At 42.4% G+C, this 138,520-nt stretch overlaps 3 protein-coding genes and 1 long non-coding RNA gene across 8 annotated transcripts; 1 reads left to right on the forward strand and 3 right to left on the reverse strand.

The window, feature by feature from the left end:
• Nucleotides 1-15,966: 15,966 nt before the first annotated feature.
• Nucleotides 15,967-78,400, reverse strand: SETH2 (UDP-Glycosyltransferase superfamily protein). Of its 5 annotated transcripts, none has more exons than XM_086781393.1 (9): nucleotides 77,630-78,400; nucleotides 76,650-77,222; nucleotides 76,373-76,527; nucleotides 76,113-76,173; nucleotides 28,543-28,659; nucleotides 26,230-26,333; nucleotides 26,054-26,144; nucleotides 16,820-16,903; nucleotides 15,967-16,377 (listed from the first exon to the last, which is right to left on the reverse strand). In XM_086781393.1, exons 1-8 carry the CDS (start codon nucleotides 77,810-77,812, stop codon nucleotides 16,844-16,846), a joined length of 1,344 nt encoding a protein of 447 aa, XP_086637519.1. In that variant the 5' UTR covers nucleotides 77,813-78,400; the 3' UTR covers nucleotides 15,967-16,377; nucleotides 16,820-16,843. The 5 variants fall into 5 exon arrangements, with proteins under 5 accessions (XP_086637519.1, XP_086637517.1, XP_086637518.1 ...); XM_086781391.1 differs by having other exon boundaries at nucleotides 76,083-76,173; nucleotides 77,630-78,361; XM_086781392.1 differs by lacking the exon at nucleotides 16,820-16,903.
• Nucleotides 71,195-72,219, reverse strand: LOC147613453 (uncharacterized). Its single transcript, XM_086781395.1, has 2 exons — nucleotides 72,082-72,219; nucleotides 71,195-71,958 (listed from the first exon to the last, which is right to left on the reverse strand). Exons 1-2 carry the CDS (start codon nucleotides 72,124-72,126, stop codon nucleotides 71,449-71,451), a joined length of 555 nt encoding a protein of 184 aa, XP_086637521.1. The 5' UTR covers nucleotides 72,127-72,219; the 3' UTR covers nucleotides 71,195-71,448.
• A 33,728-nt stretch (nucleotides 78,401-112,128) lies between the features above and the next one.
• Nucleotides 112,129-117,313, forward strand: LOC147613454 (pentatricopeptide repeat-containing protein At2g39620-like). The gene has a single exon (XM_086781396.1). The coding sequence runs from the start codon at nucleotides 112,488-112,490 to the stop codon at nucleotides 116,412-116,414; it is 3,927 nt and encodes a 1,308-aa protein (XP_086637522.1). The 5' UTR covers nucleotides 112,129-112,487; the 3' UTR covers nucleotides 116,415-117,313.
• A 3,521-nt stretch (nucleotides 117,314-120,834) lies between these two features.
• LOC147613455 (uncharacterized) lies at nucleotides 120,835-121,378 on the reverse strand. The gene is made up of 2 exons (XR_015263164.1): nucleotides 121,146-121,378; nucleotides 120,835-121,016 (listed from the first exon to the last, which is right to left on the reverse strand). It is a non-coding gene; the product is annotated as an uncharacterized LOC147613455 (long non-coding RNA).
• Between the last annotated feature and the right edge of the window lie 17,142 nt (nucleotides 121,379-138,520).

Here is a 138,520-nt window from a genome sequence, read left to right on the forward strand (position 1 = left end):
TTACTCTATCAAGAGTGGCTAGAGGTGTAAGTTGGTTAGACCCTTGCATTCTCCTCTCCTTCTCTCTATCTTGCAAGGCTCAAGTGTTCTCAATCGGTGAATAGTCATGAGGATTTGACAGAAATACCCCCAATCCGAAAAGTGGACCATGAGATAGATCACACGTGCACCACGCGTAACACCAACTTCTCGCTAGCTAGAACTAAAAGACAAAGCTCAATTAAGCATTAGAAGAATTTTGGACTCAACTTTGGGTCCTCTAAGAAGTGCCAACTCAGCTTAGAGAGAGAGAATCCAAAAAGTCTAAAAAATAAGATGAAATTAATTTTGGTGTATTTTCTCTCCACTTTCTAAGATATAAAAGATATATTACTATTCTTAAATGTAGATAAAGAATGATAGAAAACTGTCAGTTTTCAAAGTTTTCAATCACGTTTTCGTATTATGTAGTACAAACTACGTGAAAATTGAAGTACATTTATGGTATGGTCAGTTTTCAAAGTCTAATGACTCGTATCTCAAAAATTTGAACCAAGCTCATCCAAAAGTAGTTCGACTTAAGTTCCTATTTTGGTGCCTTTTTATTTTCATTCTGATTTTGGTATCCTTTATAGATGCATAGAAAAAATGTCTAATATGTAAGACTATGGCATTGCTTTATCCTAGGACATCGAGGAACAAATCAATAGGATGGCAGAGGGATCAAGAGCAAGGAGAAATATATAGAGAAGTGACATAACTTACACATCGAGCTTGAACGTGAATACGAGCCTCTGAGTAAGAGAAATAAACCCAATACTTTGTCTATTGCTTCTAAAAGAAATGTTAAGGAAGCGACATTTACAACTTGCACATCGAGCTTGAACGTGAATAGGAGCCTCTGAGTAAGAGAAATAAACCCAATATAATGTCTATTGCTTCTAAAGAAATGTTGAGGTTGGAGGGGAAGAAAAACATAGATTTATGAATTGACGGGTGGCTATATCCAAAAGACCCTTTTTACAAACTCCACACCCCCATTTAAGAATATGACATCTCTGCTTAACTATGTTGGAGATGGCTATAATGGAATCCTAGGATATACACATCATTTGGAAGTAACAAGAAGCATTCTTAAATTAGAAAGAGATCTGTTTGAGAAGGAGAACTTCCATTTAAAGCAAACCATGGAACAGTGTGTAAAAAAGCTATTAAACAACAAGGAAACCATTCTAGGGCTTGAATAACAAAGGGATGAATTAAGACTTAAGAAAACCTCATTAGGTCTACATAGACGACAAAAAAAATAGGGATATTGTGCAAATGAAGCTAGGGGTGGTGGCATCAAGAAGAGAATAAATGCAATCAAGTAAGTTCCTTTCTATTAATTGGTTGATTGTTGTTATTGAAATATTTTTATAAACTTCAATCATTATTTCATATATTCATGTATATTAATTTGTTCATTTCAATTTGACATCATATAATTGTTGTACCTTAATAAAGAATCAACAACATAACCTTTTGGCACACATTTTAGTCTTCTTTTAGATCGCCAATATACGTAGAAGCAATGACAAAGGAAAAGAAATATAAGACGGTCGCAAAAAAGCAAATCTAAAGCTTTATTAAAAAGAACCAACTCAATCCACAAGATATCCAGGCAATACTTGTTGATGAGGCGAGTATATCACCACAGAGGGTACTCAACCATTTATAAGACTTTGTAGGAAAAGATAAAGGGTTTTAGTATAAAAGGGTCATTATTGCCAAATCCTTCTTCAGTAAAAAAAAATGTGCAGACAAGTAAATGAAGAGGTACTGTAAGCATTGGGAATCCAATTCACATTGAAGACATATATGTTGCGCCAAAAGGAGATGTGGTATACAATAATATTTTTTATGACTTAGAGGCCTTGCAATCGTATGTTGTCCAATGTTTTGAAGTTACTCCTAAAGAATGTGATGGTGTCCTCGAATTTGTGCTAAATCTTAATGAGTGTCAAATTAGGAAGGAAAGAAAGTTAGAAAGGGTTACCCCATCACAATGAGATGAACATGGCACTTGATCTATTTATTAAAAATGATGATTCTAGATGGTTTAGTGTTCAGTCCGAAAACAATATATTCTCCTTGGGATACTTTGAGGTAAATTTTATTAAAGCTATAAAACAAGAAATAAGTGTTGCAGGTAGAATCAAAGATTTTTTATAGAGATGAGTTTGTGCGAAGCTATAACAAGAAATAAGTGTGTTGCAAGTAGACTCACATAATTTTGATATTCTACATTGGGTTTTTTATAAGACATATATACTCGAGATCATCGGTGGTGAGCAGATAAATGGCAAAATTTTGGATGTGCAAGGCTTGGGACAATATAAGGTGGAGCAGCATATGGCAAGTGATCTTAAAACTCTAAAATGTATGTACAATGTGTCAAAGCGGCCAATTTAAAAAGTCCTTGTATATATTGCATGTGCAGTGCAAAGGTGTTTGATAAGAGGTATTAGAAGAAGGCACCGGCACTTGAAAGACCCAGATTACAAGCCAATTCTCAATATTTCACTGTCGAGAGTCCACATTTGTACAATGCATGCTCTTTGTAGAATCATTGAAAAACTCTTATTTATACATATATGTTTTGCATGGACTCTACAGCCCAATACAACAAAGGTCAAATCCATCAAGTGCAATAGTAGGACATGTAGACGATGGTGAAGAAAGAACACGTAAAGCCAATGTGTAAAAGTATCTAGACACTATGTTTAAGTTCTGTGACAAGAGTGGAAGAAGATGAACTATGATATCTTTCAAACAGCACTAGACGAGTTCAAGAGATCAATGATTGATGCATGGATAGAGATCAACAAACACATCACCCACTATATGGTATCCAATTGATTATACATTGAACAAATTTTTAAACCATATGTTGAACAATATACTAATCAATGTATTGTTTTATTCTTTTACAACACATTATCTATAATCATACTCCTTGGTTTGCAAAGAAGTATGGCAGTTTATCAATATGGTCAACCCAAGAAATGGAGAAAACATATTATCATGCATGCTTCGGGTATTTCAACCATACAAGACGTGCCGAAGGAGTAGAAAAAGCTAAAAGCTTAGAAGAATCACATTAGTTGCTTCTTCATAGAGCCAAAAAGAAGGAACAATTCAAAGCATCAAAAATTCATCAAGTAGTGAAAATTATGAACAGAGAAAGAAAGCAAGATATATGGAGGAGATCTAATACAAGCATTAAGCATGCAAAATGGTGATGCACAAAATAAAGACATGTACCCATAGATCAATGATTAATATTTAAACTTTTGTAGAAGTGGTTATTACAAGAGATAAGATCCTACTACTACTCTTCATCCTCGGGTGCATGAAGCTTTGCCCTTTTTGAAGATGGCTCTACAATATCCAGTAATTGTAAAAGTGGAGGAATCCATCTGGGTTTTTTGAATCTTAGAAGCTTCCTTTTTCCATGATCACTTAGTATCTTGGGATCCCTGATCCCACAATCTCTTCAACATCATCTTTTGACCTTGGAGATCCCTCTGCTCCCTCAACATCTTCCTTCCCAACTTGCTCATCCTCAAGCAGCACATGAACATAGCAAATAAAATCATAGTGATAGTTTAGGAGATGACATTTTCGATTATGAACAAGGTAGTTATTGTTTGTCTTTTTCTTATCCTCGAGCACCTTTAAGATATCCCTATTGAACATCTACCTTTGGGACGTTACAACCAGAAGATCATTGACATTTTCATGCACATATTGTTCATTGTCTTACATCACTGCATTAGTTGAAGTGATTTCTCGATATTGCTGCTCTTTTTCTTGGAGATACACATGTGAAGACCAGAGCATGTCCGACTCAAAAATTGCAGTCAAACATGCGTGAAATTTTCAGCTGGTGATGATGCTAGCATGTGCAAGAAGTCGAATTGTTTATCCTCTGGGTTTTCTTCAACATCAACATCATGGCTCAATGTCAATTTCCAATGGAGCCATCTAAAAGATAGAAAGGCAGAAAAATGAATCAACATGCAGGAATCCGTGAGACGAGCAACATTGAAGGACAAGAAAAAAAAAAGATAAATCAATATAACACGATACGAGGTCTTCGAGATCCTTGAGAGTAGCATATCACATTGTAGTGATTTGAATAGAAAAGGACCCCAATACACAAAAATGCACTTCATTGCCCCGAGAACAGCAAGCTTCCCCTCTCACTTCCCAAGCCATATAGCATACTTCTAATTTTTTGAACAAAGGTGTGATCCAATGTCAAAATGTAAAATATTTGACAATGTAAAAATGTATTGATTTTGCTTGTATTGTCGCTCAGAAATACAAAATGGTTTCATGATTAACTATTTGCTATCAAGAATACAAGAGGCTCTTTTTTAATGTCTCCAAGATGTCTATCATAGTTGGTTGTAATGATTCTTATGACATAGTTGGTTGCACCAAGAAAACTTGCTTCATGATAATGTCTTTACATCAAATGCTCATTTATTTTCACCTTGTTACTTATTTCCAGAAATGATAGTTGTATTTAAATAATAATGATTATGGCATATTGTTGAAATCAAAAATTTTTCAAGGTTAGAGTGATGGGCATACCTTACGGTCATTGCATTCAAACACATAATCATCAAGCACTTGTTGTAGGTCTTCCTCGTTTTCCAAGTATGTTCTCACTTGACATAGGGAGACGTTTGACCTAATATTGAGTATTGTCTCCTAGGTCATTTTCAAACCATATCTTTAATAAGATCAATGGATTTTTAATGTCATCCTCCAAGTGCTGATCAATCGCTACAAGATTTCCATTGACATAATGCCATCTCATATAATGAAAGGCTAAAATAAAATTCTAATAGTCAATCATAAATTTACAGACAATAGAATTCTACTAGATTTTGCAAGTAACCCCATTTAATTCTTTCATATCCCAGTTTTGAGAAATCCATACATTTCTCTGATTTACAAATAAACATTGACAATGTTTTTCTGACCTCCTCCTCATAAAAGAAGTCAACAAAAACATGCAATGGCATAAATATTTTCACATGGCAATTCGCTACATTTAGTCTCGTACATCTTTGCAGGTCTTGGTATATCTTTAATCTAAAGCACTTAGTTGTTTCCGCAGTGGGTATTGGTGGCCATTCTGGACTTTCAAATGAAGGCAGTGGTAATGCTTTCAAAAATCCATAACTTATAACACTATGATGTGCCGTGTAAACTTTGCCATAAAAGAAAACTCCCCTCTTTGTCAAAGGCTTGCTTGAGCTTTGGGTCTTGCCCAAAATGCACCTCTCACATACATGTGGCAGTGGCCTCAAGCTACAGTTGCAACTCTTACACCATCTCTTTCCCTTTAAGGCACAACAAACTCCCAAAATTAAAGTGACCAAAGCAGGCATTACTAATCATAAATTCAGGCATTACTGACTATAAGTTTAGGCCTTACTGACCATCTTTTGAGAATGATGCTCATTGCATCTTACATGTTTGATAATGGACTCAAGCTATGGCGACAACTTTAACACCACCTCTTACCTTTTAAGGCACAACAAATAGCCAAAGTTCAAGGGACCAAAGCAAGCATTCCATGGCTCCATGTCACTCATAACACGTGTGGCAATAATTGAACAAGAATTATGTGCTAACCTCTCATATATGTCCAGCTTGTAAAGCCCTCGGCTTAGTATACCGGATACCAGATATCTCCATCACTCTGATCATGAATTGTACACTTGTCACTAACAAATCTGGTCACTAGGCAAATATTGATAGCAAGTTCTTTTGTGTGGCACAAATAAGACTTATGGAGAGGGATTGTCCCATCATTTTCAAAACAATGAGCACAATCTTACGAACTCCTTTCATTGGATATGAGAAGCTGTTTGCACCTGACTGTGCCTCCTTGAGGAGAAAACTTAAGAGAGAAAAATAAACCATAGTGCACAATGAATGATGAACATAACTCCTTCTTTTCAAGCATGAGCACTTGGTGCTAATGCATGAGCCATAGCCATTGCTTGACTCTTCCATCCTCTCCTTCTCTAGCATTTTTCTAAATTCATTGATATAATGGCCCAACTTCTGACAACAATTGCATTTTCCTTTCTTCTAAGGTAAATACAAAGACAAAGGAGGAATTAGTCAAGTCTTCTTACAAGGATGCTGATATTGGGAGCGATGGACTCAAATGCTTGATCTCCACATGCATACTAGTTCAATTTTGTTGGGATTGCTCTTCTTGCAAAAGCACTAGTAACTCATCAAACATAATGGAATTAGGGCTAGCCTTCATCATAGGTCAAAGTGTGGATGCAAAATCCTAGTATGAATCTGATAAAGTTGTGAGAACAATAGACACCAACAACGAATGCTTGGTAGATTCACATGAGCAAATATGACGAATACTACTTTTTCATAGAAAGTTCTACCAATGCATGTGTATGTGTATCCCTACCATCCCACCTAGCTTGTTCCATTGTGAGAGGTGCAAAGGTGGATGGCATAGTTAATATATGAGCCACTATCTCCATCCAAAGTACCTATACTATCATACACTAGTAAGACAAGGTGTGTCTCAATGTTAAATAGCTATTACGAAACCCTGCAAATAACGAATCTCTAACACAAAATGCAATTATCCCAACAACCTACAAGTCTTGTGAATGCCTGCTGAATGCAACTAAGATGATTGCTAGTAGATCACTGATGGTGGTGAAGAGACTTGCAAAGTCTATGAAAAATGATAGTGTAGAGAATAAATATTACCGAGACAAGGATGCCAAAGTCGATGACAATGATGGTGTGGCTGACAAAAATGTTGATGATAAGGTCAAAGATATCATGTCTAAGACTATAGAGAAGCAATGATGACGGCCTTGTAACACTTATGGCATATGCACACAATGCATGCACACCAAAATTATGTTGCTACACTATAGAAAAACTTAAATCAAACCAAGATAGCTCAAAGTGACAGCATGTGAACAACGTGCCCAAAAGGGCTTGAGAGCTATAAAAATATCCTTAACTTTGTTAGAGCACACTTTAGGGTACACCTTCTCCACCTACAAGGAAGATAGTTCAATATAAGATAATCAAAAGAGCATATTGAGGAGGTGATGAGATGAGAGAAAATGACTAAGGTGAGAGACAAAAGAACTTGCTTAAATACCAATTCTTGGAGTGGAGAACAAGGTAGCAACACACACACACACACACACACACACACACACACAAGGTATAAAAATATCCTTAACTTTGTTAGAGCACACTTTAGGGTACACCTTCTCCACCTACAAGGAAGATAGTTCAATATAAGATAATCAAAAGAGCATATTGAGGAGGTGATGAGATGAGAGAAAATGACTAAGGTGAGAGACAAAAGAACTTGCTTAAATACCAATTCTTGGAGTGGAGAACAAGGTAGCAACACACACACACACACACACACACACACACATGCCAGAAGTAAGCAGAGACACAAAGAAGCACAACACTAAAAAAAATATGAGAATGAGTGAAGTAAAAGTGAAGTGAAATGATAAAGTCACTTACATACTCATAAGAGTGTGTAGACATGCTTGGAGAGAAAAGACCTAAGGAGGGAAAAAGTGGCCCGACCCATTATTAGCCTACGTCCACACATCACTACCATATAAATGGCTACATTGTCATGGAGCATTCTTGTATCCTTATAGAGACTTCTTGCATGAATCTTGCAAGATGGTATTTATATTGTAAGTGGCCCCCTGGTGGGTGAGCTACTCTTGACTGTACTAAAAACAAATAACTTTGAAAACCTAGCGCCAAAAGCACATGGAAAGGTTTGGAGATGGTTATAGGATTCCTAGAATGTCTCTAAAAGTTTTCCTACATCTATGTCACCACGGAACTAAAAGATTTAGGCAAATGTTTGATTTGATGGGAAAGGAAAATCTTCTTTGTAATAGGGGCATGAGCATCTAGTATATTAGCCAAAGGTTTGGGGACATTGAGCTATCTATAGTTGTTGGTCTCTACAGTTATTTACATGTCTTGGCTATTAAAGTTACATCAAACAGTTCTCAGTGTATGCTTGAATTGAATATCCTCTTAATTCAATCCTCTTGAAATAGAAAGGAGGTTGAGTTATTGGGAAAGATCTCCCCACTCACTAAGTGCTCTACTTGTTGGCATAATGATCTAGTAGAATTAAGTCTGGCAACTGTCATCGATATGCCCTTGCCACATTTGACCTTGACTGTGACCAAATCAAAAGAATCATAGTATTCATAACACATAATTCACAAGAAAAAAAAACTTATTAAAACACAAGATCTGCTTGCTTTGCACATGTACAAAAAGGACCTATGGCTAGAAAGTTGTCCATCATGTTAAAAATTACCTCCTTTTTACATAAAATATACATCTCTAGTGAGAGCTTTGAACATATTACAATCCACCTCAATGACACTAGAAGGTGTCATGATCAAGACCTTTTCATAGGGTACAAGGCCAATTTGTTGTGGAGGGTCACTTTGATTGTTTTGTGAAAGCCAATAATCCTCACCCACTCAAGAGATTCGTCTCGCTAATATCCTTGGTGAGGAATACCATGAGGGTATTGAAAAGAGTGCACGCCCCAACTTGGAATCAAGGACTGCAAGGGGGATATCATGGCAAGTGAAGAAGACTAACCAATACTACAGAGGGAGGATCCTGTAAAGCTGTTTGCCAATTGAAGGGGGGGGGATGATGGCTAAGTTAAAGTCGAGGAAGATCTGCTCTTGACCTTGGGCCCTAGCGAGGGGTCTGCCTAGTGCCTCTAGGGAGAGCCTCTTGAAACTAGTCCACTCTAACTTGTCAAAATCAAGCCTCTACATTGGTGTACACACCACCACCAAGTGCACCCCAACATTATATTATCCTTAGGGAAATCATTGGAAGGTGATAAGGAAATTGCTTGATGCTCAAGACTACTGTGATGGCTACATAAAACTCTAGATACCCAAAATGGCATCACAAAGAAGATTGAAAAGAAATCTAAGAGGAGCATCACTAACCAATCCTGTAGCAATGGTGGTTGGTTTCAAATCAAATACTCCAAGACCAAGGATATTATGAGGGTAAATGACCTCATCCTCAACAAATTTCTACGACAAGCTAGAAAAGGCCACAAACACCATAAGTAAATCTACCTCAAGCTCAATGGAGTAAACGAGATTGGGTGCCAAACATTTAATCAAAGCCCAAAACTCGATGAGGGAAATACCCAAATATTTCTTTCAAGGAAAACATTGTAACCTTAGCCTCAATAAGCCAACAAAAAGGTTAAGTAAATGCCACAGTAAAAGTCAAAAAAACTCATCAACAATGAACCCCCATTACTTGATAGTAGTATGGTCTTACAATTTTCACATAGAATATAATGAACCTTTGCTATAATACCCAACATGTCCCATGAATCTTTCTAACACCTTTGTAGTTTGTTAGGGGTGGTAATATTCCAAGCTAAGTTTGACTTTGATATTGTCAGTGAAAATGTCATTCTTAGACATAGTGTGTCCCGAAATGACCCATGCTCACCCAAAATTAGCATTTCAATGGATTTAAAGATATTCGATACATTCGACACCTTAGAAGCACCTTTCTTAAGCAAGGCAAACAATATTTCCATCTATAGTGTGAACACGCATGTCATCTATGAAAACTTCCAAGAACTTTTACATGTAGTCCTTAATAATATACACATCAACCGTTGAAAATTTGGTAGGAGCATTTGATCTTGTAGGCAAACTTTTCCCACGTCATTGTAAATTTATAATCTTGTGTTGGTCTTCTAAGGCAATGGATACTTTATTGTAGCCCCATCCAAGAAGTTGTAGGCTTCTTCTCTAGGCACTCGTTCTATGTAGGGTATGTGTAGGTAGAGCAAAGGATAATGGTCCTTGTGTGTTGTGGCATTGACCTTCTTCAAGTCCACACACGCCCATAGTTTTCCATTCTTCTTTGCACAATATTGATGGGAGAGTCCCAGTCAATGTGCTCAATCTCATAAATGAATTCTTCCATCAAGGAGTTTATCAATTTCCTCAACATTTTTTGAATTATTGAGATCACTTTGGGCTCATTTGATAAGGCTTTTGATTGGTGGGTTGGGATTACCATTCTATGATGATAGGGATGGTATGCTACACCACTTCTGGTAGAATCCCTTCATTTTCATGTATTTGCAAGCAATTCGTTCAGTAAATCAGCCAACCCTTTTTCTTCCTCAAGGGGTCAAGTCTTTAGCAATCAAGGGGTCAAGTCTTTAGCAATCAAGACTGGGTTGGAAGCTTCACCGGGTTATGGTATATCAACTCCCTTGACCTCACCAGGTTCTTCTACCTCTCTCAATAGTATATGACTTAAAATGCTCTGGAACTCATCTTAGGTCTTGCTCTTCATCATCATCTTCTTCTTCTTGAGCCATTAGTGGGATGAGAAAAGACCATGTTATGAAATTTCTTTCATAGTGTGTGTGTGTGTGTGTGTGTACATGTATATGTATATGTATACGTATGTGTGTACATATATACATATACATACACACACACACATATATATACACACACACACATACATACACACATATATGTGTGTACATACATACATACATATATATGTGAGTATACATACATATAAACATACATATATATGTGTGTATGTATGTATGGATGTATGCATACATTCATACATACACACATACATACATATAAACATACATATATATATGTGTATGTATGTATGGATGCATGCATACATTCATACATACACACACATACATACATACACACACACACACACGCACACACACACACACACGTGTGTGGTTTTTTTGGGAGTCGCCATCCGTCAGATGACATCCTTTCCTTTCCTGTAGCAGTAGACACAAGTACATTAGCATTGCCAGCAGGAGAGACTTTGACTTTTCCTTTGTCCATCACAACAGGGGCTGATTGAGAGGTCTTACTTTTAGTCCCATAAGTCCCAAGAACATAGTTGTTAGACAGCACGAATACAAATATTGCCTCAGGTGGCATCTTGTGCATAGCCAAGGGACATTGCGAGGTCATGTGCCCAAATTTATGACATTCAAAACATGCACGAGCAAAGAGGCCCCATTTGAGTTTATAAAATGCACTGCTTCAGATGCGTCTTGCTGACCTTTGGATAGAATCTAGGCCATTGTATTCTGGCTATACCTATCAGCATAATGCACAATCCAATTATCGGGCATGCTTGGATCGGTGGCATATCGTTTTTTTCAAATAATTGCATTGTATGAGACAATGTGAAAACATTTGTCAAATTAAAGATGATGATGGTTATTGGACTACCTCGTGGGCACACTTGGCCCCAGGCTTGCGTGATGTTCTGTCGACAAAACATGAGCTTCTTTAGCATGTGCGTTTGATTGTGGACCCAGAACAGGCTTTGCAGGTAAACACCCTTCACGAAAGAGAAACTGGGAGATGCAATAAAGTCATGTGGTAAATGGAAGTCTCCGGGTTGGGGAAACTTAGAAAATGCCGGTAACTTGCAAAAAAAAGGTTGGTCAAATTGTTCCCCAAGAAGAACTTGTGTGAATCATTTGTTGACTTTGCAGACCCATTACGCTGATGCCTGTTATTTATAAGCTGGTTGCTAAGATGGTGGTTAATCGCATCAAAGGTTTTCTCCATGATGGCCTACATCCTGCTCAGTATGGTTTCATTCCCCGTAGACATATTATGGATAATATTGCCAATGCTTATGTGGGATAGAATATGCTAAGTATACTCAGCAGGGCGTTCTCTTACTCCTAGTGGACATTGCCAAAGCATTTGACACGATACAATGGGATTTTATCTCGTAGACTATGAAATTACTGGGGTTTGGCAAAAAAATGCAACACATCATATATTGGATGTATTGTGATAAAGCAGCATGCATTCTGTCTGGAGATCTATCTAACGAATGGACTCTCCGGTCGGGAGTTAGTACATCAAGGCTATCCTCCCAGTGCATTGTTATATGCAATTGCTACACATCCGATGCTTCAATACATGGATTACCTTATTGCCTACAGGTAGCTTACATGGCTTAGAGATGCATGGAAGAAAGACTATGAAATTACTGGAGTTCGGCAAAAAAATGCAACACATCATATATTGGATGTACTGTGATAGTAAAGCAGCATGCATTCTGTCTGGAGATCTATCTAACGAATGGACTCTCCGATCGAGAGTTAGTACATCAAGGCTATCCCCCCAGTGCATTGTTATATGCAATTGCTACACATCCGATGCTTCAATACATGGATTACCTTATTGCCTACAGGTAGCTTACATGGCTTAAGCGTATACCGATGACTTTTTCTTCACACCCAAGAGGATCTTTCGCAACTCATGAATGCTTTATCGTTGTATGGTCTAGTAGTTGGCTTGTAAGTGAATTTTCAAAAATCTGGGGTTCTGTCATTGCATGCAAAAGACTAGCATAACATTCTCTGGCCTGGGGGACATTGTTCCACCTACAAAACTTGTGCGACATCTCGGTTACCCTTTGGGGTGGACAATCACTAAACGTCAGCAAATGGACTAGATGCTTACCAAGCTAAAAAAGAAATTGGAATATTAGTGGTTAGCCACTTGGCCATTGCATGTCCGATTACGTATAGTCCAATCAATCTTAGTTGCATATATACATTTCTTTTTGCCTTTGATGATGTTCGGCAAGCAAGAGATAGCCTGCTTCATGTCTACTATTACACAAAGACTTTCTGGTGGTCGTAGCATGGCCGTAAGGGCCTTAGGTTATTTTCCATGGAGCACCTCTGTTTTGTCGAAGATGCATGGGGGACTCAATATTCTCAATATCCACAATCACATTCTAGCACACAAGGGAAAAATGATGCTTGAGTTCGTGCAAGGTGATCAACCCTAGGCTGTCATGATGCGCCATTTGCTCTTACATTTGACTGCTGATGCCTTTGGCCACTGGCGGCCAACTAAGTGGGATTTCCTTCTTGGACACATTCATGGCAGAGTTAAGGGATGCCCTTTTGTGACCCGTATGCTTTCTGACTGAAAACACGTTCTATCATCTTAAATGGACTGGACGGGACAATCTTCATGGGAACTCTTTGTGTGTTGAGAGCTTGCATTGGTCGAAGGTGTTTGCACTTCCACTGACTTTGCAGGAGCCCAAACGTTCATATTTTATTCAATCAAAAGGGATCCATACGGTGGGTGATGTGCTTGATGATGCAAAAAATGTATTGTCTTTTCCTACAAGCAGTCAGGCGGTTTGGATTGGGCCTGCACTATCTCTCCCTTTAGCATGCACTTTCACAAATGCTCCAAGACTTTCAACGGATACCCCGTCTTGAGCTTATGCATCGACTCAAGGACTGGGCCCTCTACTCTGATGATCCGGGCTGCCATCCGTATGTTGGCAGATGTTACGATAACCTTTTGCTGCCACCCCCTTGGAATTCAGATCATGCAAATCGCATTTGGTCTATGACTCATGATGCACGTTTGTGGGGAAGAAGATTGTTGTCATCTCTAGGCTTGCAAACTATCACTTCGCCAACGAGTTTTCTTATGGTGGATCGTGCTTGGGGTTCTCCCAGTTGGACAAGTTTTGGCACGTAGACACATTGGTCCGTCAACTTGTCACAGATTTATGGCCCCGCGAGAGTCCATGGCTCATCTCCTCTGGCATTTCCCTGAGACTCATGATTTCCTACAGTTTCTTCAACAACTCTGCAGGCACGCTTCCTCGGTGCTTCCTTTGTCAAGCTTTACCGGCTATTTGGAGTTCTCCCTATTAGTAGGCAAGGGTATGATTTGTTTTTCACTTGGGTTCACTACTGGGCTCTTTGGACTCTATGGAGAGATAGAAAACATAGCGTATTTGATGATCTACCTCTAGCTAAATACCACTTCTTTCGGGCATCTCTGCAACAATCGTTCTTCGACATCTGCGTGCTCGTGATCTGGATTACCTTGCATACTTGTCATACATTGCTATCTTTTGATGTTGTAGCTGCATGTCCTCTTTTTGGGGGTAACATAAATATAAATAGACTTCACTAAAAAGTGTGTGTGTGTGTGTGTGTAGGTACATACACACACACACACACACACACACACACACACACACATATATATATATATATATATATGTATGTATGTATGTATGTATGTATGTATATACACACATATATATGTACATACATATGTATTTATATACATGCGTACATATGTATACATATATATATTTACACACACACACACACACACACACACACACACACACACATGTATATATGTATACATATTTATCTCTCTCTATATATATATGTGTATGTATGTGCGCGGATGTGTGCACGCGTGCGCATCATATATTTATTTTTATTTATTTATTTACTTATATTTATATTCATATATATATAACACTCATATATGTGTGTATGTATATATACACATATTTATTGGCACCACTTTCTCCCTCAAGAAATATCTACAATTAAAGGAAGCCATACTATTGTTTGACCTAGTGATCAACCAATAGAAGCCAAAGACCGTTTTTGTGCAAAACTCAAACTATTAAAGAAAGTTCGGGGTGTTGTATGATGTTATATGTGTTGAGTTAGATCTACAGTTCATTTCACCCAAATAACTTATTCAAACAGAATCAATAATTTGTAATTGGACACTTTTGGGTGAGTTGTACACTGTGTTTGCATGCACCCGAGTGTGCATACTAAGAGTTGCAAGAAAGCTAAGAAGAATAGAGGCTGATTAAAATCCTTGGAACCTCATTTGTTGAAAGCTTAACAAAAGTTTGCATAAATTATGTGTTTGTTTTAGCTTGATCGTTTGTGGATATCCCCTTTATTTGTTTTAGTTCTCAGAAACTTGATGCTGCACGACCTATCGGTCAGAACCCAATAGATAGCCAGGCTCCAATTGCACCCCACGCTTTGTGGGCGTCACCCATCACCACCACCAACTAATCAATATATCAAAGCTGGAGGCCTTTTCTTGCTACATGGGCCTTTTGTATCATCAAATCCCCAAGTTCTATATGCAACATGAAAAACCTTATGGTTCGTTGATGCTTATCTTGCATTGAGAGGACACATGCATCAATAAAACGAAGCAAAGATCCCAAAGTTAGGACGTAACTTTCCACGTGAATCCATGATCAGCCATAGTGTTATATCAGCATAATAACAAAACTTCATCACACTTCATCAGATTAATTCCTTAAGTATATATGCAATCTTCATCATCAGATTAAATCTTTAAGTAAATATGCAAAGTAAGTTATCTCATAGCATTCCATTTGAGGTGGATATGGCTACATTTATCACTAGTGTGTCAGACTTCATTTGAGCAACTAGACAAATCAGCAAGCAATCATTGGCATCAGTAAAGCAAACCAGGTCCACTGACGAGCACTGACAACCCTCTTTGCATTTTGAGCCATGAGCAATCAGTATGCTGCTTACCTTCTGTAGCTATGTGTCCAAAAGCGAGTAGAGCATCATGCACATGCACATGCACATGCACATACATCTTGAAAAGAAAAAAAATGTCTCAACTGTAATCTATACATGGCTCTTTGGCATTCATTGTAAGTCCCGCCAAGAGTAAGTTGTGATTGGCTTGTTCTGTGTCAAAACGACTAATTACAAAGTGCAAGAAAGCACAGATGCGAGAGAGAGAGAGAGAGAGAGAGAGAGAGATTAATATTTGGGTCTATGAGACCAAAAAGTAGTACAATGAAACCCCATGAGAATAGTGGAAAACTGAAAAGAAAGAAAGTAACATGTGAATACAAGATATAGATACATCATGGGCAAATGTGATGTGGGTACAATAAGAAAGAGCTGCAGTACAAAATTGAAACAACAAATGATTTACAAGCATCAATCTACCACATTGAATTGACATAATCATTATTTTAAAAGCAAGCATCAGTATAAAAGCTCACATGTGCAATAAAGCGTCCGTGTCTTGTACCAAGGTTGTGTGCAAGATGAGCGTTAGAGAGACAAGACGAATCTAAGGAAACCAAAAAAATATAGACATTGGTGAGCCATCCACAATCAAAACCAGATAAAGAACCTCTATAAAATTCCACCACTGTGGTAGACATTAAGGAGCCGTCCGCATACTTTCTCCCTTCCCATATATATATGTCTCAAAATTTAGCCACCTTTCTCCACTCAGGGCTTCCTCAAAATTCCAATTACGACATAAATTACTACTGCTGCTTCAGTGCCTTGTGATGAACTACATCTGGAGCAATGTCAACCTCCTTAGTTGGCTGAAAGGAACCAGAAAAAGCACGTCAAGACATGAATACTAGATATAATTGTATATAAACTCCACAAACATCTGCTTTTAAAACTACAAACACAAAACATGTGTAGATCAAGACTTTGAGGACTCTGTACGGTTCACAACGTACTGTATGCAGCATACTTGACATCTTTCAAGTAGAGATGAAATGCTGGAGATTGGGCCAATATTTGCTGTATTGATATAAGAATGAAGCACAAAGCTAAAGCTTAGCTCAAAACAGCAAATACCATATGCTTGCGTGGACCGTTATACCCATAACAATCCATCCCTGGGGTTCATGGACTTTACTCTTGCATACCCTCTCAAACGTTTTGTCAAAAGTAGAAGTACATAAAGCTTTTAGAAAACCATCATACACAAATAGGTAACCAATAACAGTGTTTATAACTAAGCTTGAAGCAAACCAAGATTTGAAGCTGTGGGTACAATCACTTGGATTTCAATGAGGCACTACAGGAAATTCTAGACTGAAGATCATCAACATCAACCTGGAAACATAAAAAGGAGCCAGCAGAGACGCCCACGTTATGACATGCAATCTGATTGATGCTAAGCAATAGAGGGATCAATGCTAACCCCACTTGGCAAAACGCACAACAGACAAGAGAGAACCCTAACCTACCCCATATTGCTTCAAAACATAAAGATATACAATGAGTTTCCAGATCTATTCTAAGATTTGTCTATCCATACTGTGCAAACTACTATGCATATGCTACATGTGTCAATTGAAGATCATAAACATAAACATGGAAACGATAATAAAGGAGCCAGCAGAGAACACACGCCCATATTGTGACATGTAAGCAGAAGCTGATCTGATTGACGCTAAAGCAATAGAGGTATTAATGCTAACCCTACTTAGCAAAATGCAGAATAGGTAAGATATAACCCTAATCTACTGCATATTGCTTCAAAACATGAAGATATACAATGCGTTTCTAAATCTATACTAAGATATGTCTATCCATACTGTGCACACTACTACGCATTGCTCAAATGAAAACTGCCTTGCTGCTGATCCAGATGCCTTGGCTCTAGAAATGCCCTAAAATAACCCTTGACTTCCCTTTTATAGTTTCCTACGCGGCTGGTCAGCTCGTTGGTGCTAGTCCACTGTTTTGCCAACTATCCATGATCATAAAAAGACGAGCCAATGCTGTCCACACCTCGCTGGTCCATGGGCACCTGGCTGCCCACTGTTCGGGTGCCCAAAATTGGGCCAAACATGCCTCCGAAGCTTACCCTTCAAGCGGCTGCAGCTGTATGCAATGTCCATGTGCATCCTGAACAAGGTATCCACATCTTGCTAAACTTGGAGCACTAGGGCACATGATGCACCTTTGCTCCACTTCTTTGTGGCTCCGTCACTCAATGGTGGCCTTTGTAAGGTCTCCACAAACGACGCCCAAGGATTATCTCACCAAGAACCGAAACCCTAATGAGGTTTCAAAGACCTGACATCACGCATCACATGACCGCAATAGATTATGGCTAGTATCTCACCACCCAACCATAGGTTCACTGCCTCTCAAACCACCCCCAAGCCTAAGGTTTGATTGCTGCAAGCCTACTTAGTGCCGATGGCTCAACCTAGCATCCCATACCACTAGGCCGAGCCACCCACCTTGTAGCTCCATGGCCACAAGATCTTGCACGCTTCCTTGGTAGCCCCTGGCCACCACGTGACTACTTGACCTCTTGTGTCTAGTAAGTGACCCCAAGGTCACTTATATAGTAATAACCCGGTTATTATTGGGCCTTGCATTATTTAGTATTTTTCTTGCTTTATTTATAGGCTTTTAGCCATTATTAGCCCTAGGCTATTAATTATAAGCTCTCAGCCAATCTAGACATCTTTTTGCTAGCGCCCTTGGCCCACGTATGAACACTCTAGGTCCCCACACCCCAGCTAAGCCTTAACCCTAATCTTGGGTTAGCGTTGGGACGTAACCTACTTCCCACCTGTTCAATTCACGTCCTCATGAATGCATAAGGAGACGAGTAAATGTAAGCGAATCCTGCGTTCCGGACATCCATCTGTAGCATATACTTCAATCTACTGCCCTTGCTGTAAGACTATCATGCTACAAAGATCCAATTGCTTACTATCGATCAAACTCTCATCCAAGAGCTGAATCTCAGTAGAACAGCTAGTCACAAAACGCAACGAGTGCTCATCTCACTACATTCGGTCATCTATTCAGCATAGATTTGGACAATTGTCTAAATTTATAGCTCACTCCTATTGGGGACTTCCATAATTCTTCTCTCACGCCTAACCATAGAGCCAGCTCACCCCCGAGCACAAGGGATAGTAGCATCAGATGCATGGCTCCACGTGCAAAGTCCCTCATGCCACCAGTACATACCCATTGGATGTTACCACGGAGCAATCTCAAGGCCTTGAGTCCAAATCTGAGGAGCTCTCCTCCAAATTGACCCATAACGTCACTTATATAGGCCTCCTATAAACTAGGAGCCAAATATAGCACATGCCTCTTAAAAGTTACTAACCCCCACTTAAGATGACTTACCCCTAGACTATGGTTAACCTAACTTGAAGGTCTTAACCTTGATTAACCTTGGGATGTAACACCATCCATGATAACTCCATGTTCACAAGTGGCTGGTAAGCCTCAAGCCCAGGGGGCAATCCGAGGCCGGGAAGAGAGAGAGAGAGAGATTAATCGTCTACCAAGGACCCAATGGACCTATGAGATCAAAGTGATACAATAATGTCCATGGCATATCTCACCATGGAATGGAAAATAACATAGAACAATCTCACTAGAGTGATACAAAACTATCCATGGAAATCTCATCATGGAATACTAGGAGTGTGAAACATGAAATATAAGAGAAGCATCAGTCCCTAATAGATGATATACCACACTCCAAAATATCAAGCATGGGATTAATGAGTATGGCCAAGAGGTCTCCCTCAACTACGTCTGTGGAAAGGTAGCTCGATGGTGATGAAGCATGTCTTGGATCTGGATGAGAGAGAGACCCAATGGGTCTATGAGAATAAAATTAGTACAATGAATCCATGACAATACAGAGTCATGGAAAAAAAAAAACTAAAAAGAGAAATACTAGCTACCTATACAATGTGAATACCAAGTCCCAACCCAGCTCTCACCGTGAGATGTCATTGCCAACCCCATTAAGACGTTTGCACCCCAACTTACTAGCTAACCTTTTCAACCCAGCAACATTGGAAGTGTTGGTTGGCTAGTTAGAAATGGCTACATTATCACACTTGCACTTATGAAACTAATGACCTACATAATTGTCAATGGAAATATTGTAAGCACCATCCGAAGTGCAATTGTGTCATTGTCATTGTCATTGTGGTGCATCTTCAAATAACTTTTTCTCGTGTTGTAATCTTGCACAAAATCCTACTTGTGCATGTGCTTAAGCCTCTTTATGGAATACAACTACCCCTATGACATGGCATTGGGATCCATTTTTGTTTTCATTATGTCATTTTCAAAATGCTTTGGGAATCGTTTCCATTATGTTACGACATTTTGACAACTATGATGAAGATACAATATGGCCTCACATCAATGAAAGAGAATAGGGGGAGACATCTCGTCATCAATCCAAAATAGGTGAATCTATGACCTCAAAGAGACTCTCCATATCCACTCCTCGTTGCGAGGGAACATCCCTACGCCTCTATAGAATTTCCTAGATTTGGAGCTTCCACATGGAAGTGTGCTTGGCGCTAGAGGGCCATGGGTCTCTAGTGTGCTGCAACTCTTGAGCTCTGCCCGAATTGACTCTTGGGAGTCATGATGGGACACGTACAAAAGTGTCTATGTTTGTGGAGCTCCATGAAGTGGAGCCCCAAGCAACACTGATCAGGGAAGTAAATGATCTTTCCTCTCTAGAAACGTAGTTGTTACGTGCACCCATGCACTATGGTACACGGTGACACACTGACTCATCAACAGTGCAAGAAACTAGTACCTTGATAGGATATTGTCGTATGCCGTGACCCCTTTGTGAGCCTAGTCCGGGACATGTCAAGCACAAGCTACGGAGGTCAGTCTCCCAGCCATTGAGGTTTGTCACGTCAGTCCTCTTAACCCACTTTGGAGAATTCGGCAAGTAATCCTCATGTAGGTGCATGTAGACGTCAGCCTTAGGAGTAGAAGTCATAAGAGCATGTTAGCTGCATTCATGTAACAAGGACAGCCCTAAGGCCAGCCCAAGGAGGGGACAGCCTTGCTATGGGTGTAAACACCCTTAGCCACCATCAAGGCCCAGTCAGCACCCCTGGTTAGGATCTGGGCAGCAGTCGCCCAGGCCAGACTGCAGTCGGCCAGCAACCAAAAAGCCCACGACCCAAAGACCAGCATTTAATGCTGATTAAAACCAGTTGTGGCATCAATAAAATAGGCCAACCAGCACCCGTATCGACATATAAAAAGGCGAGCAACCTCAGTCCACAAAATCATCAGATAAAATCCCAAGTTATCAAGCAATCATCAAGCATGTGTCCTTAGGCATCCAGCCTTTGAATACTTTCAACATTCTTTGTGCTTTCAAGCCAAAGGCATCTGAAACTCAGTGTCTTCCTAGAGTTCTCACCACACCAACCCTCAGTCTTGAGCCAGTGTATTCTCTTCGAAGATAGCTTTACAGTTTGCCTACAGCTTATGAACAGTTCTGCCCAGCGTCTGGTCACTTTGTCCTTGCGTTTGGCCGTCAGTCAATCGGTCTGCTCACTCTTGTGGACACAGTTCAGCTTGTATTCAGATCTCCAAAAGAAATAAAGCAAATACTCCTGCTTGCAGAAGAAGAGGGAGGGAGGGAGGGGGCGGCGGGGGGTTCAGTGGGTAATTTGGGACCCCATCTAGTGTTGTCTCGACTACATCTTTCAATTCAAGTATGTTGTTTAAAGGATTGCTAAAGACTCACTAAACTCAAGTTAAAAGAAGGCCTCGTTGTTTCCTACCCGTGCCATGACTAATCCCTAGCACGAACATCAGTAATCCCTGACTAATCAGTAGTTCAGTCATTAGTCAGAAGCATCAGTAATATCACATCAGCATGGTCATCCTCAGCATGATCATCATCAATAGTATTAGCATCACATCATCAACAACATGGGACACCATGGAAGCCTGTCAGCTGGCAGCAAAGGTTCCATACAGGCAGTCAGCCATGTGTTACAGTAGGGGCAGCAGGTTTGGATAGCATACCAGATAAAGCGCAGGAGATCACAGCATTTAATGCTTAGTTTTGTGTCCAAGCAGCAGTCGACAAGGAGTTGACTGGCCGACTGGGCTCCCAACCATATATATAAGTATGTAGTCATTTTCAGGATGAAATCAAGTCATAATTCAAGTCTTAAATTAGTAGTTCAGCATGACAAGAAGTAGAGCATAGGCAGAAGGGCCTAGGGTCAGCCCAAGGCTGCCCACAAGCCCTAAATCATGTACAAGCCTCAGTAACCTTTTTGTACCATAGTAATACAAGAAAAGCTGAACACTAATCTCTCTTCTTCTCTCTCCTCTCTGTCTTATCTCATGTTAAGTAGCATCAATGTTCTTAAGTATGCTTAGGGCTGTGGATCAGTACAACAAGGCTTCCGCGCATGCAACAGGCTCCCTTGGATCTCATGATATACCGGGCATCTACAGATGTAATGCTCCTCCGTCAGTAATGCTCCTCTGTCTCAACCTCCAAAGAGCAAAGTCAATAGATCATGTCCTCATTGACAATGGAAATGAAGACAACTGCTGTAGAGAGCAAAACGCAAATGAGACACAGAGAGAGAGAGAGAGAGAGAGAGAGAGAGAGAGAGAGAAGCTGTGTAACTCTGCTATATACACACAAGAAAATCCCGGAATCTACAATGGAAAGTGGGGGGGGGGCAAGGGGCCATTTTATATGGCCCCAAGCTGCTGGTCGGTCAGTCCAAAACAGGCCGACAGCAGCCAAATGCTCACGACCAACAAAAATCAGGTCGGCCAGTCAACCTGCAGTCGACCAGTGCTGCAGATCAGGTCGGGTAGCAAACCAACGCTCAGCCAACAACTGAATCAGCCGACAGCCCTCCCACACCCAAGAAAATGGACAAAAATAATGGAGAGTGAGGAAAAATAGAGAAACACCAAAACTGGGTGGGACAGAGGCCCTAGTGTACGTACAGACAGGAGATGAGTGCTAACACCCCCTCTTAGCTCCTGGATGTGGAACCAACCCCAGTGAGCTAGAGTGCCGCCGGAGCATAGCCTAAGGTAGAGACTTCATGAAGAGATCCGCTGCCTTGTCCTCCGTCAAACAATAAAGAAGCAAGATGTCACCAGCCAAAATCTTCTCACGAACAAAGTGATATTGTATCTCTATGTGCTTGGTCCAAGCATGGAAGACCGGGTTCCGAGTAATAGCAATACAGCTCTGGTTATCGCACTGGATGACCCTGGGCTCCTTCTATGGAAACCCAATCTCGCCGAGTAACCTCCGCAACCACACAACCTCGCAAGCAGCACCACAAGCAGTCCGATACTCTGCCTCTATAGACGATAAGGCAATAGTTGGTTGCCTCTTGGTGCTCCATGAAATAGCTCCTGAGCCGAGGGTAAAACTGTAGCCTGATGAAGATCTCTCCTCCCCAATCTGAGTCACTCTAGCCTTGGAGTCAGACTCGGTCCTTCGTTTCTCATCTAGTGTTGTAGAAGAGTCCAAGATCCTTCGTACCCTGTAGATACCGCAAGATCCGCAATCTTGCTTCCTAAAGAGACTTCAAAGGCGTCTACATGAACGAACTCAACAGCCCCACAGGAAAGCTCAAGTCCAATCTGGTGTTCAACAACCAGATCAATGAACCAACCCTCTTCTGGTACAAAGAGGCATCAACCGGCTCACAAGGATCATTCACTACAAGCTTCGTGTTCAGGTCCATCGGTAATGTGCCTTGTTGTTGTTACGGCCTTTCGAACACTGTTCCGTCAAGGCCTCAGAACCTCCGCCCTGTGGAGGGTTCATAAAACGCTCTTCTTGGTCCAAGACCATTGGCACAAGCTCCTCCCAAGTGACGGTACTGAGCCTACCATTGGTGATCAAAGAGAAGTAAAATGCTAAGTACTGAGAGGGCAAATGCGACAACAACATGATGGCCATGTCCTATGAAGATATCTCTTTCCCTGCCTGAAGAACCTCCTGCTGAAGAGCCTGCAACTTGTTGATATGCTCCCACATCGTCAACGACTTTGCTGGATTCATCACCCACATCTGTACTTCCAAGGAGATCCGCTTCATCCCTGTTATACAAAGAAGCCAAATGCTGCCAAATCCCTCTGGCCAACGTCATATGCTTTATATAGTTAATCACCTGTGGTGTGCAATTCAGGAAGATGAAAGAACGGACACGGACATTGACACGATCCCACAACTGTGCCTAAGCCTCCAGTTCCTTCCGTATAGAGGGTAACTCCCCGTCTTCCAACTCCGGCCATGGAACATCAACTACAATGAAATCAACCACTTCATAAGACTCCAAAATGGACTCCATCATTACCTTCCATATGCCGTAGCTGTTCCTGTCCAATTGTCGGTCCACCGAGAACATGGGGAGTGTAGGGATCTTCACGTGCTTCTCAGCCATCTCAAGCAAGTCTACCATCTCAAGGGTTCACAAGGTCTTGTGAAAGGAGGCTGGGTGGGAAAAAAGAAAAAGCAGAGGGAAGACAACTGCTGTAGAGAGCAAAATGCAGATGTGAGAGAGAGAGAGAGAGAGAGAGAGACTGTGTAACTCTGCTATATACACACAAGAAAATCCCAGAATCTACAATGGAAAGTGTGGGGGGCAAGGGGCCATTTTATATGGCCCCAGCCTCCTGGTCGGCCAGTCCAGAACAGGCCGACAGCAGCCAGATGCTCACAACCAGCACTAAAAGTGCTCACAACCAGCAAAAATCAGGTCAGCCAGTCAACCTGCAGTTGACCAGTACTGCAAATCAGGTCGGGTAGCAAACCAGAAGTCGGCCAGCAACTGAATCAGCGGACAGCCCTCCCACACCCAAGAAAATGGGAAAAAATACATGGAGAGTGAGGAAAAATGGGGAAACACCAAAACTGGGCGGGCACACCCACAACAGAGACCCTGGTGTACTGTACAGACAGGAGATGACTACTAACAAGATGATACTCAAATATGCCCAATCATCATCCACATGGCATGTGACATGTGTCTCTGCAAGTATCCAAGCCTCTGGATAAATTCATTTGTTGTGGCTTGCAAGAAATGATCTTAGTAAAACTGCATCTTTGGAGGTATCTTGGGGACGCGAACCATTTAGTGTGAGCGTGTAGGCAAGGTCAGTGCAGATAAGCCGGTTGACATCCTGATGAGTGAGATGAGGGTGCATCTAGGCTATCCTAGAAGGGTGGCAAGGGGTCCATGTGAACCCCCTGTGTGAGAAACCAGCGAGTGTCTCTACCATACCACGCCTGATCATTGCCCTTGCTCTACCAGTGATGGATAATTCCAATGCAATTCTCAGTAGTCTATGTCTGTCCAGAGTGTGGAGACGGTGTATGTATGTCACTGTCTAGAAACGTGCATCCACTATCAATGGTGCTGCTCTGAACTCTGCAAGCATGATGTGGTATAACACTTACGGTTTCCTCCAGGTCATGCAGGAAAAACAAGACCTAAAGTCACTTGATCCTCCTCCAGTCCTCAATACCAGGTGCCTGGAAGTGACTGAAAGCATTGTCTCTTAAGAAGGGCCAGGGCTACATACACCTTGTCAAACTGGCCTAGGCTCCCCAGTGTATGGTAAGGTACTAGGTGCCTGGAAGTGTGACTGAAAGCATTGTCTCTCAAGAAGGGCCAGGGCTACATATCCCCTAGGCTCCCAGGCACATGGTAAAATTGGACCAGTGAAGATAACTCCCATGTAAACGTAGGACATGGCTATATCCACTGAAACTCCTGTGTAGATAAAGTGATGTCTAGATACCACTGAGCTCTCTCCAGCCAGAGCACTATTACAATGCGGAGATCAAGGTGTGTGCTAGCGGACAACCTGTATCACCCAATCTGTCAATGAGATCAGGGATCTCATCTATGTAGAGGTCAAATACTGTCGGGGAGAGAGAGGAACCTTGTTTCATCCCAATCGTGCTAGAGATCTCCTGTGCATAGTGCTATGACTCCCCATATCATAAGGTGGATGCATTACATTATCAAAAATCCACAAAGCAGCATACATCGCTTTTTTTTCCCCCTGATTGGCCTTAGGCCCAAGATCCACTCATAGTTACCATTTTTCACCACCTGTAGGCACATGTCACTGCCCTACGCGATGTCGATGAGGGAGCACGTAGTGGGGGTTTGAACCCAAGATCTCTCGGTCCCAACACACACTTAACCACTTGAGCTACCACCTCATTGGCTAAACGCATCGCTTTTGCGATCTAGCCTCCTCAATGATGGCTCTTAGTGTGAGGATATGGTCCAAATTCCAATGTGGAGTATGTCCTCTGGAGCCCTACCTGTCCTGTGCCCCTGAATCCATGTCTCTCTGCTAGAGAATTAATCTCTGAGTCTAGCAGATAAAATAACTACGTATGCAGTATTGTTCAAAGGTAATTTTCATACAACTGACCTGCCACCACTCTAAGATCTGCCATACTATGAAGTCAAGGATCACCACCAAGCAGAAAAGCTTTCCAGCCCAAGGACCACATTCAAAGTATCTGCTCAATATAAGAGAAAAATATTAGTGCCTCTCATGCTATGGAATGAAGAGATACAAATATTACCCTCATGTTGTCTACTTGCCTTGAAAGACGTTGTAGAAGATCTTCATCACGGGCATTCATGGCATGATCATACACTACTTCCGTTCTCTTTGCGACGTCTGTCCAACTGTATAAAGTTCTCATCTGAACAAAAATAGAAGCCAAGAAAAATAACGATACCAGGGGTTAAAAAATTTGAGACTACTGAATGCAATGGAGAAAACATAAGTATAAAACTATTATATTGAGAAACCACAAAAGACCAGCACAATTCACGGGTAATATTGTGTAGAATGCCAATTGACAAATGCTCTCAACTTTTTCCTGCCTGAATTTTGCCCAGCCATATGCTAATGTACACTGATCTTTTATGCCCTTTTCTGCCAAGAATGCTTTGAAAGCATCATACATGTATTCCCCCCCTCCAAGAGTTTGCAGTCTACAACCTGTCATTTTCACCTCTTGCCACGCCCAGCCATATGCTAATGTACACTGATGTTTTATGCCCTTTTCTACCAAGAATGCTTTGAAAGCATCATACATGTATTCCCCCCCTTCAATCTGAGCCAAGGGTTTGCACTCTACAACCAGTCATTTTCACCTCTTGCCACGCCCAGCCATATGCTAATGTACACGGATGTTTTATGCCCTTTTCTGCCAAGAATACTTTGAAAGCATCATACATGTATTCCCCCCCTCAATCTGAGCCGAGGGTTTGCACTCTACAACCTGTCATTTTCACTCTTGCCACAGTGCTGAAAACACATAAATATATCAGATTTGGCCTTGAGTGGATACACCCAAGCAAATCTAGAATAATCATCAATGAAGGTCACAAAATATAGATGTTGCCCGACAGATGGTGTCCTCATAGGACCACACACATTACTCTGTATGAGCTGTAATTTTTTCACAGCCTTGCATTTTGCCCAAAACACATCCTTCCCATACATGTCCTGGTGGCAACTCCACATGAAGCAGATTCTGTACCATTTGATGCTTTTGTAACAACATCAAACTGCCATAATTGACATGCTCAAACCTTGCATACCAGAACTCCGCCTCGTGCATGGTAGGAGTATGAGGTAACCAAACAAGCATCTTGTGCCCTCTTCTAACAAGAATCCAAGTGATACAAGCCCTGGTACAAAGTCCTAGACATCAAAATGACATGGTCTTTCTCTCTTTCCCTGACTATGCATCTGTCATCCTCAAAATGAACTACACATCCTCTTTTGGCAAACGAGGAAACTAACAACAGATTTCTCTTAATTCCTAACACAAAAACCACATCATACAAGCATAGGTGTGAACCATCTGCTACAAGACACCATGACAAGTAACATTTAGGGTGCTTAGGACCCCCAATTAGGATCTCATCTCTCATATTGTTCATCTCAACCTGGACAAGCTCTTGCAACAACATCTCTATTCCACAATTGGATGGCACTACCTTCATCAACTGTGTAGAGTTTTCACGACTTTCATGTCACCACTAGGCTTGCATTATATTCAAACGCATGACATGGTGTCGCTATAGGCTGGTGTGCTAGGCTATGCTGACCTTGGATTAGAAAATATTTTAAGGCCCCATTATTAGCTCCTTAATCAGCATCAATCATCTTTCCTCCCTGCATAGGGCTCAAATTAATGCCGATTCTACTCAACCTAGCCACATGCATCTATATGGGAGGTGCACTACTTAGAACATTGCTTCTCAATCTCCAAGAAAGACCTGACCTCCTTTCTCAAAACTCACATCATCCCTATGCTTGATGGCCTCCCAGAACATCTTTTCCTCAACTTTGCAGATATCTTCCTTACTAGATCTACTTCAGCCTATACCAGCAAAATGCTTCAATTTTTTCATGTACAAACCATGTTTGATAAAAGGCTGGTGAAAGCATGACATGCAGACATAGCCATGACCTTGTTTGTGCATCCCCAACTCAATAATGCCATACCTGGTGTTTAGTTACAAATAATCTTACCATGAGAGTCCAGCCAAAAAGCAAACCTCTAGCCCAAAACAAGTCATGAACAAAGAAGACAAGTGCTTAGCCTAATTTTCTTAACCTTAATGAGCTCTTCAATACATTCATTCTATCCATTTCCACTGTAAGTACAAATACTTGCATGGCTATGATCTAAAACTATCTATTGCAAATATTAACACGATGAGCAACAACATCATCAAAAATGTGCACCTCCATTGTGATTCTAGCCACAAGGTGGTATTTAATTGCTTTTGAAATCTGTAAATCTAAAGACCTGGCTACACAAAACCGTTCTCAAGATTCAAAAAAAATACACCTTGTAGAATAAGCACTTCTCTTCCAGATTTTGCACTCACCCTGTTGTGCATGTCATAAGGATCAATCTTTGGAAGAAGCTTTATAGCCCTTCCAATAGCCTCTACCATATTTTCAGGGACAGGTTCTGCTAGCACAATCATATCAGGTGGTAGTACCTGATCCACAAAAACAAAGAGCAATTTCTCTCTCTCTCTCTCTCTCTCTCTCTCTCTCTCTCTCTCTCAATGCGGAAGGTGGCCGACGCTAGATTGACAAGGGGATATGCAGCCCTTGGCTCGCTAGAGAGGCAATGCTCACAGATACAGTTTCAGGAGCCGAGGACAAAGCTTTGGCTATTTGATACTCTAGTTACACCTGCACTAGAGTATGGTGCCCCCATCTGGGATCCTAGCTTATACCACAGGAGGAGACAGAGGAGAGAGCCAGCCGAGACAAATACAGAGGAGGTATATGATGGGTGGAAGCCGATGGAAAGGCCCCTAGTGACGATGATCTCACGCATGATTAGGAGTAAACCATCAATGCCACATGAGATTGTGCGCGCAGAGATGGGTGCTGCACCAATAGTCACAGAGGCTCTATTCAAACAGTGACATACTGGCATAGGCTATGGGAGCTTCCACTTGATAGATACCCCCGGCTAGCCCTAGAGTCCTCGAGACAGTTGACACTTGAGGGAGATACAGAGTGCTGGTATGCACAGGTAGGCACTTGGTTTGGCATGCACGGTATGCAGATGGAGGCACCCCCCCCCTTCCAATACAGCATAGAGGCCCCATCATTTGCTCTCAGCCGCACAGAGCGGAACAGGGTTATCACGAAGGACATTTTCAGACTGGATACTCAGAGGACATGGAGTTCACCTAGTCGTCCACTGGGGACAAAGATGGTCTTCTACAGAGATCACCTCCTATGCCTGACAGAGGATGGGTTCATCATTCGTCCACGCTACATGGACATACACCTATCCTTTGGGGTGAGATGTGCGATCGGCCAGATCTGCACCTCGTCCCACCAGCTGAGAGTGGAGACTGCCAGATATGGACCTAGAGCGGCCGCACCAGAGAACAGGATATGCCAGCTCTGTCACACAGAGCCCGAGACAAAGGACCATTACATATGCCGATGTCCCATGTACTATGAGATTCGGGGGAGGTTCCACGACCTCTTCCGAGCTGGGTTCGGACCACTTTCCAAGATCATGGACTTCCCGGATCAGAGATGCCTGGGACTTTTTCTTCTAGAGCTCCGTAGACACAGGGAGTCCTTAGTGAGATCCAGATCAGCTGTACTTGCTCAAGGACCAGCACAGAGAGCTCTCACCCATACCAGCACTCCGAGGGCTGATCCACCCATCATACCCAGACCACAGGCTAGTGTAGGAGCTCGGCCGAGAGGTGTGACACTCGACAGAGCCACTGAGTTATGCAGAGCTCGACGCCCCAGACCCCATGGCCCTCGCCCATGGCCATGCCACCACAGGAAGATCCGGGCCATCATCGCAAGACCTCCTTGCGCCAGCTCAGTTACCACCTTGAGCACCATGTCACAGCGGCCCATGAGGGATGTATTAGGGTGATATGAGAGCTCTCTGCTCATGTACCTAGATCAGATTTTAAAGTTTTAGATTTTTGTTATCTTTCTTTATTACTATTTTGTACCCAGGATTATGTACCTCATGGATATGATGTAACCTTTTGGTCTCATAGGTCATTTTGGCCTTTTGAAGACATTAATACAACTTTCTTTCTTCTTTCTTTCTCTCTCTCTCTCTCTCTCTCTCTCTCTCTCTCATTGTATCATTATACCAATGGCACTTACAGGGCTGTTGTTTCTTCTCTCAGCTCTAGTTGGGTTTTTTTTCCAAGGTTTTGTCACTTTATAGACACATTGTAATACTTTTGGTCTCATAGACCCTTTGGTCTTTTGTAGACGTTAATAGAACTTTCCTTCTCTCTTCTACGGGTTTTCTCTCTCTCATTGTATCATTGTACCAGTGGCACTTACAGGGCTGTTGTTTCTTCTCTCAGCTCTAGTTGGGTTTTTTTCATGTTTTTTTCCAACGTTTTGTTACTTTATAGACACATTGTAATACTTCTGGTCTCTTAGACCCTTTGGTCTTTTGTAGACGTTAATAGAGCATTCCTTCTCTCTTCTACGGGTTATGAAGCAAGAGTAGCAGCACTCGTAAGGTCTTATCTCGCAGAATGATCGCAATGGTTAGACAGGATAAGGAGGCCCAGTTTATGAGGAGTCAACTATACTTGCTGGGGGCTGGGCAGCAAGTTGGCAGCCCATAAGTGGCACAAAACTCCTATCGGCCAGCATCAAACCCACCCCATAAACCACACGTGTCAAGAGGCACCTTCTTATTGGTGTCTATTCAGGTCATGGGATCATTGGAAACAGGCCGACACCTCTTGCTGAAAATCGACCAGCATATGTTTGTCATATATAGGGAATAGGCAGCATAGGGCATAATTCATCTCATTCTCTACAAGTGTTGAAATTCCAGGGCTGTAGACAAGCCAAGTGAAGGACCAAAGCAAGGTGGAAAGGTGTAGATCAAGGGATAGACTTTAGGTCAACCAAGGAAGCTGTCCAAGGCACCTCCGTTCAGACCAGGCTATCTACAACCAGAATATTTGTCACATGCACGCCCGTGCCATGGCATAATCCTCAGCAGGAACATCATAATCCCTTATTAGGACAGTAGTTATGAAAGCATTTAGGTCATCAACATCATTTTCATCAATATCATCATCCATATAGTAGCATTAGCATAAGCATTGCATGCCTATGGGCCAGCCATAGGGCCAGCCCATGGTTTCATCATTATGTCCAAGGGCTGTTCACAGCCCTGGACAGCATGTGCGGCAGTCAGCCAGCATTGGGACTCAGCAACAACACGTAAAACAAAGGCTAGAACACTGGATATTCAGCACTAAGCATTAAATGCTATTTACAGCATTTTATGTCCAAAAGGAGCTGGCCAACAAGGATTAACTAGCCGACCAGCATCTTGTGTTCATATATAAGCAACTGCTTGATCCCAGCCATAAATCATTCGGAATTCACCAAAGTCTCAAGCAGTTCTCAGTCAGTAAATCAGCAAACAACATCCTACTCTCTCAGGGCTAATATTGAAGCTCCTCTTCCATTCTCAGCCAGCATATGTGTAGTCCTACAGCTATCTAGACTTGCATAAGTGGCCCGAAGAGTCTTCTGCAGTGCCTTGGATTGGAGGATACTCAGCCAACGTATGGTCTTCCTCATCCTTGCATTGGGCAGTCATATCGCTTGTTCGCAAGCATTGTGCAGCAATTCTCCAAAGAATCAATATAAGCAAATACTCCTACTTGCAAGGGGGGCCCTTCAATGGGTAATTGAGACCCAATACTGTATCGTCTAATTCTCTTCTATTCTCTTCTCTCTCTCTACTCTGTGAATTGGATGCTAAAGATCTCACCACATAAAGGTATAAAGAAGGCCCTGTTGTGCATTACCACGATCAACCGCATTGCATGCAACATTGGTATCAGAGCATTCAATGTAACATGCGGAAGCTTTGGGAGTCTTCTTTCAGCCCTAAACACCATCCTAGAACATGCTTGATGCAAAACGCATACAAAGGATAGAGAAGAGAGAGAGAGAGAGAGAGAGAGAGAGAGAGAGAGTTGAGTATTCAATACATTCTACAGTACAAAAAGATACATCTTGGCTAGCCAACTGGCTGTCCCATCAAAAGGTGGTAAAACACCTAGATCTAAGTCTAAATCTATGACTCAGCCCCTTGGAGGACTGAATGACTCTAACAATGAGCAAGTGTACCCCTTTATAAGCCATGAAATCCCCTATGGACTAGCCGACCTGCTATCGGACAAATATTCCATTATATGCTGCAGCCAACAAAAGCATATTCTTCCTATGAGCTAGCTGACAACCTCCTGTGTCCTCCACAAGGTCTTCTTGCCCATACCAACAGCACAAGCTCCAAAATCTGGTCCTAATCTTTGAAAGAGTGCACAAAGCGGAAGTACAAGGACACTAGAGTGTGCTGAATAGAGAGTGCAAGAGAGAGAGAGAGAGAGATATGGAGCAACTATGCTGAATATACTAAAGCAAAACAGTCCCAAGCAAGAGACACAAGTAGTCTCATAAGCGAGGGAGCAAAAGATGTACAAAAGATGAAAAGTGAGAGGCCAGCCCCACCTATTTATAGGTCAGTAGTGCTGGCCAACTGGAGCTGAATAAGCTGGCCGACTGGAGCTGACTAGCTGGCCAACTCGGAAAATACCAAACGGGCTCAGAAAAATCCCATAAAAATATGGAAAATAGGGGTTGCCATCCCACAATCAAGGGCCATGCAAAAGGGACCAAAAGGACACCAAAAATGGACAAAAACTGGGGATGAATGTGCTAACACCTCCTCTCAATACCACATGCTGAACAAACTCCGAGAAGCCGAAGATGAGGAGCCAATGAAGTGTGAGAAACCGGCTTGGTGAACAAATCTGCAGCATTTTGCTCTGAAGGACAATACTCCAAATGCAAATCTCCTGCAAGAACACGTTCACGAACATAGTGATATTGTATCTCAACGTGTTTCGTACGAGCATGAAACACGGGGTTCTTGGCAATGACGATGCAACTCTGATTGTCACACCAAAGAAGAGTAGATCCGGCAGGTGGACAGCGAAGCTCCTCCAATAATCTTCGCAACCAAATCGCTCACATGCAACATAACAAACCGCACGGTACTCCACCTCTATAGAGGAAAGCACCACAGTAGGCTGCTTTCTACTGCTCCATGAAATGGCTCCAGACCCAAGTGTAAAAACACAACCAGTGGTCGAAAGCCAAGTATCTGGATCTCCAGCCCAATTTGAATCAGAACATCCAACAAGAGTGCATCCTTGGCCATAGATGATGCCAAAGTCCAGAGTGCCACGCAAGTACTGAAGAACTCTGAGAGCACACCGCCAATGCTGTTGACAGGGTTTGGATGAGAAAGAACTCAATGCGAAACATATGTCCAATCGGAAGTAGGTCAACCAAACCAAACAACCGACGAGAACCCAATACTGTCCCTAATCAATCCCTGGAGAAGCATCAAGTAAAGAAAGCTTCTCACTAGTATCCATAAGAGAAGATACTCGTCTGCATCCGGTCATCTGAAATCTGTCGAGAATCTCCCGTGTACTTTTGCTGAGAGAAGATAATGCCCTTCGAGGTTTGCCAAATCTCAAAGCCGAGAAAATAATGCAGAAGGCTAAGATCCGTCATCTCAAACTCTGTCTCCAAAGCATCCATGTCAAAACGGATTCTCACAAAACCTCGAATCTGCATGAGAATGGCGCCGGCCGAGCTTCTGAAAGAACTCATCAATCCGCTAGTACCAAGCCCACGGAGCCTACTTCAGACCATATAAAGCCTTCTTCAACCGGTACACAAGATCCTGTTTGCCTAGAATAACAAATCCTAACGGCTAATCAACATAAACCTCCTGTGTAAGCTCTCCATTCAGGAAAGCCGACTTCACGTCCATCTGGAAAACGGGCCATCTATGATGACCTGCAAGAGCAAGAACAGTGCGAATGGTAGTCATCCGGGCCGTCAGAGCGAAGGTCTCATCGAAGTCGACTCCAGGGCGCTGAGCATAGCCCTTGGCAACCAACCTCGCCTTGTGCTTGTCCAAGCTGCCATCAGCTCGGAACTTCGATTTGAAGATCCAATGCACACCAATCACCTTACGCAGGCAGTGGCCTAGGCACCAAAATCCAAGTGCCATTCTGTTCAATAGCATCCAGCTCTGCCTGCATAGTACGACACCAAGGCTCATGTGAAAGAGCCTCGTCCAGAGAAGTGGGATCAAAAGGACCATTAATGATAGAGAACATAAAAGCATAGTTAACAAACATGTTGCCCTCATGAATTTGTTTCCCTGTAACTTTGGAACAATGCCTTAGACAACCAGGCGAAGGAGCGAAAGGAAGCTCACGTAACCCAAATCACGACCTGTCTGATAATACCATACAGGCACAAATTTGCTCGGACTCGCTAGAGGAGGAGCAGAGTCATCATCATCTGAGAATCCACAGCTGGAGGCGTAATAGAAGCAGAGGAAGGAGGAGGAGGAGGAGGAGAAGGCGGAGACAGAGACGGAGGTGAAGAAAGAAGAAGCTCACCACCCCCCTCTGAAGATGTAGGTGTCTCATTGAACACCACATCATAGCTCACAACAACTTTGCCAGCTTGAGGATCATAAAGACGATATGCCTTGGACACAGTGCTGTATCCGAGAAAAGTCATGTGCTGAGACCTCGAGTCCAACTTGGAGCGATGCTCCTTAGGCACATGAACATACGCCGAACAACCAAATATCTGGAAATGAACAACAGAGGGCTTCTCACCATGGAAAGCCTCATATGGAGTTTTATCTGGAAGAGCAACAGCAAGAGACCTGTTCTGAATGTAGACAGCAGTGGAAGCCGCCTTAGCCCAAAAACGTCGAGGTAATGAAGAATGCTCAAGCATAGCACGAGCCATCCCCATAATGGTCCTATTCTTCCTCTCTGCAACTCCATTCTGTGATGGGGTATATGTTGCAGTAAGCTATCTCCGAATGCCATGGGTCTTGCAATATTGCTGAAACTCCTGGGATGTAAACTCACCCCCTCCGTCAGTCCTGAGAGCCTTGACCGAGTGATCGGTCTCTTTTTCCACCTCAACTCTCCAATCACAAAAGTGCTGAAAAGCCTCATGCTTGGTCTTCAGAAAGAAAACCCAAGTATATATGGAAAAGTCATCCACCATCACGAGCATGTACAACGCCTTACTCAAGGACGCGGTACTCACAGGACCACATAAGTCTGCATGAACAAGAGCAAGTGATGTCGAAGATCTATGTGTCGCCTCCGTCGGAAAGACGGCTCGGTGTTGCTTCCCTTGTAAACAAGAGGAACAAACAGAAGATGGAGCCTTGATGGTCGGTAAACTCTCTACTAACCCATCCTTCGAAGCGCGCTGTAGAAACTGATAGCTCAAATGGCCAAACCAAGCATGCCAAAGAGCAAAAGAAGCACCAGAAGAAAGCAGAGCGGTCGATTTGTACAGACCACTATCTTGGACTCCCTAAGCCAAGATGCTACCAGTCGCCTCACAAATGGTAATCTCATAACGAGAAACGATCACCTCCGTACCCTAAGCTGTAAGAGCACTCACTGACAAAACGTTCAAAAAGCCAAATCTGGAATATATAGAACGTTAGAGAAGTACCCCTTGTCCTCGGAAGAGCGAAAGATGGGGATGGTGCCATGACCATGTACTGGCACAGAAGAAGAATCACCCAAAGTGATCTCACCTGACTTGGCAGTGAAGTCCTTGAACCAATCTCGATGGGGTGTCAAGTGAGCAGTAGCACCGCTATCCACAATCCATGACCATGACTGAGAAGTCACAAGAGCAAGTATACGACGAGTACCTGCTAATAGAAGAATGCCATCATCCTTCTTGGTCTGAGACACCGCTGTAGAGGAAGAGTTCTTTGTTGCTTTGAAACCGGCCTGACGGGCGGTGAAACAAACACTCGCACATAAAACACTTCAACACCATTCAGGACCTAGAAAAGGAAAACAAACAAGGGGAGCTAGAGTGCTCTTGCAAATAGTACACGGACACCGATTGGCCCCAAATCGCAGTGGCGCCCTTTGCGGTATTTCTTTAATTGAATATAAGAGCTTTGATTACAATATAAGGCTGGGAACTCAGCCGTCTCAGTAGAACCCCTGAAGCCTGCAAAGAACTGCATCATGGCTTCTTGTCCACTCGGCATCCACAAACAAGTCCAGCCATTGTTCACATCGAAAGACTCTCACACATTGAGTCTGCATACAGAAGCTTTCTCCCATGATCAAGGCTGCCACAACCATCCATAGCCTCTCACACTATGAACAGTATCACACCCTGACATATCCAGTGCTCCTGCATCACAACACAGACTCCCAAACTGTCTCTCAGAAGAGAACTCGTATCACAGCACAGCATACCATACAGTCGACACACCTGTACCAACCCTCTCTACCTTCCAAGGGTACTATCCATCTCTGTCATGGATTCCCTGTCCCCTGCCCAATCAGTAGCAAGGCTGTACCAAACATGTGTCCATTCCTGTACCTTCTTCCTGCATGTGACCTATCTCCTGGAGAAACCCAAAAACATGTCTCCTCGAGAAAACCTACGACCAGTTTCCACATGAAACCCTTAGGCCTGTTTCCCTTTGAAAACTTATGTCCTGTTTCCATACATCTAGTTACCTGTTCCCTCATGAAACATCTGGCAACATAGAGATGCCCATAACTGTAGGTCCCACTGTTCCTTTCTAGCAGGAAGAAAACAATCTGCTCCATGAGCACGCAGCCATGCGAGCTTACATCACTCCCATGCCAAGAAACATAACCAAAAGACCTGTACTTGCAGTCAAATACCCAAGCACATAGCTGAATTTGCAACCAAACAAAAACAGCCCATAGACTGTCCCAAAACAGTCCCGAACCCAAAGCATAGAGAAGCTGAAAGTTCCATCAGTTGAACGCCATCGACATGATGTCTATGTTCATGAAAAACCAGCCCCTCCTTTCTGCAAAAACACGGCGTCCTCCAAAAAAGCACACACCTAGCTGCCTGTGTGTCTAGAGAAACCAACCTGTACGGACTCTTGTGCAAAAGAGCATGAGTTTCAGCCCTTTGCGCCTGCAGTCCAGCCCCTTGTGCGTGGAGAAAAACATGCGCTGCTCTGTCCAGCGCTGCCTGCAGCCACCTGTTAGCCAAGAGAGAGAGAGAGAGAAAGGAGGCCTATGACTCTGTCCTGTAGCACAGCACGGCAGCCAGCCTTCACTCTCCAAAAAGCATGCATAAGGAGGTATTCAGCTGCGCCTCTGCACCCTGCAGCACAGCCCGCTTGTAATCCCTTCCAAAAAGCAAGAGATGACCAGCAGCGCAGACCCGCCAACGGCAAAACTGTCAGCGCCTGTTTCTGTCCTGACCGTACAGCTGTCCGTACAGTCGTACAGGTCTGCATGAAATCTCCTGTGCGCAACCAACATGCAGTCCACTTCTCCTCAAAAAGCACATGCTTCCTCAAGAGATAGGCGCCCCTTTCTGCCTGCCAGCCCCTCTTTTTCCCAAAAAGCACACGTGGCCCCAAAATAGCCTAAGGGCCACGATTATCCCCAAAAAGGGGTTCTTTTATTTTCAAAGGATTTTAAACCTTTGTCCCCTCCAAAATCCTTTGTCCCCATGGGTTACGAGAAAAGACTTTTATCACTTGGCCCCCTTCACACATGGGGTTGTCCACACATGGGCTTACTTTTTGACTCCAACCTGATGCCATTCACACTGTCCACCATGTCCCCGTGCACACCTGCATATTGTCCAGAGAAAAACACAGGGTCGTAACATGCTTCATCCCGCTTCTTCTTGTGACATTGGGGAGATTTATGACCCTTCTTGACACAATAATGACATTCAATGTCCTTGTTTTTAGAAGATTTGTTCTTGTCTTTATCCTTGGAGTTCTTGCCAGATGTCATGGCCCTGTGAAAATGGAACAGCACAAGTGTGGGCATGGTGGTTGCAGAGTCAGAATATTTTATGATTCACATGGGGGGTGCCCGGACAGAGTTTAAGATGTGTGGACATCCCTAGGTGTGAAGGGGGGAACTAGAACATTAAACTTTTAATGTTTATAAAAGTTGCCCCTAGGCTTTAGTGGCCCTAGGGAACTTTTAAAGTTTGGGGGCCCTAGGATTTTTATGGGGAGGAAGCCACTCCACTTTTGGAGTAAGTGCTTCTCTCTCTTCCCCCTCTCTCTAGCTTTTGGAAATCGTGGAGCATACTTGCATGTGGGGAAGCGTGGAAAAGCACAGAGAAAGGAGGCGGCTGCTGTATCTGTGTGTTGCTGCTGTTTTCTTCTCCATATTCAGTCGTACTTCCCACGTGTGCAGTCCGTACAGCACTGTAGGACTGCAAGAACGGGCGGCTGCTGAAATCTGCTGCAAGCGCTCTTTCTCTGCTGGACTGGCTGCGCACAGACTCTGTACAGGCTGTGCAGAGAAGTATACAGCAAGTACAACACTGTACGACTGCCGTACAATGTACATACAGTCAGGTACAGCAGGTACTGCTGCAAGCGGCGCAGGACAGGTGCTGGACAGGTCTGATTACGCTGATTCAGGCGAGTACAAGTGTGGACAGCAGGCTGCGTGTGCAAGTACAACTCTTGGCACGTATCCCGAGGTAGTACAGACGGGTACGGGGCTGTTTTTCAGATCTGTACTTTCAAAGACACCATAGAAGTGAACACAAGGAGGAGGGTACAGACAAGTACAAACACATATGTGAAGCAGGGTTGTGGATACAAGTGCCTGCAAGTACAGATTGGTACCGTTGCTTCCTCCAGTGCTGATTCACGAGCTGAATTTGGTAAGCTCCGCTTTTGTTCATCTATCTCTCTTTCTACTACTTGATGTCTGTTGCAGATATGAGTTATCTGGCCCCTTGTGAGAGGAGGGGTATGGCAGATTGACAAGGGTTGAGACAAAGTTTGGACAGAACATGTATGTATGAGCTGAGATGATGTATCATACACTTGAGTTATGCCCGATGTATGCTCATGGCTGCCCTGCTTAGTGGTCTTGGCTGATCAGAGGGAGGCACAGTGTGTTATTGAGAAACACAGATTTGTGTGCATAGATCCTCTGTGCTAAGAAGGTTTTGTGGGCCGTCAGATTGGACATACACGTGTAAACTCTTGGCTGATTTTTGTTGTACTCAGCCATTCATATTATTATAATTGAATAAAGAAATACCGCAAGGGGCGCCAAGCTTTGGGGCCAACAGGTGTCGCTTTGTTTTCAGATTTGGGCACTCTAGCTCCAATCTGTTTTGTTTTCACATCTAGACTACAAGTGGACGGGTGACTGCTAGTCTACCGCACTCTGGTTTCTATCAGAGGCCGGTTTCAAGGTTCCGTTGCCGGGACCAATCATCAACTTTCTGAAGGGGGTGAGCTCGTGGTTGCCTCGAAGAAAGCCATTGCTGAAAATTCAGCAAACATGTCTAATACAGAGGATGAGTACTTCTATCATGAAGAAGAAGAGCAAGAGACTTCAGAGAGATGTATCTGAGGATATTTTTGCAGGAGAACAGGCTGTAGATGTTGAGCCTTATGAGGATGTAACACAGCCAGAAGATGTGCATGGTAAAGAGGATGATGATGCTCGGTTCAAAGATCGCTTGGCTAGTGTTATGGATACTTTTATGCAGCTCACACAGAGTGAGAGATTTGCTGAATTTATGAGATCTCGCACAGAGCCCCGCACAGAGCCCGAGAAAAAGAAGAAGGTTCGTTCAAAGAATCTTCCACACGGTCATAGTGGTGCCATCCCACAGGAACCATCTTTTGGCCAGTTTCCGAATATGCAGCATGCTTATGGTGCAAACTCTCAGAGTTCCTTCTATGGACAGCCACCTATTCCTCAGCAGAATATGCATCCAGGTTATTTTGGTGGTGGCTCGGTGTTCCAATCCATGATTGGGGGTTATCCTCAGGGAGGCATGGGTATGTATGGGCCTTTTGGAGCCAATTTTCAGCCTGGCATGCAAGGGAATATGTATGGTGGTATGCAGTCCGGTATGCAAGGAAATATGTTTGGAGGCATGCAACCTGGGATGCAAGGCAATATGTTTGGTGGTATGCAGCCAGGTATGCATAATGCAATGTTTGGAAACATGGCTGGAATGTATGGTATGCCTGGTGTGGGAATGGGAAATGTTGACCCAATGATGGGTATGAATGTTGGGGGCAGCAATCTTGCGAAATGACTTCCATATGATAATCTAACGCCTTTAGGAAAGGCGAAGGATTACAAGGAAGGGGGAGCTGCAGTGAAGTTAAGGAGCTACAACAAAAGGCCCAACGGGAAAGGTTAGGGAACCCCAAGCACAGCGAAGCCAAAAACAATGGGCGCCTACCAACGTGCTCATAGCTCAAGGCTTCCATGAAGGCATTACACACCTATGGCTCCCAAAGCCACAATCAACCACTTGTCCCAAGTGTTGACAACCAACTCGTAGATCAAAGCCCTATTGACCAAACACCAAGAAGCCTCATCAACCACAGACCCTGATCACTCCTCGTCAACAATGGGCGCCCAAACATCTCTTCGCAGTGCCCAAGGCTTCAATGATGGAAACTCCATCATTTGGATCCCATGGCATAACCCTCAATAGTTGGCCCAACCCACACAAACCACGCCTGTTCCATCGACGTAGATGGTTTGGCGACCAATGAGCCAGCACTTCCCCTCTTCATTAACTAAATCCTATGGACTTGCCCACACACCCAACTCGGGCACTCAAAATCTCAATTTGCCTAGTCCTTTCAAAAGGACAAGAGCCTCTTCCACAAAACTCTACCTCGCTCCTCAATTTTGTCATCACACTAAGGGGAAATACCATAAATGTTAGAGCTTATCCAAACACTCAAAGATCACCTCAAGGGTAAGCTCACAAATCTAGCAAAATGAGCTAATCAGTACAAAACCCTCTTTTAGGGTGCTGATGACCAGTAAACATACGTACCACGAGCACACCTTTTGTCCTCACCCATGCACAACGCATACAATTCTCACTAGGCTCATTCAATGCACACACATCGCACAAAGCTTTATCATCGGACCACTGTCCAGGTATATCTGTAAGATTCCTCCCTCCAGCTTTTGAAGTGTGTAGGTGTAAGAACCTCTCCTTCTGTTTCTGGTGGGAATTACACAGAGTCCTCTAAGGTGAGGAAAGCTGCCACTTTTCTCAAGGGCAATGCTTTGCAGTGGTGGTCTACTCTTCTTTTGCAGGGCATAGCACCCACTACATGGGTCCAATTTAAACAGGTTTTCTCTTCCGTATGGCTCACATCTACATTTGAGGTGGATGTTATGACCGCATGGCACAAGTTGGATGCTTCAAAGTGTGATAGTTTGGAGGATTATAACAAGAAGTTTTGGGAAGCTTTACTCCCAATGACTTCTTACCGTGCCGTGCCATTATCTGAGCAGGTAGAGAAGTATTGTTGTGGACTGCCTAAAGAGGTACAAGATTATTGTATAAAGACAAGAGTAACGTGATTGAAAATGCTATGACAGCTAATGCGTTACTCACAGGTGGTTCATCTGGGTTTAAAGGCAGTAAGAAATTGAGCAAGAAAGCTGAAAAATTTGGGCATGCTTCTCGTGATGCTAAAGGGTCTTCAGAGACAAAGTATAAGAAGTTGCCAATGCCCAAGAGGACTTCTGAGGAAAGACAGGCTTTGAGAGATGCTCAAAAGTGTTTTTACTGTACTGAAGAGGGGCATATGTCATTCAATTGTCCCAAAAGAAAGTCCCAAAAGGACCCTGACAATAAAGGAGAGCCCAAGCCAAAGAAACAAAAACCTTCTGCAGGCTTAGTTCCTGATCTTGTGGGGGAGCAGCTAGGTGGTGAAGCTACAGAGTTGTGCAGGGCATGGGGCAAAGTGAGAGATCAGAATGCTTTGATCTTCTTTGACACACGTGCTAGAGCCAACTTCATTTCACCAGATTTGGCTGGCCGATTGGGGATTCGCGCAGAGGAGATGGGGCCGTTACATGAGGCTAATATGGCTTGTCCAGGGTATGCAGAACCCGTTACTCCTATCATTGGGAAGCTTCGGCTTCATTTGCAGGGTTATGTGGACAGCGAAGAGTTTTTCGTCATGCCTTTGGATGGCTGTGATGTTTTGTTGGGGATGCCATGGTGCCACAGGGTACATGCGGTGGTGGATACTTACAATAGGAAAATTACTCTGACTCATAGAGGGAAAGAGCATGTATTGGATGTAAAACTCAAAGGGGAATCTGTTCCTATTGTATCCGCTTCGGCGATTTCATCAGTAATGAAAAAGCATCTTTCCGCGTACTTGATTTATGTAAAGGATGCACAGGATGATGAGTCTAAGTCTAATTTGTCTATGCTAGATAAGGACAGGACTGATTTCTTAAGTGGGTTTCAAGACTGTTTTTCCGAGTCATTGCCAGGAGAATTACCTCCTGAGAGGCCAGAAGATCATGCCATAGATCTGATTCCTGGTAGTACTCCACCGAATAGACCGCCGTACCGTGTTAGTGCAGCCCAACAGGAAGAGATTATGAGTCAGGTGCAGAAGCTTTTGAATAAAGGGTTGATACAGCCTAGCTCATCACCCTTTTGCTCACCTGTGCTCTTGGTGCAAAAGAAGGATGGTTCTTGGCGCATGTGTATTGATTACAGGGCGCTGAACAAGAATACCATCAAGAATCGATTCCCCATACCGAGGATCGATGACATCTTGGACCGCTTACAGGGCTCCACAGTTTTCAGTCATATTGACTTGAAAAGCGGGTATCATCAGATACGCATTAGACCCGAGGATGTGCATAAGACAGCATTCCGAACCACATTTGGGTTGTACGAGTTCTTGGTTATGCCCTTTGGTTTGATGAATGCGCCTGCCACATTTAACAGAATGATGGACAAGATTTTCAGACCTCATAGAGAGTTTGTGGGCACATTCTTTGATGATATGATTGTGCATTCACGAACTGAGGAAGAGCATAGAAGGCATTTGGCCATTGTGTTTGCAGAACTCAGAAACCATAGGTTGGTGGTTAATGGCAAGAAGAGTGAGTTCTTTTTGCACGAGATACATTTCTTGGGGTATATTGTGTCTGGTCATGGAGTCCGTATGGATCCAGCAAAGGTGGAAGCAATACTTAATTGGCTAGCTTTGAGGACCGTGCATGATGTACGCAGTTTTCTAGGATTGTGTTCCTATTACAGGCGGTACATACGGCACTTTGCTGAAATTGCTTCGCCTCTTCATGCTTTGACGAAGAAGGCAACTCCGTTTAGATGGGCTGATCGGGAAATTACAGCATTCAAAAAGCTCAAAGAAGAGCTTACTTCGGACCCAGTATTGGTGTTACCGGACCTCCGAAAGGCTTTTGTTGTCCAGTGTGATGCATGTGGAAGTAGCATTGGTGCAGTTCTCATGCAAGAGGGACATGTGATAGCCTATGAGAGTAGAATATTGCAAGATGCTGAGAAGCATTTACAGGTGTATGAGAAAGAGATGTTGGCTGTAATTCACGCTCTTTCTACTTGGACACACTACTTGCTTGGGGCTGATTTCACTGTACAGACAGATCATCAGACCTTGCGTTATTTCCTCGCGCAAACTAAGCTTTCAGAGAAGCATATGCGTTGGGCAAACTTTTTGTCAATGTTTCACTTCCAGATTGTGCATGTGGAAGGCAAAAAGAATGTAGTGGCAGATGCTTTGTCACGCAAGCCACAGGTCTCTGCAGTTTCACTTGCTTATCATCATGAGCTTGATGAAATGAAAGAGCAGTATGTCCATGATGAGGACTTTGAAAGGTTGTATGATCAGATGTCTGAGGGTCAGTGGCAAGAGCACTATACTCTCAGAGATGGGTTTTTATTGATGCATGGCAGACTGTGTGTTACCAGGCCATTGCGACTCAAGGTTATGATTGAAAGTCATGCTCCACCGTATGCAGGTCATAGAGGTATTGACGCCACAGTCAAAGCAGTGGAGACTTTCTTTTATTGGCCAACCTTGAGAAGAGATGTTGATGCCTTTGTGAGGCAATGCATCGTATGTCAGAAGGTAAAGTTTGACCATCAGAAGACACCGGGGTTATTACAACCTTTACCTATTCCAGATAGACCTTGGGAGAGCATTGCCATGGATTTTGTATTTGATCTTTCACGGACACAAACGGAAAATGATGGCATCTGGACTAACATATGCAGCTTCAGTAAGCAGGCACATTTCATTCCTGTGCGGAAGACAATTAAAGTGGATCATATGGTGAAGTTGTTCATGGCGAACATCTTCAAGTATCATGGCTTGCCTACGTCTATCATTAGTGACCGTGATCCACGGATGACGAGTTTGTTTTGGAGAGGGTTGTTTGACAACATGGGTACAACTCTCAAGTTTTCATCGTCATTTCATCCACAGACAGATGGTCAGTCAGAAGAGGCTAACTCTACAGTGTTGAATCTTCTCAAGTGTTATGTGTCAGAGCACAAGCAACAATGGGAAAAGTATCTTCCTTTAGTGGAGTTTGCATATAACAACACTGTACATACCTCGACAGGCAAGGCGCCTTTTGAGATTGTTGAAGGAGGGAAGAAGGTTCCACCCATTTTGCATACAAAGGATAAGATCTTTGAGGCTGATCAGTATGTGGAGAGCTTGGATGAAGCTTATCGGAGAGTTAAGTTGACCCTCCAAAAAACTCAGCAGAAGCAAAAGAAAGCCGCAGACCGTCACAGACGTGATTTACAGTTTGCATTGGGTGATTGAGTTCTTTTGCGATTTGAAAAGGCTAGACTCAAGAAGATGAAGGGTAAAGAGCGCTTATTCCCTAAATTGAGCATGCGTTATTATGGGCCTTTTCAGGTTTTGGAAAAGATTGGTGAGGTAACCTATCGTTTGAAGTTACCAGATCACTGGAGGATTCACAATGCTTTTCGCGTGAGTCTCCTTAGACCTTTCCGTGGGGATGTACCTGAGGATATATCAAATGAGGCTCAGCCGGAAGTTGAGGAACTTGATGAGGTTCTGATTCCAGAGCAGATACTGGCACATAAAGAAAGGAAAGTACGAGGTAAAGTTTCCCGTCGCTATCTTGTGAAGTTCAAGAACTATTCACCGATGGATGCGAAGTGAATGGAGGAAGGTGACTTAACAGATTCACCTCAGGTTTTGCAGCTTTATCTCGATGCCTTTGAGTTAGAGCCGACTCTTATTGTGGCTCATTCAGGTTCAGCAAAGCATGGGTCTGGAGCATTACCTGATGCTCAAGAGGGGGGTAGCACCTCCACTCCCTTGATACAGACAGGCTCAGATGACATCTAGAGGTCGCTTGGTGCAGTTTTTATCTCACCCTAAGGTACTGAGGCTGACAGTACATCTGTTTATGGGACTTCTATGATATATGTGTACTAGTCACATGAGATTTTTGTGGATATGTATGGTTCACAGTGGTATACAACTTGGACTATTACTATGCCATTGGTTTGCAGCGAAAGTTGATACATGTGTATGGCTTAGAGAGATTGGGACGCTGATCTTGCCATATTGTATATTTCACTTTGGATATTTTGATGCATCACCAGAATGCAATCGAGGACGCTTGCCATTTTTCAAGAGGGGGATATGTCATGGCCCTGTGAAAATGGAACAGCACAAGTGTGGGCATGGTGGTTGCAGAGTCAGAATATTTTATGATTCACATGGGGGGTGCCCGGACAGAGTTTAAGATGTGTGGACATCCCTAGGTGTGAAGGGGGCAACTAGAACATTAAACTTTTAATGTTTATAAAAGTTGCCCCTAGGCCTTAGTGGCCCTAGGGAACTTTTAAAGTTTGGGGGCCCTAGGATTTTTATGGGGAGGAAGCCACTCCACTTTTGGAGTGAGTGCTTCTCTCTCTTCCCCCTCTCTCTAGCTTTTGGAAATCGTGGAGCATACTTGCATGTGGGGAAGCGTGGAAAAGCACAGAGAAAGGAGGCGGCTGCTATATCTGTGTGCTGCTGTTGTTTTCTTTTGCATATTCAGTCGTACTTCCCACGTGTGCAGTCCGTACAGCACTGTAGGACTGCAAGTCCAGGCGGCTGCTGAAATCTGCTGCAAGCGCTCTTTCTCTGCTGGACTGGCTGCGCACAGACTCTGTACAGGCTGTGCAGAGAAGTATACAGCAAGTACAACACTGTACGACTGTCGTACAGTGTACGGACAGTCAGGTACAGCAAGTACTGCTGCATGCGGCGCAGGACAGGTGCTGGACAAGTCTGATTACGCTGATTCAGGCGAGTACAAGTGTGGACAGCAGGCTGCGTGTGCAAGTACAACTCCTGGCATGTATCCCGAGGTAGTACAGACGGGTACGGGGCTGTTTTTCAGATCTGTACTTTCAAAGACACCATAGAAGTGAACACAAGGAGGAGGGTACAGACAAGTACAAACACATATGTGAAGCAGGGTTGTGGATACAAGTGCCTGCAAGTATAGATTGGTACCGTTGCTTCCTCCAGTGCTGATTCACGAGCTGAATTTGGTAAGCTCCGCTTCTGTTCATCTATCTCTCTTTCTACTGCTTGATGTCTGTTGCAGATATGAGTTATCTGGCCCCTTGTGAGAGGAGGGGTATGGCAGATTGACAAGGGTTGAGACAGAGTTTGGACAGAACATGTATGTATGAGCTGAGATGATGTATCATGCACTTGAGTTATGCCAGATGTATGCTCATGGCTGCCCTGCTTAGTGGTCTTGGCTGATCAGAGGGAGACACGGTGTGTTATTTTGAAACACAGATCTGTGTGCATAGATCCTCTGTGCTAAGAAGGTTTTGTGGGCCGTCAGATTGGACATACAGGTGTAAACTCTTGGCTAATTTTTGTTGTACTCAGCAATTCATATTATTATAATTGAATAAAGAAATACCGCAAGGGGCGCCAAGCTTTGGGACCAACAGGTGTCGCTTTGTTTTCAAATTTGGGCACTCTAGCTCCAATCTGTTTTGTTTTCACATCTAGACTACAAGTGGACGGGTGACTGCTAGTCTACCGCACTCTGGTTTCTATCAGAGGCCGGTTTCACCACAACCCCCTTTCCCTTTCTTTTGTTGATTCTTCCCTTTATCTCGCGCTGCCAAAGCTCCATCAGGGCCACCAGAGGTGCCAGTCCGCTCCTCAAAGCGAGACTCAATCTGCATAACAGAGGGGTTCCTCCCAAGTAACTGGAGCAGGACGAGGAGAAGAAACAAGAGACTGAAAATATGCATCAAACCTCTCTGGAAGCTTGGAGAGAAGCCGAATAGCCATGTCCTCTGTAGAGATGTCCTTGCCACAAACACCAAGCTCGTCCTGGAGATCTTTCATCTTCGAGATGAAAGCAGATAAAGATGGAAAGGCAAAAAGTGATAAGTTCATAAGTTGCTTTTCCAACGCCAAAATCCGACCCGAAGACTTAATCTCGTAGAGATCTACAAAAGCCTTCCAAACTTCATGTGTAGCATCTGCTGTATGCACATGAGAGAGAACAGAATCCTGACAGTTCAACATCAGAAAGGAGAAAACGCGACGAACATTCGCCTGCCAAATATCAATCTGTGCTTGAGTCACACCACCGGAAGAAAGGGTGGGAGGCATGGCATTGGCCAGTGTAACAAGCCAATCCCAAAGATCCAGATTTCACCTTCACCTTCCACAAGGTGTAGTTGGAACCATCCAACTTTGCAAACTCAGAGAACATATGACGGGTAGTCGGAGCAGCCATCACAAAAGCTTGGGCTCAATCTCAGAAATATGCACAATCTCAGAAGAAGAAGAGTCCTCCACAGGTACCAAGGGTGCCACCAAAGCCCGAACCACCACAATCCCCCTCTGCACAAGGGAATGTCCACTAGAGAGGAAAACGCAGCCAAAGAGGGACTGCTGTCTTGAAAAAACAGGCCGCCTAGATCCAAACTCCAAATAGGAAAGAAACGCTGATGAAAAGTTACCTTCTGGCTGCAAGCGATGAAGCCAAACTGAAGGAGATCCAACCAGCAGAAGCTGTCCACAAAACGCAGCAAGAAGAAGGTTGCAAATCTGTGAAAAACGCAGAGGATAAGGGGCTGGAAACAAGGCTAAATCTAGGGCAGCAGATGGAATCGCTGAACCGGGAGCGATGATACCATGAAAGAGTGCACACAGCATAAGCAAAAGGATACTAGAGTGTGTTGAATAGAGAGTGCAAGAGAGAGAGAGATATGGAGCAACTATGCTGAATATACTCAAGCAAAACAGTCCCAAGCAAGAGACACAAGTAGTGTCATAAGTGAGGGAGTAAAACATGTACAAGGCAAGATGAAAAGTGAGAGACCAACCCCACCTATTTATAGGTGGGTAGTGCTGGCCGACTGGAGCTGAGTAGCTGGCCGACTGGGGAAATACCAAACGGACTGGGAAATAGGGGTGGCCAGCCCACAATCAAGGGCCATGCAAAAGGGACCAAAAGGACTGGGCAAAAACTGGGGATGAATGTGCTAACAATCTTGTTCTTTATCTGTTTCCCTTCAAGGATCAGCCCTGGGATTAGCATGTTCATGATGACATTCAGGCTCAACCACTAAGCATAGTCCCAAGGAGGTGCACAATTCCAACAAAAGAATGCAACAGTATGGCAGACGGAGTGGTTTGCAACACATACGAAGCTAGAGGAAGCATTCCCTAAGGGTATGTACGCATAACCAGTACATCATTAAGCTCTCATATCAGTTCCAAAGGCCTAGCAAAACAGGCATGATCAATTCCGACAGGTGACCCACCAATGTGTTAAAGGTAAGGGATAGCAAGCATGGGGACAGCAATGGAACAGATGCTCAGTTCTTCAACAAGACTTGGAAGTGGAGATCAGAAGTGGAAGGTGTCCAGACAAAAAAATATTAAAGTTAAAGTCAGCAATTAGGAGTCCAGGGAGGAAGGATGACAAAGTGTCCACCCAGTCATCAAGTTTAGTAGGGGGGGATGTCACGTGCACGCCCCTGCCATGGCATAATCCTCAGCAGGAACATCATAATCCCTGATTAGGACAGTAGTTAGGACACCATTTAGGTCATCAACATCATCATCATCAGTATCAACATAAGCATTGCATGGCTATGGGCCAGCCCATGGTTTCATCAGCATGTCCAAGGGCTGTTCACAGCCCTAGACAGCATGAACAGCCCTTGGACAGCAGACAGGGCCGGCCAACAAGCATCTGGGGCCACTATGTTCCAATCGGCCAGCATATTATAGTAGGCCAATAGCATATCTTAACATGTGCAGCAGTCGGCCACCTTTGGGACTTAGCAACAGCAAGTAAAAGAAAGGCTAGAACACTCGATATTCAGCGTTAAGCATTAAACGCTATTTACAGCATTTATGTCCAAAAGGAGCTGGCCCACAGGGATTAACTGGCCGACCAGCATCTTGTGTTCATATACAAGCATGCGCTTGATCCCAACCATAAATCATTCAGAATTGAGCAAAGTCTCAAGCAATTCTCAGTCAGTAAATCAGCATACAACATCCTACTCTCTCAAGTCCAATATTGAAGCTCCTCTTCCATTCTCAGCCAGCATATGTGCAGCCCTACAGCTATCTAGACTTGCATAAGTGGCCCGAACAGTCTTCTGCAATGCCTTGGATTGCTGGATACTCACTAGACGCACGGTCTTCCTCGTCCTTGCGTTGGGCAGTCATATCACTTGTTCTCAAGCATTGCACAGTAGTTCTCCAAAGAATTAATATAAGCAAATACTCTTGCTTGCAGGGAGGGGCTTCAGTGGGTAATTGGCACCCAATACTATGTCATCTACTTCTCTTCTATTCTCTTCTCTCTCTCGACATTGTGAATTGGATGCTAAAGATCTCACCACATAAAGGGATAAAGAAGGCCCTGTTGTGTGTTACCATGATCAACCTCAGTGCATGTAACAATATTGTCATCTAATACACCATATGTGGTGGGGCCCCTTCAGAGGGTATTTGGGACCCAATACTATTTATTTGTCCTCTCTCTCTCTCTCTCTCTCTCTCTCTCTCTCTCTCTCTTATCTTCTCTACCATGCGCTACCATGAACCAAGGGCTGAAAGTTCTTATCAAACTATAATCCTCCTCTGCAAGCTTCTGCAAGTTACAATGGTAGCTTTGCCTTTTGGTTTCAGCCAACAAAAAAAGAACCAAAAAAAATCGCTTGTGTGGTTGCTTCTTCCCATTATGGTGTGACTTCTATCCCTCGAAGGACGGTTGGTTTATAGCCTCCGGAAGCGACCGGAAACATCTCCCACGAACACACAGCAAAAGGTTTATTTGCGCTTAAGGAAAAACTTGCAGGCATCAACCACTTCCAAGGTTCTCTCCTTCTTCTTCCCCGAAAAGACCTCCAGGGTGAAGAACGGAGCTACTAAAATATGACTTGCAGGTGTGGGAGCACTCACCACTGTAAAAATAGTGATCTGCTGATGCAATACAATAATCTCTTGTCAGTGATTAGCCATCTCCCTACCCTGGTTCCTTAGGGTAGAGATCTCTGCTCATAGAGTTTTTGCATCTCACTGTAGAAATAAGTCTTCTCTGCCACAACTACCTCCTCTTCCACCACTATGGTATGGTGGCCAAGCTCAGTATGTAACTTCCGAAGAGGGGGGGGGAAGGGTTTCGCAAAACACTTATGACTATTGATGCAATTAAACACTGAAATTGGCCACATCCTTGCCTTAACACATATGCCACTTAATCCACAAGTCTATAAAAGAGAGATGTGCACAGTTGACACCGCACAGAGGCCGGAATGGACCGACCCTCCCCCGTGGAGTATTTTATTACCCAAGGAGAAAATATCATGTACAAGCTTTGAGGGCCTTACTCTCCACTTGGGAGATGCCGGATTGTCCATATACAAATGACATAACACAGCCCAACACGAGGCAACCATGAAATTCAGCCGGTACACAAGCTGTAGAAATGTCGTCCATGTGGGTATTGATTCTTTCCCAAAAACATGCAATAGAGCTCGTACAGCAAGTACAACTCTCCATTCAGCTGGTACAAGAACAATGGTTGGTACAACAAGTACAACAATAGATACCGTGGCTGGTACAACAGGTGGAAATCATATTAAAATGATTAAATACCCTTGCCTTCAGTATTTCTTTGTAATGGAAGCCTTCAAAACAGTCACCGACGACCGGTATACTTCATGGGCAGCCTTCAAGAGAGAGAGAAAGAGAGTAGCCATCATTACGGCAGCCTGTAACCGTAGTAGAGACTAGTGTGCAGCAAGAAAGCCTCCCCAAATGAAGAGAGAGAGCTCCACTTTATAGATTTGGGGCTCCCATGAGTGAAAATGGAAAGAGAAGGCTATAATGACACGTGGAAAGCCACACAATAGCTGAAGTACAAGTGTAAGGCCACTTGTCTCACTTTGATCCACTTTCTAACAAGTGTCATGTCACTTGTCAGAGGTCTCACTTTGGTCCACTTTCTTGCCACATGTTCCAATCTAAGAGATGGATCCTTCCATAACCTTTATCTCTAAAAATATCCCAACTAGTAGCCCATTTGTCATAGGTACTTTGGCAACTCTTGGTATTTGCTCAATCCCAGACGTAATGACGTGAATAGAATTTCCATCGAAGTTGGGCCAAAAATAGTAACTATCCTAAATTTTAGGAGTGTGATCCTTTGTATTACAGGATAATTCCTTATTCCCAAAGCTTGTATTTTCCAAATATTTAGACGTCCAAGAGTCCACTAGACCCCTTTCATACGGAGAAATGTCCGAGGTGGTGACATCCTCCCCAACTTCTTAAAAGTTGTCCGCAACTTTAAGAGCCATATAAAGATATAACCATGTCCCATCAAGTGGACGAGACGAGATCCAATATAACTGAAAGAATCCATGCTCCAAATAAATGGACAAGACTAAATAAGTCTCCATAATACCAATATCAAAATCATGTCCCAAACAAATGGACGAGACAACAATCCCAGAAGTCTAGATATCATAACCAAGTAAATGGGCGAGACAAAACAGTCCCATAAGTCCAAATATCATAATCATGTTCCAATTATATGGGCGAGACAAAACAGTCCCATGTCTCTCTGTCCATACTCCAAGTCGAATCCAACTCCAAGGAGCAATTACTCTTTCCCCAATCCCTAGTGTCACGTCAAATGCATGCTACTCTCCACTGGCTTCCATGCTTACATATGCAAACACTAGGCCGAGAAATAGAAGTCCGATTGACCGTGCACAAGGATGTAGAATGTCCACTAGATCTAAGGGCAGACATCAAGTCCCCAGCATACCAAATTCCAGTTTACGGACACTTGGCGTAGACATAGTTCCCTCCCAACAAGGTGTCAATCCACATGACCCTTGGCATAGACATAAGTCCCCTGCCATCCAAACATCACGTCCACTCTACCACTTGCATAATATCCTCGTGCTCCATAAGCATTTCTGCTACACTTAGTTTATAGACATTTCGGCCACCAATAGTTTAACATGCATTTCGTCCGCCAATAGAAATCCTCGATCCATGAAGTAACCATGAATTCCATAAGTCCAATGCATCCCAAATAAAGGGAGACAAAAAGAATAATCCATACTAATAAAGGAAGCCATAAACAATGTTTAAACCATCTCAAGGCAAACATCAACCCCACTATTCTTCTTGTACAGTCATACAAGGGTTAGTGAACATCAAAAGCACTTCATAATAAGTGGCAAAAACACCAACTTTGCAAACTCAAAGTATATATATCTACATGAATCCAAGAACATGCCCAAATTCACCTTTTAAGAATGTCCAATTTATAACCTCATGGTAGTCATCCACAAGACAATAAACCATCAACTCCATCATGCATAGTATGGACTCGATACTACGACATCAGCACTAATGTCATCAGTACCCAATAGTGGGTGCAAAACTTGGGATCAATATATGCTCCCACATCCTGTAAACCGGCCTTTACAGGCGGTGAAACAAACACTCGCACATAAAACACTTCAACGCCATTGAGGACCTAGAAAAGAAAACAAACAGGGGGAGCTAGAGTGCTCCTGCAAACAGTACACGGACACCGATTGGCCCCAAAACGCAATGGCGCTCCTTGAGGTATTTCTTTAATTGAATATAAGAGCTTTGATTACAATTTAAGGCTGGAAACTCAGCCGTCACAGTAGAACTCCTGAAGCTTGCAAAGAACCTGCATCATGGCTTCTTGTCCACTCGGCATCCCCAAACAAGTCCAACCATTGTTCACATCAAAAGACTCTCTCACATTGAGTCTGCATACAGAAGCTTTCTCCCATGATCAGGGCTCTCACACTATGAACAGCATCACACCCTGACACATCCAGCGCTTCTGCATCACAACACAGACTCCCAAACTGTCTCTCAAAAGAGTATCACAGCACAGCATACCATACAGTCGACACACCTGTACAAACCCTCTCTACCTTCCAAGGGTACTATCCATCTCTGTCATGGATTCCCTGTCCCCTGTCCAATCAGTAGCAAGGCTGTACCAAACATGTGTCCATTCCTGTACCTTCTGCTTGCATGTGACCTATCTCCTGGAGAAACCCAAAAGCATGTTTCCTCCAGAAACCTACGACCTGTTTCCATATGAAACCCTTAGGCCTGTTTCCCTTTGAAACTTCTGTCATGTTTCCATACAGAACCATTCATAGCACCATTCAACAACAGTGCCAACAACAGCATACATCAAGTTACCTGTTCCCTCATGAAACATCAAGCAACATAGAGATGCCCATATATGTAGGTCCCACTGTTCCTTTCTAGGAGGAAGAAAACAATCTGCTCCATGAGCACGCAGCCATGCAAGCTTGCATCACTCCCATGCCAAGAAACATAACCAAATGACCTGTACTTGCAGCCAAAAACCCAAGCACATAGCTGAATTTGCAGCCAAACAAAAATAGCCCATAAACTGTCCCAAAACAGTCCCGGCTATGCGCCTCCTCTTGCCCGCCTCCTTCCAAAAGAAAGAGAGAGAGAGAGAGAAAAAGAGAGAGACTGTGCGTGTTGCCCTACCAACCTGCCAGCCTGTTGCAAAGAGGGAAAAGCCTTTGTGTGCTGTGTGCTGTGTGCTGCAGCCCAACTGTGTGCCCAGAGAGAGAACCAGCCAGCGTTGCTGCCCAACTATGCGCCTGGAGAGAGAGAATCAGCCAGCGTTGCTGCCCGACCAGCTCACTGCTTTTCCACGATCCCCAGGACCTGCATGCAGTCCAGCCGCCAGCTCTTTCCACCTCCAGCAGCCCTGTAGCTGCCTGCGCACAAAGGGACCTTGCAGCCTGCACCAGCACTGTCCGCCTCCCGCAGCCCTGTCCTTCACAGACACCTGGGAGAGAGAGAGAGTACAACATGCTCTCTTGTGTACCCTGCCGAACAGCCCCTCCTCAGCGAAAAAGCACGCACGGCTGAAAACTGCAGCTCGACTCTCTCTAAAAGAAATATAGGCCCCCATAAATATCATAGAAGCCACGATTATCCCCAAAAAGGGGTTCTTTTATTTTTTAAAAGGATTTTAAACCTTTGTCCCCTCCAAAATCCTTTGTCCCCATGGGTTATGAGAAAAGACTTTACTTGGCCCCCTTCACACTTGGGGTTGTCCACACATGGGCTCCCTTTTTGACTCCAACCTGATGCCATTCACACTGTCCACCATGTCCCCGTGCACACCTGCATACTGTCCAGAGAAAAACACAGGGTCGTAACATACCCCCCTCTTGAAAAATGGCAAGCGTCCTCGATTGCACTCAATGGCACAGTAAAGCATCTTATGAGCAAAAACACCCCATATGGCAAAATAATGGCCTTCCAATGCATCTGGGTGATAAAATAATCATCCTGCCAATAAGCCACACCTCCTGCTTGTTCCTTCAGAACCTACAGCAAAAGTCTAAAACCAAATGGAAACACGTTAACTGTGTTAGCCAAAAACAAAACCATGCATCATTCTACATATGGCACACATATGCATGACACACATATGCATTCGCAAACAATATGCTCCTCAAAATGCTCTACCTACTCCAAAGTAATAGTCTAAGGGCTGCTCGCAAGCCTTACGCCCATGGACATCCTGCACGACCCACGACTGAAGGTAAAACATGAGCATATGAAAGCACTCAATGCATCCAAACACTACATCCACTAAGCACTTTCCCACATATGTCTCATGGCCATCCCGCAGGAGTTACACCCAGTGATGCATCCATGAACATAATAAAGCACTTGATGTATCATACCAACATACATGCAGCACACAACACAATGCAGAGTATTTCCCAATGTATTCTCAATGGTACCAGGATCCAATGGCATCAGAATACAAAAATACTTCTACCTCAAAAAGTGTTTGCATACATGCACAAATAGGGTTCAATCCATATATGAACCAAACCAACTCTAGGACTGCTCGCAAGACCTATGCCCTCCATAGAGTTATCCATAGTTGCAGTTAGAGTTCAAGGTGCGCGCGACTGTGAACCATACTCAACCATCATCTCATGTGTCTAGAACACCAGATCATAGAAGTCCCATAAGCAGATGTACTGTCAGCCTCAGTACCTTCGGGTGAATACAAAGATGTCACCAAGCGACTCCTAGATAACAAATGAGCCTGTCTGTAACAAGGGAGCGGAGGTGCTACCCCCCTCTTGGGCATCAGGTAATGCTCCAGACCCATGCTCTGCTGAACCTGAATGAGTCGTAACAAGAGTCGACTCCAACTCATAGGCATCAAGATAAAGCTGCAACTCCTGAGGTGAATCTGCTAAGTCACCCTCCTCCATCTACTTCGCATCCATCAGTGAACCTCCTCCATCCACTTCGTATCCATCAGTGAACAGCTCTTGAACTTCACAGGATAGCGACGGGAAACCTTACCCTGTACCTTTCTTTCCTTATGTGCCAGTATATGCTCAGGAATAAGAACCCCATCAAGTTCCTCCACTTCCATCTGAGCCTCATCTGATACATCCTCAGGCACCCAAAACCTGCTTGCACTCCACCCAAGTGGTAAGCACAAGTCCTCGATGAAGCATAGTAGATCCCCACTGCTAAACATAGAAAGAAACTGTCTTCCGAACCCATGAAGCCTCTATGAAGATACCACCAGTGACAAACTGTCGAAAGCCATAGCCTTCAACGCATCTCCTGCACCATAACACTTCAACTGCTTCTTGTTCCTGGCCGACTACTTCTTGTCCTTGGTGTCTTTTCTCCTGAACTTCATCTTCAGCTCTTGCTCTTCATCTCATATGGGCAAAGACACAAAATCCTGTACTGTGTCCTGCACTTCCTTTTTTCACTTTCCTCATGTTGAAGCTTTTGATGTGACTCTCATGAGACAACCACGAGCTCGCCCCCTTAGGAAAGTTGGCGATTCTCCCAACCAAGGCAACCACGGACTCGCCTCCTTGAGAAAGTCGATGATGTGTCCCGGCAACGGAACCTTGTAAACCGGCCTTTACGGGCGGTGAAACAAACACGCGCACATAAAACACTTCAACGCCATTGAGGACCTAGAAAAGAAAACAAACAGGGGGAGCTAGAGTGCTCCTGCAAACAGTACACGGACACCGATTGGCCCCAAAACGCAGTGGCGCCCCTTGCGGTATTTCTTTAATTGAATATAAGAGCTTTGATTACAATTTAAGGCTGGGAACTCAGCCGTCACGGTAGAACTCCTGAAGCCTACAAAGAACCTGCATCATGGCTTTTTGTCCACTCGGCATCCCCAAACAAGTCCAACCATTGTTCACATCAAAAGACTCTCTCACATTGAGTCTGCATACAGAAGCTTTCTCCCATGATCAGGGCTGCCACAACCATCCATAGCCTCTCACACTATGAACAGCATCACACCCTGACACATCCAGTGCTTCTGCATCACAACGCAGACTCCCAAACTGTCTCTCAAAAGAGTATCACAGCACAGCATACCATACAGTCGACACACCTGTACAAACCCTCTCTACCTTCCAAGGGTACTATCCATCTCTGTCATGGATTCCCTGTCCCCTGTCCAATCAGTAGCAAGGCTGTACCAAACATGTGTCCATTCCTGTACCTTCTGCCTGCATGTGACCTATCTCCTGGAGAAACCCAAAAGCATGTTTCCTCGAGAAACCTACGACCTGTTTCCACATGAAACCCTTAGGCCTGTTTCCCTTTGAAACTTCTGTCCTGTTTCCATACAGAACCATTCATAGCACCATTCAACAACAGTGCCAACAACAACATACATCAAGTTACATGTTCCCTCATGAAACATCAAGCAACATAGAGATGCCCATATATGTAGGTCCCACTGTTCCTTTCTAGGAGGAAGAAAACAATCTGCTCCATGAGCACGCAGCCATGCAAGCTTGCATCACTCCCATGCCAAGAAACATAACCAAATGACCTGTACTTGCAGCCAAAAACCCAAGCACATAGCTGAATTTGCAGCCAAACAAAAATAGCCCATAAACTGTCCCAAAACAGTCCCGGCTATGCGCCTCCTCTTGCCCGCCTCCTTCCAAAAGAAAGAGAGAGAGAGAGAGAAAAAGAGAGAGACTGTGCGTGTTGCCCTACCAACCTGCCAGCCTGTTGCAAAGAGGGAAAAGCCTTTGTGTGCTGTGTGCTGTGTGCTGCAGCCCAACTGTGTGCCCAGAGAGAGAACCAGCCAGCGTTGCTGCCCAACTATGCGCCTGGAGAGAGAGAATCAGCCAGCATTGCGACCAGCTCACTGCTTTTCCACGATCCCCAGGACCTGCATGCAGTCCAGCCGCCAGCTCTTTCCACCTCCAGCAGCCCTGTAGCTGCCTGCGCACAAAGGGACCTTGCAGCCTGAACCAGCACTGTCCGCCTCCCGCAGCCCTGTCCTTCAGAGACACCTGGGAGAGAGAAAGAGTACAACATGCTCTCTTGTGTACCCTGCCGAACAGCCCCTCCTCAGCGAAAAAGCACGCACGGCTGAAAACTGCAGCTCGACTCTCTCTAAAAGAAATATAGGCCCCCATAAATATCATAGAAGCCACGATTATCCCTAAAAAGGGGTTCTTTTATTTTTTAAAAGGATTTAAAACCTTTGTCCCCTCCAAAATCCTTTGTCCCCATGGGTTATGAGAAAAGTCTTTACTTGGCCCCCTTCACACTTGGGGTTGTCCACACATGGGCTCCCTTTTTGACTCCAACCTGATGCCATTCACACTGTCCACCATGTCCCCGTGCACACCTGCATACTGTCCAGAGAAAAACACAGGGTCGTAACACATCCCCCCCCCCCCCCCCCCCCCCAAGAGCATACATTCATACAAAGGTCTATCTACTGAGTTTATGTCAAAGCTCCGGAGATACAGGGCCAACTCAGCCATAATGAAGCCTAGCACTAAAGATCATAACAAATAGAAAGAATTACTACAACAAAAAGGTAGTTGATAGGGCACATGCACCCCTAAAGATAGAAATAATTAACACAATATCAATTGACTACAACTTGGACAAAAACTTCACAATGTGAAATTTGCATGTCCGCTATTCCAGCATAAAGATATATATACCTAGACGAATCCAGGAACATGCCCAAATTCACCTTATAAGAATGTGCAGTTTATAACCTCATGGTAGTCATCCACAAGACAATAAACCATCAACTCCATCATGCGTAGTATGGACCGGATACTACGACATCCCCACTAACATCATCAGTGTCCAATAGTAGTAGTAGAACTTGGTATCAATATATGCTCCCACACACACCCCCCACGCGCACACACATACACATAAGAGCATACATTCATACAAAGTCTATGCACTGAGTTTCTGTCAGAGCTCCGGAGATACAAGGCAGACTCAACCATAATGAAGCCTAGCACTAAGGATCATAACAAATAGAAAGAATTACTACAACAAAAAGGTAGTCAATAGGACATATGCACCACTAAAGATAGGACATATGCACCACTAAAGATAGAAAGAATTAACATAATATCAACTAGCTGCAACTTGGACAAAAACTTCACAATGTGAAATTTGCATGTCCGCTAATACAACATAAAGATATATATACCTAGATGAATCAAAGAACATGCCCAAATTCACCATATAAGAATGTGCAATTTATAACCTCATGGTGGTCATTCACAAGACAATAAACCATCAACTCCATCATGCATAGTATGGACTGGATACTACAACACCCCCACTAACGTCATCAGTGCCCAATAGTGGGTGTAGAACTTGGTACTTAGCTTTTCTTTGCTAGGTTCGATCCTGTGACGTGAGGGTTATGAATCCACCATGCCATCCACAAGATATTTCCCCATATCGGTTGCCTTCAAGCTTGATAATAAGATCCATAAATCAAGCATAAATAGCCAATTCCATATAGAAGAGAATACAAGCAATAAAGCCAATTCCATATAGAAGAGAATACAAGCAATAAAGCCAATTCCACAATTCCAAAATAGATTCTGAAAACTAGCCAAGTGTGTAAAAGGCACTCCCATTAAACATCACATGTGAGAAAGTGACAATGTCAACACTGTAGAAACAATCCCGCTCCAAGGGAAAACAGCATAAAAGGCATCTCCAGTAGACATCACAGAGAGAAAGCGTCTAGCATAGACCAACGTAAGAGTCAACAAGCATAAGTGACCATGAGGCATCACCAACTGCATGTGGGCAAGTAGAATCCCCCCCTGAAATGCATCTGCCAAACAATGCATACCATGGAGTAAAGACTATAAAGCATAGTCATCAAAAGCAATGGCATCAGAAGACATCTCTGCAAGCAATGAAGATGTAAGTGTCAAGGCTAACATGTGTAGCCAAATTGGCCTGATCTGCACCTGTGAAAGAAGATGCCAACTTCTTCTTTTTTTCACTGTCAGTATGCTTCCTGCATTCCTCTATGGTGTGCCCTGTTTTCCTACAATAGTTACAACGCTTTTTCTTTTCAGGCTTGTCCTTTGTTTTGGGAGGATCCGATGGGTACCAAGTGCTGCAATGCCCAAAAATTGGGGAAAATGCCCCAATACCAACCAAATGTCCCTGTAATACCCAAAAAATTGAGAGAAATGCTCCAATGCCAACCAAATGTGCCTGTAATACCCAAAAATTTGGGAAAAATATCCCAATGCCAACCAAACACCCCTGTAATACCCAAAAATTTGGGGAAAATGCCCCAATGCCAACCAAATGTGCCTGTAATACCCAAAATTGCCTCCAAATAGTGTCAATTTTTGCAAAATCGAGTCAATTTTTGCAAAATCGAGTCAATTTTTGCAAAATCCCCAAATTTCTAGTGCAATTATGCACCAAATCTGATGAAATCAATGCCAATGTGTGCCAATGTTGCAATTGCAGGCTCAATTGTAAAAAGCCAAAAAATTAATGCAACTAATTTGCTAATTTTCTAGCAATTTCTGAATTTTTGAAAAAATTACCAAAAAAATCAATAAAAATTTTACTGAACTTGCAATGGGCAACTTCAAAGGCAGTAGGTCGACTTAGGTACAAACGGGCAGTAAACAGTTGGCGGCGTCAACTGTACAGTGTAGCTGGTACAATTGGGCGAAGCAAGGTCAATACGACGGCACAAGGAGAACACAGCGGCGCAGAACGAACTAGGCAACGCCAAATCTGGGACAAGGCGACGGCGCAAGGTACAGGGCGGCGCTGGGCAGAGACGGCACCAGATCTACGACAGGGCGGTGCAGATCTGGGACTAGGCGAAGCAAATCTGGGACGGCGCAAAGCTAGATCAGCAGATCTCGTGTGGCGCACAGGTACAGTCGGGCGGCGACGACAACGACGCAGGTACAGTCAACGACGGCAACGACGACGCAGGTACAGGGCGGCGCACAGCACAGCGTACGAACAGTGCACATCAACGTACATCCGGATGGCGCACAACAACAGTCGGGCAGTTCAAGTCGCCAACTGCAAGGGAGAGAAGAACACGACTGTTTTTTTTTTAAAATAAATAAATAAGAGAGAGTGTGGCGTGTAAAGTGTGCAATAGGTTGAAGGTCAAACCCTAAGCCTAACCATGCTCTGATACCAATGTTGGGTAGGAGGGACGCTAGCCTGCACACACACACACACACACAACCTCAAGCACAAAGAAACGTGAGAGTGTTGGAAAAGATGTACTCAATAATGAATTGAAATGAAAGTACAAGTGAGTACTAAAAGACCAAGGGCAAAGTGCCCAACACACGTAAGTGTGTTCACACGGGGAAAAAACCTGTGTCCAGTCACAGGGAAAAAGTGCCCGTGAGTAAGCTGGGTTCACACCTAAACTAGCCGGGAGTGGACATGACCAACACATTTGTCATAGGTACTTTGGCAACTGTTGGTATTTGCTCAATTCCATACGTAATGATGTGAACATAATTTCCATCGCAGTTGGGCCAAAAATAGTAACTCTCCTAAATTTTAGGAGTATGATCCTTTGTATCCCAGGATAATCCCCCATTCCCAAAGCTTGTACTTTGCAAATATTTAGACATCCTGAAGTCCACCAGACCCCTTTCATACTGAGAAATGTCCAAGGTGGTGACACAATATCATGGCCAGGCATCTGCCCCTATATCTTCCCATTCCCGCTCATGATCCAAGAAATCATCTATAAGGGAGAGGGGTTGGGGTGTCGCCATGGATATGAGAGATGGAAGAGAAAAAAGCAAGGGTGTAAGAAAAGAGGATTGATATGCGCCGATTCTGAATTTTCGGAAAAGCAAGGGAAAAAAACTACGTAAACTGTAGGAATCTGAGATGGTTGGCTAAAACCACTTACCCAAGCTTTCCTGAGCTCCGTGTACAAGAAGGGAGGTGCGAATTCTGCTCCTCAATGTTTTGTCCCATCCCAAACATAGGGAATCTCCGTATGATAATTTAATAGGTAAGATGTGCACTATTATATAGGCTGCCCCTAGTGTGAGGGCAAAAGGACGAAAGGACCAGATGTACAAGAGATCAGAGCAAAACCACACAGCATGAAATATGTTAATGAATATATATATAATGGTGAGTGCAAATATGTACAAGAGCCCTTTCATATGAGGTGACTCTGAGAAGAAAGACTAGTGCAAAAGCAGAGATGATGTCGGAGCTGAAGCATGGTCGATGACGAAAACTCGTGTCGATGTGAGGCAAAGTACTCCGAGAGGTGGTCGGTGTCGAAGGCTCGCATCAGTGGATGCAGAGGCACTCTGAGGTGGTAGTGGCAACGGAAGATGAGGTGATGCAGGCTCTGGTGACAAGGGTGCTGCTATACCTGTGGTGGTAGATGAAGAGCAAAGAGGGCTGCCGTCCTGAGTGGTGGTGGTGGTGCAAGACCTAAAGGGTGCAGGCTCTGATGACAAGGGTGCTGCAAGACCTGAAGGGTGCAAGCTCTGATGACAAGGGCGCTGCGTACTTTAGGGGTGCAAGCTCTGGTGACAAAGGTGCTGCGTACCTGAGGGTGGAGAGGAGCAGAGAGGGCTGCCGTCCCGAGTGGTGCAAGCTCTGGTGACACGGGTGCTGCGTACCTGAGGTGGTAAGGAGAAGAGGGCTGATGTAAGCACTGATGTGAGCCCTAATGTAAGCGCTGATGTAAGGCTGATGTAAGGCTGAAGATAAACGCTGATGTCAGCCCAGATGTAAGCGCTGATGACAGGCTGATGTAAACACTGATGTAAGCCCTGATGTAAGCGCTGATGTCTGCTGATGTAAAACGCAAATGAAGTGCTGATGTAGGCGCTGATGTATGCTGATGTAAAACGCAGATGACAGTGCTGATGTATGCCTGATATAAACCTGATGATAGGCAGATGTAAAACGCTGATGATACCAGAGAGGGCTGCTTTCCCACGGTGGCCTGTAGCAGAGGGGGCTGCTGTCCCAGGTAGTGGCCAGATGACAAACGCTGAGGTGCTGTCCTGTCAGGCAGAGATGGTGGTGTAGAGCCCGGCAGAAGCAGCAGCAGCAGAGAGGGGTACCGGATATGAGCAATGAAGTGGTACACCAATGATGAATGATAGGCAAGGCTATATAAACTGAGGGGGGGTTGCTAGTCGGTCAGCCTAAAAGGTGTAGCCCAGCAGCCAAGACAAAAAAACCCCAAATAAAACATAAAAATACCCAGAAAATTCCCTTTTTAGGGCTGGGAAAAATACTGTTTTCTCACACCTAGCAGCTGCTGCTTTTTTAACGCTTACTGCTTTTGCTTTTAAAGAAAACTCAGCGCCCCCCTTCTAGAACCCCTATAACTGGCCAAAGTTGTTTTCCTTAAAAACACAGCATGCTTTCTGTTTTTCTTTTTTTTAGGAAAACTCCCAAAATAACAGCTGCCCACTTTTTCCTCTCCCTGGCAGCCTGCTCTGCCAACACACAGCAAATGCTGGCTATCTGTACCGGCATGCACGCACACACCCAATACGCTGTCCTAAGCTGACTTTATCTCTGTTGGCTGCCCTGGTCTCAGGAGACAAAGACAACTGTGGTGCTGAGAGAAATACCTAGGAATCCTGACGCGAAATAAACCATGAAAGAAACACAAACCTCTGTAGACTCCACATTCAAGTCGCTCTGATACCAAGTGTAAAGGCCTCTCGGACTTGTCTAACCAAGATCTCCTAAACGCAATCCAACACAAGATTAGAGAAACCAAATCAAAGGGGTGCAGGCAAGCTAACCACCCAACCGTAGGATCAATATTTCAATCCCTCCTCAGATACATGCCAGTCAACACTAACGTCCCATACCACCAATGCCTACCGGGTACCCACAGCCACACTCAGCAAGACTCTGCGCAATCTGCCATGTCCCCAACAAGAGTAGAAACTCTAGTTTAAACACAAACCCATCAGAAGTTATGACCACCTGAAACATAAGCTAAACACACAAGGTTAGAACATATACAAGGCAGGCAAACTCACCTCCCAACCTAGATTCCATCAGGAATCTCCCCCAGCCAGGGGCTAAGGTTCCACTCCCCAACCACAGGCCAAGCCAATCAGCTCTGCCACCAAAGCCTGAGGGACCTCTAGCAAGACCTCCTGTGAACCGCAATGTCCATGGTAGGAGTCTTGGTCCAAGCACAGACCATCAGTCAACTAATATGACTCAATGAATCACAACAACCCATAAGTCACTTATAACTACCGCTATAAGTAACAATCCAACTATAAATAGCCAGTAACCCTTTGGCTTATGTGGAACAAAGGACAAATCCTCAACCTCTACTAGCTCCTGAGGTGTAACAACGTTATCCTCAACTCCCAGTTTCTCCTTGAGTCTACTCACAATGCACATGAAAAAATTGGATGACTTTTACATTAGGAGGCCATTCTAACTTATAAGCCACCTCACCAATCCTTTTCAGGATCCGATAAGGTCCAGACTCACGAGGCAAATTCAAATTGCTCTAGAATGATGTGAGTTGTGAGAGACCTCTTTTCAAATTGTGGTCACCACCCACCAGGTAAAGGGGGTTCATGTAAGCCCCTTCACCTCCATCTCAATAAAAACAATTCACAAATCTCACTAAGCTGGATCACTCTATGTGTCAGTAGACTTTGCATGCCACTTGATGCAATGTAGGGTATGAAATTGACAAGTATTCATTGCACATATTCTTCTCAAGTGGTAGAAAAGGTTGCCAATGACTAGAAGCCTTTTCAGTTCTTCCATGCACAAAACTTCCACCATTCAACTGTTGCCATGTGGTTCACAAGGATTTGCGCCCGGAACCTTGTGAATTTAAACTAATGATGAATAGTCATTGAGAGGTTTTTTTTTTTTTTTGCGAGAGAGACAGACGGTTCTATACTTATCAACTTTCCTCGTCCCCCGCAACGTCTCAGAACTCTTAGCTATCCATAGATAAACAAGTATTTCCTCCCAAAACTCCCTCGATGAATGCTTCCCATCAGCATAAAATCGTGCTCTGTCCTGAGCACTTCTGATAGATTCTCAGGCACTGACTAGCATCTCCTGCATATCCGCTCCCAATTTCTCCTTGAGTCTACTCACATGGAAAACTGGATGAAATTTTACATTAGGAAGCCATTCTAATTTATAAGCCACCTCACCAATCCTTTTCAGGATCCGATAAGGTCCACAGCACCTAGGGAACAACTTACCAACCTTCCCCACCACATCATCTTAAAACTTTTGGGTATCCATAGATAAACAAGCATTCCCTCGACAAACTCTTCCCATCAACATAAAACCGTGCTCTATCCTGAGCACTTTTAATAGATTCTCGTGCACTAGAATCTCCTACATATCCCCTAAGAAATCTCTAGCCACATCAATCTGTATACCCTTAAGTCCCGACATAGTTACCGGAGATCTAGGTTAGTAACCGTATATCAGCATAAATGGACTATAACCACTAGCCGAATGCTAACCACTATTATAGGCAAACTCGACCATTATGATGTACCTCTCCCAATCAAGTGTTCACCTAGAGACGTACGCACGAAGCATATCCTGCAAAACCTGATTCGCCCTCTCCATCTGCCCCATTACTTACTGTGGTCTCCAATTTTGGAAAACTAGCTGCCATAAGTGTCCAAAAAACTTGGAGTCTGTAACACCGGCCTTCAGAAACTTGACAGGCAGTGAAACAAACACTTGCACACAAAACACTTCAACACCCTTGAGGACCTAGAAAAGGAAAACAAATAGGGGGAGCTAGAGTGCTCTTGCAAATAGTACACGGACACCGATTGGCAAAGCCTTCAAGCTAAGTGCTCGAGGACCTCGCACACACTCAAGGCTCAAGACTCGCTAGCCAGCACCTCTCATGGCGCCCTCGCTCTCTTGCAAGTCTACCTTGGTTGTGTCCCACATGTGTACTTCTGCCTCTCCCACAAATACATCATCCAAGCACGGTGCCAGAACCAGTGTTGTTTTCCATAGCACCAAGCGGGAGAAAAATAGAGAACCTGTAAGCAAATCCCTGAACACATAATACATATAAGTTCAACACGAAGAGAAATCACACCATCTCTCCCATGAACATCGTCCCATGCATCTGTAGCTTGTTCTCCTGTTTCAGAGTCTCTCGTACTTCCATGGTACACAAAAGAGAAAACACACCAGGCCCTTATGATGAGAGAGAGGGAGAGAGAGAAAGAAAGGTTTCAGCCCTGTGCCTCTTTCCAAGGGAGAGAAGGCGTGAGAAAATCCTTCACCTTCTCTGTCCACCTCCTATAGCCCTCTGTGCGCCTGCGCATGAAAGAACTCTGCAACCTGCCACTTGCAGAGAGAGAAAGAGAGAAAACAGCCCAACTCTCGTGCCGTCCAGCCTGCCCCCTGTCCTGCAGCCCAACAGTCACCCCAGAGAGAGAGAGAGAGAGAGAGAGAGAGAGAGAGAGAGAGAAAAGACGTGTTGCTGTCAATTCAGAGTCCACCTCCTGTCCTGCAGCCGCCGGCTTGCCCCTGTAGACCTGTGCAGCCTTTCACTAAGAAAGAGAGAGCCCCGCGTGCAATCTAGTCCTTCGCTTTTCTGCAGCCCTGCGCCTCCTTCCACCATAGAGAAAAGAAGAGAGAGTGAGCGCAGTCCAGCCCGCTGGTTTTTGCCAAGAGAGAGAAAAGTGTGGAAGGCTTTGACGACAATGTGGAGGCAGCCTGTGAAGTGCTAGTGGCGGAGCTACATGCGCCGAGTTCATTACCTTTTCACCAATAGGGAGGCGCCCCCAGAACAGCCCGCTGGTTCTCCCTTTTTCTCCTAAAAAAAGCTAAAAGCAAAAACAACAACAAAAAGCATATTCTCCAAATTATTATTATTTTAAATCATCAAAGGTTACAAAACCTTATAAACTTAAAATCCTTTTGTCCCCTTCACACTTGGGGCTGTCCACACATGGGTTTCCTTCTCAATTCCAAACTGATGCGCTTTCACACTGTCCACCATGTCCCCGTGCCCACCTGCATTCTGTCCAGAGAAAAACACAGGGTCATAACAGAGTCCCTATCACTCACTATGTCACAAGGCAATCCATACAAACTAAACAACTCCTCAACAAACTGCAGAGGCAAATCAATTGCTCAATTGACTTTGTAGATAAAAACCTTACCATCTTTGTCAGTCTGTCTACCACCACCCAGATAGCATCATGCCCTATGTTGGTTTATGGCAATCCGACAATAAAATCCATGGAAATACTTTCCTACTTCCCAAAAGGAATCTCTAGATGATGTAGCAACCCTCCAGCTCTAAGATGCTCAGCCTTATTCACCTGACTTTGATGACACTTCGCCACATAGTCCTCGACTTCCGCCTTCATCTTAGGCCAATAAAACATCCATTCTACTAAATCATACGTCCGTTGCATACCAAGATGACCAGCAATAAGAGAGTCATGACATTCATAAAGAATCTTCTTCCTAATCTCAACATAGTCGGTACACAAACTCTATCATCGCGGAATAATGATCCGTTCCGGATGAAGTAGGAACGGATCAAGTACTGACTACCAGCATATTCCGACAACTGTTAGGCAATCTCATCCTCTTCCAGCTGGCTCATCCAGTAAGGTGCTATACTTACAGGCTGAAACCTTGGAACAAATCAATCTTACCTACTAGACAACAAACAATAAGGAAGACATCGGCGAAATCCGCCTTAAATCCTCTAAAGCCAGTGTCTCAAGCATCCAACTTTAGTGTTCAAACTACAATGAACATTAGATGAAAGGGAACCAAGAACACATTGATACACCTCATAATCTCAATTTCCAATTAGATTATGGAGTTCTGCTAAATTTACAAAAGTAGAGGGTGGGACCGCAAAATCACCCTTAAGACAAATCAGAAGACCCACCATAACAAGGACAAAGTATGACGCTTCCAGTTGACATGAACATCATGTCTAAAAAAACCATTCTTTTCTAACATCAACCCTATCTAAACTTATTCTTATACCCAAGAATTATGAGACGTTGCGGACAGGGAAGGTTGGGAAGTTTTCCCCTAGCTACTCTAGACCTTATCCAATCCTAAAAAGGATTAGTGAGGTGGCTTATTGAAACTGGCCTTCAGAAATCTAATGGGCGGTGGAACAAACACTCGCACATAAAACACTTCATCACCCATGAGAACCTGGAAAAGGAAAACAAACAGGGGAGCTAGAATGCTCTTGCAAATAATACAAGGACACCGATTGGCCCCAAAACGCAATGGCGCCCCTTGCGGTATTTCTTTACTTGATCAAATATGAGTACGTAGTACAACTTGTTGAATCCTTTACTAATAGGATCCCTTATAGTTTTTTACCCAAGACTTTCCAAATAAGCTCTCGCTTAGTACAGCAAAGCATTCTATAGAGAAGGCACACCTGTACAACACCTCCCTGCTTGAAAAGGTCTTCTCCATCTCAACCATGGATTCCCACAACCCTTTCCCAGATAGCAGTAGGGCTGTACCAAACCATATGTCCTTCCTAAAATCACAGCTTGCATGTAACCTCAAGGAGAAAACTAAAACCTGTTCACATGAATCCAGAGACATGCTTTCCACACGAAACCAAAGACTTGTATCTGATAAACCATAGACCTGTATCCATAAACCATAGTCCTGTATCCTCTATACCAAAGTCTTGTTTCTTCTCGAAAGACCAATGTCCTGTTTCCATGACAAATAAATCCTCATATATGCACCATCCAATCACGATGCCAGAAACCTAGAGAGAGAAAGATAGAGGATGTGTCAAACCTAGGTCCAAGATGAAGAGCAACACACATCTCTTCCAAGAACATCATCCTGTGCATCTTAACTTGATCCTCTGTATCCAAATCTCGTAAACAAAGCCTACTTGCGAAGAGAGAGAGAGAGAGACCGCTTGGCTGTTAGCCCCTCGGTGCCTCCTTCAGTTCGCCTTCTTCCCAGAGAGATTAAGAGAGAGACCCATGATGACTGCTTCCACACATGCAGGCGGTTCCTCGGTCAAGGCTCTCAGGACCGACAGAGAGGGTGAGTTTACATCCCAGGAGTTTCAGCAATATTGCAGGACCCATGGCATTCGGAGACAGCTTACTACAGCATATACTCCATCACAGAATGGAGTTGCAGAGAGGAAGAATAGGACCATTATGGAGATGGCTCGTGCTATGCTTGAGCATTCTTCATTACCTCGACGTTTCTGGGCTAAGGCGGCTTCTACTGCTGTCTACATTCAGAACAGGTCTCCTACTACTGCTCTTCCAGATAAAACTCCATATGAGGCTTTCCATGGTGAGAAGCTCTCTGTTGTTCATTTCCGGATATTTGGTTGTTCGGCGTATGTACATGTGCCTAAGGAGCATCGCTCCAAGTTGGACTCAAAGTCTCAACGCATGACTTTTCTCACATACAACACTGTGTCCAAGGCATACCGTCTTTATGATCAGCAAACTGGCAAAGTTGTTGTGAGCCGTGATGTGGTGTTCAACGAGACTCCTACATCTTCAAAGGGGGGTGGTGAGCTTCTTCTTCCTCCGCCTCCTCCTCCTCCTCCTCCTCCTCCTCCTCCTCCCCCTTCTGCTTCTAATTCACCTCCAGATGTGGATTCTCAGTTAGATGATGATGACTCTGCTCCTCCTCCAGCGAGTTCGAGCACATCTGTGCTTGGATGGTATTTTCAGACAGTTCGTGATTCTGGGAACTTCCTTCTGCTCCTCCGCATGGTTCTCTCAAGCGATCTTCCAGAGTTTCAGGGAAACAAATTCAACATGTTTGTTAACTATGCTCTTATGTCCTCTATCCTTCATGGTCCTTCTGATCCCACTTCTGTGGACGAGGCTCTTTCACATGAGCCTTGTCGTCGTGCTATGCAGGCAGAGCTGGATGCTATTGAACGGAATGGCACTTGGATTTTGGTGCCTAGGCCACTGTAGCATAAGGTGATTGGTGTGCGTTGGATCTTCAAATCGAAGTTCCGAGCTGATGGCAGCTTGGACAAGCACAAGGCGAGGTTGGTTGCCAAGGGTTATGCTCAGCACCCTGGAGTCGACTTCGATGAGACCTTCGCTCCGACGGCCCGGATGACTACCATTCGCACCATTCTTGCTCTTGCAGGACATCATAGATGGCCCATATTCCAGATGGACGTCAAGTCGGCTTTCCTGAATGGAGAGCTTACACACAAGGTTTATGTTGATCAGCCGCCGGGATTTGTTGTTCCAGGCATACAGGATCAGGTGTACCGGTTGAAGAAAGCTTTATATGGTCTGAAGTAGGCTCCGCAGGCTTGGTACCAGCAGATTGATGAGTTCTTTCAGAAGCTCGGCATGCGCCGTTCTCATGCGGATTCGAACCTTTATATCCTCCTTAAGAGGGGGTTGATTGCTATCATTGTGGTCTATGTTGATGACCTCATCTTTACAAGTTCTTATTCTGTGAGGATCCGTTCAGTCATGGATGCTTTGGAGACAGAATTTGAGATGACGGATCTTGGCATTCTGCATTATTTTCTTGGCTTTGAGATTTGGCAGACCCCGAAGGGCATTTTCTTCTCTCAGCAAAAGTACACATGGGATATTATTGACAGATTTCAAATGACTGGATGCAAACCAATATCTTCTCCTATGGATACTAGTGAGAAGCTTTCTCTTCTTGATGCTTCTCCAGGGATTAATCAAGGACAGTATCGGGTTCTCGTCGGCTGTTTGGTTTGGTTGACCTACTCCCGATTGGACGTGTGTTTTGCAATCAACTTATTGAGTTCTTTCTCATCCAAACCCCGTCAGCAGCATTGGCGATGTGCTCTCAAAGTTCTTCGGTACTTGCGTGGCACTCTGGACTTTGGCATCTTCTATGGCCAAGGATGCACTCTTCTTGGATGGTCTAATTCAGATTGGGTTGGAGATACAGATACTCGACGTTCGACCCAAGGTGGTTCCAAACGTTATGTACTGTACGGATCCGTACGTACTGTACGTTGTTTGGTACGGAAAAAAATTTTAAGGTACGTAAAAATACGTACCATTGGTAAAAATACATAAAAATACATAAATCTCAAAAATTTCAGCCACCTACATTAAATTTCAGTCCATGTCCACATTGACATATAAAACTTTCGAAATAGAGACACAACAAGGTCAAAAACCTACTAATTCAAAAGTGAGAAATTAGAATCACAAAGTCGTCAATCATACTTAATAAGTTAATCGTACTTAATACTTCATACTTATTACTTAAGACAAGTCACATTGTCACAAGTGAGTCGTGACAACTCACAATTCACATCAAGAAATGATGAAATTTGAAAATGAGTCTATGAATAATGACAAAATGTGCCATGTCCATACAACACCAAATCAAAACTAAGGTAATCCAAATCAAAACTCATCATCAGTGAGGATGATGACCCTGGAGAATCAAGCATATAACCCTCCGTGATGACATTGCCCTCGTCATCATACTCAGGCCCTGTCATCATGGACACAGGTGGGTGGGCTGCCTCAGATGTCCCTGTCCCTGTCTCTGCATCATCCTGCTGGGTAGTGTGAATGAGGCGAACGGCCTCATTCGCACGTGCTCGAGGAGTCTGAATAGGCAGCTTTCCTCTTCGGGCACCTCTCCGGCCAGAACTCTCTGCATCTGCAGGTCCCTCATGTAGCTGAATTTTATAAGCTCGGGCTCTCGATCTCGTCACCCGCCTGTCTACACTCTCCAGCTCTCTATGCAGGAGGCAAAGAATCTCGTCCTGCTCATCTCTCAACCGTTGCTCTGCCTCATCAATGGTGGTAGGATCTGGGACCAGCTTGACACGTGTTGGATCCACCTATTCAACGTAAAACCAAAGAGAACGCGGAGTGTCAACGACTCAACTTTTTGTATACTATAGTATAAAAGCTATGTAAATGGGAGGCCAATCCCTACAAGAGAATGAATAGGATAAACTCACCTGTTTTGGGGTGCCCAAAGCATGATAAGCTCGTACGAGCTTCATGTTGGCCCTACAATAGACCAGTCTCTCTAGTTAAGAGGTGCTCAAACGATTGCGTATCTTTGTATGTATGAGCGAGTAAGCGCTCTAGTTGCGCTCACAAGCACCTGCTGAACAATCCTGCACTCCAATTCAAAAAAAGTGCTTCGTTCATGTGAGCTCAGCAATTCCCAATAAGCTTCACAAGACTAGTTCATAGTCCATAGTACATACATGATATACATACCTGAGATAGCACTCGCAGAGCTATATCTGTAAGCTATGGAAGACCCTGTCTTCCATAGTTTTGCCACCAAGTAAGAGGAAGCTTGGTGGCCTCAGGTCTAAGAGCAACTACTCTAGCAAATGAGGGTCCCAAGTTGTTGACCCAGCTGCAGAGCTCCGCATCAATCTCCAATTGCTGCTCCACATCATACATACTATTAATGTACCTATCTCGTAAGGTGAGCAGCTCCCTATCATGAAAGAGAAGTGGCGTCTTGTAGAAAGGATGGAGGAATGCAGCCATCCCATGAATGGAGCGACTCATATATCCCCATCGATAATCCACAATAGCCAATATATCATCTCGGCTGCAAGAGTAAAATAAACAGAGAAGTAGAGCAATTAGTAAGTCAAGACTCAAGAATCAAGATTCTGTAATTGGCCATCAAGAATCAAGATTTTACTTACCAATTCTGTGTCAAGGACGTACAGGCTGCAATATGACTCTTCATCTGCATGAAGAGGTGGTACACTAAGCCCAAAGTGGAGCCCTCCATGTCTGTGACTCGCAGAAGTACAAATACTGGCTGCAAAGCCACTAAGAGAGTTTGCACATCCGTCCAGAGGGTCTCATCCAGTATCCGTCTCTGTATGTATTTGGTGGGCTCTGTCTGTGAATGATACATATCTCTCCACTTTGGATCCACAACTGTCTGTAATAGTGGATCTCTCAATTTGAAAAGCCTGTGTAGCACCAAATACATATAGGCAAATCTTGTCTTGGATGGCCGCACCATATCTAGGTTGCTGTGGCTCCTAAAGATAGCCAATACCTGCTGCTTCTTTATGAAGAATCTAGTGATCTTCGTGGCATCAGAAACTGTGGGTTGCACCCAACTCAGCTTGCCTATGTCCTCCATAAGCAAATCAAGGCAATGGGCTACACAGGGAGTCCACACAATGCGAGGAAACTCCGCCTCCACCATGTCTCCCATTGCCTTGCAATTAGCAGCATTGTCTGTTTACAACCTGCACCACATTCTCTGGACCAACTTCAACAATTGCCTGGCGAATATGCTCATAGATACTCTCAGCAGTGATGCGTTCGCCTACCTTCCCAGCATCCACAGCGCGCAAGAAATACGTACCAAGACATGAAGAGATAAGAATATTGATGATGTGTCGTCGCCGTGTGTCACTCCAGCCATCTGAAATGATAGTGCAACCAAATTGTTACCAACCTGCTTTCACTGGCACCAATGCCTTGTCTATCAAGGCCTTTTGCTCATCAAGCATCGTGGTGCGCATCTTTTTGTACTCAAGCCCTGACCATGACTCCGGGTGTCCAACCTGGGCTATAGCTCTGACCATCCTCTTCCATTGGTTAGTCCTCAAAACATTGAAGGAGATATTGCACTCTATGAGAGTGCGAGCAATCTCCATCTCAGCCACCTTTTGCCTTTCTTTGACCCAAGACTGTGCATGCACACGAGAAGGCAAGGTGGTTTGCCTTTCCGTATATGTATCACCCTCATTCTCATCTTGCATGACAGAAGGCATCTTTCTGGCACACGATGCCTGCTCAGAAGAGGCAGGCTGAGATTCATCAACCTGCGTGGATGGACCAGCCAAGTCCCCAAGAAGAGCATCATGAAGCGCATCCTGTGTCTCTTGTGTGCCTCTTCCTCTTCCAGCTACCCCCATTGCAGGGAAATTTTCAGCAATCAACTGATCTCTCAATGCTTGTGGCACTCTCTTGCACCCTGCACAATTGTTGGTGGTGCCAATGCCTGTGAGGTGCTTGATGACACGAGTAATTGTACTCGTGAGGGTGAAATTGCAGTACTTGCACTGCCATTGTCGAGTGCCACTACCTGCCTGCCCTGGAGTAGTCACAATGCGAATGACGTTTGTGTGCTCCTTCCAGTATGGGTTCTCTCGCTTCGGCATGATTGCTCTGACAAATTCAATGCACAATGCCATACAATTTCAATCAGGATTCAGCAATCATGCAATGCATAATATTTAGTGGGCAGCTCAGGTGAGAGTGAGTGTGAGAGGAAGGGAGAGAGAGAGAGAGAGAGTTATGTTGCTGCCTTGGGGGCTTGAGCAAGGGTGGGTGGGGAAAGGGAGGCGAACACCTTACAGTATCGGCGACCACCACAGTGACCACACGCTATACGGAGTCCAGCGGGTATCGGCGAACCCAGGGAGGCGAACAGCTTACAGCCGGCGAACACAGAAGGGAGGGCAGTGGCGAACAGCAGGCGGCGAACACACAGACGGGCGAACAGCTTGCGGTATCGGCGACCACCACACGGTGTACGGAGTCCAGGCGGTATCGGCGAACCCAAAAAAAAGGATACGAGACGCTATCGCTGGCAAAACCTGAAACGACCACCCAAAAAAAACGTACGGATCCCCGTACTGTACGGATGTACGGTACGGAATGGATCCGTACGTACGTTTTGATCCAACCTTGGTTCGACCATTGGTTCAGTTGGGTCTAGAGCCATTTCATGGAGCAGTAAAAAGCAACCTACTGTGGCGCTTTCCTCTCCCATTCATCCCCAGTTTCTGCCCATATTTGGTGTCCCTTTTGGTCCCTTCTCATGGCCCTTGATTGTGGGCTGGCCACCCCTTTTATCATATATTTTTTTGAGATTTTTCCCAGCCTGGATGCATTTTCCCCAGTCAACCACCTTCATCATGTCCAGTCGGCCAGCCCCTCTTACCTATTAATAAGTGGGCTGGCCTCTCACTTTTTCATCTTGCCTAGTCTTTCTTTTGCTCCCTCACTTGAGACACTTTCTGTCTCTTGCTTGGACTGTATCACTTTAGTATATTCAGCATAGTTGCTTCATATCTCTCTCTCTTTTGCACTCTCTGCTCAGCACACTCTAGTGCTTATTTACTCCGCTCTGTGCACTCATTCAATATAGGCCTCAATACGCTGGTCTGCTAGATGGTAATACTGTCGGTAAATCATCTCTGACTGCTGACTTTCACACGTGTGTGATCTTATGCTGCCAACTGATGTGTACATGCTGCCTGACCCATGATGAAGCCCATATGGTGCCTATGCTAACCCTAAATGCTGCTTAAACCAGGGAATATTCTGAATATGCTGAGATTATGCCATAACAAGGGGTGTGCACGTGACAGAAATGTACCCAACAAGAGATATCCTCAAGGTTTGCAACATTAGTACAACTAGGACATCTACCTCCTAAGTAAGCTTTTCTAAAGCTCATGGATAGTGGGTAGCATGGCCCTGCTAATCCAAAAGGAAACATCAAATAAAGAGGTCTTACAGATGAAGCAATAAATTTGCTTCTTAGGATTTTCATGGGATTTTCATGCTACATATAGGTAAGGAAGCCTTGGGTTCTGAGTGAAATCAAAGGGCTTGTGAAATCGTTGATGCTCTATAAGAACTTCAACTTTTGATAAGGAGCTGAAGGCGCCACCCAAATCTGTAAACAGCAATCAATTTTACAGTTCTATAAACATAGACCACCGATCATTTGCAGTTCTGGTGGCCTGCATAGCTTCATAACTTCAAAAGTGTCACTTTTTTGTCAGTATGCATCATTGAAAATCAACTTAAGCTTTATTGCCTTAATTAAAACAGGACATGTACCGCAAGACACACAATAGGAGAAAAATACAAAGCATTACATTTGGCAAGGATCCAAAATACTTATTTCTATTTAATCATCAACAGGCACATGACAGAGCAACTCCATACATGCCTCTGGAACACCTCCTACGCGTGTGCTTACAGTCAAAAGTCCACAACTGGCAGCCTCCAATATCGCAATGCAAAAAGCTTCCGTGAGAGAGCTGCACAGACAGCCCAAACTTGGCTTTAATACAGTATACAGAACTGGGAAAAATATAAAGCAGGACTAGCAACTTGGCAACCCCACACCTAAGACACGTACAAATCTTGTCTGAACACATGCTTATAAGACTTTGAATCAGTATTATCTAAGAGCTAAGGAAACCAGTGTTGAAGGTTCATAGCAGCTTGAAAGTTCACCTGTTCAAAAAAATGTGACCACGAACTAAAACTGACTGCACCTGTGTGTGTGGAACAGCACCTAACATCTCTACACGCTCTTGAAGAGAATGTTTCTCTCTCATTTCTTCAAGGCGTACCCTTTTGGGTCCGTCTCCACCCACTAAGAAACGAACCTTTGCATCAATCCAAGCAACCATTATCACTCACTTGTGTGTTACTAATCATCATCCAGACATTATGAACACTCAAGAAATTTTAATGACAATTAGGTGAATTACAAAAGTCATAGACATACATTTGGGAACAGGCGGCATACTTCTGGAATGACCTCAACCAGCAGGTCTGCACCCTTGCGATAGACTAGCCTGCTTATTACTACAATCACCACCTCATCTGATGAGCGAGCACTCGGGTTTGGCTTGAACATAGCTGTATCTACAGCATTGGGTATAACAAAGACCTTTTGTGGAGGTAGGCCTGATCTTAACACGGTGTTTTCCTTACTGGTATGGGATACACATATGGTTTCATGAACATCTGCAAGGGTAAACTGCAAAACTTTGTTCATGTGTATGCTGCCAAGATCAGCAAAACCATAAAGGGAATGGTCTGTGAAGACAACTTTGTAGCCCATGGTTCTTGCATGCAGTAGTGCCTCATGACAAAGCGTCGAGAAAGCCTGATGGCCATGCACCACCGTTATGCGTTCTCGTATTAAGATGTTGCGAATGACTGGGAAGGTTCCATAGATTGTGGGCAAGGTGTTTTGCATTAGGAATGCAAGTCTGGGGACATAGTAAACCTTCAGCCCATTTGTCATATGTCGCACTCCGCATCGTCTTCCGTAGGCATGAGTCATTACCACCACCTGCCACATCAGGACTCAGATTTCAGTTTCAAACCAGCACCACCCAGTTGATCAATGTGCCCTCTCACTGCATAAACACATGAATTTTAATGGTAATGTTTATAAAACAGCTTTGATCCAAGCTCATTGTGCAAGCAAAACCATTTTGATGAGAGGCAGTAGCTGCAAATATATATATATATATATATATATATATATATATATGAGGGCCACGCTAGCAGATCGAGATGATAAACAGCCCAATTTAGAACTTACATGGGCCATGCTAGCAAATCGAGATGAAGAACAGCCCAGACTGCCCTTCAAGAACTCCGAAAAGTTTTTTAAAAATCATGTCGATAAAATTCGTGCATGAAAATAGAACAAAAACTTGTGGGATTTTCTGTTTTTTTTAGAATAAAAAGGACCTTGTGGCCACGGCTGAGAAGGCACTGCGAGAGGTAGTAAATGTGATTCTCCACGCCTCCGAAGTTGGGGTAGAAGAAATCGGACACCATGAGAACACGGTGTTGCCAGCGAGGAGCATCGTGCTTCTGTAAAGAAGCAGCGGCAGCAGCAACAGCAACAGCAACACCAGAAGCCTCCTCCATGGCCACAGCTCATCGATGGTGATGAACTGCAGAAACCATCGGGCGGATTCGGGCTGCGTTTGAGAGTAAGGCCGGGCTCTCAGTCGGGCAGACTCCACTATGTGAACCACGGGATTTGACCATGGTTAATAGTAAGCATGGCATGCAATTAAAAATTTTGGGAGATGATTTTCTTTTTCTCGCGAAATGAAGAATTATGTCCTTCCTCGCTCTCTTAAGCTATTCACCTTTCCCACCCAAAACAACTCCCATCCTCTCTCTCTCTCTCTCTCTCTCTCTCTCTCAAACTTGCCGTCCCCCAAGACTTGCTTCGCGCCAGCTTGCCTTAGTTGAGCGTGCTACCAGACCCGCCTCACACCCATTAACCTCTCCCATGGCTCGAACACCTTCCCCCTGCCCCCAGACTCACTTTGTGCTAGCTTGCCTCAGCCGAGCGTGCTACCAGTAGCCCCGCCTCACACCCATAGAGATACGCCGAGAGAGAGAGAGAGTAGCATACTCGAGGAGATAAAAATCTGCATCGCCCCCACAGACAGACATCCACATGTTTCCACTAGAAAAATCAACACCCTCCCCCCTCATTTAATCTTCCCACTAAGGTCCCTCCAAACAAACTATTTAATCAATACACAAACAAAATTTGGCACCCATATTCATATTTTTATTTATATACTCTTGTATTCTAAAAGCTAATTATAACAGTGTCAAAACTTTGGGCAACTAGTGAGACGGTGTGGTGGTGTGAGTACCTTTGCTATACGAGCTACTCAACCAAGTAGTCTATTTGTGTCATTTGTGATATGTTTATTGTCCAAGACCCTAGCTATTAGCTACATCATCTCATTCTTTGTATATGCAATATTCAGAGATGGGAGACCTTGGCATTATGTGCGTGCTATACGAGCTAAGGAAATGTTAACCATACATAGATGGCAAGCTGCTTGCCCTCATCATGTCTCAATTTTTTATAAATTTGTTTGAACCTACACTTCTTCACACAAATAGTAGCACAATCTTTCTTTGTATGTGTGCTTCTACATGCAGTATTTAGAGATGGGGGTCACTCATAGCATAGTGGGCCCTTTATATCTATACTTGTATGCACTAGCAAAGCTTTGTTGTTTCACACATATTACTATGCTCTCTTGAACGACAAGTGTTGCTTTTAGATTAGAATGGACTAGCTCCAAGAATCTTGAGTGTTAATCTTCTATACCATGGGCACATACTATGCACTTGTTTTGCTGGATTTTGTGGTGAATCATGGTAATTATGATTCCACATTTTGCAAGAGTGGTATAGTCATCATCTTTAAATATATCACGGGTGAGCTGCCACATGGCCGAGCACTAACTCCTCGCTCAAGCATTGGGGGGGCATACCCCGCCTGACCCAGTGTAAAAGACCCACTTGAGAAGAACCCACCTAAGTAGACACAATGTGCAAAGATAGAGTTGACCCCCCAAACACGCAGAGAGACTGAAGACCCCAAGAGAGAAGAGAAGAAGAAGAAGAGAACTTTTTAACGTCGTAGGAAACTATCCCAAGAGACCAAATTGATCTATCCGACAAGATTTGAACTCAAGACTTTTGATGAGAGAGAGAGGAGAGAGAGAGAGAGAGAGAGAGAGTATAACTAATTAAAAGAAATGTTTTTGTTTTGTTTTAAATGAATGGAAAAAATAAAAATAAGGGTTTTTTTACGTGAGAGAGAGAGAGAGAGAGAGTATACATTAATTAAAAGAAATGTTACTTGTTTTGTTTTAAATGGAAAAAGTAAAAAATAGCTTTTTATGGGGGAAAGAGAGAGAGAGTATAAATTAATTAAAACAAATGTTTCTTGTTTTATTTTAAATGGAAAAAGTTGAAAAATAGTTTTTTATGGAAGGGAGGGAGAGAGAGGGGGGGAGGGAAAATGAGAGAAGGGGAAGAGAGAGAGAGAGAGAGAAAGAGTAGAATAAGTTTCAAAAAAATATTTTAATAAAGATTTTATTTTTTGTTTCTGAGAGAGAGAGAGAGAGAGAGAGAGAGAGAGAGAGGGAGGGAGGGAGGGAGGAAAATAAGAGAAAAAAAGTTGTTCTGTTTTGTTTTAAGTGACTAGAATAATGCATATAATTGTAAAATGAGAGAGAGAGAGAGAGAGAGAGAGAGAGAGAGAGAGAGAGAGAGTAGAATTAGTTTTAACAAAAATGTTTTAGAGCTAAGAGAAAGACTAAGGGGGGATAAATAAAGAAATAAAGAGTAAAATTAGGTTTTTTTTTTAAACTACTTTTCAAAAAAACTAATTTGAGGAGGAGAGAGAGAGATTGAGAGAGAGAGAGAAAGAGAGAGAGAGAGAAGAAGAAGAAGAAGAAGGGAGAGAGAGAAGAAGAAGAAGAAGAAGAATAAGAAGAAGAAGAAGAAGGGAGAGAGAGCGAGTACTGAATATGGCTTTGGTACAAGGAAGTTTTACAGTGGGCAACAAAAACAACCCAGAAACAAAGGTATGTGTCATTGTTTTTAGTATACTTTTTGATGAGTTTTGAATATGGGTTTGGTACAAGGAAGTTTTGTAGTGGGCAAAAAAAACAACCTAGAAGCAAAGGTATGTGTCATTGTTTTTTAGTATCTTTTTCAATGAGTATTGAATATGTGTTTGGTAAAAGGAAGTTTTGCAATGGGCAACAAAAACAACCTAAAAGCAAAAGTATGTGTCATTGTTTTTAGTATGCTTTTTAATGAGTTGTTTAGATCTACTAATATGTGTTTACTATTTTCTTGTCACATCATTTGCATGACAAGTAACTAATTTTTTATGTTGCTCCACTCATCCCAACATACTATCCTTGACCATATTAGACATGGTGTTTATTCAAGTCAAGAGCTTAACTTAGCCTTCTCGAGCATGTGGCGTTGGGTCTTGCCTTAGATTGCAAATTGAAACTTCTTGACGTGGGTGGCCTAGCTCGTCCATCGCATCCTCATTCTGTTTGTCACACTAGAATGCTCCTTTGCCAAAGGGGTGAAGGGAGAGCTCACTATGCCTAGACGGAGGTAAAAAGATGTGCAATGGTTCTCTCTCACAAAAGATGAGGAATGAAGGGAAAGCCAATGCAAGAAGATAACCTACAATCAAACCTATCTAGCATGCATCCTCCAGGCACACTCAATGGATTTGGCGTTATCAAGAACTTTTGGGATAAAGGCAATGTGGATCAAATGGGTGGTGGTCGAAGGCGAGGCCATGGAAGGTGCCTGCTGGTTTGAGGAAGGTCTAGGCAATGGGTCGTCGTACCATGGCATCCATGGTGGCTCCCCCACCCAAAGATGTACTTGGAGGGTTATCGATGATGAGACTCAACACAAGTTCGTGAAAGAATAGTGTCTATGTGTTTATTACATACAGAGCATGTTGATATTGCAAATGGCACGCATGGACATTGGACAAAAGGTGGGACCATGTAAAAACTTCTTCCAATGAAAACATGCTACTTTCTTCGACTCTTACACATGGTTTGATATAGGGAATTGGTGGTTGATGTGAGGCTAGCTAATGTTCACTTATTGACAACATTGGTTGTGAAGACTTCAGCTAAACCTTCTATGCTGCTTTCATGTTCCATATAATGCTTTACACACACTTTCACTGCATCAGATGATCTAACGCGTGACATAGCAATGTACAACTGTCCATGTGTGAATACTTGTGTGGCTAGATAAAGTCCCAATACACTCAATGTTTGTCCTTAGGACTTATTTATTGACATACCAAAAGATAACCTTACAGGAAATTGTCTCCTTCTCGTGTCAAAAGGCAATTGCAGCATAGTAGGTATGAATGTTATCCTGGGAATAAAGACCCTGTCTCTAATGTTTGTACCTGTAATGATTTATGCTTCTATCACCTTTGAATGAAATTGCTTGCATATCAATCTAGTACCATTACAAAGTCCATGCCGAGGATCCAACTTGCGGAGCAGCATGATAGGAGCATTAATCTTTAGAATCAAGCGATGAGGAGGGTAACCACCACCCAAGTTCAAATTGTTCAAGTACTCAATTAGATACAATATTGCGTCATTCTCGGAAGAAGCAACCAAATCAACACTGAGGTATTCTCTTTCAAGATTGGGCAATGCACTCAGGGTTAGTTCATTAACCTCATCAACCTCTAGATTTCGTGGTGCAAGTATAGCACGGTCTTTAAAGAAGCATACATAATCCTCCACTCTCTGAATATCTTTGTATACCCATTCTACTAAACTCAAAATGGAGTTCTCATGGATCAACATTCGTGGTGGTATTACCACTCTACCTTCATTGTTTGGATGGCCTATAGAGCCATCTCCAATTTGTAATGTCCATTTGACAAATTCTTGTTCTGTACAATCATAAGCACTCTGTCTAACCTGCATGTTTTGGATGAGCTTTAAAACATTCGCATATCTCCAAATATGTGACCGGCATAACGTTGCATCAACAATATCCTCACCTGATCCCTTTGGCACAACTGGTAAGCTTTGCCTAAAGTCACCACCAAAGAGCATAACTTTCCCACCAAACACTGTATCACTCTACATAATGTCTTTCAATGTCCTGTCTAGTGCTTCATATGCGTACTGATGCATCATTGGAGCCTCATCCCAAATGATTAACCTTGCAAGCTTCAACACCTCCGCTAATGGGCTGTTAGCTTTGATACCACATGTGCTAGAAGCATTGAGCACCAATGGAATTTTAAAACGTGAGTGCATTGTACGACCATTTGAAAGTAACAACAACGAAGCTATTCCAGATGATGCACATGCCAATGCAACTTGATTCTCTCCACGTAATCATGACAGTAAGGCAATATAAAGATAGGTTTTGCTTGATCCACCTAGTCCATCAAGGGAAAAAACACTACCCTGGTTCAAAGAAACTACCTCAAGGATAGTATCAAATGCTCTTGATTGACAACTATTTTGACTCCTTTCCATGGAAACGGACAAATCAGCCTGTTAAACAGAATCAAACATTATCTCTTCCATCAGCAAACCATTGTTGACACTGGCAACACTTAATCTATTAGGAACAGGCAATCCTTCAAAACCATGCATCCGCTTTCCATATTGTTGTAAGAGTTATTGCATTTGCAACAGAGCTTGATTCTTTGATATAGAATGACAAAGACCAACATCTGCACACCCTCTCTGCTGCAACAAGGAACGGAAAAAAAACATCATAAAGCTTGGTGGAGAATTTATTCCAAAGGTGTCCAAGGGATATAGGCTCACAAAAAACCATTATAATGACAAACAATTGACGCAACTAGAATCATGTTTTCTGAAATGCAGCTTCTTGGACATACATATACCACTCCGCATAGCTCTCTAGCATTCCTTTGGCTTGACATGCAGCTTAAAACAGGGATACAAATGTCCATTCATTGCTCGTAAATCCTCAAAAGATTTATAATCTTTGCACACTGTAAGTAACATGCGTAAGTTATATTGCTCACTTGCACTCAGACTAACATTATACATATGTTCGATCATATTTTCCCTTTTCCTTTTAGTCCATGATCGATGAGCTGAACTCCATACCCACTTACAACAGGAAAATCAACATATAGCAGGCTACTTACATCTGTATACAATTGATTAGCTTTGAACCATTCGGTTAAAGATGTTCTTTGATTTCTGTCGCGCAACTGATCACATCACACAAATCATCCTGATCACTGAATATCACATTATTGTGCATTGGGAGATAGACATGCAACATTTGTGTATCAGGATTTCCATCATGCAAATCATATTGGTATATGTGCGAGCATGCCTCCGACGCAAACACGTACCGTGCATCCAAATATTGACTAACCTCATCAATAACCCCGTGTGTGTCTTACAACTCTATAGTAGCTCTATCATGTCCTTTGTATACATGCTTATACGAATACTTTACGGCTCTAATGGTAGAGCAGACTTTTATGTTAATATGGGCTTTGTACCTCATAGACATAAAAGGGTTATATGGAACAACCTATTGACTATCCACCCTATGATCCTTTACATGTACGAAACTATCATTGTCCCTCTGCATGTAAGTTGGATATCCATTGTCATCAACGCTAGTAGGCCCGAAAAAATTCTGAGGGTACCGATGTTTGCACCTCTCGTTAAACCATGCAGGGAGAGCGCATAGAATTTGCTAGTTTTTGATTATCCATGCTTACATTAAGCTATTTGTTAATTACTCACTAATCATATCTTAATTATCATCTAATCACTTTGTTAATGATGTTGATTCTAGCATCTGATCCACCATAGCTCATCACATTGCTCTAATTTCAACAACTACAGATAAGGGAAGATACAAATGCATGCCTTCTACGCGGTGGTCGACTATTACAACAGTACATTGTTGATGCATATAGTAGCATGGAAGAATCTAGATTAGTATGGATACGCAATAATAAGAAAGCATTGCGTGCTAAAGTATACCAAGGTCTTGCAAATATGGTTAATTCAAGCGATGGGGTCAATAGAGTCTCTGGGGGCATTGTTGGACGCAGGGTAGTTTTACCATCTTCATATGGGGGGCCTAGATATATGCATCAATTGTACCAGGATGATTCAATGGCAGTTGTTAGGAAGATGGGTAAACCTTAACTATTTATTACCTTCACTTGCAATCCTAAGTGGGATGAAATAATCAATGCCTTACTACCAGGTCAGGTTGCCCAAGATCGACCTGACTTGACAGCTCAGGTCTTTTATGAGAAACATAAAAACATGATGCACTTATTGGTGAAAAAACCAATATTTGGAAAGGTGTTGGGATTTATTTCTGTTATTGAATTTCAAAAAAGAGGCTTGCCACATGCACATATATTATTGATATTAGAAAGTGTAAGTAAACTGGTTTTGAGATTGCAAACTATGATATGTTGGTATGTGCTGAACTTCCAGAGATAAGGTGATGTTTCTTGAGTTGCACACCATAATTAGTCATTGTAATATCTATGGACCATGTGGGGAACTAAATTACAGCCTCTAACCAAGGGCTTGTTCCCGCACACACCCTATTCACTTGTATATTTCAACACCTCCCCTCAAGTGAATACTCCTAGAACACCTAGACCCTATACCAAGTTTCCCTCTTACTTGATAGTCCGTGAGACCAGTGCCTAGCACACCTCCCCTCAAGTTAACTTAGCACACCTGGACCCTGTACCAAGTTTCTCTCTTACTTAATGGCCCGCGACCAGTGCCTCAAGTCCCTAAACTCATAGTCCTTTGACACTCTCTCTCTCTATGTGTCCAAGGCTACTACAAGTGCCCGCGACCTTGACTAAAGTGCTCACACATACATCTATCTACCACGTGGCCTACATCATCGGGCGGTGGCTCAGAGGTGGTTTTACTTTGTTGGGGCAGGTTACATTAGGTTGTGGGGTCTCTCTCTCTCTCTCTCAGAAAAGATGATCCGACTCCACTTCCTTTGGAGCCTCCATGAAGTTTACCGATGTCGTTCCTTCTCTCAGAAAAGATGATCCGACTCCACTTCCTTTGGAGCCTCCATGAAGTTTACCGATGTCGTTCCTTCTCCACTGGGTTTGCTGTAGCAGTCTCTTGCCATGTGTCATGGCTTTCCACAGTTGTGCCAAGTGAAGGTCCTTCCTCCTACTCTGCCTCTTCCTCGTCCTCATCCTCGAGAGAATCCTCCTTGGGTGAAGAATGCTTTTTCTTCTCCTACTGTTGAGTCGAGCCATTTCTTCTCTTTGCCTCTGCTCTCTTGCTCTAGTAGAGCTCCTTCTATCTCGTGTAGCTTCAATTCAGGTACATTCTTTAGTGTTGCTACAATATTTTCATATTCACCTTTGTCCACACTCTTCAGAAGCACTGCTAGTGCCTCATCATCTTCTACCTTTTTGCCAATAGCTGCCAGTTGTTGCTTAATGCTTTTATATCTGTTCAAGTGTGTGATTAAAGGTTCACTTTCCTTCATATCCAATTTGTAGAATTGCATTAACAGATTTATCTTTGAATTTTTAGCTTGTGTGCCAAATAATTTATTGAGTTCATCCCATGCATCTTTTGCCCATTGTATCCCTGTGATGTGATGAATGATTTCATCATTTAAACTGTGTGCAATAAGTCCTAATGCTTTTTCATTCTTGCTCTTCCACTCATTTTCCCTTCTCACCTCTGGGCATTCATCTCTTCCCTCAACCAGCCCCCACATATTTTTCCTCATAAGCAAATACATGGTTTTTGTCTGCCATGTGTAAAACTGCTCCCCATTAAATTTGGCTATTTCTTGTGCTGTACTTATGATGATGTGAAGGGGGTCTTACCTCTTGATCCAATTTCAAGACTCAAGGGCAGTGTCTACCCTTTTACAACTCAATCTGGTGTTTAAGAGATGATTACAACAAATTTATCAGCATAAAATCACCAAAAATTACATTAAATCAAGGGTAACCAATTTGTACGGAATGGTTGGAGTATCAAACCAACTCCGAATTGCAATCTAAAGTTATAGGGATCTGTACCAGATACCTAATGGTTAATTTGAACCCTCAATTGCCCCAGAATATAGTGATTAGCGTTGATTAATCATTGATTAACAAATTAATCCATTGTTTTGTGTGTAGAAAACAAAGTATGCGGGGAGTCCAGATCTGAGGCCTTACTTGAAAACCCCTGGAGCTACGAGGAATTAGACCAATTTGATTGGATGAAGACAAGATCTACAGATTTCTCAGAAAAAACTACGCTGGCTAAAAACACGATTTCTCCTCCTTCCGCCCCAGCGGTTTGCGCTTCTGATTGGCTTGGCTAGAGCACTATTGGGTTAGCTATCTTGGGCTAGAAGGATTTGGGCAATGGTTGAGTGAGCAAGGAGAGGGAGCTCCTCCACTAGCTGGGGGTGCAGAGACTAGTTGAAAAAAGGGAAAAATTATAATTTTCTACTAATCCTAGTTAGCAAAATGATTAGCAAGATAATGGGCTCACAAATTGATGGATTCTAGGCATGGCTCTGATACCATGTTGAAATTAGAGTAATGTGATGAGCTATGGTGGATCAAATGCTAGAATCAATATCATTAACAAAGTGATTAGATGATAATTAAGATGTGATTAGTGAGTAATTAAGATGTGATTAGTGAGTAATTAACAAATAGCTTAACAAAGTGATTAGATGATAATTAAGATATGATTAGTGAGTAATTAACAAATAGCTTAATGTAGACATAATAAAAAACCAGCAAATTCTCATTAGGCCAATGCCTCAATTTATAGTGTTTACATCCAAGCATCTAATCCCACTGATTTCTCCTTGATTCACTCCACATCTTTTGCTTGATTCTCTTCACCTCTTCACTTTTCCCTGAATATCTCCACACTTTCTAAATCTTCTCATGCTACCCTTTATTCTCTCCCAGTAGATTCTTCTCACCTTTTCACAGGTTCTCTCACATTTACACATTCTCTTTTATAGCCTCTAACCAAGGGCTTGTTCCCACACACACCCTATTCACTTGTATATTTCAACAGTAGTCTATATGCATAATATTGTCATTGAGTTACGGTCTTTGTCTCATCATTTGAACCTTGTCTATTCCTACCATTGAGTGGAATTACGGCATGCCAACCATCATCTCCTCGAGGAAATAGAAGAACATATAATAGAGGCATATATGAACAGTGTAGGTTAGATATTTTTTTATAGCACCTGTGTACAACACTATTTAAATATCTCTATGTCCCCCATATAAATCACCCCCTTGACCCGGCATGATAGCTACTACCTCACTTCCTGTAGGAACCAAGTATGCCTTGAAGTTGATCGCGCTTCAGTGAGATGACCATTCTCAAATCTGCATGTGGACTTAACTGTAACCATTAGGACCTCAATGGAAGGCTTCTTGGGCCCTTTTATTTGGCAGTTTAAGGAGTCAAACCTTTTCTCTTAAGAAGAAACGTTTTCTAATTAGGATCTTCAAAACGGCTACTTTATTCGAATTTGAATTTTGGAGGAAAAATGGAATTTAAAATCTAGCGGACAAAACCATATCATGTAACATATCTATGGAAAGCTCTTGATGCGTAGATCACGGATCTATAATCTCCGCTCAAATGGAATTTAAAATCTAGCGGACAAAACCATATCATGTAACATATCTATGGAAAGCTCTTGATGCGTAGATCACGGATCTATAATCTCCGCTCAAATCGGAGCTTGTATGTAGAAGTTACGGAGGTCCGAAAATTGCAAAATTGCCTCCCCCCTTTTTGGGGGAAAAAGTGCACCCTTTGACCACTCTTACACCTCTCTTACAAACCCAACATTTCAGTCCACATGGCAACCCCCCATTTGGCTATTCCTTAATCACCTTGATTAGGCTTGGGCAAATTAAAGGGCCCAAGAAGACCCCATTCACTTCCTAATGATTTCTCTCATTGTACAAAGTGCACAGGCATACAGATTATATCCATACATCATTGTTTGCAACCTCTCAAGTACAGGAGTACGAGGCCAAATTATCCCTCTCCTCTTCAACTTCCTAAAATTTGAATCTCCACCATTTGGCATGATTCCAATAGAAGATAAGATGTGTAGGATGATAGCGCAATTTATCACTTCATATCAAGCCACCCCAGATGTCACCATCCAGGCTATCATCAAGTATCCAAGCTACCATCAAGCTCCTTGACACCATATGCAATGGCAAAAATACAAGAAATCACATGTGCAGGGCCTCACCTTTGACATCAACCTTAGCCCCACACTTCGATAAATCTATGGGGGGCTATTCGCGCGCATCCAATTTTCGGAAGCATTTAGGATGCGAGTGTTCGAAGAGACGTTCTCATCGAGTTCATCCTTTCAAGCTACAATTTTGTGTTCATCCACAAGTAATGGGAAACCACTCCAACATCTAAAGGTAGTGCAACACTTCCATACGATGAGGTCATCATGAAATTTAATCTGAAGATCCTCTCATCGACATGTCCATCATTCACAACTTCTAAGGATAGAAGAAGGCCTAGGCCGGGGGGGTTGTAACTCTTTTAGTACATCTAAATTTTGTGTAAATCCATGTCTCTGCATGATCCACCATGGTAGCCAGCTTTGGAAATTGATCTGCATTTAGGATAATAGATTTTGCAATATCCTTTGCACAAGGGTTCTTCAATGTGGCACATCATTCATGGTAGTTTGAAACAATGGGATGCACCCTTAAATTGTAGATATTCGCTGACTGCTTCCTTAAAAATCTTCATGTTCTTTATCATGGCACACCATGCATTGTAGTTTGAAATAACGGGATGCACCCTTTGATTGTGGATATCTACCAGTTTCTCTAGGTAGATGTCCCCCTTGAAAATCATCATATTCACTAGGTGCATGTATTCTGCATAGTTCAGTGGGTTTAATGGTTGGGTATCCTTGATATATAAACATTAATGATACCACCTAGAGAGCTAGGTAGAGGTACTAGTGTTATGGGAATATATTTTAAGCCCTCTTTAAAATATTATTCTACCCTCTTAGATAATTCGAGGATGTTTGGATTATCTTTGCGTCATGCCAAATTATGTTAATATCATGGGTGATACTAGTATAAATATTAATACATTTAGTGGATATTGACGTATGCTTGGGGTCTCCAATGTTTGTTTCAGTTGGTTCATATGTAGGGGTGATTCCCAGGTTACTTACACTTTGCAAACATGTGTGTGTGATGATGGTTTGTATGCTTATGGAATATTTATTTCACTAATTTATTGTTGGTTATTTTATAGGTAAAGAGGATTCCGAGGATTGAAGAGAAGTTGCATAAATTTATTACTTGGCACACCATTTTTGTAAACAAGCTTTGTATATATATGTGCTAGCTTGTGCATATTTTGATTTATTTAGTAAAAGCTATAGTTTATCAAGCATAGACTTGATCTTAATATTTGGTAAAGCGTGATACGCTTTAAACCCAAGCCTCAATTTATGGGCACTCTATTTTTGAAGATAAGAGAGTGTCATGCAAGAAAAGCACCCTTTTTGTATTTTTGGAGGCAATGGTCTAAATTGGAATAAAGTATCTCGTAAATACTCATGTGTGGAGAAAAATAGGCCACACACACATGAGGGGGGATGATTGCACCCAATCTTGGAGCCGAATCTTTAAGTTTGATTTCTATCTCCCTAGAAATTTAGATCTCGTGACAGTGGTATCAGAGCTAGACACCTAGGGAGAAGGGGATAAATTAAGTGGTAAAAAGCTAAGTTCAAAGGTTTTGGAAGGATTGCCTCTATTAACCAAAGGGCAAAAACCAAAGGTTAAGAGGAGGGTGGTAAACCATTTTTAGAAAACCATGAAACCACTCTAAAATTGAAAAGCGACTTTACTAGATCCTTAATCTCTTTCTGATCTGTCTGTATGGATGAAATCTAAAATTGAAAAGCGGCTTTACTAGATCCTTAATCTCTTTCTGATCCGTCTGTATGGATGAAATCTAAAATTGAAAAGCGGCTTTACTAGATCCTTAGCCTCCTTCTGATCCGTCTGTATGGATGAAATCTAAAATTAAGAGCAAATTCGGCTTAGCTTTAAGATTGCTAAACCACTGCTGCTGGAGGAAGAAACCTATAATGGACAGTGTGTGAATCTCCATGAGTCAATCTATGAGAATATATGCACTCTGGAAAAATTTCAAAAAAACAGGATTTAGTTAATTATAAAATTTTCCTTTCTTCCCTTTCCAACCCATGGCAACCGGTGAGACTGATTGCTTCACCCAAACTTTGTAAGCTTTTAATAATAAAGCTTACGTTGAATTAAAGCTACGCTAGTTATATAACAAAAGCTTTGTAAGCTTTAATTAATAAAGCTTACGTTGACTAAAAGCTTTGTTAAGCTTTGATAAGCTTTATACAACAAGCTTTATATATATATATATATATACATATATATATGTATATATATATATATATATATATATATATATATATATATATATATATATATACATATATACATATATATATACATATATACATATATATATACATATATATATACATATATACATATATATATACATATATACATATATATACATATACCTTATCCCATCTACCTCACTATCTTTTAGTGCATTCTTGTGACTAAAAATTCAAAGAGAAAACTTCATAATTTCTCTTATAGAAGAGAGAAAACCCATAGCTTCTTTAAAGCAAGTTTTTGCTAAAAGGTTTTAAAAATCCTATCATCACTTCAAAAGAAAAACTTTTTAAGAGAACTCATCACTTTCCACAAAAGGCAACAATTTAGAAATCTCAAATCTTTTAGAGGACGGAATTGAACGTATCATTTCATGACTGATTTATAAGCTAAAACTCTCTGTCTTAATTTAGTTGTTGCAATGGCTGATTTACCCATTATGCCCATGGTTCAAGAACAAATCTTAGTGCTTCAAGAACAAATTGCTAATGAACTAGAACTATGACGTAAATCAGAGTGTCAAGTCAAGCGTACCAAACATAAACGCTATGCTTCTAATTCTTTCGACTCAGATGAGGAGAAAAGTGATCAAGTTAGACGCACTGTTAAAGCTACATTGTATGCTCAAAATTCAAAGGAAGACTCACGAATCAGTCGAAAGGCGCAAATTCGGCTTAGCTTTAACATTGCTAAACCACTGCTGGAGGAAGAAACCTATAATGAACAGTGTGTGAATCTCCATGAGTCAATCTATGAGAATATATGCACTCTGGAAAAAATTCAAAAAAACAGGATTTAGTTAATTATAAAATTTTCCTTTCTTCCCTTTCCAACCCATGGCAACCGGTGACTGATTGCTTCACCCAAACTTTGTAAGCTTTAATTAATAAAGCTTACGTTGACTAAAAGCTTTGTTAAGCTTTGATAAGCTTTATACAACAAGCTTTATATATATATATATGTATATATATATATATGTATATATATATACATATATACATATATACATATATATATACATATATACATATATACATATATACATATATATACATATATACATATATACATATATATATATACATATACCTTATCCCATCTACCTCACTATCTTTTAGTGCATTCTTGTGACTAAAAATTCAAAGAGAAAACTTCATAATTTCTCTTATAGAAGAGAGAAAACCCATAGCTTCTGTAAAGCAAGTTTTTGCTAAAAGGTTTTAAAAATCCTATCATCACTTCAAAAGAAAAACTTTTTAAGAGAACTCATCACTTTCCACAAAAGGCAATAATTTAGAAATCTCAAATCTTTTAGAGGACGGAATTGAACGTATCATTTCATGACTGATTTATAAGCTAAAACTCTCCGTCTTAATTTAGTTGTTGTTGCAATGGCTGATTTACCCATTATGCCCATGGTTCAAGAACAAATCTTAGTGCTTCAAGAACAAATTGCTAATGAACTAGAACTATGACGTAAATCAGAGTGTCAAGTCAAGCGTACCAAACATAAACGCTATGCTTCTAATTCTTTCGACTCAGATGAGGAGAAAAGTGATCAAGTTAGACGCACTGTTAAAGCTACATTGTGTGCTCAAAATTCAAAGGAAGACTCACGAATCAGTCTCGAAAGGCATTCACTTTCCAAAATTGTGATGGCAAAGAAGGATGCACAAGTTCTCATTGCTTGGATTATCCAACTAGATGACTATTTCTCTAGCAAGAAGTTCTCTGAAAAAGATAAAATTAAATGTGTTTGTAATCATTTAATTGAAAGTGCGGCTTTATGGTGGAACGTGATTAAGCAAGGTAAACATCGATCTTCAACATGGAAAGAGTTTCAAAAACTCTTAAAGAAACATTTTCTACCATTGCAATACAAAGCCAAAGCACGTAAATGATGGGACACTCTACGCCATATTAATATAAAGAGAATGTCCAAGCTTATATAGAAAAGTTTTGGGATATTTTTTTACAGGTTCAAGTAATTGAAAAAGTCAAGGAAAAAGAACAATGTAGAAAATTCATTGTAGGACTTAAGTCTACCATTAGGGTTGATGTTAACATGTTTCATCCACATGACCTTAGGCACTGCTATATGGACCTTGCCCTAAATTCAGAACGTAAAACAGCTATATCTAGAGATTTCAAGATTCAAGATAAATCTTTTACAAAATCTATTAAATCTTCTTTTCCTGCTAGTACTTTTGATAAATCCAGGATGCAAAAGGGTAAAGATATGGCTAAAGGAGGTATTCGACAGGACAACAACAATAAACCTTCGAATGGACAACCAAAGAATCGAATATTCAAATGCTACAATTGTCATAAGGAAGGACACCTCGCGCAAGTGTTACCATATTATAGTAGTGATGTGTGTGAACACACTTAGGACCGCCGGGGCACTTTTTCCCTCACTAGGAGGTTTTTTCCCCCGTGCATTGTATATACGCCCATTATCTTCTAGGGCTTGTTATCTTTTCTTTTTGGCACTCATATAATACACTACTGTGTTGTGCTCAAGCTTCCTCATCTTCTTGAAGTTGTGTGTGCATTCCTGCAACCCTAATTCCAACAATTGGTATCAGAGCAGGCTTCCTCCTCCCGGGCAGCATCACCGGCACCTGCCGCTTCATCTCCTCCGATTGCGACGAGGTTTCACGAGCGTCTGCAGGTTAGTATATGCCGTGGGCGAGCCCGTAGGGCTCGGTCATTTCAGAATTTTGATCTGAGGTCATTTCGCCCTCCGTTTTTGCATTCCAAGTACTGCGCAGGCAAAATCGTCCTACTGTGCAGATTTTCTGTCAAAATTAAAATCTGCAGGACAGGTGCCCATTCGTCTGTTTTGGGCTGTGCTACATAGCACAGGTCGATTTTATACAGGTTTTCCTCTTACAGACAGCATTTACATCTAGTAGTACAGTCATTGGCCATGGCTGACAACAATGATGTATTCCGCATGTTGGCTGCTGAGGATAAGTTGGATGGCACCAACTATCCATTGTGGGCATATATGATGCGACATGTATTGGTAGCAAAGGGGTTATGGAACATTGTGCAGGGTATTGATGCACGTCCTATTGTGGCTGGGAATGCTGCAAACACATCAGAAACAGGTACTGTTGATGATGGTGCAGGCACAAGTGCTGTAGCAGCTGTTCGAGAACCACCACTTTCAGCAGAGCAGATTCGTTGGGATGGTAGAGATGCGCAGGCTCATGCCTTGATTGCGCTGTCTGTCAAACGTACCATTATCCCACATATTCGCTCCTGCAGGACTTCTAAGGATGCTTGGGATGTACTTGCCACATTGTATCAGGCAAGAAATGAGGCTCGTGTTGCTTACCTCCGAAAACAGTTGGAGAGTGAGCATATGAACGAAGGTGATTCTATGGATAGCTTTTTGACAAAGATCAAGGATTTCAAAGAGCAGCTCATTTCTGCAGATGAAATCCTGTCAGACAGTTCACTTGTGCAGACTGTTTTGAATGGTCTACCAGATTCTTATCAGGGTTTTGCTTCCACTCTTCGCTTGATGATGAAAGGCAATCCCAATGCCTTATCATTTGAGGAGTTAGTTTCTGTTTTGCTGCAAGAAGACCAGTCAAGGCAAAACAGGAATATTATGCGTGTCGCAGATCAAGCTTTCGTTGCTGGTCAGAGAAGCGGGAAAGGTAAAGCTGGCTTTTCTTCTAGTAAGCAGAAATCTGCAAATGCTGCGCAACCAAAGAAGGAAGACAAAGATGAGAAGAAGGGTGACAAACAGAAAACATTTTGCAAGTACTGTAAGGGAAATGATCATGTCATCAAAGCGTGTCCTAAGCTGGCTGCGAAAGAGGCTAAGAAGAAAGAGGCTGGTATGGCTGTTGCAGATGCCTCTCCTTCTAACAATGAATCTGCTAATGTTGTGCTAGATACAGAATGGGCATTCAATGCGCAATGCAGTTATGACCCATCTTTGCATGACACATGTATGTCTGCAGTAGATTCAGATGTATGGTACTTTGACAGTGGTGCCACTAAGCATATCACCTCGCAGCGCAGTTTATTCACTTTCCTTGAGTCTGCTCCCACAGGGAATACTGTCACTTGTGCCAATAACTCCTCTTATCCCGTTAAAGGAGTTGGACAGATTGTGCTGAATGTTGCAAATGGCAACACCTTTACACTTTTTGATGCATTGTATGTGCCAGGGATCAAAAAGAATCTGCTGTCAGTTTCCGCATTTGCCAAAACAGGTTTGGTTGTAAAATTTGTGGATGACAGATGTACTGTTCATGATCTCTCTTGTGGTGACATCATTGTAGCATCTGGTTCACTATGTCGAGGGCTGTATAAGCTCAATATGGATGGCAAATGTGTAGAGGATTCAGCATGTGCTATTATGGATACGCAGGCTATTTCAAATGCAAAACTGTGGCATGCACGTTTTGGTCATCTGAATTTTGCAAGTTTGCTGCGCCTGCAGAAATCTGAAATGGTGTCTTCTTTGCCTAAGCTTGAGGCACCTGTCAAGCATGTTTGTGAGGGCTGCATATTGGGTAAAATGCAGCGTGCTTCCTTTCCCAAAGATGGATCAGTGAGAGCTGAACGCAGATTGCAGCTTGTTCACAGTGATGTTTGTGGTCCCATGCAAACTCCATCATTTGGAAACTACCTTTACTTTGTGACTTTCATTGATGATTTTACCAGGCATGCATGGGTATATCCTTTGAAGGCAAAGTCCGAAGTGTTTTTGTGCTTCAAACAGTTTTTGGTTATGGCTGAAAATGTGTCAGAAAGTAAGATGGGCACCCTCCGTTCAGATCGAGGGGGGGAGTATATGTCTTCAGAATTTAATGCATTTCTGGCTGAGCGTGGGATAAAACACCAATGTACAGTGCCGTATACACCACAGCAAAATGGTGTGGCTGAGAGAAAAAACAGGTCTCTCATGGAAATGGCAAGATGTATGGTTAAGAGTCAAAGTCTACCACATGGTTTTTGGCTTGAGGCTGTCATGTGTGCCACTTATGTACTAAACAGGTGTCCCACCAAAGCATTACAGGTTGTCACTCCATATGAGGCTTGGCATGGCCGCAAGCCATCTGTTGGCCATTTACGTGTTTTTGGTTGCCTGGCATATGCATTAGTGCCTGTGCAACATCGCAGAAAATTGGATGACAAAGCTGTCAAATGTATTTTTGTTGGATATAGTGCTGAGAGCAAAGGCTATCGTTTGTATCATCCACAGACAAAGCGCATTTTGGTTAGCCGTGATGTTGTATTTGTGGAAGATGCAGTTCAGCCCTTGGTTTCATGTACTAAGGAGACAGATATCAGCTCACGTGATGTCTATGATACATTGTTGCCTCTTTTCAGTGGTGCACAGTCAAGTGCAATACCTCATGAGGCAGTTTTTCAGCCTATGCAGGTTTTAAATGATGGCACAGATCAGCCTATATCTGATGCAGATGTGCATGATGTACTTGAGGATGAGAGACAAGAGATTGAGGGCTCTAGGAACATGCCTAGATGGCTGGTGCAGACTTTGCGTGACAGCAAGTTGGATGCCCCTTTGTCTAGTCGCACTCGTTCTGGCTCTCATGGTGCCTCTTATGCGTCAGATTGTTATGCATTGGCTGTTTCTAGTATGTGCGATGAAAGTGAGCCTGTTTCATTTGATGAGGCACAAAGTTCAGAAAATTGGATGGCTGCTATGCAAGCAGAATACGATGCTATTATGAAGAATGGTACATGGTCTTTATGTGACTTGCCCCCTGGCAAGAAGGCCATTGGCACTAAGTGGGTATACAAATTGAAGCGTAAGCCTGATGGCACAGTGGATCGCCATAAGGCTAGGCTTGTTGCAAAAGGTTATGCTCAAGAGAAGGGCATTGATTTTGATGAGACTTTTGCTCCCACATGTCGTATGACCACTGTTCGTAGCATCTGTGCATTAGCAGCTCATAATGGTTGGAATGTACATCAGCTGGACATAAAGACTGCGTTCTTAAATGGAGATTTGCATGATGAGGTGTATGTATCGCAGCCTCGTGGTTTTGTTCAAAGAGGGCAGGAAAACAAAGTGTGCAGGTTAAAAAAGGCTTTATATGGTTTAAAGCAAGCTCCACGAGCTTGGTATGAAAAAATACATGCATATTTGACTGCACATGGGTTTCAGAATAGTCCAACAGAAAGCACTTTGTATGCTAAACGTGTGGATGGTGTACATCTAATCATTGCTCTCTATGTCGATGACATGCTGCTCACAGCACCAAATGAGAGTCATATTGCTGATTTTAAGGCTGATTTGAATGCCTCTTTTGAGATGTCAGATTTGGGGCATTTGCATCATTATTTGGGGATACAATTTAAGCAGTGTGATGGAGGTATTGCTTTGTGTCAGACAAAGTATATTTGAAACATTGTTGCGGAGATTTGGCCTTGAAGACTGCAAGCCTATTGCTACTCCAATGGAGACAGGTTTGAAGTTGAGTCTTCATGATGCTGGAGATCACTTTGATGTCACACTCTATCAGACAGCTGTTGGTTGCCTCATTTATGTATGCATTACGAGGCCAGACATTCAGTTTGCAGTCTCACAGGTGAGCAGATTTATGCATAGCCCAGGCATTAAGCATTGGCAGGCAGTGAAGCGTATCTTTCGCTATTTGAGTGGTACTCGGCATCTTGGGTTGTTTTATCCCAAGGGGGGATCATTGCCGCCAGATTTACATGCTTTTTCAGATTCTGACTGGGCTGGTTGTTATGACACACGCGTGTCCACGAGTGGTTTTTGCTTCATGCTTGGAAGCTCATGCATATCATGGTTGAGCAAGAAGCAGCCTACTGTGGCCACTTCTAGTTGTGAAGCTGAGTACAGGGCAGCTTTCACAGCTACGGTTGAGTGTGTGTGGCTCAGACGCCTTATGGCTGATTTGGGTGTTGGGCAGCCATCTGCCACCACCATCTTCACTGACAGTCAGAGCGCATTGGCAGTTGCGCGGAACCCAGTGTTCCATGCTCGTACGAAGCACATTGAGGTGCACTACCATTATGTCAGGGAGAGACTCTCTGCAGGAGAGATCAGTTTGGCTTATGTGCCAACACAGGATAACCTTGCAGACCTTTTCACAAAGGCTCTGCCTCGTGAGAAGTTCGAAGCTTTTCGCAAAGCTTTGGGCTTACTCCCTTTTGTGGATTCGTCCACATAGCTAGATACTTCCCTATACATGAGTGCTAGCTCTTGTTCACCGCATCACTCCAGGGGGGATTTGTTACCATATTATAGTAGTGATGTGTGTGAACACACTTAGGACCGCCGGGGCACTTTTTCCCTCACTAGGAGGTTTTTTCCCCCGTGCATTGTATATACGCCCATTATCTTCTAGGGCTTGTTATCTTTTCTTTTTGGCACTCATATAATACACTACTGTGTTGTGCTCAAGCTTCCTCATCTTCTTGAAGTTGTGTGTGCATTCCTGCAACTCTAATTCCAACAGCAAGATTGCCCTGACAAAAAGAAGAACTCCACATTGATGGATTGACTCAACGTTATTGAAAAAGACGACGAATATTCTTTCAAGCAAGAGGGTAGCTCTGATCTCGACTATTTAGATCAAGGTAAGTTTTCGATTCATGCTTTATTAAAAATTCAAGGAAAAATAAAAGGAAAATCAAATTCTATATTGCATGATGATGGTAGTTCGAATGATTTTATTTCTGAGAAAGCATTAAAAGCACTTAACCTAGATGCATCATACTCTAGTTACAAAGTAAAAGCTACATTTCAAGGTATTAAGTACAACTGCACCAGGGAGGTTAAAGATTTAGAATTACAAAACAATAACCAAAACACCCGTGGTTCCTTTGGAAGACTCTATCATGGTATGGTTGGATTTCCCTACAGGTAATGATGTTCAGCGCAAGCGTGCATTGATTAGCCCTCAAGCAAGTCATAACATCATGACAATAGACACTTGGGTGTCATTGGGACAACCTAAACTCACCCCGACAAGCAATAGTCTTGCAAAAGGAACAAATGAACAAAACATTGAAGTTCTAGGCTACTTTAGATACACTACTCGAACAATCGATGATGGCGATATGGAATTTACATTTCATGTCACCCTAGATTCCCTTGAGTATGATGTCATCCTGGTAGACCTTGGATAAGTGAATCATTGTATTCACTAGATGAATCCATGCAAACAATCACCTTGAACACTCCTGCATACAATGTATAATTGCCATGTTTGGGGTACTTTGAATATACAATGTATATTGAAACTACCCCCCTCACTTGCGAGTTTTTTGTGGTTGAGTATGTGTTGGAAGTAGATTTAATCTTGGGGCATAAATGGACTATTGCTGCCCAAGCACCACTATGCTTTGCTAGGTGATACAATAATCTCATGATGGTCAACGACAAAAAGTAGACAATACCATACTGCGAGGAAAAGGATCCAACTTTAATGGATATCTATGATGTTGAATGCAAAAGGATACAAGCCTCTTCCACAAAAGTCCCTCTACACAAGGACCTACCATCTGCATCTCAACAACCACCTCCGATAAAGCCTCTACTCCTTCAACCCCATCCTCACCTATGAAGTTCGATGCCAAAGCCTCACAATTAGCAGCTATTCTTGAAGAATTTCCCAAAGCCCAACCATCTATCTCTAACAGGAAACTCAAAGGAAAGACCTCGGAGCCTATGCATCTTTATTAACAAACTTCAACAAAGGAGATAACCACATGCTCAAAGGCCTCGTCATCATTAGTCACTCCACAGAGACTCTAACCTCATCATCAATAATGTTAATGAGTCTCAAACCTGCAGTCAAGGAGGGCCCCAAACCTTCCACATCAACCCTAAAGAAAACTCCACCAAGACTACCACAATCACGATATCTCAATAGTATCAAAATGTGGGTGGAGAAGCAGCTAGATCAAGGCTGCTATGAAGGTGCCAATCAAATTTGGTTGCCTCGACAGTCAAAACCTCTTCCTCAACAAAGCACTCTAAAGCCAAGGAAGAAGAAGAGTACTCCACAACACCATCCACAAAAGCCTATGCGAGTTCCTCAAAGAACTCCACCAATGCAACAAGTGTGGGTACCAAAAACATTGCTGCAAAGCACAAGGGTACTACCAAAGAAATACCAAAGCTTGGGTCCCCAAGCGTATCACAAAGTCCCCTAAGCTTGCACAAAGAAGGAAGCCTCAACACCAAGCACATCGGCCACCAAATTACAGTGCATGTGCTTCAACAACAAGGATACTATGATGGTAATTCCATCATATAGTTGCCGAAATCGAACAATGTGAAGAAAACCTTACCACCAACAACTTCACCTAAAGTTCGATAAGAATGAAAGCCCAAGAAACAACAAGCAAACAAAACCACTCTTGTGCATTCAGCACCAACACAAGAGCTTGTCTATTCAAGCAAACAATTAGCAGTCTTCCCTACTGCCTCGACATTATTTCAGCAACAAATTCAAGATCAAATACGGGGACTTAAGAGCACATCAAGAACAAAATAACAATGCTTTTGTCACCCCTCTGGAGATGATAAATGATCCATCCTAAGCATGTGCAAACACAGTTGTAAATTCATGGCCCACGTCAGTCCCTACAGTTTCACATTTGCACTTTCACGTCTGCAGATTCACGTCATGACTTTCACGTCTGCTCATTCATGTCATATGTTTCACGTCATGACTTTCACGTCTTGGATCTTCACGTCAAGACTTTCATGTCTGCAGATTCACGTCACGACTTTCACGTCTTGGATCTTCACGTCATGACTTTCATGTCTACTCATTCACGCCTCAGTGTTTCACATCTTAGCAGTTCATGTGGAGAAAAATTTAAAAAAAATCGAGGTCGAAATTTACAAATTCAAGGAGTTCCATCTCAAGAACCAGCACTTTCACGATTTAAGTCTTATCATGTATTAAGCCATACTACACAATAGCCACTATATATTTGTTAAGCTTATTAGAGTTTAATAATGCCAAACATAACCCCACAAGTGAGAGTGAATGAGTCTATGATGGGCCTACAAAGGTCAAGAAAGTAGACTTGGCTAAACCAGGAGAAGATCCTAAGCCTCTCTACATATCCAAGGACTTAAATAAGGTCGAGGAGGCTGAACTTATAGCTCTCCTCAAGGAGTATAGGGATTACTTTGCGTGGACATACCATGATATGAAGGGAGTTCTCGTAGAGGTTATACAACACACCATCCCCATGGTACTTGAAGCTAAACCAGTCCAACAACGACCCTATCTAATGAATCCCAAATATATAAGCATTGTCAAGGAAGAGATCGATAAACTCATTGAGTGTGGATTCATCTATGAGATATTAAAAACTTAGAATGGGTCTCACCCATTATGGTTGCGCCCAAGAAGAATGGAAAACTTAGAGTGTGTGTTGATCTCAAGAAATTGAATGCTGCCATGTGCAAGGATCACTACCCCTTGCCATATTTAGAACATGTGTTCGAATGAGTTGCGGGGGCGGGGAGGCTTATAGCTTTTTGGATGGATACTTAGGCTATAATTAAATTTCGATTGCACTCGAGGGCCAAGCCAAAACAACCTTTGTCACTGAGCATGGTGGATATACTTACAAAGTTTCTCATTCAGTCTTACCAACGCACCAACCACGTTCCAAAGACTTATGAATACTACTTTAAAGGACTTCTTAAGAAAGTTTCTTGAAGCTTTCTTGGATGATTTGTACATTCATTCATCTTGGAAAGAGTACCTAGTGTGCCTAAAAATGGTGTTTGTGGAAAGGTGTCGATTTTATCGCATATCCTTAAACCCTTTACAAATGCATGTTTTGGGTGAAACATGGAGTTATTCTTGGGCATATAGTATGAAAAAATGGGATTTCCAATTAGGTTGTCAAAGCCACATAAGAAGGACATGATGCCACTACATCCTGTCAGAGTCAACCAACCTTTTGAAAAATGGGGCTTAGATTTTATTGGCCCTATTAGTCCTCCTACATGTGGCACACAAGCACGCTTCATCATTGTTACCACAGATTATGTAACCAAATGGGCTGAAGCAAGAGCTTCACGAAAAGCGGATGCCACGGTGATTGCTAAGTTTCTCTATGAGAACATTATTGCCCGCTTTGGATGTCCATTTGATCTAGCGAGTGATCAAGATAAGCATTTCATCAATGATGTAATAAAAAATCTCACTAATATTCATGATTGCTCATTGTAAGGCTCGATGCACTGACTAGGAGTCTAAGCTCACAACAGCTTTATGGGCCTATCGCACATCATACAAACTTGCAATTGGTTGCATGCCATTTAAGATGGTGTATGGACTTAAGGCAGTAATGCCTTGGGAGTTCATGATTCCTAGCTTAAGGGTAGCGGCGGTAAGTGAAAAGCTTGATGGTAATGAATTACTGATCAGTTATTTATTTTATAACAACTTATAGAGGAAAGATAAACTACCACGCAAAACATGTTGACAGAAAAGGACCAAAGAAAGAAGTGGTTCGACCGAAATCTCAAGTACAAGGAGATCGAGGTAGGAGATCTTGTACTTATGTATGGGGTACTTAGAGAAAAGAAAAAGCTTAAATATATTGGAAAGGGACCATTTAGGGTTTGTGAAGGTACTCCACAAGGTACTATATGCCTTGAGACTCTTGATAGAGTTGAAACTGTTGGTATCCTTAATGGTAGTAAGTTTAAAAAATACTATGGACCTCTTACTGAGCGAAGAATCCTTACATGCTTCTCATGACAAGAAATCTGCCAAGGAAAGGGCTGCTCAAAAGAAGACCAAGGCCCAAGAGGAGGCAACGGAAAGATGAGCCAAACTTCAATAACGTCGAGAAGAAAACCTTAGACCTATTGCACAAGCTTATGTTGGAGAGATAACCGACAACATGGAGGATCACATCCCAGCTCTCAGAACACCCATTGAGTCGCCTCGCCTCTATGGTAAAGTGTTTTATAATGCTATGCTTGACACAGGTGTGACACAGGTGCTAGTCACACAATATACTCTCCTTTGCTACATGGAATCAATTGGGTAAACCTCAACTTCAAAAATCATACATGAGAATAGAGGGTATAAGTGCCAAAAATACCAAAGTACTTGGTTTGCTTAGAACTATCATCTATGGTGTGATAAACAGGCACTTGGTTGCTAGCTTTTTGGTCTTGCCCACAAAAACTTTAAAAGAACATGTCGTTCTCTTGGATGGACTTGGATGTTAGCGACTCAATGCAGAACGGGGATCCGGCTCATTTTTTGCCAGCACAAACATCAAAAATCTTTTTTCTTGCCTCAGGCCACTTACCACGTGGCCCGCAGCAGCAGGTGGAGAGCAACCGTGTGACCAGTGGAGTCGGAACGCACACTACATCCGCATTGACTGGGCCACAAGGAGTGTTACAATGGCAAAAAATGCTAACGCTACACTTTTACACTCCACGAACATTGCGTCCATCAAATGTGTTGGAACAAACAAGAATTTGAATGCCGCAATAACAAAGCCTTAACATTTTGACACGATCCCATGTCGTTTCCTCCCCATCGACATCCACTTCATCACCACAAGGTTCTTTATCTTCAAGCTTCACATCTGCATCCACCTCTATACTGAACCAACTACCGCTAGGGCATCAGCATAGAAAGCCACAACCTACCCTTAAGTGGGTCCCTAAAGCCTCTTCAATAGTTCTCAATCACTAACCTACTAGTAAAAAACCTTGGAGACCCTACTACAATAAAAATAAATCCAAACCACAGGTTACCTCTTGATGGATTCCAACTCATCTTCTTAAAGCTCAAGGCTACTATACGATGAGGGTAGCACATGGATTTGAGTACTGCACATGTCTATAGCCTCAACAGGCACATCAATCAGCCAATCAATAGTCTCTGCCAACCCTAATGCCAAAGAAGATAAGGGAAAAAAATTGATATACCTAATTGCCACCACAAGATTTGGATTCCAAAAGATGTTCAAAAGATGGCATGCCCCTTAAGAAAAGGAGACTCTAATAAAGCCTCTAGTTTCCATGAGGCCTCTACAAGTTCTTCAATGCCTACTCAGCCTCCCTTTTCAAAATTACTTCAAGAGAACCTAGTACTTGAGAAAAGGCTTACTACTCAACAAGTTCTTGCATCAATGTCAACACCTCTCCAAGAACCCATAAGCTCCATCCGGTCTTATGAGAGCCCTTTACTGCCATTAAAATTGGAAATTGACATGCTAGGGCAAGTAACAAAGGGTGCTTCTAGACAACAAACATTGATGGAGCATAGAGCACAACTTGCTATTCATGCTCCGAGACACATCTTCTTAGGGTATGGGGTTAATGCCCATCTTATAAAGTTGACTTGCCCCACCATAAACGACTTGCTTCAGAGAGTCAGTTTTTTCTCTGATCTCTGGACATATATTCCAAAAAGGACAAGTTGGAGAGGAACTGCCGTATCTCATCATACCAGTTGGGTCTCTCTCCATCTATGATAAAGAGCTAAGCATCTGGGAAGTCATCTTCCACCCCATCTGGATTTTCTCTTGCTGGACAGAAAATCTGCCACACTGCATGCTTATTTCTTGGGGTGTGCTTGATAGTGAACTCAAACTCTTGTAACAATAGCATCCATCTCGCTAATTTTCCTACTAGGTCTGGTTTGTTTACCAGATACAAGAGGGCTTTGTTGTCCACATGAATATCGAACACATTACCTAACAGATAATGTATGAATTTCTTGATCGAGTAGATAATCCCCAATGATTCCTTTTCTATGGTGGAGTAATTCCTTTCTGGCTTTGATAGCCTTCTACTTGCATAGTAGACCGGTTGGAACCATCCCTCATGTGATTCCAGCGGCATCAAAGCACTTCTAATGGAAAAATTAAAAGCATCACAAATACATGGAACACCAGATCAAAGTTTGGCTGTTGATGAAGAATGGTGCTGATGATAGTATATGCTTCAGATTCTTGAATGCCTCATGACAGGATCCTAACCAGACATATTCTACATCTTTCACAATTAGACTGTACAGGGGTATTGCCACGTTTTCCAAGAACCTCATGAATCTACTATGCCATTTGATCAGTCTCAGGAATTTGGCAAGTTCCTTAGCGTTCTTGGGCGACTGTAGTTTTACAATAATCTTCCCCTTAGCCCAATCTACCAATCCTTGTATAGACACCATGTGCCCCAATAGAGATATAATCATGATAGCAAAGGCGCACTTGGCTAGATTGAGGCTCAATCTAGCTGTTCTACAGTTCTCTAGACACATCATAATGTTTTTTATGCGGTCTTCTTTCTTTTCAAAACACACTGAAATCATCCACGAAGACCCTCATGAAGGTGGTTAAATATTTGTAGAATATTTCTTGAACCATCCTCTGGAATGTGGCTGGAGCATTGTTTAGGCCAAAAGTCATCACATTGGAGGCAAAAGCCCCGCATTCTATTACAAAGGCTATTTTCTCCTTATCTTCAGGAGCCATCTGTACAAAGTTGTACACCCACTGAACCCATCCAAAAATGAGTATGTCTCATGTCCTGCTACCGCATCCAATAGAGAATCTATGAATGGTAGTGGCGGGAATGGACCCCACTGCCTTTCTACCACTCTTAGATTCCTGTTCTGCGATTGTTGTAAGAACACGTGTAAGAACACGTGTCAGTTGTGGTTGCCTTTTCCATAGATAGCACATGGCTGCTGCATGCTTTTCATTTGGCACTCTTCCTTGATATGACCTTGGTTGTTACACTTTGTGCACCAGATGTCCGGTCTCAGTCTGGATACTGCATGTCCTTTGGCAAGCTTGTTGGCTAGGGTGGCCTTTGCCTGCTTCTTGCCTTTCTTCTTCCAGGGCTTTCGCTCTTCGTATCCCACCCTTGACTAGAATCTAATTTTGAGGTGTCTTCTCTAGAATCCGACTTGAAAGTTTCTTCATCCTCCTTTTTGGGGTCTTTTCTTGTCTACTTCAAGATCCCCTTAGCTCTGGTTGCTCCCGCCACCACTTGTTCAAAGGTGAGGGTCTCCAAAAATCATACAAGGCCCATTGCCGTCAAGAGCTTTTTCCTTAATCCTCTCACAAACCACTGACTCAGTGTGGCTACGGCAGGTTTGTTGGGCTGATCTAGATGCATTAGTAGTGCTCGAAATTTTGCTGCATAATCCTCTGTTGGCCTTTTCTTCTGAGTCAGCCTTTGTAGCTTCCTAGTACTTCTCTGATGGTCTTGTCTCTTCTGAATTTTTTTAGGAAAGCTTTCTTCAATTCTTCAAATGTTTGGACGTGCTCTAGACCATATTATGTGTACCAGCTGCTCGTGGCCTTGTTACCCAAAGTGGTCGTATAAAATACTATGTCTTTTGCAACAATGGAGCTTGGGTGGCCAAGAATGTGGTCTAGAAGGTGAAGATGTGAGCATTTGGATCCTCCTCACTCTTGCCCTTGAACGTCAGGTATTTGAGAGACATCCTTCCCATAGCTACCAGTTCTTCTTCTTAATCTTCCTACCTCCAATTTTGAAGCTCTTGGTGCTCTCCCTCTTGGTTTCTCACCTAATTTTTCTATTCTTGCTACTGAGAATGGTGTATGGATTTACGCCATTCAGCATGGTGTATGGACTGGGAGCATCGAAAGCTGGAGATAAGATGAGATAGGCCCATTCAGAATTGTCTAGAAAATGGGAACGGGAACCTTCGAACTAGCATGGATGGTGAAAGGCTAAAGAAACTGGTGAACAGATATAGGCTAAAGCCTTATCATGGATGGATGCCAGAACATGAAGGAACCCCAGAAGGAAAAGCCAGTCGAGATCCAGAGAATGTTCAAGACGCAGATCCGAGTCCAGTCAAGAACATGAATCCGAAGTGGGATAGGATTCTAGAGAGAACGAAAATAGAAAATAACAGAATCTAAAAATAAAAACTGTTTATGTAAATATGATCTCAATGTGCATAGAGAACGAGGAGCCCAGCTAGCAACAACATAGAGGTGAGAGGAAAATCGATGTTGCTGCCCCAAAAAAGGATGCATGGATGGAAAGGGAGAGGCATCATGTCACTTTTGCCCCACCTCAACCTGGCCATTAATGACCTCGCAGCTCATGTAATAGGCACTCATAGATAGAATTTTAGAAGAATTAGGGAGAATCATGGAGATATCAGGTAGTTATGGCGGTACCAAGGGGAGGTGTGCACTATGACAATGGTTGGAAATTGTAGCACTTTCTCTATCGAATGCCTAATTTGCATGTCTCTATTGTGAAAAAACTCTCTTCTACACTGTGCTTCCAATACTCTCTTTGCTAAGCTCTACTGTCACTCTTGCCTTCTGTCTCTCAACCCTAGCTATCTTGTGTCTTACTACAAGATGGTGGAATTTGAGTATCTCTCGTCCACCCTGTACAAGGTGATAGATAAGCATGCTGAATGGTTGGAGAGGATGGGCCTAAAGTAGTTCATGGTACTGCCTGCCTTGGGAAGAGCTCTAGCATAAGTTCAGAGTCGGGGAGCAATTGGAGCACCTCCAGAAATTAAACATCATCATACTACCCTCAAGAGAGAAGAGGGAACTCAATCCTTTATGTGGCTGAGGTGTTCAACTTGCTGGCGGGGCTGAGGGAGAAGTGGAGATCAAGCCAGCGCGGTAGAGGATGATGACTTGATCAAGGAATTTGGCCCACTACTAGAGGGAAGAGCCAAGGAGTACAAAATAACAGGCAAAACAGATGAATGATGGGTGGGTGAGATTCTACATTATCTTCAATATGCATGAATGATGGGTTGAAGGAAATGATGAAACTACAATTCGTCATCAAAGAGAAGGATGCTGCCCTATAGAATATGATGAGCCAGAAAGAACCCTTGTATAGGAGGAGCTATGCAGGAGAAGGGTGGAAGCAAGCCGACTAGACAAAATGCAGAGGTAGATCAAGGAGCTCAAGCAAGCCAATAAAGAAATGAAGAAGGAGATGGAGGAGATAATGGAGAAGATGGCCAAGAAGAACCATGAAACTATGCAAATGCAAAGAGCTAGATAAGGCCATAGAAAAGCAAGCCAAGATGGAGGGACAAGTCACCCTAATTCTTGAGGAGCACATCAAAATCATAAGAGACATCCAAGAAAGGGCTGACAAGGATAAAGTGGAGTTGGTGAAGGTAGAAGCAAGATTGGTAGTTCTGGATGCAGAGGAATTCCTAGAAGTTTATGAGCTAGATGTAGAAAGAATGGAGCAGTGGGAGGTTCATGCAATGGATGACCTTAAGGAGGTGTGGGGAGCTTATTTGGAAAAGCTAACAGCAGTAATGCATGCACCCACATCTTCCCGTAAAAACAGTTAGCTCCCCACCATTCAAGAGACAAAAATTTAGATAAAGGGTCTAGACATCCGAATCTGGCCTCGACATCAAGCCCAGAACCAGTAAAGGCCTTAGAAGCACCAGCCATTGGTGGAGTGGGCAAAGAAGCTGGTAGTAGGGGAGGAGGCACCAGAAGAGAAGAGGAGCTACATAAGGAAGACGAGTGGCTGCGTGGCGGCAGGAAATGGAAACTTGGAAAAAGAGGTTCAGTGTCTTGAAAGGAGAAGAGAAAAAGCCGGCTGCATAACCAGAAGGGAAGGAGAAAGAGATTGTTTTATGGACTCATCAACAATGGATCTCAACCCCGAAAACGAGTTAAAGGAGCATGCATGGGTATCAACGAAGAAGCTGGAAGAGAAAGCTAATGATGAGGCTACTCTTAGAGTCCACATAGAAGAGCTGGAGGCACTTATTAAGAATTCAAAGAATAGCAAAAGCCGGCTGCATAACCAGAAGGGAAGGAGAAAGAGATTGTTTTATGGACTCATCAACAATGGATCTCAACCCCGAAAAAGAGTTAAAGGAGCATGCATGGGTATCAACGAAGAAGCTGGAAGAGAAAGCTAATGATGAGGCTACTCTTAGAGTCCACATAGAAGAGCTGGAGGCACTTATTAAGAATTCAAAGAATAGCAAAAGCAAGATGGCAAGACCATCAAGGCTCTGAAGAAGGAGATGGAAACAACTACACCCACAAGGGTGACCAGAGGCAAAGGCAGTAAGATGAGATTAAATGAGCGGAACGTCGCTTTGACGATAGCTAATGCTGACATCAAGAATAAGACACATCAGATGGAGGTCATGAAGAAAGCCCATGCTAAGGAAGTACAGTCCAAATAAGATTTCCAAAGATGGATCAAAAGAGAAAAGAGGGCAAGGGAAGACATGGAACAAAAGCTACATGAAGAAACGGGGCAGAACAGCCTAAGTGCCTAAAAGGACACCGCCCTTAGAGGCATGCAGAATTTGATGCACATGGCTCAATAGGCGGGTGCCATAAGGTCTTCCAACTGGGATGACATTACAAAATTCATGAACCAATTGGAAGTGCCTAAGGTGGTAGGTCAGGACTAAAGCAACTCCCTAGAGACAGTAAGCAGTAGGACAAGGCTGAAGCTCCTCCCCCGGATCCAGGGCTATGCGGAGAAGCATATGCGAAGAAGCAGTGGGCTCTTATGACTCCTGGATCTGGTATAGCTCACTCCGAGCAACAGTGCTAGTGCCTCTCACCAATGAAGTCACCTAGTAGACAGAGAAAAGGGGGTGCCAAAATCAAAATCATTAGGAATACGCATTAATGCCGACGATCAAGACCAACTTCAAAACCTAGAAATGGAGTCAGCGACGAGAGAAGAGGGCCAAGGGAGTCGGCACAGACCATCTTTGAAGACAATGCCATCACTCTGAAATAGAAAGAGCCCCATGCTTTTGCAGTTGGCATGGCCATAGATACAATGAAAAGGGCTAAAGTAAAGTACCCAAAGACGTGTCCCATAGACGTGTAGTTCATATGGGTGGATAAAAGGACAAGGCTAAGGCATGCTTGGGTGAGCAGCAGGAAAAGGGCCTATATGCCCAAGGCCTCCTAATAAGGTTTGTATTATCAAGGGGCATCACAAGAGAGGTTGGAACTGGAAGAAGGTGGATGGAATAGTCCATAGCTGTTTGGATGACATGGTTCGGAGTTAGAGGTAATCCGGATCTAGAAAAAAAAATTCAGAGCAACAACAACTGTGGGCTTCGACACAACATCCACCATGATCGCCAAGTCTTGGTGACCAACAAGCCCATTTGGTCGCCACCTAGGCTGTCCTATTGGCGACCAACCAGCCCATTTGGTTGCCACCACACCCAGACTATCCTGTTGTGTAACAAACTATTATGGTTTGATCTTTCTTACTTTTTGTAACAAGCTTGTAACGATTTCTTGCAAATGGGTAGTACCCAGATGGATGTAAGTAGCAAAGGGGGGATTATTCCGGTATGTGTGGATTAGAGGATAAGGAACTGAGGGGATAGTTGAGTGGAGAGTTCATGAGCTGAGAACTTTTGCCAATGTATTGTATTGTACTATTAAGAGTTCAAGCTAATACTGAAGAATGTCACATGGGTTGGTCTCTAACGAGCCTCTATTCTGCTCTGCATAGTTATGTCTATTCCATTTCATGTTAAGTGCATTCTTGTCTAGATGTGAACTCCTATTCCATTTCATGTTAAGTGCATTCTTGTCTAGATGTGAACTCCTATTCGAAATCATGGGAAACCTAGGAACTAACCTCCTTGCAGTCACGACTAACTCCCCAAGCTTAGGGGTACAGGTAGCTCAATGTGCCAGTATTGGCTTATTGCTTTGGGCACAATTGCATTAGTCGCCACTTTTTAGGAGCCGACTAGGTGGTCCGGAACCATGTAAGTGCCGGGTCTTGACTGGACACCAACACAAGATGACATTACATGTCATGTACTTCCCAAATTTATCAAACAGATGGAATCTAACCCTGTTCCACCTAAGCTGGAGTAACTACGTACTCAACTTAAGCACGATGAACCCCAAATAGTAAATGTCCTTATACTTGGGTTTTACACACTTGAAATCCCATGATTTTGAGCCTGGGATTACTACGGACCCCTAAATATAAGATCACCATGAATCTTTAAATCTACTTGACCCAGACATCTTTGCAACAAAAGATTTGTTTCACATTGGGTCCATGTTCAAATTTTGAACATATTTCATGTTTCTTACGAAACATAAACTGGTTGGCATGCGAGAAGCCACGCAAGAGGGCACGAGTCTCTATGGACCACATGCACGAGCGCTTGCATCTCTATGGACCAAGTTCATGACACTTTGGTTGTTAAATAACGCAACACTACGGTTGTCAAACAACAAAACAATGTAGTTACCATACTCCCAAGACGCTTATTTGTTGTCTAGCGATAAGATATACTCCCAAGACACTTGTGTGTTGTCTAGAGATAAGATATATAACAAGCACAAGACCACTACTTGCACCAAGTTTGTGGCAGTTTCAACCATGAATCCGATCTGAGCATGTGCACATGTGTTTAGTAGTACTAGGACTACCCACATAGTGATGTGCAAACATGTATCAAGGCATAGTTGACTCTAAAAAAACATTCTAAAGTGTCGTGTGCAATGTTCCTGATGGTGTGCACGATTCAACACATTTCAAAGAGTCGTCCGTGTTGTATAATAAGTTAATTGGAAAAGTGGTCTTGCAGGAGCCAGTTCTCCAAATACAAGGCGAGAACATTCTACCATATTTTCATGGTATAACCCACCTCTCGCTCTAAAAGCTTTCAATACAAATGCTTCAGCCTAGGCAGAATCTACGACGATTACTATTTGACCGACATGTTAGCGGGTAGAGTTGTCATAGAGAATGCATTTGGAATGCTGAAAACTCGAATGTGAGGAGCTCTATTCAGAGATTTTACCTACAGAGCAACATGAGTGGTAGTGAAAGATGATTTTATGAGGGGAAAGAAGAGGGGAATGGTGATGGAGGTGAAGAAGCACCGGTTTGATGGTGATGTTTTTAATTGATTAATCAATTTTTTTTCTCATATAGGTTGGAGCTATGATGACATCTTCGGTTCTGTGAGGTAAGTTTTTCAATAAAAATAAAAAAGAGTCGTTTGCCTGTGTTGTGTGCTTGCATCCATGGTTTTTTTATGCTTGTGGTGTGTTTTTTTATCTTTTTTTAAAAAATCTTTTGTGCTTGTGGTGTGTTTTTTTATCTTTTTTAAAAAAAATGCCTGGTCATGTGTGTGGTCCTTTGTGTTGTGTGTGGCCTACCTAAGCAGTGTGTATGCATGTTTGTATGTTTGTGTGCTAGCATGTTTGCTTGTATGCCTCTTTGTAGCTTAGGTAGGCAAGGCTTCATGGTAGATACCTTTTGTATTAGGGTTTGAATCCCCCAAGGCCATTAGACATCCAAACGTTGTTAGAGGACATCCAAATGGTTGCACATTGTGCTTGCCTACACATGTGCCCAAAAACTGCAATAGGGTCGGGCAAACTTTCAGGTTGACAGTTGACATGTGTCCGCATCCCACAGGCAACTTTTAACGTCAGACTCGGAGGGGGTTTGTTTCCCTTGCTTGCCTCCTGCTGCTAGCGTGGACTTCCACTTATTGTATTGAAATCGGTGGGCATCAGCAGGGAACTAGAAGCAAGTGACGAGCGTCTATGGAAGGACTACGTCACGAATTCCTCCCCAGCAAAGTAAGTGGGCTTCCGTTCGCAACACAGTAAGTCCTTAATAAAGCGGGTTTTCTAGCTAGTTTGGCGCCCTCCATGTGGATTCAGACAAACTCACGGCCCCCAGACTTCAAGCACAATTTGACCAAGAAGAAGCTGTGGATAGACGGCTGTGGCAAACCAGGTTGGATTAAAGAAAGAATTAATAAAAGAGAAGAGGGTGCAAGAAGCAAGGATGTGCACAAAGAGGCCAACGCACCAGGATTTTTTTCTTTTGGTGGTGGCCGGGAGATGCCTGGCCTACCCCAGCCTTTGGTTGAGGACTTTGCGTACACCTTGCACCAGTGCAGAAAGGAGAGAAACCTGGCTTATGCCATGCGCTTGCATGCTTGCATGCACGAAAGTGGCCTTGAAGCTCACCCATCACTTGGGAACTACCTCGTCTCCATGCTGGTGGACGTAGGATGCATGTACGATGCTCAACAGGTTTTTGACAGGTTGGTGTATCGGAATGAGGTTTCTTGGAATGCTATCATCACAGGTTATATTAAATGTGCAGATCCACAGCATGCCCTGATCCTGTACAAGAAAATGCAAGAGGATGCTGTACATCCTAGTTCTCATACTTATGTTGCCTTACTGAAGGCTTGTGCCAAGCTAAAAGATATTCAAAGAGGCTGTGAAATACATGCTGAGATTGCTAGCAAGGGATTGCTGGAGAGAGACCTTTTCATGGGCAGCAGCTTGGTGGATATGTATGCCAAGTGTGGGTTGCTTGCAAAAGCACGGGAAGTGTTTGACAAACTACCAGTTCGAGATGTTGTCTCGTGGAATGCACTGATTGCAGGATATGCCAAACACGGGCATGGTACAGAAGCTCTGCACTGTTTCAACCAGATGCAACTGGAGGGTGTCTCTCCAAATGCTGTCACATTTATTTGCAGCTTGAAAGCCTGTGGCAGCATAAGAGCCATAGACAAGGGCCAAGAAATACATGTTGAGATTGCTAGAAAAGAAATGTTGCAAAGAGATCTTGTTCTTGGCAGCGCCTTGGTCGATATGTATGCTAAATGTGGCTCACTTGCAAAAGCACAGGAAGTGTTTGACAAGCTTCCTGTCCAAGGCATATTCTCGTGGAATTCACTAATTGCAGGATATGCCAAACATGGGCATGCGCAGGAAGCTTTGAAGTGTTTTGAACAGATGCAGCTCAAGGGCATCTCGCCAGATGCTGTCACTTTTGTTTGCAGCTTAAAAGCTTGTGGCAGCATAGGAGCTACAGACAAGGGCCAAAAATTACATGCTGAAATTGCCAGAAAAGGGTTGTTGGAAAGAGATCTCATTGTTGGTAATGCATTGGTTGATATGTATGCGAAATGTGGCTTGCTTGCAAAAGCACAGGAAGTGTTTGACAAGCTTCCAGTTCGAGATGTGGTCTCGTGGAATGCACTGATTTCAGGATATGCCAAACAGGAACAAGGCGAGAAAGCATTGAAAGTTTTTGAACATATGCAACTTGAAAGTATCACCCCGAATGCTGTCACATTCGTTTGCAGCTTAAAAGCTTGTGCTAGCATACGAGCCGCAGACAAGGGCCAAGAAATACATGTAGAGATTGTTAGAAAGGGGATGTTAGAAAGAGATCTTGTTGTTGGTAGTGCCTTAGTTGATATGTATGCTAAATGTGGCTTGCTTGCAAAAGCACAAGAATTGTTTGACAAGCTTCCAGTTCGAAGTGTAGTCTCATGGACGGCTCTAATCGCAGGATATGCCAAACATGACTGCGCTGAGGAAGCTCTGAACTGTTTTGAACAGATGCAATTAGAGGGTGTCTCTCCAAATGCCGTCACACTCATTTGCAGCTTGAAAGCTTGTGGAAGCATAGGAGCTACAGGAAAGGGCGGAGAAATACACGCGGAGATTGCCAGAAAAGGGTGGGAAAGAGATCTTGTTGTTGGCAGCGCCTTGGTTGATATGTACGCAAAATGTGGCTTGCTTACAAAAGCACAGGAAGTGTTCAACAAGCTTCCAGTTCGAGGTGTAGTCTTGTGGAATGCATTAATTGCTGGATATGCCATACACGAGCTTGGTAAGGAAGCACTGAACTGTTTCGAACAGATGCAGCTTGAGGGCATTTCTCCAAATGCTATCACATATGTTTGCAGCTTGAAAGCTTGTGGCATCATAAAAGCCATTGACAAGGGCCGAGAAATACATTCTGAAATCGCCAGAAAAGGGTTGCTGGAAAGAGATCTTGTTGTTGGCAATGCATTGGTTGATATGCATGCTAAATGTGGGTTGCTTGCTAAAGCAAAGGAAGTGTTTGACAAACTTCCAGTTCCAGATGTAGTCTCATGGACTGCACTAATGGCAGGATATGCTGAACATGAGTGTGGTGAGGAGACGCTGAACTGTTTCAATCAGATGCAAGTCCAGGGCATTCCTCCAAATGCTGTCACATTAGCTTGCAGCTTGAAAGCTTGTGGCAGCATAGGAGCCACAGATAAGGGCCAAGAAATACATGCTGAGATTGCCAGAAAAGGTTTGGAAAAAGATGTTCTTGTTGGCAATGCGTTGGTTGATATGTATGCTAAATGTGGCTTGCTTGAGAAAGCACAGGAAGTGTTTGACAAGCTTCCAATTAGAGGTGTAGTCTCGTGGACTGCACTAATTGCTGGGTATGCTGAACACGGGCACAGTGAGGAAGCGCTGAACTGTTTCGAACAGATGCAACTCGAGGGTGTCTCTCCAAATGATTTCACATTTGTTTCCATTTTGAAAGCCTGTGGCAGTATAGGAGCCACAGAAAAGGGGCAAGAAATACATGATGAGATTGCTAGAGAAGGGTTGTTGGAAAGAGACCTTGTTGTTGGCAGCACCTTGGTTGACATGTATGCAAAATGTGGCTTGCTTGCGAAAGCACAAGAAGTGTTTGTCAAGCTTCCACTCCGAGATGCACTCTCGTGGAATGCACTAATAGCAGGATATGCCAAACACGGGTGTGGTGAAGAGGCACTGAACTGTTTGGAAAAGATGCAACTCGAGGGCGTCTCTCCAGATGCTGTGACGTTCATTTGCTGCTTGAAAGCTTGTGGCACCATAGGAGCCATAGTCAAGGGACGAGAAATACATGCTGAGATTTTGAAAAAGGGGTTACTGGAAAGAGACCTTATTGTTGGCAATGCCTTGGTTGATATGTATGCTAAATGTGGCTTGCTTGCCAAAGCAGAGGAAGTTCTTGACAAGCTTCCAGTTCGAGATGTGGTCTCGTGGAATGCACTGATAGTAGGATATGCTGAATATGGTTGCGGTGAGGAAGCACTAAACTGTATCGAACAGATGCAACTAGAGGGCATTTCCCCAAATGCTGTCACGTTTGTTTGCAGCTTAAAAGCTTGTGGCAGCATAGGAGCCACAAAGAAGGGCCGAGAAATACATGCTCAGATTGCCAGAATGGGTTTGGAAAGAGACCCCCTTGTTGCCAATACTCTGGTGGATATGTATGCTAAATGTGGCTTGCTTGCAAAAGCACTGGAAGTGTTTAACAAACTTCCAGTTCGAGACACAATTTCATGGAATGCACTAATTGCAGGATATGCCCAGCTAGGAGAAAGTGAAAATGTTTTCCATACATTTGACAGAATGAGAAGAGAAGGCAAAAAGCCAGATTTGGTCACATTTATCAATGTTCTTAATGCATGCAGCTGTGCAGGTTTAGTGGGCAAGGGTCAAATCTATTTTGAGGCCATGAGCACAGATTATGGCATCACTCCAACTCTTGAACACTATGCTTGCATGGTTGATCTGCTTGGTCGTGCAGGTGAATTAGACAAAGCAGTAGCAATGATCAAGAAAATGCCATACCGTTCTATTATTGTGGGGTGGCATACTGTGCTGGGTGCTTGTCAAAAGTGGGGTAATGGGGAGCTTGGGAGGCAGGCCTTTGAACATGCAGTGGGATTGGTTGCAAATGATTCTAGAGTTCATGATGTTATGTCTAACGTCCATGCAGATGGTGGATGAGGCGGATAAAAATGAGTTGGATGGGTCTTGTACCGGTGACGCATCACAATTTGTGATCAAGTTGGTTTTGCAGAGGTGATGGCATCCAAAGCTTTGGTTGCCATTTATTGGCACTTGCATCTCTCATGCAGACATGGAATGCCTCCCTTACTAGAACCACATCCCGAACAACAAAACCAACAGGTGGGCTAGCACCTGTGTACCAGCTGTATCCGACTTAACTTGGTGCGAAGTCATATGTTGATCTTATCCCTTGTGAACCAACCAGCTCCACCTGCTCAAGCAAGCATGCAAGTGGCCACCCCATTAAGCAGTTTTGTTGGCAGGAACCATGACTGCAGATATTCCAGGGAGTCTTCAAACTGCAATTGCGAAGACAAAGAACGCCATCAGTGGCTAGGTATGTCCTCTGTGTGTGTGCATGCGCACACAGGCGTGCATCCGCTGCATCTCTAGCATTTCCTTGAGACAGGCTCACCCATTTGTGAGAAGCTTATAATTCAATCAAGGAGAAGCGATGCTTGCAAGTGTGGATAGGTTTGCTTGCAAAAAAAAGAAGAAACGTCTTCTGACAATCTAGACAACTTATGGGACGGATTTCTTATACAGGCAAACCAAGCAAAAGCCTCTACAGTGCGACGGGCAACCATACCACCCGCCAGAGGAATGAGCAAGCCAAGATCACCAACCTCCAGTCTCTCCTCAAAGAGGTTCTGCCAAACAACGCTAGCTACACTATTCCAATTCCATGAAGTCCCTCCAGCAAGATGCCAGATTGCTGGAGACAAACCTTGAAGCTCAAGCTTAGCTTTTGAGATATTGCTGTTTGCTGCATGTTGGGAAAAAAAAAAGGAATTTAAAAAACCTATAACTAGAACTAGATACACTTCCATAACCAACTAAGGCCTCACATGAAGAACATCCACCTCGCCTTCCACCTTTCATGTTGCATCGACAAGATGACTATACCACAAGGGCTACCCAATGCGTCACTAACATGCCTTGCATCTGGCTGTGTGCGGGGATCAATCCTGAACCATACCATATAATGCATCCCACCCACTTCACGATGTATCATGGCCCATCCACACCTTTTCGCTAGCGCCAGCGCCAGCGCCAGCGCCAGCACCAGCACCAGCACCAGCACCAGCACCAGCACTAGCACATACTTGGATGACACGAGGATGCAATCACCATTAGGAAGGGGGGGTATATTAACCACTTGATAGATTAACATGGTTTTAACCACCCAACCTACCGTAAGTTAAATTTTCCATCTAACTTGCTCGAACGAGCACATATCTTTTTAAAGACAGTGCTAGAACATATGAAGTGGTCATACCTTGAGTTTAATGTCAAATAGGGAAAGTCTAAGGGTTTCGTGCACATACTTGCTTAAGACTAGTAATAGTGATGGTCAACGGACCATTTATTTAGCCAACCTAGTGTGAAAAATAGTCATTGGCATATAAGTCATTTTTTACCATTTATTTAGCCAACCTAGTGTGAAAAATAGTATATAAGTTATTTTTTACAATAAGAAATACACAATCATTCCCTTGTAAAAGAATACTCAGAGCTCTTCTCTTATCACTTATACATAAGTTATTTTTTAAAATACATAACCGTTTCCATGCTAAAGAATACTTGTGAGCTCTTCTCTTCTCCAATCTTGCTCGTTTATATGTTATTGGATTCATGCATGCTAGATGAATGCTTGCTTGAATAGGTTTCTTTGTAAGATTCTCTTGCTAATATTAGCTCTTCTCTTCTCTAATCTTTCCTGCTTGTATGCTATTCGATTCATGCATGCTAGATGGATGCTTGGGAGAGCATAGAGAAGTCGTACACCGACTTGTTTTTTATCCTCTGCACTAGTGCGCTTGTATGGATGCTCGTGCTTGTAGATTGTGGGTCTCTCCTTCAATCACTTGCGGGGCTCTCCTTTTCTTACATTTTAGCTCTCCTTTGCAATCTAATTGAGAGAGAAGTGATACAAAATAGAGAGGAGATACAAATATTGAGAGAGAGAGAGAGAGAGAGAGAGAGAGGTAATACAAATATAGTAAGAGAGAGAGAGGGTTGATATATATTGAAATAATCTCAATTATCTGATTGCTATGCAGTTATGGGAAGGATCCAATCCACATATAAATGTGTCTATCCACATGCAAGAGTCATAAAAAGAGATGAACAATAGAAGCCCATGTTTGAGTTTCAAATTAAGGCAAGGATAGGGTTCTCCTTAGTATTAGAGCTTTCGAAAAGATTCAAAAATATCATACAAGCACTATGAATATTATTCCAAAACTCTCGTTTGCAAGACTGGTTTGGGACACACTTGGAAAGTTTGGTAGCATAGGCTACTAGTGCATGATGAATCTAGGCTATTAGTGCATGATGAGAATCTGATTCCAAAAAGTCTTGTTTTTGCAAGAGTGGGAAACACTTGGAAAGTTTGGTAGCACGGGCTATTAGTGCACTCTAAGAAACAATTGAAGTATGGTAGCACATGCTATTAGTGCACTCTAAGAAGCGGTTGAAGTTTGCCTCACATAACTCACTATTATGTGATGCCCATGAGTGTGCCAGCCATGCAAAGAGACCAAAGAATGGCCAATTAAACCCAAAGGGGTAGCTTAGAGGGCCTAATCTAAGAAGAACAACTTGACTTTTTTCCCAGTAACAATAATGCCAAAGGACATTGAGATTGTCTCAAAGATAAGAGGAAAAAACGATGACAGTATGTACACACCTCAACCATGTGAACAATGGGAACAGAGTGATTCTCTAGTAATCCTAAGAAGAAGAGGCAGACCCGTTGTCGAAGATATATGGGGATTTTCAATTGGACGAAAAATATATATATTCACTACACCACTGATTTTGGGATCTACGTTGGTTTTCGTCGTGGTGGAATTATGCAAGTGATTCCCGAAAATGTGAGAATTGAGCATAATAATGTATAACTTAGTTTATTTTTATGATTTTGCAAAATTAAAGTCTTAGAATCACAATTTTAACAACAAATTAAGGGTTTCTTTGATTTTCACGAAGTGCGAGAAATTTGGTTCTCACGGTCATAAGAATGCTAAATTCTCACGACGTGAGAATCAAGTAAATGTTTTGATTTGTTCTTTTTGTTTTGTTCCAATAATTCAGACAATTCAATGATCAACCCTTTATGTAGTTGTTAAGATTCCTTGCGTAAAGATCTGTTGGTTCTCGCGTGATTAGGAGGATAAGATTTCCTTTGGGAGTTTTAGCTGTGTAGTCTGGAGAATCTCCGAGAATACGAAGAGATTCTCCGTGCAAGAACTTGACATTTTTTAGCGTGTTTTTGTGGATAAGATTGTAACAACAAAAAAGGTGAAAATCAAACAAAAAAAACAAGGTTTTTCACTCCTCAAGGTACTTGCAAACCGAAAAAAAAAACTTCACAAAAAATCAACACACAATTTTTCTTATTTTCTCTTTTCTTCACCCTAACCTTATCCACTTCTCAACCCCTCAACATTGCTCTAGGAACAATGATATATAGAAAAGAGGACTTATGTATCACACATTTGTGGAGAAGCAAGTCGATCATACATTTGTGGCCTTCATAGAGAACCCTCTAGGGACAAGGCCTACGGTTAGAATATGGTCTAAAAAAGGGGATTTGTTGAAAAAACAAACTCCCAGAGGGTGTACCACTGAAGCTATGATGGAGGCTTGCATCCAGTTGGGTTACCAAGTGTCTTGGGGACAATCCTCTTTTGTAATGTAGGAAGATAGATGGAACTTGTTATGTAAACTGTTGAATGCTGGCAAGTAATGAGTAGGGATTGGCGGGTGGGGGAGTCAAGAAGGGTTTTGTCTGGTTGTATAAAGGATCTTGATGTAAAGTGGATTTTACAGTATATATATATATATATAATTATTGGTCCCAAAAAAAAAGAGGACTTGTGTTAAGGGAGTTGAGACTCAAAAGAAGTTTAGAAGGAAAACACTGGCTCTTTGCCAACGGCGCTACAAATGTTATACCATATTCTATAAGAAGGAACACAGTGGCTCTCCTCCCCAACGGTGCTACAAATGTTATACCATATTCTAGCCCCTCCTAAAATTCTACTCTTTCACAGTTAAGCAAGAACAGAATGCGATTTGTCATGGGAATCTTACCTTACTCTTGAGCTCGAGCCTTTTTAATTCTGCAAGCCCAATTATTTTTTGAAGCTCCACTCTCCTCGAATCCCTCTCTTCCACAAGCTGTCACCATGTAAGCTATAATATCCACCTGTAAGAATGCTCATCACCCCTCTCACTCTTCACTCTCTCACACTAGTAAATAAAGAGGAATATGCACCAAGAATCATACACCTCTACTCTCAACTCTCACACACCATACACACAAGAGCAAGTAGATAGCGTAAGAGTCTAGTGACACAAAGGGATGATGTATTTTTCCATTATGAGAAAATGACTTATGTACAACTAGACTCTTATATTCACATGTGAGCTCTTTATGAACGCGAACAGATTCGAATCGCCAATAGCCGGACGAATCACCAGCAACACGTCTACACCTTCAACATCCTCCTTTCTACGCCATCAGTAGATCTACGAAAAACAAGCAGCAGCAACATGCCATCATCAAGAGGTGTCCTCTCTCTCTCTCTCTCTCTCATTCATACGCCTTCTGATGGCTGAGTGGAAGCTGCAGAATCTCCCATCTTCAAGAAAGCTTACCGCAAGGCAGCCTTCAAGAATCATATGGACAAAGTGGTGATCCTAAGAAGGTAACATGTACTTTCGCTTCTCTCTTCTTTCCTCTCATGTTCCCCTTCAATCTCGCATGTTCCCTTTCCCTTTGGCACGGCCCCAGACTGTGGCTCCAACTTCTGGATTAATCCTTAGTGGAAACTCCATTGGCAGGCACCTCCCACATCTTTTGTATTAGAAGCATAAACCCTAACCTTGATTCCAACAACCCTAACCCTAGCTATGGTTACGGTGGCTCCATCATCCTCTCTCTCTATTTATCCCCATTGATCCCTTGGCACCCCAACGGAAAACAATTTTCTTTTCAACATTAATGTTAATGGTAATGCAATAAGAGAAAAGTTTCGCACAAATTTTCTATAAACCCTTGAAAGTTTGAGAAAAGATCTCACATCATGTATAGTCTTGGGAGTTGGCCAGTCTCTAATGGTTGCTATGTTTTTAGAGTTATCACAAATGCCATCAGTAGAAATGATGTGCCCAAGATATTCAATTTCACTTTGAAAGAAAGAGCTTTTGTCAGGATTTGCATACAAATGGTTTTCTTTAAGAAGTTTAAAAATAATTAACAAATGGTTTTCGTGTGCTCTTTCGCAGCGACTAAAAATAAGAATGTCATCAAAAAAGACAATCACAAAATCTTAATGGTTCTTAAAGATTATATGCATCATGCGAACAAATGTGGCCGGTGCATTTGTAAGGCCAAAGAGCATTACTAGAAATTTATAGTGACCAAATTAAGTGACCAAATTAAGTGTCAAATTTATAACATTACTAGAAATTTATAGTGACCAAATTAAGTGCCAAAAGTAGTTTTATAAATATCAGTGGGGTTCCATACGCACTTGATGATAACCTAGTTTTAAATCTATCTTGCTAAAACTTTCAATTTGTCAAGTAAGTCGTCTACTCTAGGAATAGGATAACGATTTTTGGGAGTCACTTTATTTAATGCATAGTAATCGACACACATGCGATAAGCCTTATTCTTCTTTTGAACTAACAAGATTGGTGCTCTAAATGATGAACTATTGGGGTATATCAATCCTTTATCTAGTAATTTCTTAATTTGGTATTGAATTTCTTCTTATTATAAAGGGTTTTGTCTATATGGTGCACGATGTGGTGGTTGACTTTCTAAAAAGAGCTCTATTTTATGGTTCTCGGAGCGAGAAAGAGGTAAGTGAACAATCATGAAAAGAATCAAGAAAGTATTGTTGATCTGGGGTGAGTGTTTAATTTACTTTTGTTGAGAAACAAGACCAAAAGAGATAGACAAATATAAACCAAATAGACTTACTTGATATTGATGCTTAAGTTGAGTTGATGTGATGCATTACTTGAAATGGCTCCCTTTTATATGAGGAGGTATACCCTTGGACTTGTATAAATATGAACCAAACAGACTTACTTGAAATTAATGCTTAAGTTGAGTTTATATGATGCATTGCTTAAAATGGACCCCTTTTATATATGAGGAGGTACACGCTTGGGCTTGTACTTCAATGTGGGATAAATCTCTTTGCTCATGTGGCTTCATACTAGGCTCTGCACTTTCTTGGCTTACTCAACTCACTCCCTACCTCTTCCTTGTGCTCTTTGGCATTAGAATTCTCAATGCCCCCCTTTGATGCTAAATCTTTGGGCTACTCGAGGTAGTCAAATGCGCGGTTTTACAACCTATTTTCATCTTTCCTCCCCTTGATGGTGGTGACTTGACCTATCTTTGAGGCCTAGAGGTCATCTCTAAGAGTGAGGTCCCTCCCTTGATAAATACTTGACCTATCTTTGAGGTCTAGAGGTCTCTTCTAAAAGTAGGGTTACAAAAATGACTTTGATTTTTTTTTTTAACTTTCTACATTCCCCTGTGTGCTATAAGCAACTTTGGCACTTTCCTTCCCCCCCCCCTTAATGCTACTTTGGCTCTAGTTGAGATAAATTTCTAGCTTGGGTACATCATGGGTCCCAGAGGCTGGTTACAAGCACTTTTTGTAGAAAGTAACATTTTTTACAGTTTAAGAAATGGGTAGTGAGATTGGTAGATCCTGCTTGCTTGAGATCTTCTTACTCTTTGCCAATTCTTCTTTGCTTACATATGCTCGCATACTCATTTGGTTACGGCATTTTTACAAAGTTGGACTCTCCTTTTTCACACACACATACATTAGCATGCTGATTTGGTCACCTTTTTTCACAAGAATTTTTATGTAAAAGTAAAATGATGCCAATGTCAAAGCGTTTCAGTGAATGATGATGACCTTGGTGATGCCAGCGTAGTCCATACAGCACATGTAGATGAGATGACCATTACGAAAGCCCAATGACTATCCTTATTTATAAGGCCATGTGAATAGTCTCCTTATAAGGTCTTTTTACACCAAGATCTTAATTAAACTTTAGGGTTTTGTTAAAAAAATATAAGCTATCCTTATCAACAAATCGTCGTCTCTCTATGCCGTCAAAGACTACCGCGTAGACGACTCCTCCTCTCTGGCTATGACTAGCTCGCCGCCTGTGTGGAGGAGCTGTATTCTTCTTCTTCTCTTTCTTACCCTATTGCTTGTCTATTGCGCATATCCTTGTGCAGGTCAACTGCTCGCTCTTTCTGCTTAGCAATGCTTTGTTGTTTTGCCATGTATCACCGATGTGTAGTGTTGTCTCTGCTGGTGCTGCTACTCATGCGCAGCTACACGCCTTGCCTAAGCACTCTTATAAGCATTCTCTTGCTTGCGCTTTGCCCAGCTTGTTTAGTGTTGCCTTTTCTAGTGCTACCCAGTTGTTGCAACCGCTTTGCCTTAGTTGTGCCCGTTCTAGCCTTGATGGGCCGCCTAGCTTTTGCTGTGTGATGCCCCGTGGCCTTGCTTGCCAAAGCTGCTGTTAAGCTCTTGTGCAGTGCTTTACTTGCTACACAAGCGTTGCTCTGCCTTAATCCTTTTATCCAAAGATAGTACTGCTCTCAAGATGGTTCTCACCTTAGTGTACAAGGCTGCTTGCTCATCTATGCTACACACGCTACCCAAAAAAACAAAAACTGATGAGCACTTGAGTTGCTGATTAGTGTTGCAAGACGATATGCCACCCTGACAGATGAAAAGGCAAATAGGAAGCCTATGATACTAGTGTTAGTTATTGAAGGATATGGAGAAGAGAGTGGATAAGAGGGACGGTTAGTGAGGCTAATGAAATGTGCTTGTAAAAGAGAAAAGTGCATGGAAAAAAAACTAATACAACCCTAATCTCCCTCCACCTTGGACAGCACCACTTCTATTTGGTAGCACCACTTTCCAAGAGTGGAAGAGAGAGAAGGACCTAACTCTATCTGATACCATGTTGAGAAACATGGACTGAGAGCTAGAGGCTAAGCTATGGTGGATCAAACACAATGCGAAACATGATTACTTGATCAATTGGCAAGACCAAAAGAGATAGACAAGTATAAACCAAATAGACTTACTTGATATTGATGCTTAAGTTGAGTTAATGAGATGCATTGCTCAAAATGGCCTCCCTTTATATGAGGAGGTATACCCTTGGGCTTGTACATTAATGTAAGATAAATCCCTTTGGTCATGTGGCTTCATGCTAGGCTTTGCACTTTCTAAGCTTACTCAACTCACACTCTACCTCTTCCTTGTTCTCTTTGGCACCACATTTTTTAACAACTTTCTCTACCTCATTCACATAAATCATGTATGCTTTGTGCTCTTTTCTAAGTGCTCCTTTTGCTTGTGTATGTAATTAATCAAAAAATTTCAAGTGAAGAGTCACTAGAAAGAGAAATCAATGTGCCAATATGTGTGAATTGCATAGTATGAGTGTTACAATCGATGTTAGGATAGTGTTGATGATAGAATGGCATTCCTAAAATGATGCCTGTGGAATGTAAAGGTGCAATCAAGAAATCACGATGCTCTTTATATGACCCAATTTGAATTTTAAGACTTTTAATTTCACGAGTGCTAATGTAATGAGTTGCTTAAAATGTATATTTTACTTTGTGTAGAGGGAGATATGTGCAATTGTGTAATTTCCTTACAAGATTTTTTAAAATAAAATCATGCGAACTCACGTAATCATGCAAAACACAAACTTGATGACCATCGAGAGAACCTTGCATGCGTAATAATGAATGGATAGATTAAGGAATACCTGGAGAGTTGTTTGATTCTTGATTAACCTCATCATAAAGAGTGTCATCCGTCTATTCTAGAATGGTGGCATCATCGATCTCCAAGCTTCTTCTTCAATGTAGTGGACCACAATGGTTGGTTTCTTTGGAGGTGGTAACTTGGCAACGCAATTTGCCGCAGTATGGCCCGGCTTTAGGCAACAATGACAAGTAGAAGTAGGCCTAGGTACTTTTGATATGAGACATTATGAGCACTATTGTGACTAGGATTGGAGTCTAAATTTACAAAATTTGGCTTTAAAGTTGCCTCATTAAATACATTTTTAAGAGAAAATATGGGTGTGCGTGAATGTTGACACTTCTAGTGCGATTTGAATTGAAAGAATTAGGTTGAACAAATCATCTAAATGGACGATTATTACCCACAAAATATGATTGTCGATTTGTTGGACTAGGCTCTTGCATAGGCCTAACAAACTTGTCACGCCCGATGGAGAAAAGCTTCTTCTCTGCATCATGAGCAAGAGAAATAGCCTCATAGAGAAAAGAAGTTTGGAACATATTCACCTCTGCTTGTGCAAGTCTTCTTCAAGACCATCCTCATACTTTTGTTGCAAAGTGTCATCATTAGCATGTGAAGATATAATAATGTTTGCCAAAAACGCTCAGTATGTTGTGACACATTGTCATGATCATTCCAAGAGAATTTGCTCCATGCATGGCGTGCCTACAAATGAAACTGAGGTGGAAGGAAAGACTCTTTGACTTTTTCTTGGAACTCAAGCCAAGAGGTTGGCTTGTCAGCAGCATTACGGAGTACATTCCACCATAGAGATGCTTTATCAACCATGTGATTAGTGGCACATTTAATTTTCTCTCTTTCGAAGAAGTTTTCATCAGCAAAGTAATCATGAAAATGACTTAACCATGAAAGGACAATGCGGCCATCCTTTTTACCATCAAATTTTGTAAAAGTGAAAGAGCGACGACTTATCTTTAATTCCTTACGTGTGCTTTAGGCTTCAAAAAATGCTTTGAGAATCTTGGTGAGACGATCATCTTCCAGAGAATCATTGGCCCGCACACGCTTCTCATGCTCTAATAAGGATTCCATGTGCATACAGCGTTGTTGCTCTTCTTGGAGTTGAGCTTGGGTCAAAGAAAGTCTTTGATCGAGTGTGGGCTCATGAAGTGGAGAATTAGTGAAGCCATGAGCATTGTCCATATGTAAATCATCACTTTGAAGAAGATTTTTTTTTAATTTAGAAAATTGATTACCTCATTTACACAATGCAAATCATGATCGGGTTGAGAAAAGAGATTGCGAGTGTGGGAAGCTTGCTTTTGAATGGATCAAGGACGAGAGGTAACTTCCACAACCAATCTACTTCATATTGTTGCTTTTACACTGTAAAATAAAGATTTGAAGGCGTTGTTGAAGCAAGAGGGTTGATTTGACAATGAAATTGCTGATGGAGAGGTCGACATTCACAAGCACATTGCTTATAAAGCTTACAAATCACTCTGCACGTGATTAACAATGATTTTTTTATTGATATTTAAACTAAAATAGGGGTGTAGTAGCTCCAAATGACAAGGTTGATGAGGTGAAGGGGGAATTTACAGAGGTGAATTTGGAGGTGCGATGTGGATTTTAAAAGCAAAATAGTCTAATTTGGGCGAGATGTGTGCAAGTGATATGATTTCATTACTTGAAATGGCCCCCTTTTATATCTACAACTTTGTTAAGTGTTTACTTATGGATCTCTTCTCTTGCATTTTCTCATCATCAAGCTGCCTTTTGAGAAAAGTAACTTATGCATCATTTTAGCTTGATACATAGTCTTTAAAGATTCCCACGCAACTTTAGAAGTTTTACAAGAATGACTATGTGAAGCAATACAACTTTTGATAGATAAAACAATTAATTCCCAAGCTTGTGTATCATTAGATTACCATCTTCTTCGATCAACAGTACTTTAAGGGGCATATATTTGGTCTATTGGCCTTAACCCCATTGTTGAGGGGTCTATTGGCCTTAACCCCATATATTTGGTCTATTGGCCTTAACCCCATTGTTGAGGGGTAGTAGGAGAAATTGTGCCATGTCGTCACTAACAAGACCCCCATAATTCCTTGGCAATAAGGAAATTTCTAAAATTTGACCCATCTAACTTGCAAGAATACCAAATCAATAATTAGATGAGTTGGTGGTGGTGATGGACATACCTGATTGCCTACCTATGTTGTTGAATATGAGAAAGAGAGATGATGAAAATAGCTTGAAATGAAGTCATCAGATGATGCTGCTAGTTTGTCAGTTTGCTGAAAATCTGCAGTTGAATCAGGCAATTAAAGTCTAGGATTAGATGATTAAAGTCCTAGATTAGATAATTAAAGTATGCAATAAAATTAGGGCAATTGAAGAAGTCCAATCACTTGATTAAAGAAGTAAAATCATGGATCAAAAGAGTTGAATCATCGATTGAAAAAGTGGAATCATCAATTGGAAGCCTGAATCACCAATCAAAAAAGTGGAATCGTTGATCAAAAGATTGAATAGGCTGATCAAAAAAGATGAATCAGATGATTTAAGAAGTCAAATTGTTGATTGAAGTAGTCTCAAATTGTACAATTGAATTGTGTAGTAGAATCCGATGATTTATGATTAGGTAGAATCATACGATTGAATTGTGTAGAATCCCACGATTTACGATTGTAAAAGCTAGATCACCAATTGAACTAAACCTAGTCGGTGACCGATTACAAAAGTTAGATTAGGCGATGGAATTGAGCCTGATAGGCGATTAAAAAAGCTAGATCAGTGGTACGGGGGGGCAGTTTGAACAAGACCTAGTCTGAGGATTATAAAAATCATCTGCCACTTATCAAGTTTTAGTAAAGCAATGGCACATGATTTAATGAATTTGGGGTAAAAAACAATGATGTTGATGGTACAGTATCACAAAATGCAATGGTGAGACATACGTCACTATAGGGAGACATACTGGAGAAGATGGATCTTGATGATTAGGTGTTGTCAGGTATACCAAAACAGCACTAGGTACACTATAAGTGTAGTAGTTGGAGATGCGAACCATTGTAGATGTTGACTGGATGAAGATGTTGAATAGATGTCAACTGCTACTCAACACTAAGAAGCCACCTCTTATTGGAAGTAAAACAAAGAAGTTGGTGCCACACACAACATAAACACATTCTTCACTTTAGGAAGCTGCGTAGGAAGAGAAGCTCCAGAAACTTGATGCCTATAAAGAGAAGATTCAATGGAATCTTGTAAAACACCAAAGCTCCAGCAAGAAGAGGAAAAGTACAATCAAAATCAAAGCTCATGCTTTGATACCACTATTAGCTCATAATAGAGTTGAGCTCATACACACATAATGCTTAATAACAGGAACACAAAGATGTAGAGTGTGAGAGAGAATGGCTAGCTCAAAGGGGGGAGAGATGAAGCTCTATGAAAGTATGAAGGAAAAAGTGCAAATAAGAAGCAACCCTAAACAATGGATGAGATTGCTTATATACTAGCTAATCCTAAGGTGTCCATTCACACCTAGATGACCGTGGGAAAAAAACGTGGTGAGACAAAAGTGCCCATGGCATAAGTACATGGCCTCACTCTAGTACTACCATAAATATCTAACAAGACAACTAGTAGAGCACAACATGGACTTCCCTATGAATTTTTTTAGTTAATTTAATGATGGTGAACGTAGCTACTCCACCACTGAAAGAGAGGGGTTAGCCATGTTATATATCGTGAATAAGTACATGCATTACCTACTAACCACCAAGAGAGGGGTTAGCCATGGTATATACCATGAAGAAGTACATGCATTACCTATGGTATATAGAAGTACATGCATTACCTCTGTTGGCCACCACCAAATTTGTGTTCTTTATTGACCACCATCAAGCATTGTCGTATTTGGTGAATGAGCCTTACACCCAGTGTATGGTCCCGTAGGGTTTTGCCCAGCATGTAGAGGCTGGAAGGCCGAATTCTAGATTATCGCAGTATAAAGGAAAAGAATAAGAGAGCCGGTTTGGCTTGTATGGAATTGATTCTTGTATAAACTTTTATTTAAAATCTTGTCTTTGGCATTATTGTACTGTGAAAAAGGGCTGTTTTTACGAACCTTGTGAAAGGGCCTTAATTAAGGAACATGTTTATTTATGACAAACAGTTGGTAGGATTAATTAGAAAACAAATTGACACGTGATGAGTAGTGTAGAAAGTGGGAGGATGGAATGCCCCGACGGCACCATCCTACCACACAGACGAGTGGACCCGATTAGTCGGGTAGCTTTCCAATAGATTAAGTGAAAGCCCTACGCTAGATAAATAGGTTCTCGTGCAACTCTATTCTAGGAGACTAGGCCAGCCGCCGGTGGCTGTGCCTTGCATGGATGAGAAAAAAAGCGTTGTCTCTAGGAATCAAGATTAGTAGTTGCCCAAATTATGATCAATTACCCTATGGGTAATTTGACTTTTAGAAGACCACGCTCCCCCTGCGGGGATAGGACTAGGTCTTACCTATGAATCGTATCCTTGAATCTCTACATGATCAAGGTGTTGATGAGTAGGAAATTTTCTCCAAGTTAAGACAATAGATTATCTTAAGTGTTTCCCCTATTTTGGAAGGGGGGAACCTTACAAAAAACTAATATCCAAGTAGATTGATGGTTGAAAAACTAAGGTGTGAGCAGTTGTTTTGACAACCAACTCAAGGATAAGCGTATGGAGGTAGGAGACACATGGTGCTAATGTACAGTGTCAAGAACACAAAATGAAAATAAATAGAAACTTAAATAGAGAGTCCAAGGTCCCTACCGAGTAATAGACACTACCCCTCAAGGCCAGTATAATAGACACTTAAATAGAGAGGCCAAGGTCCCTACCGAGTAATAGACACTACCCCTCAAGGCCAGTAAAGATAGAGATGCTAGATGGAATTGAGATGGAAGGTTACTTCAATGGTAGCAAGATGAAACACTACTATAGACCTCTCATCCGAGAAATTCTCTTCCAGAATCATAAGAAAAAAGAGGAGAAGCGAGAGGTATACAATGAAAAATGAAGGGCATGCCTCAAGGTAGTCTTGCCCCCACTGACAAAAGTTGCTAAAACTATGGGAGAACCTAGGAGGAGGACTTTCCTTAACCAAAAAATCATTTATTCCTCTAGATTGGAAGCACTCCAACATTGCCCCCACCCATGGAAAGACTCACAGAAGGGTAAATCTCTACATAGGCCCCACAAGGCCTAAAGGAGATCAAGTTAGTCACTCCCCCCACCTACAAAGAAGCCTAGGGTCAAAGAGGAGGCATAAGCTACAACCAATAAAGCTACAAAATCCAAGGACCAAAAGAAAAGGCTAAGGTTTAAGGGAATTGATTTAGCAATAACCTCACAATCTAACACAGATATGGAAAGAACCCCCTCCCCTATTGGTGCTAAGGTCACATCCATAAGTAAACGATAAAAAGGGAAAAGAGTTTGAAGGGCCACCTGTCAGCACAACCCAAGCAACCACCATAGGATAAGGCTTATAAGGAGTTTGAAGGGCTAGCTATCTCAACAACAACCCAAGAAACCACCACAGGAGAAGGCCTATAAGAAAGAACCATGCAAGGACCAAGTGAGTCTAGGATGCATGCAGTGTCGTAAGGACCATTGTCCCCAAATACCAAACAGATTGCCTAGGATGACAAAGGATGTAAGTGCTAGCATGGGATACTGTTGAAAGCTAGAGCTTAAGTGTCATTGGACAACCAAACATCCAAGTTGGATGTATCAAGGATATCCAACATTTTACGGCTCAACTTTCCCACATCCACATAGTTCAAACATAAAGGGACTTAGAGAATACACAACAGATCCCTATTTTACAAGAACAAATCTGATTAAGAGAGGCACAAATCCATGAGACTCTAAAGTCTTAAGAGGTAACCATACGAGAGATTACTTAGAACACACTCAGAAGCCCAGTTGTAGCATGCAACAAAACTTCACATGGTCATAACACAACTCATAGCCAATCAATAATTTTGAACAAAAAAGATAAGGCCATTAACACATTACAAAAGGAGAAATGTTTTTCCCTTTAAGTCTTGCAAGAGTAAAAGCCAAGGTTGGCCCTGTTGCAACCACAAAAACACTAATGCCTTGCATGCCATGGAAATAATCAAAAGGGGATGCAATTATCAGAAGTCTACAACAAGATTCAGGCCAAGGAAAGTGCCCCAAAGCCCATGAGCCCAGACTCAGTTGGCCAGGGCCAGTGCTAAAAAGAACCAGTTAATCCTAGAGGTGGTGGTGTATCTACTACTACTAAATTTGGTGCTACAGCACCATAGTCCCACCCACTAGTTGTCACGGGATCTAAATTTCTAAGGAGATAGAAATCAAATAAATTGCAAGAAATTGATTTAACTTCAACAATTCATCAAACATCACATGACCATGATCAAAATATTCAAAAACAAATGATAATACTTAGCTCACAAAGATTCGGCTCCGAGATTGGGTGCAATCATCCCCCCTCGTGTGTGTATGGCCTATTTTCACCCACACATGAGTATTTATGAGATACTTTATTCCAATTTAATCCATAGCCTCCAAAAATACAAAAAGGTTTCTTTTCTTGCATGACACTCTCTTATCTTCAAAAATAGAGTGCCCATAAATTTAGGCTTGGATTTAAAGCATATCACGCTTTACCAAATATTAAAGATCAAATCTATGCTTGATAAACTATAGCTTTTACAAAATAAATCAAAATGTGCACAAGCTAGCACATATATGTACAAAGCTTGTTTACAAAAATGATGTGCCAAGTAATAAATTTATGCGACTTCTCTTCAATCCTCGAAATCCTCTTCACCTATAAAATAACCAATAATAAATTGGTGAAATAAATATTCCATAAGCATACAAACCATCATCACACACATGTTTGCCAGGCATAAGTAACCCGGGAATCACCCCTACATACGAACCAATTAAAACAAACATTGGAGACCCCAAGCATACGTCAATATCCACCAAACGTATTAATATTTATAATGGTATCACCCATGATATTAAGGACAACTACAACTAATTTTTTGTCATATGTACTATAATTTCTTTTTGTTGGTTTACACTTACGACTTTCATAAGCAATTGGATGTCCATCTTGCATAAGAACAGCACTAAAGCCTTGTCCACTAGCATCAGTATAACTACAATGAAGAACGGTCGTTGAAAATCTGGTAATGTAAGAACTGGTGCATGGGTCAATGCTTTTTTAAGTTCAACAAAAGAATTATCATGTCGACTAGTCCAATCAAAATATCTAGCTTTCTTAAGAAGTTCAGTCAAAGGATGTGCAATATATGCAAAATTTCTAACAAACTTCCTGTAGTAGCTACATAATTCAAGAAAAGATCGGAGTTCCTGAATATCACATGGTCTAGGCCAATTAGTAATTCTTTCGATCTTTTTAGGATCTACTCTAATACCATCAGCAAAGACCATGTGTCCTAGATATTCAATTTCTTCTTGGAAGAATTTGCTCTTTTCAGGATTGACATGGAGTTGATTGTCTTAAAGAAGTGAGAATACTTTTTCTAAATGTTGTTCATGTACTTGACGATTCTTACTGAAAACTAAGATATCATCGAAAAACACTACAACAAAGTTTTGATATTTCAAGAATATCCTATTCATCATTATGTTAAAAGTAGCTGGAGCATTAGTCAAAACCGAATGGCATAACTAAAAACTCATAATGGCCAGTTTGGGTCCTGAAGATAGTTTTGTAGATATCTCCTTCGTCCATTCAAATCTGATGATAACCAAACTTTAGATCGATCTTGCTAAAGACTGTTGAGATGCTAAGCTCAACATGAGCTGACACTCACGAGGTGCCTGCATGACTGTTCGACATTTATATCACTGGCAGGTTTGGTAGTTGGCATCGACATATCTTCGCCAGAGATTCTACAACTAGACTACATCGACTAGTCCACATCTACCCACTCGTCTTAGCGTGTGCACATTATGGACCGCTTTTATATACTCTATTATGTGTGTTAATCACTTCATCTTTTTTGTAGACCTCTTTTGTTGTGAAGAAGAAGAAGAATTTTCAGACTCTCACCTTGTGTGCTCTCTTCTAGGGTTTGTGTGAGTGTGTGTGTGCTTGTAAGAGCTCAAGCTCTCTTCTCCCCTACATCTTTTCATGGTATCAGAGCCCGATTCATGCTAAGGGCTAAGCGGCAAGCAAGAGAAGCACAGGAAGCTGTACGAGGGTAAGAGCTTCATCTACTCTTCCCCCTTTGTGTTGACTACTACACCCTTGTCGGGAGCTCTTTGAGAGGCACCAACAAACGAGCTCCGATCAAGGAGCTTTCTTCGTGGGAGCAAAGCTATAAGTCAATTATAGTGTCTGCAGTTCGTTGGATAAATTTTGCAGGCCAAAAACGTATTTCGAGCACGTCTGGACCACCGTTTTTCAGTTCGTAAGCATTCACTGCGGGTAAGTTTTGATTCTCTATAGAACTCTATTTTTAGAACTCCAGGAAGGGCGATTGGTTGTGCAGACATTGTGTGTGCTGCAAAGAGGTCTCAAAGTTTCCATTGGGTGTATGTATGTAAAGGTCACTGGTTGTGACAATTTGGGTGAAGTATAGTACCGTTGTTGTAGAGAATACAATAGTTTATGCAAATCAAGCAAGAGTGCTATTGTTGCTGGTAAATTTGTGTTGCAGAAAAGATATCAAATGATGGAATAAACTAGATTGTTGCAGAGACGCTTGACAAGAATAACTTCCATGCTTGGAGATTTAGATTGACAAATTTCTAGATGGAAAAAGGTTACTACTGGGACTACATTGAAGGTGAACATGAGACGGCACTAAAGATACCGAAGATTAATCCAAATGCTTTGCAGATATAAAAGAGTTCAAGGATTGGAATCAAGGAGCAAGGAAACACCTTGGTGAAGCTGTATGAAACCAACACCAACTCACTAAAAAATCAGCTGAAGAATGAGCTTCATACTGTGGAAAAGAAGAATATGTCTGTGAATGATTATGCTTTGAAGATCAAGGGCATTGTGGAATCCCTTGCATCAATTGGTGTTTCTGTTTTGATGATGATGATAAGGTGGAAGTGTGTATGCATGGTCTCGAGCCACAATACAAGGCATTTGTGAGATCCCTACCACCTCTACGCATCATTCTCTGGAGTGCTGGCAGCAGAAGTAGCAACCTTGCATGCAAGGCAGAGCTTCCCACTCGGGGCCTCGCCCACGAATGTCTGAACAAGAGACTAATTTGGCGGTTCTTCCAAAACCAAACTCGAAAAAAACTTCCCTTTCCCAGAAAGCATAGGCGATTCCTCCAAGAAAATCTTCTAACGTAGTCAAGAGCCTTAACTATCCTTTATATTTCGATTGAACCCACGGGTCACATGGCCGAATCAAAGGAGGAACTTGCACTTGGTTCATAGAGACCAACGTTTTTTTCCCATCAAAAGAGGCACAGGCCCGTTGATTCTTTTCCATAGAACAAGGATTATCCTATGACTTACTTCAACTATCGTAGCTTGAACATAATTGAATTTTATTATAGGAATCCATCGATCCAGCCTAACCCCATCCAATCCCGTGGGTTAGCCAACCGCCTAGCCAACCGCCCAACCACTGTATAGATAGGATCCATTATAAAAATTTGGTTATGTTTTGTCTCGGGTACGAGGGAAAAGAGTTCATGGCCCTCTAGCCGGCTCTCATGCACAAATTAAATAGACACACCACTTACACACCCAATATGAAATTGCCTTTTCTTAGACTCACCTATTTCCAAAACAGCATTATAATAAAACCATAGTGTTTCCATCGTTATCCTCAGTATTCCATTTCCAGGTCCAATTTTTAACTTTTCCACTTTCCAACCATAAAATCCAATTTTCAGCCATTCCTTCCTCGGTGTATCTATGGCATGATCGGCAACTAGAACGCTCATCACCTGCTCACTCAGAGGCCTTTTCAATAGTTCCTAGCCCATAGTACCTAGGATTATAGTCACATAAAATCCATATGGACTCTTCGTTGAAAATCAGCTAGATCAACCAACAAGATCCATGTAAAAAGAGCCATGAACTCATCCGTTTTGAGGACCAGTAAAGCCTTTAGTATATACTTACCTTGACAGTTTGCATGACATAATTATTTACTTTATTATTTATAAGCAGATAGTGGGCATGATATACAACCAATGCTAAGAGTTTAAAGAGGTCGACTTATAGGTGTGCAAAGGTAGACTTATATTCATATATATATGTAGAAGATGGTAACTATGGAGGCTCTGAGTAAACCTGAGCAGATAGTGGGCATGATATACAACCAATGCTAAGAGTTTAAAGAGGTCGACTTATAGGTGTGCAAAGGTAGACTTATATTCATATATATATGTAGAAGATGGTAACTATGGAGGCTCTGAGTAAACCTGAGCATGTTAAAAGAGTAGAAATTTGAAATATTTTTTCGGCAGGACAATCTTAGAGGCAGACATCATATAGCCTATGGGTGTAAATTTCACCCACATAGGCATTTGTTTTCATGAAGGAATTTTTTGTTATATGCAATATGGATAAGGGTGGCGGGAAGAAATTGTAGCCTATATCATGTACATATGTGGTGGTGGCAAAAATTTATAGTATGCATATATTGATGTTTGATCCAGATAGCCATTATCATGAACGTAGATGATGGTATATCTAAGCGTAGTGTAGGAATGAGCTCAATCGAGGCTGGTCAAGACCTCGGCCGATCTTGCCATGTGAGACGTCCTTCCTTGACTCTCTGTCAGCTGTTGCAACATTTTCCACTTAGGTCCCCACGACCTCATTCCATAAGATAGTCAAAATGCTTCCCCAGCACACAACGTAAAACAATCTTTAAAAAACAGGTTTCACATACAAATACAGTTTCCAAGCAAAATTCTCATCTTTCCACATCATTCATCATTTCACATCATTCCACGTCATTTCTCATCATTCCATATCATTCCACATCATTTCTCATTATTCCACGTCATTTCTCATCATTCCACATCATTCCACATCATTCCACATCTTTTCACATCATTCCACATCATCCCACATCATTTTCACATTCATTCACATCATCCCACATCATTTCCACATCAATCCACATCAACCACATTAATCCACATCAATCCATATCAACCACATTAATCCACATCATTCACATCTTTCCACATCACTCGATACATGAATCCACATCAATCACATCAATCCTCATCAATCCACATCACTCCACACATAAATCCATATCAATCATATCAATCCTCATCAATCCACATCACTCCACACATCAATCCACACATCGATCCACACATCGATCCACATCAGCCACATCAATCCACACATTCCACATCCTTCCACACATTCCATATCCTTTTACACATCACTCCACATCATTCCACACATTCCACATCCTTCCACACCACTCCACATCATTCCACATCCTTCTACACATCACTCCACATCATTCCACACATCACCCATTATCACTCCACATCATTTTCTCACCTCAATCCAATTTCCACAAACAAGGTGGTCTCTTTTCGCTTTGAGCGAATCAATTTTGATTATCAACTTTCCTTAATCTAGCTATCAAAAGTTTTATTACACAATCACCCAGGTTAAGAGTACAGTTACTTAACATAACTTTCTAAGTCTCGGCCATTACTTGTCTTAGTTAAAGACAACTTTTTTCTCGAAATTAAATTAAGTCTAAATTTTCGTTCTCTTTTGGACCCTCGATCCTTTCAAGTATACCGGATTCCTTTCCCAGTAGGGAATCTAGGAATAAGTCAGTAAAACAAGTATTCACGTTCATCCAACTAAGCGTGTTTCTGGTCTTTTTCTGCGAAATCCTTTTTTCGTTCAGATTTTTCCGTTCAGAGTGTACTTAAAATTCTATTTCTCGAGAATCTAGATGTATACTTCATAATTCCAAAAGTTAAATATGCTCATGATTCCTCTTTCTGATTAAAATTTATCCATGTTTTCTCGATGCATTCCTATGAATATTTTCACATTCTTTTCTCAATTCTCCCAAAATAAAATAAGCTCAATATTTTTCTTTTTGAATACAAGATTTATGCATACGACCTCATGGGATTTACAAATTAAATTATACCCATAATTCCTCTTTCTGATTAAAAATCTATCCATGTTTTCTCGATGCACCCCTATGAATATTTTCACATTCTTTTCTCTATTTTTCCAATATGAAATATCATGAAAATCCCTCTTATAAAATATTTATGCACACCTACTAATTCATTTTTATTTAAATGAATTATATTCCTCTTTCAACTTAAAATTAATAAATATGAATGTTCTTAACATAAAACAAGTTTAAATGAATTAATCCTCATTTTAATTAGATTAAAAATTATAAAAATGCTTAATCTCCATCTCTAGCTTGTTAGGCCTAGAGTTTTGGGTAAGAAAATGAGATTAGGACTAAGATCTATCCTTCCAAGAAGGATTTAGCCATATAGGTGAGTATTCTTTTAAAAAGAGAGACTTACAATTCAAAAATATTAATTTTAAGCATAAGAGATTAACATTAATACATTTAAACAACATAAATCAATAAAAGCATGGTTTTAAGAAGAAACCATAGATTAAAATGCTTCCCAAGCATTAGAGAGGTTGGGAAGAAGGTTATCATTCAAAAAGAGAGAGAAACACCATTGTTTTAGGCTTACCCTTGGTCTTTGGCTTGATTCTTTAGGGAGATGTGAAGCCCTCAAAGAAGAAGCTTGGCCACCAAGTAGAAGAGGGTAATCTCTAAGAGAAGAAGAGGATTAGTGAAGCTCCAAGGCTTCACAATGGAGAGGCAAGGTAGAGAGATAATGGAAATACACTAAATTAAAAATTACACTAGCATGTAAATACACTAGGATTAGTGAAGCTCCAAGGCTTCACAATGGAGAGGCAAGGTAGAGAGATAATTGAAATACACTAAATTAAAAATTACACTAGCATGTAAATACACTAAGATGAAAATACAAAGGAATGGGGGTCTATTTATAGGTGAGAGAGGCCACCAACCAATTCCAACTGGGATCTAGAGGCTTCCAGCTTCAGTTTGATCCAATT

Source organism: Cibotium barometz, chromosome 43 (genome assembly GCF_041138505.1).
Source record: "Cibotium barometz isolate CiBa-2024 chromosome 43, ASM4113850v1, whole genome shotgun sequence".
NCBI lineage: Eukaryota > Viridiplantae > Streptophyta > Polypodiopsida > Cyatheales > Cibotiaceae > Cibotium > Cibotium barometz.

Bases quoted from the DNA above. Each gene is read 5' to 3' on its own strand.
- LOC147613453 (XM_086781395.1), bottom strand. From the start codon at position 72,126: ATGAAGCTCGTACGAGCTTATCATGCTTTGGGCACCCCAAAACAG. The intron at 71,959-72,081 runs GTGAGTTTATCC...TACGTTGAATAG, and splicing joins CTTTGGGCACCCCAAAACAG to GTGGATCCAACACGTGTCAA.
- SETH2 (XM_086781390.1), bottom strand. From the start codon at position 77,812: ATGGAGGAGGCTTCTGGTGTTGCTGTTGCTGTTGCTGCTGCCGCTGCT. The intron at 76,528-76,649 runs GTATGTCTATGA...ATTGATGCAAAG, and splicing joins TATGCCGCCTGTTCCCAAAT to GTTCGTTTCTTAGTGGGTGG. The intron at 16,378-26,053 runs GTCAGTTGTATG...GGTTCCTTTCAG, and splicing joins AGATCTTAGAGTGGTGGCAG to CCAACTAAGGAGGTTGACAT.
- LOC147613454 (XM_086781396.1), top strand. From the start codon at position 112,488: ATGTGGATTCAGACAAACTCACGGCCCCCAGACTTCAAGCACAATTTG.